The sequence below is a fragment of the Canis lupus genome, chromosome 32, assembly GCF_048164855.1.
Source record: "Canis lupus baileyi chromosome 32, mCanLup2.hap1, whole genome shotgun sequence".
Lineage (NCBI taxonomy): Eukaryota > Metazoa > Chordata > Mammalia > Carnivora > Canidae > Canis > Canis lupus.
The window spans coordinates 10901996-11039034 of record NC_132869.1 but is presented as its reverse complement, the minus strand read 5'-3'; the positions used below and the strand labels follow the sequence as shown (position 1 = coordinate 11039034).

Here is a 137039-nt window from a genome sequence, read left to right as displayed (position 1 = left end):
CCCAAACCCCTGCTCTTAACTTCCTTTGTGGAATATCTCTCCTTCCCTCCAGGCTCCTCCTTTTTAAGAAGCAATTTGCTAACTGCCAGATGTCCATTGTGATTTCTGATTTCTTTTTCTGCAGAAGTTCCTTTTCCTTTATTCCCCTTACTACCATTTACCCATCTATCTGTCCATGTACTCTCTCATTCACTGATCCACCCATCCAACCATCTACCCAACCATCCATCCATCCATCCATCCACCCACATATCCACCTACTTATTCATCCTTCCATTCACATATGTACACACACACACTCACTCCTATCCATCCATCCACGCACTCAGTCATCCACCAATCCACCCACCTACATGTCAGTCCATTCATCTGTCCATCTATCCAACTTTGTACCTCCATCTGTCCTTCCATTCACATACATACACATGCAAATTCACTGACACACACCTACATCCATCTATCCATCCGACTACTTATCTATCTAGCCATCCATCCTTCCATTCACACATAAGCACACAAGCACTCACCCACACATACACCTATCCATCCATCCATCATTCCATCCATCTACCCATCCCTGTAATCATCCATCCAATCATCTGATTTTTCACTAATTCAACCTTTTTTGAGTACCTATGATATACCACATACAAAGCAAAACAAGTCCTGGCCTTTGCCTTTGGGAAACCCCCAGTCTACAAGGCAGGGATAGACAACACCATGGGTTGAAAAGTGCTAGGAGGGTGTACTAGGGACCATGGGACTTCAGAGATGGTGGTGGAGGCTACCTGGTCGGTAGCTGTGAAAAGCCTCAGGGAGCACCAGTCACCCGAGGTGGGACTATGAGTCCCTCCTTGTTGCGCTTCTCCTCTGTGACCATCGCTTCCCCAGCTCCCCATCTTTTCATTTTTTTCTCTGTGGGTGCTTGGGCTGAGGGTAGTCAAGGGGCACAAAAATCAAAGACTCTTCACTAGAAGTTGCCTGGGGGCTGGCTCTTCCCTCCTGCCTTTCTTTTTCTTTTTAAGATTTTATTTATTTATTCATGAGAGAGACACAGAGAGAGGCAGAGACAGGCAGAGGGAGAAGCAGGCCCCCTGCAGAGAGCCCTCTGTGGGACTGGATACCGGGACTCCAAGATCACGCCCTGGGCTAAAGGCGGCGCTAAACCGCTGGGCCACCCGGGTTGCCCACTTCCTGCCTTTCCTGCTTTAGTTAGGCCACCTCTCTCTTTCATCGATCAGAACAGCTCTCTTTTTATTACTGTACGCAGTACTTGTACCCAGGTAGCAGGAGACACCCCCCCCTTGCAGGGGACTGGCCTTCCACTGCATCTAGCAGCTTCTGTGGGAGACTCTCATTACAGCTTCTCATTGTGGGATGAGGAAGCATGCCAGAATTGTCAGGGGTCAGCTGACCCCAATTTGACTTAGCTACTCAACCAGAAGGCCTTGCCCCATCTCCCACATCCCTGCCCAGCCAAATCTACTGTTTCTGGGCCTGCCTCAAGTGCTTTCCTTGAGGCAATCTGTGGCCCTTTGCCTCAGGGGCCAGCCAGATGTCCAGCTCCCATGGACTCCTCTGCTCTCATGGCCTCTCTGGCCACAGTGCTTGGACTCTTGGGACTCTGCTACCCCTGGGGTTCTGGTGGGGGTCCCAGGGGCAGCTCAGTCTCTCCAGGGCTGAGGACAGAGAAACGATCCAGTGGAGGCTTGATAACTTCCCTCTCCGTGGGGAGGGTAAGTACCTGGTTCCCTCTCTCTGCAAACACTACAAGGTGGCAGCCTAGCAGGTCTGGGGGCACTGCTGGGCCAGGGACAGAAGTGATGTAACAGGCTCCTCCTTTCCCAGCTCCTGAAGCCCCTCAGGTCTTTCTGCCCCATAAAACCCCACCCAAAGGCTGAGACTGGCACAACTTTTCTGCTGGAGGGTTGAGGAGCAGGGGATGACCTGGCCTGACCTTGGCCCTTCTTGTCCCCTCACCATGGCACAATCAGGACTGAAGCTGGATACTCTATGTGGTTGGGTCCAGAACCAGGCAGTAAGTAATAAGCTAAAGCACTCAGTTGGGGGATGTTACAGAAGACGTGATACTGCTGGGCATGTGGATCCCTGGAAGCTCCCTGTAGGGCAACTTTGCCCCTTGAGTTCAAGCCCAGTTGGATGATCACACTGGGAGGAAGCCTAGAATAGGGTGCCAGCATGCAGACTCAGCGTGTGGGTGAATCTGTTCTTAGCTGAAAGGTTGCGAGCCTGTGCAAGATGGAAGCTAGGTGAGGGTGAGTATCAATATCCACCCAGTTAATGACAATGACACAGACCAAAGACAATCAGAGCCTGAAGCGAATTGGGTAAACTGCAGAGAAAATATCCTGAAAAGGACCACATGGGCGTTTGGGCGTGCTGATGGTACACATCTTCCAAAGCCCAAATGAAAAGCAGTGGCAGTGGTCCTGCTCCAAAGCCAGGGAAAGGCCACGGGGTGGAGCTTCAGTCCAGGATCCTCCAGCCATCTACAGGCTCTTGCTAGGCCAACAGCTATTTTCTGGTTGTTGAAAAGGTCATCACAGAACCAAAGGGGAACAATACCCATAGGTCAGAGTAGCCAAGTTGGGCCATGTGGCAGCCACAGAGGTGCCCCGCTCACATCTCCCTTCCAGGGAACCTGCTGTGAGAAGTGTAAAACCACCAGCTGCTGCATCTTTCAGGATTCCCCACTGGCCTTGTGGGGACTTCCTTAGAGCTTCACTGTAATTGGAGACCCCCCACCCAATCTTCCTTCCCTCTCTCCTTTCACAGGTGCCAGGTTCTTCCTGCTTCCTCTTGCTCCTTCCCCCTTTATCCTGCACAGCTATTTTTCTCCTAGAAATCTCTTGCATGTCTATTTCTGTCTTGACACCTGCTGCTCAGAGGACCTGAACCCTGAACAGAAAGTCTAGTATATTGCAGTCTGGGTCCAGCAACACTCAAAAGCTGATTCTCAGGGTGGGCAAATCTTGAGAATTTTATAACAGCCAGAGGGACCTGTGGGTAGAATCACTTGTAGAACACTGGGAAAGAAGGTTGGAGAAGAAATCCAAAAAATCCAATCCAAAATATCCAAGAAAATGAACACAATGTTCATAGCAGATGCAACAAGCCAGAGAACTTCCGATTGATGTTCGCTTTTGGAGGGGCACACGCTACATGGAGCTGTTTTTAATCCTGACCCCACTATCACTTTGGGAGAGTTTCCTGATCTATAAAATGAGAATAATTAGACTTACCTTGCTGGGTTTTTAAGGATGAAGTCCTGACACAGGTGCTTCAAATCAGAGTAGCTTTGTTAACTATTTGTATTTTCCTTTAGGAAGAGAAAGCAGGCCTCCTCTGTTGCTTGAAAGCAGGCAGGGACTGGTTCAGGGGAAAAAATTACTGGATCCACCCTGGGAAGGGGCCTGCAGGTTTGACCCCCTCCCTGCGACCCTGGGAAAAGGTGAGGGTTCTGTGTTGGGGGTGGGGCAGGGTTAGGGGAGGGTCAGCTGCTCCATTGGGACCGTGTGGCTCCTGCAGGGTGGTCTGTGTGGTGGGACTCTCCTGGAGGGAGGGGAAGGGGGTGAGAGGAAGAGAAGGGGAGGGGACTGCAGAAATTAAGGTGATTTCTGGGCAGTAGCATGAGATTGAATGACAAAGGGACCAGAACTGGAGCCTGGGGTGGAGTCAGTGCCCAAGCCTGGAAGGCCAGCCCCTGTGGGCTCCTCCCCTTCCCTCTGTTTGGCCCTTGGCCAGGGAGAGGAGTTAAACTGCCAGTCTCATCCACTGTGCCCAGGAGAACTAGATTGCACAGGTTGGAGCCAGTCTGAAAGGGGACCCTGTCCTCACAGGCGCCAGGCAGTGGCAGTAGCTCTGTGTGGGGATGAGGGCAGGGCCCAAAGACATGAGGGACTTCAAGAAGACACAGTCCAGGTGTCCAGTTCTGCGGATGCCTCTGCCCCACCCCTGGTGGCCTAGAGCTTGCCATGTACCCCTTGCACCAGTCTGGGTGCCTAGTACAAGGCAGGCCACTTGGACCACCTACAATTCTCTGGCACCTCCTTTTAAGAAGTCCTCTTTCTTACGCCTGGGTGGCTCAGCTGTTGAGCATCTGCTTTTGGCTCAGGGTGTGACCCCGGATTCCTGGGGTAGGGTTCTGCATCGGACATGGAGGACCTGCTTCTCCTCCCTCTGGCTGTGTCTCTGTATCTCTCTATCTCTCACGAATAAATAAATAAAATCTTAAAAGGGGGGGTGGTGATCCCTGGGTGGCTCAGCGGTTTGGCGCCTGCCTTCAACCCAGAGCGTGATCCTGGTGTCCTGGGATGGAGTCCCATGTCGGGCTCCCTGCACAGAGCCTGCTTCTCTCTCTCTCTGTCTCTCATGAATAAATAAAATCTTTAAAAATAAATAAAAAATAAAAAAAGAAGTCCTCTTTCCTCCGAAAAGAAGGGTAGATGACAAATTAAGTCCCTCAGGGCTGTCTCCAGGGAAAAAGGGTGGCAGGTGACAATTTGTCCTTAGCAGGCCCTTCCCCTTTCACCTCAGACCCTCTGGCCCACACCACGGGGGTCCAGTTCTGGCCGTCAGGATGCTCTGTGGCCTGACACCCTTTTCTGCCTGGGAGGAGAGTCGCCAGTAAGTTAACCACATCAAGGGCTTCCTTTGACCCCCACTCCTCTGGGGCAGGGCCCAGTAAATGTCAGCTGGACTGAATTGGATTCTCTGAAAATGAGGGGATGAAAGAACTGTGGAGGGAGAATGTGTGCAAATGCCCCCAAATACAACCCGATCCACCCTTCATCTTTCTTAACCTTCCTATTCCCTCTTCTCCCCATTCCCACCATCTGCAACCTCTCTCTCCTGGAATGTGGGAAGCACAGACCTCGGTTGGACTTTGGGCAAGATACTTACTCTCTCTGTCCCAGTTTCCCTGTCTGTATAACAGCAGGATGACCCCTCTGCTATTGGTCTCCGGTGAGATTTAAATAAGGTGCGCACAACAGTTGGGGGGGGGGCATTCTCTGGGTCTCTGTTGCCCCCACCCACCCACCTGCTCCACCACAGGCCCTGGTTAGGGGACTGAGTAGCTGCTGTAGGTCTGGAGTGGCAGTTCCAAGCCGATGGGGGAAGCAGCTAGGGAGAGAAGGGGGCTCCTGACAGGCTGGAAGCTCAGAGAAGGATCCACCAGGACTGACCAGTTGGCAGGGGACATGAACCCACAGGTCAGAGGGGCTCTGCCCAGAGACAGCTCCAGTCTCCAGGGCTGAATGGACACCGTATCCTGGCTTCTCCCCTGTTCCCACAGGCCTCTGGGGGATTGGGTATTCAATTAGCATTTCAAAGAACATCCATTTGGCCATAGGATGGGTCCTCTTACTCATTTTGTCTTCATTCATCCTCACAGGCCTCTGCTATTGTTGCAGTGATCCAGTGGAGCATGGGGAGGCTCAGCGAGGTGGGCAGGCACTGGGGGAGTGGAGCTGGCACTTGACGGGTCTGGATGACTCCAAGCACAGCGTTCTCTGGCCTGCAGCAAGACGTACACCTTGGTTCTGCCTGGCCATCTACATGCCTACTGCATGCCAGCCCCCTGGGCGAGGTTCGGGGAATGTCAAAGGAATGAGACACAGTCTCAAATTCACACAATCACATTCTCAGTGGGGGAGACTGGTAAGTAACCAGGCAGTTACAACAGAGCAAGTAAATGCTATCAGAGGTGAAGTCCCAGAGCCAAGGGGCCTCCAAAGAGGGGCATCTCATCTAGCCAGGGAATCAAGTAAAGGCCTCCCGGTGAGTCATGGCAGAGAACTATGAGAGCCCATAGAATCGCCATCCCCTGATTTCTCCTCTACAGTCGGGCCAATTGCAAGGCTAGATATAAGGGATACCTGCAAAGGGACCCTCCTCACCTCCCTACCTTCCTCCCTCCCCCTGGCACTTCTCACCACTGCCTCAGGTCCCTGAGGTATACCAGTTCCCACCGGGGGTTATGAAATAGGACTAACAAGGAAGGGCCAGCTCTGGCCTTGCAGCTCTCACATGGGCAGGGCGGGCCCAGCCACCTATTCTCCATGCCCCGGTGGTCCCGGGCCCTTGTCCTGGACAGCACTGGAGAACAGGTCACATGGAGGCCTGTCCTCTACTGCTCAGACTGTATTCCTCCTACATCGTCCACAACCTCCTCTGGACCTAAGTCAGTAAGCCCTGCCCCTCGCTCAACTCCTTGCCTTCTGTGTAATTCTCAGTGCCAAGAATAACCTCCCCTGGCTCTCGCCTCAATCCCCTTTTTCATCTGGGGCTTCCTGAGTCAAGAAGTATTCCTGCCTAAGAGGAGAAGCCAATGTCTCATACCTACCCCCTTCTTCCGGGAATAATCCATGTAGGGGTGGTGCTCAATATATGGGGTTTGTCCTAATGGGACTTGTCCTTCGGTGGCACCCCAGAAGCTGAGTTTGTGATCTGGTATGGCCTATGGGAGGCCCTCAAAGGCTCCCTGGAAATGGCCCACTAGACTGGGCCAAGCAACTTACACTTGGTGTGACTTTCTCTACCTGCAAGCTCCCTTTCCTGACCTGGGGACATAGGCATCATGGAGAAACTGGACACACAGGAGCTCAGAGGGAGAATTTCAGATGCTGGCTTTGTATACAAAACAATTTTATTAAAAATTCTGCAATTTGGAAAACAAAGCCTTCACAAGGATTCCATCAGAAAGTACAAATTTTAAATAAATGAGTCAGAAAAGAGGCAGCCAGATACACCAGCCACAGTCCTGGCCTTGGGGGAAGGGAGGAGGTGCCCAGAGCCCCCAAAAAGCTGGGCACATGGGGTCTTTGGATGCGTGCAGGGCCAGGTCCTGGAGCTACCAGGCAAGGGCCCTCAGTTTTCCTTTCCTTGGAAAAACGGAAAGAGCCTGGAAAGCAAAGGAAATTTTGAGTCTGAAGCAAAAAGGCACAAAAGCCATTTGTAAGGCACAAATGCTGACTCCAGCCCTGAGGCACAGGGAGTGGATGAATGGGTGATCAGAGCCCAGGACCCGGGCTCTGGTCATTCTTCTGACTGGTGTGACCTGTAGGTTTGGCCACAGGTTAAGGTAGACCAAGTGGTGGACGGCACAGTCCCGGCAGCCAGGGACCTGGAGCCAGTCTTTGGAACAGATGTGTTACTTTACTGGCAAACTGGTGTCTGGCCCCTGGCAGGGCAAGAAGGGTCACATGGCCCCTAAGAAATCCCATCAGTGGGGAGCACCAGGCCTCCTGTCCAACCCTGCACTCCGAGCCACTGTGGGCACTCACCCTCGACCAGAAACTTCCGAGGGCAGTCCTTGCCATCCAGGCATCTGGAGAAGCCCCAAGTCCCCAGAGCCAGGGTTTCTCTAAATGGGAGGCAGCTGGCATTGTCGAAATCAGTCCCCAACAGCTGCTGGCCCATACCACGGTCACTGGTGACAGGCCTCCCTGGTAACATTAGGCAGCGGGTAGGCAAAGAGGGAGAAGTCTAGGATATACTTAGGCAGCACATCCTGCAGGAGGGCCCGTGGGGCACTGCACAGGTGGTAGTGCAGACTTTCCGGGCTGGCCGGCCGGTACCAGGCCTGGCGAGCTGGGAACCGGACCTGGGGCGGCGCCCGCACCCACTCCAGCACCTGGTTGGCGTCGGCCTCCAGCCGCTCGTAGGAGCCTACAAAGTCATAGTGCACCGCACAAGGCTGGCACAGGTGGTACACGGGCATCCAATGCTCATTCATCCGCTCGGGGTCCTCGTCCGCCAGGTACCTCAGGAACTCGGGGAAGGTGACATCGTCCCCCGCGGGGCTGGGCCCTGCTCCCGCCCGGTACCGCCTCACGATCTCAGCCCCGTAGCGCTGCTGGTACTCTCGGATTTCGCCGAACTTGTTGCGGTAGGCGGAGAGGAGGCGCTCCAGGGGCTCGCGCACGAACAGGAACTTGAAGTAGTGCTGTAGGCGGTGGCGGATCTCCTCGGGCCGCAGGTCGGCCAGGAACACCAGGTCGCTGCGGTGGTCCATCTTGAGGCGGACGTCCACGCTGTCCAGGGCGCCCGCCAGCACCTTCAGCACCCGCTTCCAGTTGGAGCAGGCCACCTTGGGGACGTAGCAGTACAGAAAGCGGTAGCGGTCGCTCACGAGGATGTGGCGCAGCAAGGTGCGCCGCTGCCCCACCGGCAGGTCCCACGGGTCCCGGGGCATGCCCGGCTGGCCGCACACCGCCCGCAGGGTGCGGTTCCGGACGTCCTGCCTCACCTGCCAGTCCGAGTCCCCGGGCTCCAGGGGCAGCGGCCCGGGCCTGGGGAGGGCCCGGCGCCAGGCCGCGGCCTCGCGGCTGGGGGGGTGCAGGGGGAGCGGCTTCACCTCGGCCAGGATGCCCCTCTCGATCATGAGCAGCAGCCCGCTGGAGGCCACGATCACCGCGAACATCAGCATGGACGGCAGCAGCAGCGGCGGCGCCCCCAGCCCGGCGCGGGCCCTGCCCAGCGGGGCCCGCCTCAGCGCGCGGCCCAGGGGCTCGGCGCCATTTGGGGCCGCCAGGGGGGCCAGCGGGCGGGGGAACATGGTGCTCCCGGGGCGGGGGCCTGCGCCGGCCCTGCCGACCTGCGGGCCGCCCGGGAGGCGGGCCCCGTGCTGGGGGCGGGGGCGGGGGGCTGGGGCCCGCAGCGGCGGGGACGGCCCCGGGGAGGGGGGCGGGAGGCGGGAGGCCCCGGCGCGCGCGGAGGCGGCCAGCTCCCGGGCTGCGGCGCCGGAGCGGGCGGGCGGCGGGCGGCGGGCGGCGGGCGCGGCGAGGGACGGTGGCCGGATGTCCCGCCCGGCGCTCCCCGCCCCCGGCCCCGCCGTGACACAGGCGCGGGGGCGGGCCCAGGCCGGGGGCGGGGAGAGAGGCCGGCGCCCCTGCCCCGGGCGGGCGAGGGAGGGCGCGTGCGGACCCCCCCGGGAGAGGGCGCCGGAGCGAGGGCCGCCCTGGTGCTCCGGGCTGCGGAGACAAAAGCTGCCGAGGCCCGGAAGGCGGGGGGCGCGTGCCCTCGGGGAGTCGGACGCGGGACCTGCGCTCTGGCCTGAGACCTTCCTCCAGCCGCGGGTCCGCAGGCTGAGGGCCCCGCAGCGCGGCGCCGAGTCCAGGCTTTCGGGGAAGCCTTCCTTGCCCCTCGCAGGAAGCGGAGTCCCCAGTGTGCGCCCCCGGCCACTCCCGTCGAGAGGAGCGAGGCTGTCAAGCATTGACCAGTGGCTCATCTCCATGGTGACCGTTGGGTTTAGCAGTACCTGCCGGATGCCCTGTTGGTCGGCTGGGTAATGCTTCAATGCCTGGGAGTGGAGTCTTCTCCCCTCCTGTCTTTCTTCCCCTAGGCCTGGAGAGGTGGGATGACTGGGACACTCTGGTGAGGGGCCTATGGCGAGTGGGTGCCTGGTGGTCACAAGAGTGATCAGGACACATCCCGAAGGGTGAGGAGCGGCACAGAGCCGCAGAATCTGCCTGCCTGGAGCCAAACGCGCAGTCAATGGCACCGGGCGGATCCGGGAACGCCTAGGACAGCAGTGGCCAGCCTTTCCCCACCTGAACTGGGCACTGGCAAAGGCTCCAGATTTCATCCTGTTACGGATGTGTGGGGAGTAGTGATGCGATCAGGCTCCACATTTACCAGGCAGGTGCCTGCTCAGTGTTTGGTATTCTCTTTCAGTTGTCAGAGTTGCCCTGGGGAGGCAAGTACTACAGGCGTTCCCAAGGCACAGCTGAGGAAATGGAGAGGCTCTGCGAAGCTGAGACTCTATATGGGTCAGTCTGATTTTAAAACCCACACTCCTAATCACCGCCTCTTGGAGATTAATGGACAAACGTGAAATGGTTGGGAGGAAGCAGCTGATCCCAGGTTATAGTATTGAAGGGCTGAATGGAATGGGCTGAGTAGATGCCAGAGGCTCGGAGTTCAATGGGAGAACGGAGGTGCCGCTGATCAGATGATTTCAGAAGCATGAAGGGTCCAGGGGAATGAGATGAAGCTTGCCGGATGGCCCCCAATCCTTAGCGTTGTGAGTGCACTGGTGGCTTCGCTTCTCAGTAGGCTCCCAACAGCTCACTGCCTGATTGCTGGGGTGCATCTGAGGATGCACCACCCACGGATTTAAAAAAAATTTTTTTCATCCACTGATTTCTAAGTTGGCCTCAGGTTCAGCCTTCACTGAAGTGCTTCCTTGTTTCCAATAGCACCGAATGTAGATTTCTGGCATTGGGATTATTTTTTACTGGAATCAGTTTTTTAAAACAATAAATGTTTTTTATACTAGAAGAGGGGGGAAAAAAACCTTTGAAAACTTTTTGATAATTTGGGCTGACGCTCATTCCTCTGAAGAGTCTTCTGTGATAGCAGTCACAGCAAAGTAGTCTGAGTACAGGAATGGCCACTTGGTTTGTGGGGAGTCCCTGGGCGAGGTGCTTGTCTCCACACCAGTTTCCTATCTGTAAAATGATAGGGCACCGGGCAGCCCCGATGGCGCAGCGGTTTAGCACCGCCTGCAGCCCAGGGCGTGATCCTGGAGACCCAGGATCGAGTCCCATGTGGGGCTCCCTGCATGGAGCCTGCTTCCCCCTCTGCCTGTGCCTCTGCCTCTCTCTCTCTCTCTCTCTCTCTCTCTCTCGCTCTGTATCTCTTGTGAGTAAATAAAATAAAATCCTTAAAAAACAAAACACTGAAGCAATCTTTAAAAAAAAAAAAATGATAGGGCACCATCCACCTCATGGGACTCTTGTAATGGCAGGGCTATAGTTAAGTCTGTGGCAGTGTCTGTGCCACTAATATCCTCTACTGAAATGCACCAGCCCAGATGTCCATACCAAAATGAAGAGGGTGGGGCAGCTCCATCCTGCCTCCCACGAACCCCCATGGCCATAACGCTTGCTCTACACTGAGTATGGTCAACCCTGAGACTGGGCTGAACCAAGATCCAGGCAGTCACAAACCCTTGGCCCATGAGGACTTTCAGTCCCTTGGCAAGGAGTGACACAAGACACAAAGGCCCTGGGACAGTTTCTGCTGGCCTACTCCCCGAGGACATGACCCAAGGTGAAGAGGTGCTATCTTCACCACACACCTACCTGAGGTGAAGGCTGGCAAACCAGGGATTTCACATTGTACAAGCAGGTAACTCTGGCCACCATGATGCCAAGAAGTCCACCCCAAGTTCTCATCTGCTCTGTCTCCTTTCCTCCGTTTGCACTCTCCCTGTTTTCCTGCCCACTTTGTTTATTGGCCTCAGCCAGCCCCTCCACTACAAGGGTTAAGAGGGATCTCCAAAATAAATAGTGACCCCTCTGCACACACCCCAACCCCCCCACAAAGATGACAGGACACACAGGAAACAATCCTTTTCTAAATCAATACAATTTTTCAAATTTATTTTTTTCTTAAAGAAGTACTAATCTCTGTCAAAAGGGAGGTGAGGAAAGGTCCTCCCTCCCTTGTAAACACTGAAATACAGATCTGAGAAACCAGGGTCGACACACACAAAAAGTGCATTTTACAAAATATCAACTAAAATATATTTTACATGAATTATGCTTCCATTGAAATTCTACCAGCTGCATTTTCAGGTTCGAAAAAATATTTCCACATCTAAGAGATTCCAAAAGCATGTAAGTACTGGGCAGCAGACCCCGCCTCCGGGGAGGAGGGGCCTTCATCTCCTCTCCTGCTGAGTGAGGCTGGGCTCCTTGGCAGCCAGGGCCCAGCACCCTGGGAATAAGCAGGCTCCCAGGCTGGCTCTTCAGAGCCCCCACGGCCACTCTGCCAACCTCTTTTACTGCCCCACGCCTTCCTCCAAACAGCTTATTCAATACAAGGGCACCCCAGCCCTTTCCCCTCCGGTTTGGGATTGGGCTTTCCACGTGTAAATTCACCTCTGAAGCCTCCAGGCCTCCCCCAAGCCCAATGACCAATCCGGAGCAGCCCCGTCTTCTCAGGGATCCCACAGGGCCTGGGGATGCTGGAAATGCATCAAATGCTCAGGATGCTTTCACCTCCACCTCCAGACCCAGCCCAACTGTCCTCACCCGGTTGTCACCTCCTTAGCTGGAGCTGGGTCTGTGCCTGCCCCTTCCTAGGTGGGGGAGGAGGAGGAGGAGTGCTGCCCTCCTAGGCTCCTGCCCCCCCCTCCCCTGTGGAGGTGCTCATAGTAGGGCCCAAACCACACTGTGCTCCTCTCCCCATCCCCACCGTGCTCCTCTTTGGTACAAATAGGAAAGAACCAGGCTGCTCCAGCCCCCTCACAGAGGGCCCCCTGGGGGGGAGGTTAGGGCCTGGTCCCCCAGCAAGGACAACAGGGGGCCCAGCCTCCTAACCTACTCTGGGGAGCAGCATTAGTGAGAACAGGGCCCCTGGGCAACAGGAACAAACAGAAAATGCAGGTCCTTAGCTCCTAGAGTGAGTGGCTGCAGCTCAGCAGGTCTGTGGACTGATACAGTGTTGATTCTCGCAGGGATGTAAATTAGTGCAATCTACAAAAGACTAGGGTAAGGGGTGGCAGGGCCAGGGGAGCCACAGCACTCCTTTGGTTTGATTTCAGGTGGGTGTGGCTTGAAGAGTCATGTATGAAGTTCTGCAAGAGGTTTCCTAGAACCTCCAAGTGTAAGGCAAGAGGAAAAGTCTTCAATAAATCAGGTAGCAAATTTTCCTTGCCCCCTGCCCCCCACCCCCTCCCAGCTCCCTTCTGCCCTCCCAGACCCAACTAACCCCCTGTTGACCAGTTAGCTTCTGTGAAGCCAGACCTGCTGGATGGCCCTCACCAGAAGGCCGACAGGAAGCTGACTCCCACAAGCGGGCCACACCCATGACTGTCAGCACTGGGTAACTTGTCCCAGCACTAGGGGCTACTACAGGGGCAGAGGAGGAAGCCAGGGAAAGGCCCCGAGTCTAGAAAGAGAGTCTATGCTCTGGAAGCCAGACTCTGGGCTCTCTATTCCTCAAAGGAAGGAGCTCGGAGCTGTGCTAGAATCCGGGAGAGCCTGGTCCCAGGCTGATGGGGAAGCAGCGGGTCACAGTGGGTGAGGTAAAGCTGGCTCCCACTCCCCCCTCGAAGGGCCCAGGGGAGGCTAAAGAGGAGCCTGGTGGGCCTTATTCCTGAAGGACTCCCCCCCACCCCACCCCTGGGCCCCATCCTCCTCAGGCCAGGCCCAGCCTCAGGGAAGACTGCTTCTTCAAGTCTCCACCAGGGCCACCAGAGAGAGGCACCCAGGCCAAGCTGAGCGCTGCTGCGACACTTTCCTTATACCCTGGCCTCCCCTTCCCTCCCCAGGGGCCCAGTCCCCAGAGGGGTCCCTGCCCTCCCCCCAAGAGAACCACAGGCCAGCAGCCTCAACCCCTGTGGCCCCTTAACCAAGTGCTGTGCTTCAAGCAGTACCCCTGCCCCAATCCCCCCCTCCCCCGCCCCCGGGCGGGCCTGAGGAGGCTACTGAGGGTTCTTGAGGATGCGGCCATGGCGGAAGTCATAGACATGGCGGCAAAGAAACACCAGCTCAGGGTCCGTGTCCTCGGGCACCGTGCGGTGTGGCGGGGTAGAGTAGTCTGCAGAGGGGGGCACCAGTGCTGTCTTTCGGCTCGGGAGGCCCTCGCCTCGGCGCTTGGCCATGGCACAGAATCTGCAGGGACAACACCATTTGCTGTTTTTACCACAGCCAGCTTTGCAGGAAGATCAATTCCTTCCCCACCCTGCCCAGAGCGCTGAGGCATCCCCTCCCACCCCTACGGGGGCTGCTGCTGCCTCCACACCTGTCCTGGGGGAGCACGTCTGCTGGGACCTCCCTCCCCACACCTGCCGATTCTCCTCGAAGGTTCTGAGATCCATACCGTGACCACCCCCAAACGCTGCCCCAACCTCTCTGCTTCAGAGGAGGGACAATTCATTCTCCTACAAACATTAGAATGGTGAAAGGCGGCAGTGAGGAAGAATGTTCTGGGAGGTCAGGCCCTGCAAATGAGATCCTTTTGGGAATCTCAAGCAGCCCCTAAACAGCCCTGGGGAGTCTAAGGGGAGAGGCTAGCCAGAGGCACAGGGCACCACCCACCTGCAGTACTCAGCAAAGGTCAGCACGTAGCACTTCTCCTCAATGCAGGCCACACTGTTCTGGTCCTGATGTCTTGACGCAAAGACTTCATTCTGCAAAGGCTCAAGGAAAGAGAGGAGAACGTTGGTACCAGGGCTGGCAGCACATAACTCCAGAAGCAAGGCAGACATTAGCTCTTCTGCTGGGAGTCCTGACCTGAGAGAACTCCAGCTAGTGCCCAGAAAGCCAGGGAGTATCCCAGGAATTTCAGCCTATCTGCTCCTCACCCAGTGCCCACCCCAGGACACCCCACCCAGTCCCATACTACTTGGGAAAAGCCAAGGGCCTGCTCCAGCAACCCATTCCAGGGGAGGAGAGGGGAACTGGTGCCCATCTCCTGAGGAGACGGAAAGCCCAGCAAGGGAAACAAAGTAAAAGGGAGCCCCGGCTGGGGACGGAGTGACCACACCGGATGATACTACCTCTCCTAACGCACTGCTTGATAGAGTGCCCAGGGGTGCCCGGAGTCTTTTCTCTCCTCCCTCCTTTTAAGAAAAAGGTTACTATTCCCTTTGAAACATACATTGGGGCAGTGCTGGGAAAATCGGCTAAGACCCAGGCTGGTCTGTGGCATCTGAGATGACTATGACTTGACTGCCCATGCATGGCTGCTTCTCCAAACCATGTTCGTGGGGCCACCACTTCTCTCTCCTGGACACACTTGCCAGGCAACTCACCTCGTGCATGCTGGGACTGCGGCCTCCCTGTAAGTGCTCTGGTCTGTAATACCACAAGAGGCTCATCATCAGTTCTCCTAGGGCAACAAGAGAAGCAGTCAAGGCTTGAGCTGGCGACCTCGGAGTTACTTAGACAGGCAGGAAGGCTGGGCTACCTGCCGTGGAGTATCATCCAACTTCCATACTTGGGCCAATCCTCCAGGCTCCAGCCACTCACATCCCCTGCCTCAGACCAAGCCGGAGTCTGAAATGCTCTCAGGTATGGAGGCAGAAAGGGGAAAAGGTACTGACAGGTGAGGTAGGAGGACAGGTGCCCAGGTGCTGGTGGCTGGAAAGGTTAAAGAGCTGATCCAACCCAAACCACAGGGCCATCTGCAGCCCTAAGCAGTAGACAGATGCCAGCTGAGTGGAAAGCAGACTCTCTGCCAACAGCAGGAAGAGACTAGTGCCAGGTCAGACTCTGGGCGGGGGGTACCTGATTCAGGGTTCTCCCAGAGGGCAGAGATCTTGGCCACATAAGGTGTGGACGTCTTTCGTGGGCCTGACTTGAGGAGGACGGTGTCCCGGACTCGGATCGTCTCTCCATGCCGCTCCACCGCCTGGTAGCTCTTTCGGATGGCTGGTTCTGGTTCATCCTAACAAACCAATGATGCAGACAGGCTGATGGGGGCCAGGTTCAGAGTGAGGAGGGGAGGAAGGAGGGAGGGAGCAAAAGACATTCTCTCTGTGCTCTCCTCAGGGCAGATGAACTACTGAGGATGGGAAATTGCAAAAGTAGTTTCCATTGTGGCCTCTTCTCCCTCATCCTGGCTTTCAAGGGCAGGATAGGAACGGGAGCTCCCCATGGTTGGAGAAAAGACAAAAAAATCGGAATACAGGTGGGAAAGTGGCCTAAAGCCCCTGGGGCTGTGCAATGACCACCAGACCCCAACAGCCGGTTCTCTTGCTCCAAGCCCCAGCATCTAGAAGGTTCTCAAACTTCCTATTGGGGCAGTTTGGATTTGACCCTTAAACCTCCACTGCTAAGTGGTACGGCCCTGGGCAAATTACTTAATCTACTACTATGCCTCAGTTTCCCCATCTGTGAAATGAGTATAGAACATGGGATATGCACCTCACAGGGTAGCAGTGAGGATCAAAGCACCTTAGAAGTGCTTGATAAAGTTTAGTCAATACTTGTTTCATCAACCCAGATGTTCCTGTATCGCTCATTTTCTCTGCCTATCCCAATTTTCCCTATACATGCTTATCCAAAAAACCTTCATGAAAGCCCACCATTTTATAATCTAGAACAAGAGACCATATGATCGGGGAGGAGGGATAAAGACACTTCAGATGGCTTCCCTGAGAGTCACCGACAGAGATGGGGGCCAGCAGGTGTGACAGACTGTGTACCCCTCCCCTCCCCGAGACACGCGATACAGGATCGGCAGCGGGAGCTGGGGGAGCAGGCTGGGCCAGCACGATCAGTTCCCGGAGTCTAAGTGAGCGGGACCCCTTGTCACCTCTCAGGCTAGAGCCAAGGGTTCCTGGGATTCCCTCACAGCAAGTCCTATGTCCCCAGTGCCATCCCTCCCTTCTCCCATCAGCTAGCACTCACCAAGACATAGACCGCCTTCTCACATGCAGCACCGACGGGCACCCAGCCATTAGTGCGGCGACGGCGACGGCGGCGTGGGCGCGGGCGCTGGACACGTGGCTGCTTGGGGTGGCTGGGCCTGCAGGCGGCCTTGCTCCTCGCGGTGTGCCTACAGCTGGAGCCTGTGCGTAGACCTGACTTGGAGCCGCTAGGAGGCTTGGCGCTCTGAGGGCATGCGCGGGCTACGGTCTGGGGCTCCGAGGTGGGTGTCTGAAGATGGGGGACAGGCTCTGCTGCAGGTGGCACGCTGGGCACAGGGCATCCCAGGAGGGGGTGGGCAGGTGAGGCAGGGTGGCCAGCTTCTGGGAGAGGAAATTCCAGCTGGCCTAGGGACCTGCAGCCTTCTGGGAAAAAGGAGAGAGGGGATTAGGGCAGGTAAGGACAAGCAGTAACCCCGCTGGGCTCCCTGCTTTCAGAGCCCACTCCTGTCTTAATTCTGAGTGTCAACCCAAAGGTTCCTGAGCAAGTGGAGTCAGAGGCCTTTAAGGTGGATTGTCAGGTTGACTGGCTAGGGGTGTTTCTTGACCCTGGAGACTGGCCACAGCCCTCTCCATCTCCCCCTTCTAGCCTGAAAGAAGGGGAGGTAACGGGAACAGTCTCTCTAGCTCTGACTTAATCTTCTCCAGGGCTTCCACAATGCTTAGGAACAAGGGGAGCCAGAGTCAGCCCATGATATGGATCCCAGACCTGCCACTCACTGGCTGTGGGACCTCAGGCAAGTCACGCTGCCTCCTAGGGCCTTGCAATAGGAGGAGGAGAGGCAAATAGCACATATGGTGTCCTAGATGTTTTTATCAATGTATTAACTCATTTCATCCCTACATCAACCCTATGTGGTAAGTACCATTACCACCATTCTGTAATCAAGAAAACCGAGACACAGAGCAGTTACCGGCTTATCCCATGGTCACATGTCTAAGGAAGTGGGGGAGAACACTTCACTCCAGGCAGTCTGGCTCCAGAATCTGTACTCAATTACATGCCATGTGGCCTCCCATATGTAAAGCACTCAGAATAATACCTGGCACATGGTGCTTACTGGTGTTCCAGGGCAAGGGGTTAGGGTCTTGGGTCCTCTGGATTAGGTGTCCAGATGTGGGAGAGTGGTACAAAAAAGAAGGAAAAGCCCAAGCAAAAGCCTGATCTCATTTCTTAGAGCTCCAACTCATGCCCAAACCTGAAACAACCAGTCTGGCCAGTCAACTGGTCTATAAAGTTGTTTTATAGACCCCTACAAGGAGGTTGTGGGGTGGTGGCAGGGAGAGCTCTGGTAAGGCCTAGCCTCTCACTTCATCAGCAGCAGGGCAGACCTGCCAGACAGGATGGCTCTGATCACCTCATTTCTACCCAGGCACCAGGGATGGAGGCTGGAGAGGCATGAGAGGACACTCCTAACAGTTTAGGGGGAAGAGATCATCATGGGGGTGTCTCATGGGCTGCAGTGCAAGCCTCTCAGGTGTCTGGGCCTTGCTAGGAAGGTAGACACCAAAGCCACAGGCCCTGTTAGCATCCTGTCTGTGCCAGGGTACTCTGTCTGTTCTTAGTGTGTGCCCACTGTTTGCCCCTAGCAGATGATGCTACATCTGGGTACTACCTCTCTTTCAAGGCATGTATGGGGAGGGTGAAGCAGTCCTACTGCAGCTGGCACCACCTACAGGGCCTGGTACCCACCACCCTTCCCAGGACCACTGAACTATGCCAGAGTGCAGATGAAATGGGCTCCTGGAAAGCAGAATTCTAGCTCTCCTTGAGGAAGGCAGAGAATTATAGGAGTAACTTGGCAAAAGCCCTATTTTCAATATCTAACTTGCTACTCAAGAGTATGAGAACGGGTATCCCGATGGGAAGGGAGGGGTGGTTCCCCTGCCCTGGCCACTGTCACAATGTTACCTAAGTGCCAGGCCAAGAAACCTCCATACATGGTGGAGACAGAGCAGAGTTAAGAGCTGGACACAGCATGAAACCAGGGGGAGTCCTCCCTTCTTGGAGCCCCCTACCTCCCACATAGTAGCTAGACCTCAAGGAACCCCACCCCAATCCATGGCCCAGCCTCCTGGGACACCACAGCTGACTCCCTGGGAGATCCCACACCTAGGAACATTTACCTGCTGCAAAAGGCATTTTGTAGGGGCAGCCGCCACAGGTAGTGCCAATGTGGGTAAGAGATGGGGGCAACATTTCACAGATGCTGTATCCATTCACTCCAGTGTCCTCGCTAGAGCAGTAGCGAGAGCCCCAGGGAGGGTGCTGGAAAGGGGTGCCTGCAGGCACTGAGCTTGGTGCCAAGAGGAGCCCCTCGTTAGGTGCAGCCACTGAGGACAACTTGCCCTCGGGAAGCATGGGGCAGGGGGCATAGCCTCCACACTGCAGCCCATCTTGGCTGCAATACACGTAGAAGCTGCCCAGTGCAGTGAGCTCAGGCCGACCACACAGGCCACTGTAGTGGGCAGGGTTGCCAGGCATCGGCAGCGGGGACAGCTGGGGTGCAGGGAAAGAAGGCTGGTGCAGTTCCTGCTTGGGGGCAGGTGACTCCTCGCCTGGGCGCCCAGGCTCTGGCTTCAAGGCTGCCTGCCCACCCATCAGCAGGGGCAGGTGGGGGCGGAGCCCTAAGGGGCTTTCCAGAGCCTTGCTCAGTGGCTGGTAAGGTGGCTGGCTGGCTGGCCCACGAGGGGTGGCAGATGGCCATGGCTCCTCAGGGTGCCTCTGCCAGCCAAGTGGGCCCACCGCCTCCCCAGAGCCAGGCCCCTGCCGGGCCTTGGGATAGTTCTTCCCATGGACCTTATTATTAGCCCACTTTGGCCTCGGAGCCCTCAGCGCTGGTGGTTCTGCAGAACGCCCATCTGCTTCTGGGTGGGCACGAGGTGGCCTCAAGGGTAGCTCCCGCTCCTGGCTCAGCTTCAGGAAGGCAGCTGCATTCAGGCTGGCCAGTCTCTTGGGCGCTGGGTCACCGTCTCGACGGGCACCATCATCAGGTGCTGGCTCTGGGGACAGGTCCCGACTTCCTCCTCCAAGGTCCCCTAGCCGGGGCCGTTTCTTGGAGGAGGACCAGCCCCCAGCGGCTCGGTCACGGTCCCGGCTGCGGTGAGGGTCGCCCCGACTGCGACGGGTGCCCACCAGGCTGCTGGCATCCTCCCGCTCCAGCAGCAGGTTATTGAGGGCCTCTGCATTGAGGGAGGCCAGGCGCCTCTTGCGGGGCTGGGTAAGGCCAGTGTCCTCACCAGATGGGGCTGGGCTCGGGGGCTTGGGCAGGTCAGGGGGCAGCTCATCAGCCTCATCTGCACTCCGTGGGCCAGCCACATTCTCCAGGCGGGTCAGCAGCACTTTGCAGGCCTTGGGCTTCTCAGGAACCAGGGGGCGCTTCCGCAGCGGGTAGTTCTTGCGGCGCCCTGTGAGGTGTCCTGGGCTCTCGGGCATGCCTGCTTCCACACTCTCTGCCCCCTGCTCCATATTGCTTCCTTCCATCTGCAGGGGCTCCCGGCGGCCAGTGGGGCCCGAACTCAGCATGGGAAGGGACTTCCTCCGTGTGTGTGTCATGGAGTACTCCCAATCTGCGGGGCAGAAGGCAGGCAATGAGAGAAGCCCACCGTGACCTGCCCTGCCTGCTCTCTGCTCTTCTGCAGCCCATCCACTGTCACCGCCCCCTTCAGTCACTTTGGCCTTGCCTCACTCATCCCATCCACAGCCCGGATTCTCCCAAGACCCCTCTTCCAGAGTGCAAAGGTCCAGTGGGGTCAGTCTACCAACAGCTGTGTGAGGACTGGCTGCCCACTCTTCTTTTTAGCCTAGGGTCCTGCTTTGAACTAAGTAAGCCCTTCTAGTGCCTATGGAAGGCTGCAGACTCCAGGATCAGAAGACAGAAGGCACTGGGGGCAAAGTTGTCAGTTCTCTCTACCTGTCCTTGTCCCACTACTTATCGCAGGTCAGGAAAAGGCTCTGAGGGGCACCTGGGTGGCTCAGTGGTTGAGCATCTGCCTTCAGCTCAGGTCATGATCCTGGGGTCCTGGGATCAAGTCCCACATCAAGCTCCCCACAGGGAGCATGCTTATCCCTCTGCCTGTGTCTGCCTGGTTTTTCTCATGAATAAATAAATAAAACCTTAAAAAAAAAAAAAAAAAAAGCAAGAAGCTCTGAAAGACATTAAGCCAGGACGGGGCTTGGGTGTGGGAGCCCATCTGTTCCTTCAAAAATATTATCAAACCTTCCCCCACCTTGGGGCTTCTGAGATTGGCCACAGGAAGATAAGGACATGGACAGGAGCTAAGGTGAGGAACCTGCCTGCTGGGCTGTGGAGGAAAGCAAAGTCCAGCCGGTGGGGACACCCCCCAGGCATGTAGAGCAGGATGGCCATAACCGGGATCTTGCTAAAAAAGTCCCCTGAACGGAAACGGAAGGCCTGGCTTTGAGGAGTCCACGGTCAGGAGAGGTCTCAGGCAGCCCCACGAGCCAGCCCCACTTTGGTTCAGATCCTGGGGAAGGGCGGCCCAATCTGTGTCTGTGCCTAGAGAAGGATGTCCCTAAGGCAAGGGTGAGCATTCCTGGGTAGGAGCCCCACATGACAACACACATATGACCCCCCCCCCCCCCCCCGCTCCGGCCTCTATGAGTTAGGGAAATCAAGTATTAAAGAGAAGAACTAAGAGGCAAACCAAACTGGGGCTGCCTTACTAGTCCTGCCCTATTTCTCTGGTCTCCCTCCTGGTAGGCAAGATGCCAGGAAGAGAGGAGGACAGGGTCGGGGGTGGGAGCGGCAGAAAGCCCAAAACCCTGGAGAGAAAATGCCCATGACCAGACCGGCAAAGTGGCATCCCCTCACTTTGCTCGGCAAATACTCCCCTGCCCCCAACATACCTGGGGCAGCGTAGGCCCCTTCCCAAATGAGAGGCCAGAGCTGGGCTGTGTCCTGGAGGCTGGCATGGGCAAGGCAGTGAAGAACTGGCGGGGTTGGGGGTGGGGGGTGTCAGTGTCAGTGTCAGTGGTCAGGGACGACCAACCGAGCTGTTCACTCCCCAACCCAAAGCAAGGTGCTGCCAAATAAGGTGCCAGACAAGGCTCTGCCCTCCCAGGCACCCTGCAACCCCTCCCCACCCCGCAGGCCCAGGCTTTCCAGTGAGATTTCCCCACCGCTATTGTTATTCATCCTCCCTCTCCCAGAGGCTGGGAGCAGTCCCCGCTGGGCCAGGATTTAACCCTGAAAGCCCCAAGCCTGAAGGCTCCCAGGCATTCCTGAGCCCTCCCTAGCTAGCTCCCGTGGCCTTGAGCCAGTGGCCGGGGTCACTGGGTACCTTCTCTCCACACACATGCTGTACTAGTTGAGAAAGAGTGCTCGGAAAACCAGGCTGAGGGCATCGTGGGTGTCAGGCCCAGAAAGGACTCGGAAAACTGGAAAAGGGAGGCAGGGTGCCAGGCGTTGCTCTGACCACGTGCGGGGCCCTGCTGCTGCCCAGAGAGCGGGCTGGGGCGAGACAGAGGCCCAGGAAGCAAACCCATTCCTCCCCCCGGAAGCCGAAGCACAGCCGGGAGGGTCCTAAAGAACCCCAGGAGTCTGCCAGGCTCCCTAACACCCCCACCTCCGCTTCCAATCAGGGTGGCTGCTCCAACCCTGGTAGCTCAGCAGGCTTATTAGCGATGCCTCCTCTCACTCTCCAAAGCATCCTGGCTGCTTGCAATCCACAGACCCCCTTCTCAAACGCGGGGCACCTCTGTGCTGGACAAGCCCCAACAAAAGGCACATCTGCATCTCCTAGGAAAGCTGAGGCCCAGCCCTCCCCCACCCCCGAAGAGCCTGGAGTCGGAGACAGAGGATTCAGGATTTGGGAACAGACCTCACAGCTGAGTGAGCACCGAAGCCCCTCAACAGGCCCCAAGTTACCAGAGGAGTCAGGCCTGGGAATGGCTGGGGGCCAAGGCTGAGGTCACCTGGGCTTATGGCCTTTAAGGACATGGATACCAAGTACGGAGCAAGGAGGGGCCAGATGGGAAAGAGTGAGCTCAGGGAGGTGCCCACAAGCCTGGCAAGCAAAGGAGCTCTTAGCGAAGAGATGGCTGGCCTGTCCCAATGGTCCCGTCGTCATCGTCATCACTGCAACACCCCCCCACCCCGAGTCTGCTGGTGGACCAGCTACAAGGGTAGACCCTGAGATACTCGCCCCCACCCCAACAGTCAGAAGATCCTAGAAGGGAGAGGTTGGGAGGGGAGCCTGTCCCCAGAACTCAGGGATATGTTCCTTATGGTGTCTTATCCTGTCACCTCCCATTCAGCTCTGCAGTCCCTCAAGGACACCTACTGTCCTCGGATCCCAGGAAGCCTCTAAATCACAGGGTGCAAGTCATATTTCCAAATCAAGCATAAGAGCCTCCTGCTAGTTTCTCTTGAATCCACCAAATCCCTTGTCACCAGCAAAGGAACTCTTAGCTTTCATGTGGTGCCTAAGGCAGCAATGTCACTCACCATCCTGAGGAGAGGCTGGGGTCTGCCGCCTGCCTCGCTGCACTCCCATCTGAGGAGAGCGGGTATGAGTCATGCTTTGAAGCCGGACTTGTGAGAACTTCAGCTGCAGCTTTTCCCTGGGGTGGGGCTGGGTGGAGGGGGCTCCCCTCTAACCTGCAGGGGTGGCCCAGCTGGGGGGGGGGTGGGCAGAAAAGCCTGGGAAAGCAGGACGAGTGGCTCCCCTTTCAGCTCTGCCAATCCTCCTGCTGTTCCGTCCCCACCCACCAGCTAGACCAAGAACTTCCAACCACTGCCAAGAGACAAGGGTGCCTGGGCTCTCTCAGCGCCACCCTTCTCTTCAGGTAGCCTTGTCCTCCCAGGCATAGATAGTCTAGGTCCCCTTGAGAGAAGGTTCCTAGGAGGGCCTCCCCAGGGCATATTATTGCTCACCTAGACTGTGTCAAGCTAGCACTACTGAAGAAAACCAGTCTGACTGTCCCCAGCCTTTTTTTTTAAATATTTTTTTTAATTTTTATTTATTTATGATAGTCACAGAGAGAGAAAGAGAGGCAGAGACACAGGCAGAGAGAAGCAGGCTCCATGCACCGGGAGCCTGACGTGGGAATCGATCCTGGGTCTCCAGGATCGTGCCCTAGGCCAAAGGCAGGCGCCAAACCGCTGCGCCACCCAGGGATCCCTGTCCCCAGCTTTTTTTTTTTAATTTTTTTTTTTTTATTTATTTATGATAGGCACACAGTGAGAGAGAGAGAGGCAGAGACACAGGCAGAGGGAGAAGCAGGCTCCATGCACCGGGAGCCCGATGTGGGATTCGATCCCGGGTCTCCAGGATCGCGCCCTGGGCCAAAGGCAGGCGCCAAACCGCTGCGCCACCCAGGGATCCCTGTCCCCAGCTTTGATCAGAGAACAGCCAGCTGCCATGAAGGAGAGTGGCCAGTGTCCTCCATGCCAAAGACCCAGCAGACCACAGGTTGAAACCAAAATCACAAAGTGTACCTTAAAGACAGTAAACAGGCCATCAAAGGCCCAGTCAAATTGTCAATACCCCAAACTCATATCTGTCCAGGGCTAGGAGTCCTCCTCACAGAAGCAGAAAGGGAGGGAGGACTTGGCTTTTGCCCTCCAGCTGCAGCGGCCTCATGCACCTCTCTCTCTCTCTCTCTCTCTCTCTCTCTGAGCACACTCAAGGTGCTGTTGTGCAAGGGAGAGTCAGAGGCCTGGGGAGTGTGGGCTGCGGGGCACCACTGCAGGGAAAACCAGCAGGTCAAGCCCAGATCACTCCTGCCAGCAGAGACGGCCTGGCCCTGGACAGGAAGTCACCGGCCACAGTTCCCCCCCACACACACACCTTACTCAGCTGTAGGCGGTACACCCAGTCAGGACCCAGGACTCTGCCCCACTACCCTTCCTGAAACCTCTCTTACCCATTGTGCTTTAAGTTCTGCTTTTCAGGCTTTTGGGATTATTTTTCACAGGAGGAAAGTGTTCAGGGGGGGTCTTAGGCAAAGGTAGGCTAAGTGGTCACCTGGGTGAGGGTCCACAAGTGCCCTGACCCGAGCCACTTCCCTCCAAATTATACCCAAAGTCACACAATTGATACTGAGTTAAGCACTGCCTTCCTTTGCACTCTCTCTTGGCATAACCTCCCCCAAAGGAATAACAGGTTTTCATGAGCACGGAGTTTCTTAAATCTCCTATAAGAGAAGAAATGCAGCAAGAGCACAAAGGCAGGCTCCTGTTCATTTAAGTGCAGTTGGTATTACTTCACGAAGAAACAAGTGAAGCTGCCAAAACTCAGGATAAATCCAGGTTCAGTCACGCTGGTATCTCTTGAATCCCCTATGGCTGGTAAACTGGAAAGGAGCAAACCTTCGAGGGAGGCAGACCTCGATTTGCATGCCAGCTCTGCCCCTGGTAAGCAACTTACTTTACTTCCCTGAACTTCAGATTCCTCATCTAAAATGGATACATCAGGGGTGCCGAGCTGGTTCAGCGGTTTAGCACCGCCTTCAGCCTAGGGTGTGATCCTGGAGACCCGGGATCGAGTCCTATGTCGAGCTCCCTGCATGGAGCCTGCTTCTCCCTCTGCTTGTGTCTCTGCCTCTCTCTCTGTCTCTCTCATGAATAAATGAATAAAATCTTTTTTAAAAATAAATAAATAATAAAATGGATACATCAGAAGAAACCTTAAGGGTAGTGGTGAGGATGACATTAGTCTCTGTGCAGGAGCCCAGTGGGGTAGGAAGCAGGCAGGCCAGCGTATCCCCCAACCCCGCCTTCCAGACCCACGGACAGAGAGCAGTCTGCCCTTGGCTTGGGGAGTTCCCCACACCAGGAGCCGAAGCTATCGAGGCCGTGAGAAATCTGAAAACCCAGCCTGCACCTGAACTCTGCTCTGCTTCTATTCTGCCAAAGACACCCAAGTGTCAACCCCAGAGAAAGATGGAGACACTGGGTGGGGGGAGCTCCTCCTTACAGCAGTGAGGAGACAGGGGCAGAAACTGTCCCAGCAAACCCTAAACAAGGCTCCAGGCCTCTGGGAAATACTCAACTGGATGGTGAAAGGCCCAGGGGATGCGGCCAGGTGGCAAGTTTTGCCAGCTCCTGCCATCTGACTGCTGCTTCATACGAGCACCCAGAGAGAGCAGAGCACCCAAGCCCCCCAGGTGCTGACCCGAAGAGAAAGCGGTGGCCTGGGCCGCTGGCCCCACCGTGCCCCCCCCGCCCATGCCTGTTCAGCCCCATCTGCTGCGGGCACCCGACTCACTGTGCAGTCAGGCTGGGATCCTGGGACACTTGGGCAGGAAGCACCCACCCCACCAGAGGGAACTGGCTTGATCCATCTGGAAACAGCTTGTTATATAGATTGCCTTCGGGTCTGGTGGCCATCTGAGGAGCTGGGTCCACCCTGGAAGGCACCAAGCCTATCAATGGCCTGTCAGACCACCTGCTACTCACACTTCACACCAAAGGCTCCCAGGAGCCCACAGCAGCTGTGCAGCGAAGGTTCACACCCACCTCATGTTGGGTCTGGGACCTTGGCCAACCCAGCCCGGCACCCGGACCCCGTCCTGGCTATACCTGTCTACTTTGACCATCCTGGCAGGAGGGCCACACAGGCCCAGAGCTGCACCCAAATATCCAGAACCCCCACTTACTTCTGGCTTCAGACACAAAGCCAAACACCCTGCCTCTTGTAACAGTAAAAGAATACAAATCTCAGGGGGGAGGTAGGAGAGTTTTGAGTCCAACTATGAACGGACTCTCCAATTTTATATGAGAATTGCAATTAAGTACAGGAATATAGGTAACAGTAGAGCTAGTGGAATCTCTTCCCTAGAAACTGCCAGTGCCCCTGCAGGTAGGGGCTGACAGAGAGGTGTACCCCTACGATCTAGAAGTCAGCATACACATGTGGACCACTGAGCTAGGACAGCGGGCAGAGGCACTGTGTTACTCACATCATGGTGCTCTGCTTTGAGAAACTCTAACCTGAGAAATTAGAAGGGAATCGCATGCAATGCAAAACTAGTCTCCGGAGGGTTTCCTTTAAGGCACATGTGGCTACCCCGGGTCATCTGCCTTCCCCGGCCTTGTCCTCCCACCCAGCCCTGGTGCACCAGGGAGACCTGAATCTACCGGTGGTGGTCGGCTAAGCCAGAGCACCTGCTGCTCACTGCCAGGCACACAGCATCTCCTGTGACCTTGCTCATTCAGCCAACATTTGCTGCCCTCTCACCACAGCCTGACACAGCAGATGTGAGACCTGCTGGGGCTAGAAGCCACTTGGTGCTACTGCTAATCCTAAGTGGGCTTGGTTAACAGCTTGAACTGCTCTGAGCCTTGGTATCCTCGTCTACACAGCTGGGTTGTCGTGAGGATCAAGTTAAACGAGAACGTGTGCAAAGTGCCTAAGTGCCTAGCAGAATACCCGGGGTAACAAGAGGTGTTCAATAGGAGCTCATTCTCCTCCCTCCTCCAATATGTCAAGTATTAGGCCAAATGCTGAAAAAAAAACTTAAGACAGACTAGGAAACTGGAGCTTGGATGGGTAGGAAGGAAGCCGAGACAATGTGACACAGACTCTAACAGGGTGTCCTGTCCAGAGCCTGGTATGGAGCACTGCGGCTCCACAGCAACTTCAGAGGGCAGACGTGAGCCAGCTCTTCTCTCGGACACATACTGAGGGCCAAGAACTTTGCTTCATAAATGTTTAGATGTAGGAAGAAGGAACAAAGAGTCCAAGTCCTGGGACACCTGGGTGGTTCAGCGGTTGAGCATGTCTTTGGCTCAAGGCATCCCGGGATCGAGTCCCACATCCAGCTCCCTGTGAGGAGCCTGCTTCTCCCTTTGCTTATGTCTCTGCCTCTCTCTCTCTGTGTCTCTCATGAATAAATAAAATCTTTAAAAAAAAAAAAGTCCAAGTCCTGAGGCAGGAGATAAGTACAACCGTTCCCAGACTCTCCTTCCTTGGCTCTGTGGAGGCTCACTCCAGCCGGAGGGACAAGAGGATTCCAGGCTAGGTCTCCCTGAGACCTACCCCACCCAGACCCTACAGCGCCCAGATTGGGCGAGAAGCAGATCTATACCTGAAGCAGGACTCATCTGCTCTGGGCAGTTAACGGTGTGGGAGAAATAACACAGCAATTGAGCCGGGGCACCCCAAAGCCCAGCAACAGGCCCTCAGCAAACCAAGAGAAAATGTCATGCTTTTGATATACAATTTTCAAAAAAGACAACAGCTCCCCAGCCTGCCCCAGGCACCTACTCAGAAGGGCAAAGCACAGGTGTTCGTTCAACCACTGGGACACTCCGGGAACCAACAACTTGGATTTCTAAGATGGTCCACCAAGACTGGACGTGCTATCTCTCGTCCTGAACAGAGGTAACTGGCTGGCTGGGCCAACCTGGGAGCCCTGCCCTCCTACTCCCCAACAGAGTGCTAACCTCCTGAATGAGCCAGCTACAAGGAACAAGACCCAAGACCAGCCCTTCCCAACGCTAGCAGAACCACAAGGCAAACCCTCCAAGAGTTCCTGAGACCTAACACAAATACCTTATAGGTAACTAATTAACTAAGTGATTAGTGCCACCTTCATTAGGATGCAAACTCCATGGGGACAGGTGGGCTCTGCTGGCCTTACCACGAAATCTCACCCGCAGGGCTTAATAAGAGCTTGTTGAATGAACAAAGATCTGGTTGCCCACCTGCTCCACCCCATTTAACATTTCTACTCTGGACTGATGGCATCACTTGGGAACTCTGACCCCCCCCCCCCCACCAATGCTCCCCTACTCCCAGGAGCCCACGTGGCCTCTTCAGTGTAATCAACAGTTCAATAGGGCTACTTTGGGGAAATCTCTCCTATTTACATAACACAACCCTCTTCCACTACCATCCTCTTCTCTCTCTCCCCCAACTTGCCCAGCTGTATCTCAGGAAAATATTCCACTTCTTAACCCAAAGCATTAAGCAAGCAAGGGCGGTACTTAGAGGCACCCTGGTATCAAGACGAACGTCAGGGATATTCAGGCGAACTCAGCAGCAAAGAACCAGAGTTAGCATTATCAGTCTCCGAATCTCTTAAGTGTGCAGGGTAGGGAATTCCTGATTCACCACAGAGGCTTCTAGTCTAACAGGATGGCTAATGTTTGTCAAGCACTCACTGCGTGCCCAGCACCACCCTGAACACATAACATTCACTCTCATTTATCCTCGCAATAGCCTCACCAGGGGGTTGTTACCATCTCCTCCCAACGAGGAGAAACAGGTACCGAGAGGTAAAAGAACTTGGCCACCCTCCTGTGCTGTGGACAGCAGAGGCAGGGCATCTGGTGTCAGTCCCAAAGCCCACACCCCCTCTGCAACACGGGACAGCTGCCGGCTCACAGACTAACATTCCAGATCAACTTGCACAGACCATTTCGCTTTTCTGTGTTGTTTTAATTATTGGTATTAACATCTTATTCATTTTTCCTGATTTTTTTGCCACAAAGGAACTGAAGCTGTACTCCAATTAAATGGCATTGGTGGGCCGGCCAGAGAACATACATATAATTTTACAAATTGTTCCTACAGCAAAGTCTGCCCAAGGCCCCAATCAACTTGCACATGTGCTTTGGAGAAAAACCCATTTCATATCCTGGAAAGGGGTAAAGGCTTCGAAGATATGTTGTCTTGGTTTTTACAATAAATCCAAAAGAGAAGGCTATAGACTCCACTACCCCGCATCTCACCACATCTCTTGAACCAGATGAAATCTTCCTCCTGCCCGAAACTGCAATAAAGATTAAAATTTGGTCAGCACACTCTGAACAGCCACCTTAACATTCAAAGATGTATTAACTGCCCCATGGCTACCTCTCTTCGGGCTGAGTAAATCTAAGTCCTTTCAGTTTTCTCTGAAGATCATCTCTTTTAATCATTTAACCCACTTTATAATTCTTTTCTACATTTTGTCCAATCTGTGTGAAGCCCTCTGGGCACAGGGCAGGAGACACCCCTCGCTTGAGGAGGGCCTGCCAGCTCTGACTCTGGTAGGAATGTGACTCCATCTTCCCTTCTGGCATGAAACAGCACCCTAACACCTTTCCCGTGATTTCTGCAAAAATCCTCCAAACCCTAATAATTCACCTGTGGCCAGGTGGGAATGTGATTAACAAACTGAATCTCCCTCCCTCCCCCTACCCCATCTTAGGGAGGTTTCTGCTGGAAGAAGGGCCCAAGTGGGCACCACTCCTCTCCTCTGAAGGCAGGAAACTGAGAGCCCCATGGTGTGGGGGGACAGCAAACAGGCAGCAGAGATGGAAAGGAAGGAGGAGCGGCCCCCACCACTCCAGGTGAGATCCTGGGGTCACAAAAAGCGAAGCATACCTTAAGGTCCTACCTACCACCATAACCAAGGGCAGGGGGGTCAAAGCACCTTGCCACCCCCAAATCCACTGGAAAAGAAAAGGAAATGAGAAAAAAAGAAGTAGACGCCAAGTTCCTGCCTGGCATTGATCCTGTTTACTAAGAGGAGTCACTTATTTTTCCGTTCAGGTAACTTGGTCACAGTGCCTTGGAAAAAATTCCCATTTCAAATCTCAGAAAACCTCCGACACAAACCCATTCTTTTATTCCTGTTGGATCAGGCCTGCCAAGGATCTCAAGGACAACGTTTTTGTGTTTTTGTAGGACCCGGAGTCAGGTGGATAACCAACCATCCTCTGCAGGTGTTTCCCACTGGGAAAAATGGAATCTGGACGAAAATCCTTCCCAGGACACAATACAAAGTCCTGGATATGACTCCATCCCGAGGCCTGCTCACCAAACCCACAGTCCTCTGGTCCTGAGCTTCTATAGCACATCACCTAGGGCAAGGCACAAGGCACCAATCCCCCACCCTCCCCACTGGAAGCCCAGTGCCTGCTGCTGCAGAGCTCAGCTCAGCTGGGCAAAGCCGAGGGGGAGACTGGAGCCCTCAGTGCAGCTGAGGGGGCTTGTCCAGCCAGCTGACTCGGAGCAGGCCTCCTCCACCCATTAGCCAGTTTACTGCTCATTAGTGGTAGTACCAGGACATGAGCAGGGGGAAACATAAAGGAGCTGAAATTCAAACCGGCCCATTTTATTCCAGTTAGGTGCCTCCCATAAAACCAGGCAGGATTTCATCCACCAGGATCTCCCTGGACCCCTGACCTGGGGAGGTCGACACAGCCCAGAGGGTGAGGAGCTGCAGAATGTCAGGGCCCAGGGCATCAGGAGGTTGGGTTTCTAATTTTCATGAGCTCTTGAACCATCTCTGGATCTTCTGTCTTTTTCAAAGTTAACAAGCACTCTAGCCATGAGCCGGCTCATCGAGTCAAGGGCATGGACCCCCCAGAGCAGGAGTGATGGGGCTGCCCTCAATTGTGGAAGCACTCTCTTGTCCCTCCAAAGTCTCCAGTATAATGGCAAGTTCACAAAGGAAGTGAGTCTTGCCAGACTGTGCTAGCAAATTCCCATAAATACTTGGGCCAGGGTAGCACTGCTTATGTAAAATGCTTCCCCATTGAGAGATGCTGCTTTATTTACATTCTTCACAACCCATTCATAAAAAGGAGGCCCTTTAATGTTGGGGCTGTTCATATAATGCTCCATAAACCCAGCAGCTTCAGCTGGCAGCCTTAGTTCAACACAGACTACCTCTCAACTCCAGAGACTTTTTTTCCCTTAAGATTTTTTTTTCTTTAATGACTCACCTTGCGACAGGGCGCTGAGGCCAGATGTTGCTGAAGCAAGGCCAAGAGGAATAAGGACAGATAAAATGAAAACACACAAGGCCACCCGAATTCTGGGAGAGAGGTGGGGAGAGATGAAAATCAATAAACTGAAAATCTCCATACAACTTCAATGTGAAGTACGTGTACTGGGAGGCTGAATTCCTTCCAGGGTTACCGAAACTTTCTTTGTGGATGTCAAAACCATCCCCAACTTAAACCTCTGCGTACCACAGAGAGAAGAGGTATGGAGGGGATTTTTTAACACCCCCCCCCCCAAAAAAAAGATGAGGGCTCCTTCTACATTACAGATGAATAAAACAGTCATTTTCTCTGCTGCTTCACAGATGGCTTCCAGGGCCTGTTGGATCCAAGAAGAGCACGACTGGCTCAGGGTAATGAAACTCAGGCAAACCCCGGAAAAGAGGAAGAACTGTGTTGAAGGACTGTGTTCTAGGACGCACAGCAAAACAGCCTGCGCAGTTGAGGAGAGAGCCCAGGAGATGCATTCGGAGGTAGCCAGTCTCTTGCTTCGGTAGAAGCAAGGAGGGAGAAGTAGTAGGGATTTTTTTTTAATTGACGGGAGCGGTCTGCATTGCCATGGCAACTGTGAGGGGTGGCCTTCCCGCTTGGAAGGGAAATGCTGGCCCATTAATCATCAAACTGGGGCACAAAAGGGAGGTTTGGGGGAAAGGGGATGGATGCAGAATTTATTTTTTTCACTGTCTAGACTCAAACCAGTCACCAGTTCTTTCCCATTTCCCTCATGGTCCAAGGTTTGATGGTAAACAAAAACGGAAGTTCCAAGAGAGCTGGGATCATGACTTTCCCTTCTGATGGGTCCGGCGTGGGGCTGATAGTGCCTCTGATGTCAGCGATAAACACCTCTTCCAACGCCAGTCGGAAAAGTCCGGTCCAAGGGCCAGACCCAGGAATCTTTTTTTTCTGTTCTCAAAACCGTGTTTTCTCCCTCATTTACACCCAGGATTGAGAAGAGATCAAACATATGGATTCATTTAGCATGGACAACAAGGAAAATTGCATAAGAGCAGCAAAGCCGGGTGGAGAGAATGGCCTGGTGGGGTAGGAAGAAAACAGGATTACAGCCCTTTTCCAATTCACGTCTATATGGTGTCATATGAGCAATCCACAGGACAGACTCTCCACCAGCCGGAGTGTCAGAAACAACAGCTAAGTTTTATTTGTTCCCCACACTAAGGCACCCCAAACATGCCCTATCTATATGCCTTTGACAGAAAAGGTTGGAAACCACCAAGGACTCCATATTGAGCATTTCTTTGGAAGAAGGGAAGGTTTCCCCTGTTCCCAATCAGCCAACTGCATTTATTCATTCAACAAAAACAACATGCAGAGCAATATACCAGAAGTCCTAAAATATTCTCCCCCTGCCACCCAACACACAGGTTTAACACTCATACTGTCCCTGCCTTTAAGAAACTTCCAACCTATAAAACCACTCAAGAAGACACCATGTTGAGGTGCCTGGGAAACTGTTAGTTAAGCATCTGCCTTCAGTTCAGGTCATGATTCTAGGGTCTTGGGATGGAGCCCCGCATCTCACTGAGCGGGGGACCTGTTTCTCCCTCTCTCTCTGACCACTGCTCACCCTGCTCGTGCTTACTCTCTGTCAAATAAATAAAATCCGAAAAAAAAAGAAAAAGAAAAAAAGAAGACATCATGTTAAAAAGTACAGACTCACAATTTCAGAGGCAAGCAGTGTTGCCCTGGAGTAGCCTGAGTGACAGCAAAACAATGACAACTAGGATTCAGGTGGGAAGAGAGGAAGGCAAGAGGCACCTCACTAGGGACAATGGGAGAAACCAGCAAAAGCAAAGATGCGGGGAGGTAATTGTGCCTGGGGTGGCTGGGGGAAAGCCTGCATGGCTAGAGGAGAACCATGGGGGATCTGTCTAGGGTCAGACTGCAGGAAGAAAAGAACCACAGAAAGTGTGTGGACAAGGGAATGACATAGGAGACGGAGTGCTTTAGGAAGAATGATCCAGCAGCTGTGTACAGACTAGATCAGAAGGGCCAGAGGAAGCAGGAGGGAAAAGGCGGCCAGGACAACACAGGCCTGCCTTGGGGACAGCAGAGCAACAGAAAGGAAGGAGATAGGAAAACCAGACCAACTCTTCAATGAAGTAAACTCTCCAGAGCAAACCCTCCCAAGCACCTGAACAGACGAAGAGCCTGTCAAGGTGGGCAACACTGTTCTGGCAATTCCCCCTTATACTCCAGTGCTCACCAGGTCACCTCCTTCTGACTGCCTCCAAAAGAAATCACATACTGTGTAGCCCTAAAGGAGGCAAGAAGGCCCTGAAATTCTTCATCATTCTCTGAATCTTAGACATACAATTAAATCCTCTCAGAACAAACGTTAGTCTCCTGCATGAGATAATACCTCCCTTTCCCACAAGCCTCAACTCCACCCAGGCTGGGGTCTAGACCCTTCTGAGGATGGGGTCGGGGATGTGTGTGGCCATGAATTAACTCCACGCCCTTACTAAGCAAGGCTAATATGTAGCTTTCCCAGGGTGGGATTACAGCCAACCCTAGCCAGGAGCAGCTCCTAACCAACCAAACAGCTACCGGAGGTGGGACTTGAACCCAGAATCTTGGCAAAAGTCAACATTGGAAACAGTCTGTCTCCCCCCGTCTTTGCGATCCCAACTCTTCAAATACGTATACAGTCCCATGAGGCGCCCAGAGAGTTAGTTCTGAGTGGGTTCTGACAAATGGAAAACAGCATCCAGCTTAGAACCGATCACTGGTGGGGACAGGCACTCAAGAGCTTACGCCACCGGTTCCCAAGTGTCCTCTAGCTAGCCAAGGACAGTTGTGTCCCTCCAGGACATGTGCTCCCTCTAGGGCCCTTTCCTCCTTTTTTTCAGAAGACATGGGAGTAGAGAGGGTGGTAGGAAAAAGTATCTCAGATGGCACAAAGGGAAAAGACCAAGAACCTTTTCATTTAATCATTAAATTCCTGCCTGGGTTTATAAACTCCAGCTTCTCATTACCCTTTGTGAGTACCTTCTTGGCTAAAGAAAAGTGCTGAAAACAGTTGTGGATGGGTTGCTGGGGCACGTTTTAGGGGGGCATCTTCTACCAGTCAGCCAAATCCCACCAGTCTTCTGCCCTCTTGAGACTGTCGACAATGGGCGACTAGATGTCCCAGGTGGGACTAATCCTCTGCCCATGGGCACACTCTGCTTGCTGAAACCCCTCATTCCTAGCAGGCTCTAGAGTGTCTCACCAGACTGTTGCCTAACCGGGTCGCCACCGGCCAGGCCCACCGCGTGCACAACCCCACCTCTGCCCCTCTGCTCCAGCCGGGTCGACCCCACTCTTCCCAGAACCCGCAGGCGATGCGCGGCTGGAGCCGTGAACCACTGCCGCAGCTTCTCCCGGCGGGCACCCTGGCCCCCGCAATCCCTGGGGCAGAGTCCGGCCCTGCCGCCCGCCCCTCGGGGTGGGTGGCTCGGACCTGCTCCCCTCCCCGACGCCACCACCTGCGCCCGCTCAGGCGCCGCCTTTGTCCGGCGCTTCACCGCGGAGCGGGCCCCTCGGGCCCGACCTGACCTGGCCCCCGGCCCCGGCGGAGAGGCGGAGAGGCGGGCAGGGCCAGGCCAGGCCGGGCCGCGAACACGGGGTCCCGCTGTCACTTGGAGGCGGTCTGACAACTTCGATCCCCCCGCCCCACCTCGGACTCGGCCGCCGCTCCGCACGGTCTCCGCCGGGCCTCCCGCGGCCCACACTCGCTTCTCGAACCGGTTACCTTCCGTCTTCCGCGCCTCCCTTCCTCCCAGGCCGACAGGGTCGGGTCTACACTACCCCCGGCCCCAGTGTGGCCCCCGGCCCCAGCCCCCCATCAGCAATCACCGGTCAGCTCCCAGCGCGGGAGGGCGCCCCCCACCCTGGGCGGGCGATCCCGCGGCGCCGCCCCCGGCCGCGGCCCCTTGCCTCGGGGACCGCGATGGGGGAGGGGGCGCGGCGGGAGGGGGGGCGGGGGCCTTGCCGCCCGCGCATTCGGAGGCGAGCCCGCTCCACCGCGGCGAGGAAACGACCGGCGTCCTCCCGCCCTCCGCGGCCCGGGACGCCCGCGCCGCCGCCGCCCGGCCGAGCTGCCACCCTGCGGCCGCCACCCACCCCGCCCCCAGCCTAAGAGGCGAGCGGCCCCCGGGGGCTGTCACCTCGAGGCGCGCGGCGCTCCCCGATGGCGGGACCGTGGCGCCGGACCCGGGGGAGGGAGGCGGCGCGAGCAAGCGAGCGGCCGCACCTGCTTCGCGTCGTCCGTCCGTCCGTCCCTTCCCGGGCTGGCGGGGGCGGCGGCGCGGCGCGCTCGGTGGGGCGCGCTGACGGGCGGCCGGTCCTCTCCCCTCCACTCGTCTGCCTCCCTTGCTCGCTCCCTCGCGCCTGCTTGTCCCTTTCCGCCCCCCCTCCTCGACCCCGGCCCCTAGCTCACCCGGACAGCGGCGCGGACGGCGCGGCTCTGGGCGCCCGCAGGCCCCGGCCGGGCTGGAATCCGGCGGCTGGAACCCCCCGGGGGCGCTCAATTCCCGGGCTCCACGCTGCTGCGTCAGCGCCTCCTCCTGGGGGCCGGGGCCGGGCGGGCGGAGCGGGGGCCGCGGCCGGGCGGGGCCGTCGGGGGGGCGGGAGCGCCTGGCCGGGGCGGGCGGACGGCGGGGGCCGGACGGGCGGGGCAGGCAGCCGGACGGGCGGGCGGCGGGGGCCGGGCTCCGGGATCCGCTACGCCGCTCGCGGTTCCCCCACAAACTCCCCGAGAGCGGAGCCTCCGCCGCCCTCCTTCCTGCTTCCTCGTCCCCAGCCAATCAGCGGCGCGCCCCTCGGCCAGCTCCGCCAATCAGCCGCCCCGCCCTGCGCTGGCCCCGCCAGCCAATCCGGCCCTCGGCTCCCCCTCCCGGTCTCCGACCAATCAGAACCGTGGGTCGGTCGTCCCAACGCAGGGGGCAGCACGAGGCGGCCGGGGGAGGCGGTGCGGGGAGTGGTGGGGCCTGGGGGGAGGGGTACGGTGCCAAGGGTGGTGGCGGGGGGTGGTTTTCTTTGCCGGCTTCTTGGATTTTCTCTTCGGTTGCAGAGCCCGAGCCGATATCCCATGGTGACCCGACCCTGGAGCCCCTATCCCCCAGCTGCTACCCCCCCCCGAGAAATTTTATATCGCCCCCGCCCTGGCCGTCACCCCTCTACATCCCCTTACCCCCTTCTCCTTAGCACCCACTGTAGAAAACTGCGGGCCGAGAAACACCCCACCCTCGCCAGCGGCTGCTGCCTCCAGGGCAAAGCCTCGGGAAGACCAGCCGAAAAAAATCAAGCGAGGACAACCCCCCTTTCCTGCAGAAAGGGCCCCAGACTCCAGCGAAAGGGCCCCGACTGCTGAGAAGCCCCTCCCGCCCTTGCCTCATCTTTCCGACTTCCCTGCCTGCCACGTCTCCTTTCCTTTCAAGCAAGGTCGGTCCTAGCTCGGTAACCCCTCACCCGCATCTCTTTTTCCTCTTTCTCCCCTTCACCTACCGCCCCCCACTCCAGCTCCTAATTCACCTTTCTCCGAAGCAGAGTGTGGAACCCTCATCCATTCCCAGCTGACAGCAGAGCCTGGTCTGTGAGTCCTTGACACCCACACACCCTCTTCCACCACCGCGGGCAACATCTGAGCTCTCCGGGGGAGGGGGGAAGGGGCGGGCAGCCTGACAGCCCCGGCTGGACTCCCTCCCTGGCGTCCCCAAGCCAGGATGGGACCAAGCGTGGACACTTACCTGGCTTCCTCCGAGTCACCGAATGCTGTGGCTCCGTCTCACACCCACAGACGTGCCTTTCCAAGCCCAAGCACGCTCGCGGGGTCAGCGGGGTGGGTGGGCACAACGGGCTGAGGTCACACGGAGGTGTGGGAGGTCCCTGGGAGGTGCGGGAAGGGGCCGCGTCTTGGGCAGCTTGTGTCGCCTCAGTCGGCAGAGGGCTTCACTTCAATAAGCACTGGCTGTGCACATAGTAGGTTCTTGAGAAATGCTGAGTCCACCCCAGAACAAAGCCTCATTCCCAATTCAGGCGGGGGAGGGGAGCTTTGGGAGGTAAAAGGAGCAGCAGCAAAAAGGGTAGTGTCAAGTCACCAGAGCGCTGGGAGCAGCCCGGGGAGGGGCTGGGCCGAGGACTGCCTCTGGCAGAGAGAAGCACCCTGAGTGCTGAGGCTGTTTGAGCGGGTAGAGAAAGCCAGCCTCCCGGTGTGGCTGAGGGGCTCCTCCTGCACCACACATGCTGCCTAGCCGTTCCTGGACCTTGAGACTCCAGCACTCAGAAAGGCAGCCTTTAAGACTATCAGGGCTGCTAGCCTCTGCGGCGGGGGGGAAATAGAACTCTAAAAGATGGTTTCCCCATCTGCCTCCAGAGCTGTCAAGGGGGCCCAGACAGTCCAAGCTGTGTTTGGAAACACGTTTAAAGAACCTGGTCACCCCACAGGGGAAGTGTGTGAATGAAAGCTGAAAGCTAAGACCGTGTGGCATGGAAACTTCTCAAAGGGCCAGCTTCTCCTAAGACAAGTGCCCTTACTTCTCCTACCTCCCACCCTTAGGGAAAGCAAATTCCCCAAACCTATAAAAGTAGGACACTAAAAGGTTCCTCCCCTCCCTGAGCCTCCCAGGACAAAGATTCCTAGCAGTTCCCCTGCCACCACCAGGCCAGTCCTATCCCCCCCTCCCAAAATGTCCCTTCTCGCTGTCCTAGTCGGCCTTGTGGGCTGATGTGTCCCACCCCTCATCAGAGATGAGTGGTAGAGGGTAACAGCAGCAGTGGTGGCTGGAGCTGAGCCATGCCATTCTGGCAGCCTCAAGCCAGAGCAGAAGAGGGGACAGGGCTTCTGTCAGCAGCCCAGCCTGTGCTGACCTTGGCTTCGTGCCCACTAATGGGCAGGGATGGAGGCCAAAAGGGTCAGAAGAGAAATGTACCTACTCCCAGGGAAGGAGACCCAAGTGGCAGGAAGTCCATTGCTCGGCCTAGGAAGTGGTTGCAGGGTGAGGTTGGAGGACTGGACTTTCCCCCCAGTATCCAGGAGTGAAGCTCCATTGACTCTGGGATGGGGGGTGGGGTGGGGAGAGTTGTCTTTATTTGGGGTCCTGGTGGGAGGGAGAGAAAGGAACACTGACTAGAGAGGAGGCTGAGTGGTCCTGAGAGCCCATGCCTACCTGCCCTGCCTGCCCAGCAGCTGGAGGAGTTCTACTCTCAGAGCCTCCCCCTGTGGGTGACTCCTTTGCCCCAGGAGGCTTTGACTGAGTGGGCTACAGTTCGCAGTCACTGGCTGGCTAAAGGCACTTGGTGTTCCTCCTGTGCCAGCCCACTGATCTACCCCAGTTCCCGGCAGGCGAACAAACCAGCAACCAAGAGGCCAGGCACGGGCTGCACCCCCTGCCTGTCCCCCTAAGGGACCTTTTGGCCTCTCCTCTCTCCCTCCACCCCACTTGCCGCGACCTCTTCACCTGGGCCTCCTTTCCCAGTCCAGAGCCCTTCCACACCTGGAAAGGCCTCCACCTCTTCCTCTTATAACCCTCCTTCAGCTCCTCTAACCTTTCCTGAGTGAGTGCCGCTCCCACCCACTCCACCAAGACAGTTGTGCCAATGCCTGGGCCCCATCCCCTTTCCTCACCCCAGCACACCCAGCAGCCCAGACGTCCCTCATTGAAAAGGACCCGCTGCTTGGTCCAGGGACAAGGAATGGAACCATCAGGTCTCCTGGACCACCTCTCTGTACCTCCAGGCAAGGGGCCCTCCCTCTACCCAGATGCTTCCAGACCCATCAGGAAGGGTTAACTGCCTCAGAGCAGGAGAACAGAGAGAGGGAGATGCAGAGAGGAAAACATCCTGGGCCGAGAGAAAACATGCTGCACACCCCTCCCCCACCATGCACGACCAGACTGACAGCCGGGACAGACTGGCTGCTCCCTCATCTCCAGTCCAGCCGCCGGGCACCTCCCCCACCGCCCGCCGCAGTCCCTGCAGACCGCCTGCCCTCGGTTCCAGCTACCTGGCACCGAGCAGAGCACCTCAGCAGGGCAGCGAAGTCCTTGCAGTGATGGCAGTATCCACTTTCCCCTTCCTCCATTCCATGCCCTGGTCCCCTCTCTCCTGGGAGCAGGGCAGCTGCTCCCCTGCCCCTAAAGTGTCTGAACTTCAGGTCCCAGGAACACTTACTGAGCCACCTGGCCCCTCAGCCCCAACGGACTAACTGGAGGGCACAGCTCCTGGGGGGAGACCAGGACACCAATTAAATTGGGCAGCAGCACTGGCCCCCTCCCCCACCATAGGAACCCCCCCCCTTGCCCTTGCCCGGGTGGGGGAAATAAAGAAAGCTGGACTTTCATAGTCCTTTTATCTGACCCACTCCCTCTTAAAGGGATCGGAACCCTCTCCTTAAAGGGATCTCCAGAAATTATTTGCCCCCAAGCAAATCCAAGTGCAGGCGTCTGTTTGGTGTTTACCTGCTGGGGCTCCTTTCCCTAGAGATGGGGGAGGCAGACGTACTCTCCCTGTGACTCTGAACTGGAGGGGCAAGGCCCCCTCCTACCACCAAGGAGCCAGCTATTAACTGCCAAGCAGAGAACTGGAGCCCTCTCTCCTCTAATGGCACTCACTGCCACAGCCTGGGGGGAGGTCAAGGTGAGGTGGGGGCCTCCGTGGACCCAGTCTCTGGTAAGATGGAACAAGGGGGGCAACGTGCACTCAGACTTTGGGGAACACATGTCCATGGTGCTGTGTCCAAAACCCCCATCTGTCCAGTGCAAGCCTCCAGATTGCTGGCAGGGGAAGTCTTAGCAGGCTGCCTCTCCCCGAAAAAGCTGCATTCTCCTTTTCTCTCCCGACTCCTGACTCCTACCCTCTTTGGGGCCCCTGGCCTTCCCCTTGGGGTGCCCTCTCAGCCTCTACCACAGCCCCAGCAATTGCAGACTGCGTCCCATTTCAGCCTTGTTCCTGCCCTAGGGCTCCTCCCTGGGGTCCGTCTCACCCCCTGCGCCCTCCCCCCACCAGCCAAGGGAGTGGGGGATGGGCACACCTCGGCTCCCGGGAGCCCAGCAGAGCTGCATCCTCTCCCTCCTGCTTCCTCGGCACCCAGTCTCACCCTACCCTTGGGGCTTCAGGGTTCGAAGGAGGGTGGGTGTGAATGGGGGGCACAAGGGTCCGAGGGCACTCCAAACCCACAGAGGGTCAGAGTCGGAAGCAGGCACTCATTGAAGCCACCCCTTCTGCCCCTCCTCCTTTCGCCCGTGGAGGGTCGAGGCTGCCAAGGGAGGGCTTCCCCAGGCGCTTGGGAACTCGCCAAGGCCCCCTCGGCTGCCACTCCCCGAAGGAGAGGCTCCCCCCAAGGGCTGGAGCTCCGAGGCCTTCCCCCCACCCCCACCCCCCCTCCGGCAGCTGCTGCAGCCTCCGGCTGAGGTCAGGCTCCACCTCCTTTCTCCGGAGGGAGAGCGCGAGGGTTGTTTGTTGTTGGGGTGTGAGAGGGAGAAGGTTCGAGATCACCTGGCTGGGTGGGCACGGGCTGCGAGCGCGGGAGCGGGGCCGGATGGGCTGGCTTCGGTGGGAGCCTCCCGCGGTGGCCGAGAGGCTAACCTCGCCCCCGCCCCCGCCCCCGCCCCCGCCCCCGCGGGCTCGGAAAGGCCGCCCGGTCCGCGGCGCTCGCTGGTGCATCCCGCCGCCCACTGGCCGGCGCCCCCGCCCTGCTCGCCGTCCCCGTCCCTTCCGGGGTGGCCGGAATGCCCCCGGCGGAAGGGCCAGCCCTTGGCTTACCGCGACAAGACTCTGCCTGCTCTCAAGAAGCTTCCAGTCGGGGGGCTGGACCGCGTAGGGGATCGAGGGACAAGTAGACAGAAGACCGCGTGATAAACAGAACTTCACGACACCACGTAATGGCTGCAGAGGAAGCGAAGGGAAGGGTGCCACGGTCTGCCCCTGGGTGCGGGGCCGGGGTGAGGTCCGAGAAGTTTCCAGAAAGGGCTAAGCCGTGCGCGGTCTTTTTGAAGGAGCGGGCATTCCTCCCGCAGACCTGCCGTGGGGGCGGGGTGCTGGCTTCAGCAAAGGCACCGAGCTGTGCGGTAGGGGCCGAGGCTGGGTGCGTGACTGGCGAGCGGCTGGGGCCACCCAGGCTTGGAAGCCTTGTCGGGGAGCTTCGTTCCGAAGGCACTTGGGGGTACTGGACAGATCTCTACCCGACAGGAATCTGGGGAGGTGGGTTGAGGGGAGCAGCGCAGTGTGGCTCCTGGGGGGGGGGGGGGGGGATGCTGCACCTCACACAGCAGTCCTCTGGCATCTCGGGAGGAAGTTTAACCTTGGGTCTCTACCCTCCCTTTCAGGTCCGGGTTGGGCGGTAAAGGATCCACCTTTGGGGAAGAATCCTCCCTCAGCACTGCCCTCACTGCCCCGCAGAGACTCTAGCTTCTCTCCCCCCCACAAGGGTTGAGGGGCCCCAATATCTCCAACTCCTCTCTCCCAGAGAGTTCTCCCCTCCCAGAATAAGTGCTATTTCCTGGAGCAGCGACGGGAAAGGAATTGGCAAACATGGGGACCACTTTTCCCCTCCAGGTGCTCTTTCCGCATCTCACTTGGGACTAGAATTCTCAGGTGGTGGACTTTGGTGATAAAAACCATATACTCTGGCAAATGTCCCTCAGTGGGGCTCTTGGGCTGGCATCAGACTCAACATTTGAATTTTGGGACCTGGTCCTGCCCTTATCTCAGTCCCAAAAGGTCGGCATGATTACTGTCACCATCTCACAGATTTGAAAACCGTGGCTTAGAGCACATAATGTCTGTCCCCGGTCACACAGGCAGACTTAAACCCCAGCCTGCCTGACTCAGGTCAGGGTCAGATTCCCTGGTCCCACTGCTACTGGTCTCTCTGAGCCTGGAGAACCTTGCCCTGCTTCTTGCTTACCTGTTTCCATTTGACCACACCACAATTTGGGTTGCCAAGTGAGTAGGACAGGGTGTGGGTGTGTCAGTGAAATCTCATACAACAGCCCCGCCCTTTCCAGAGAGCCCTTTCCTACATTTGGAAGCACACTCTAGATTTTCTTTGGGGTCTCTAGCAAAGGTAGTACCCATTCATATTTGTTCCTGCGGCAACCTGGACTCTCCAACACTCAAGCCTTTCTGTAAAGGTCTCCTGAAGCTCTGGTCCACTTTGCTCCCTGAATTCCCAAGGGGTTCACACTGAATTCATGGGGGATTCTACACCGTCTTCCTAACTATCTGCTGCTTTGCCTGGGTCTCTCTGATGAGACTATAGACCCCTGGTGGGCATGACTATGGTTTCATCTTCCTCTTTATGGCTTCCTATATGTCTAGCATATCCCTGGACCCAAGGAAGGATGGCATTCTAGGTTCCTCAAAACCTAGCCTGAGGACACACAACCCTCTACCACTGTCCTTCCAGACCAACCCAAGAATCCTAAACTGTCAATCTTTGAACAAAATTCAGCAGGCAGACAAGTTCTGTTTGATAAGTTCTTTTTTTAAAATTATTCGTTTACTTAAGTAATCCCTACACCCAGTGTGGTGCTCAAACTCACAACCCTGAGATCAAGAGTCTCACGCTCCTCTGACTGAACCAGCCAGGTGCCCCGGTTTGACAAGTTCTTATCTCACAAGGCTTTCAAAAAGATTAAAATTAGGAGCCAATGCTGAAATTTCTTGAGATTTAAAATGAAAATTCAGATGTCTAGTTTTCCCTTGAAAAATCAGAAAACCTGGCTACCCTTGGCCCACATCTCTGCTTGCAACAGTAGGCAGGTGCCAAGTAGCAAGTGCCATCTTTAGTTTTGGTTTGCCATGGTTCTGCCTGGCCCTGTCCAGCCACTTGTAAGACCTGCCTTATCCCCGAAGGTTTTCAGTCTTGTGATCCTTGTGTCGTGGCCGTAGAGACACGGATGGGTGTTCTGGTCCAAGGCTTTGGAGGGTCTGCCTTCCTTGGACCTACTTGGAGAGCCTTGTTACGGTCTCACAGGCCATCTCTAATAACACCTTTATTATTGCCCCAGGTGCAGAAGCCACAGACCCAGCCGGGAGATGAAAAGGGATGTCCAACATGCTCTAGAATCTTTGAGCTTCTCCAAATGATTACTCCCCAGAGCCTGGCATAATGTTTTGCAAATAGTGGGTACCTAATAATGTTTGATGAGTTTGAACAGTGAATGATTAGTAACTAGTAACTGAATAAATACATTGATGGAGAAGGAAAAACCATTCCAAGAAGCATAATGTCTGAGATGTTCTGGATGTGGTTTGCTTGAGACCTCAGCTTCCTGATGTTTGTCTGCTCAGATATCAAATGGGAATATTTTAAGGGAAACCCCTCCATGAGGAACCCCATGGGCTGTGGACTAGAAGTGTGTCTGGGGGGTGCACCCACTGTGGTTCCTTCAACTTAGACCTGCAGACACCTGGAATGAGGAGGAATCCCGGATCTGAGAGCTTCCAAGGTCAGGGATCTTAAACAGAAGGCTTGGGCAGGCACTTGACACCTGTTTCTTTATTTACCCTCAACAACCCTATTAGGAAAATATTATGCTCAAATTTACAAATGAACGTGGAAACTGAGACCTGGTGAGTCTAAGTTAACTTTTCAAGATCACACAGGTTTGGAGTGACTCCAGACCTTTGCTTTTTTAAGTACAGCAGTTAGCCTAAAGGTTAAACAGAGGTCTAACCCTTTGTAGGTCTAAAACCTTTACTCTTTCTACATTTCACATAGTATAGTGGTTAAGAATAAAAACTCTTTAGCCAGACTTCCTGAATAGAAGTCCTGGTTCTCTACAACTTCCTAAAACCTGCAGAGTGCTTACAATAGTGCCCTCCCCTCTCCGGGTGTAGTGAACACCTCCAAAGCATTAGCAGTTGTGAATTTACTTCATCATGCCTCTGTTGGGCCATTCCTGCAGTCTGCCCAGTTACCATATTCGAATCCAGTCCTGCAACCCCTGTTTGTACCCCATCTCCCATGTGGAGTCCCTACTATGTCATACCTGTGGCTGTATTCTGTCCACCCAGCCACAGCGTGTCCCGCTCTGGCTTCAGCCAGGCTGGATGCCTTCCTTTGCTGGGTCTAAAGGAGGGACCAGCCTCTCTCCATAGGGCTTACCCACTACACTGTCCCAACACCAGGGCTCTGTGACCCCAGCCATTCTCTGCGTTTGGAAAGCTTTCCCTGGGGAACCTTAATCACATTCCCCAAGGCAAGGTGGCCCCGTCTCCTTCAGGCTTCCAGTCACAGCCACTTACACTCTAGTCTTCCAAAGCCAAGAGCAGAGGGAGAGTCACCTGTAGCTGTTTTGCTATCTTCCCTCAACCTTAGTGAACCCCCAAGAGCCACAACCAGTTCCTGCCCCAACAGAGACACTCCCTGGAGAGGTCCCCAAATTACACTCTGGGTCACAAGTACTGTGTTAACTAACTACATACAGCACTACTCAAGCTTAGCACCGTTCAGGCACTAGTGGGAACTAGAGGCGATGCTAATAACATTGCTCTGACCTCGGAAACCTTCCACTCCAGAGGGCCCTCTGAAACTGAGGAACCTGGCAAAGGGTCTGTGACTCAAGCAAGACCGGATCAGACAATAGTTGGCCAGGCAGATGACAGCAAAAGTCAGGAACGAGATCCGACAAATATTTTTCCCAATTCGTGACTATTACTCTATTTAAAAAAATCTTACAAAGGCATTTGTGAAATTCACACTTAGTTACATGGGCAACTTTTCGTTATTCAGACGCATATGGGAAAGGCAGCAATTGGCTTTTTCATTTGTTTCTCTCCTTTGGAATGTGTTCTGTGGTAATAGGTAACATTCTAGAGAGATTCCATGAGCCAGGCACTGTATTGAGTTCTTTATATCCTCTCATTTAATCCTCTGCTGGTCTCATGAAGTAGGTTCCATTATTATTCCCATTTTACTGATGAGAAAACAGAGGCACAGAGAAGTTCAGTAACTTGTCCAGAATCACACAGTTAATAAGTAGTAGAACCAGGGTTCAGATCCCAGCCTTGTCACTTGTAATTGTTCCTCTATCACTTGTTCCTAAACGAGCTTCCCCAAACAATTCTCTATTATGTTTTCCAAATGTCTGTTAGCAACTCATTTGGATTTTACACATGACATTGCGGTGAGTAACATTCATCTCACTATTAGATTGGGGGCAAAATGTTGCGAGTATATTGTCATATTTCTTTGTAAAAAGAATATTCCTTTTGCAAAGCCTCATCAAAAGTACCCTTTCCTTGCCCTCTGCACTCATTTTGACACTGAAATAACAACGTGGTCTTTTAGGAACATCAGACACACTATAACCAACTTCCAGCTACAGGCAGTGGTGTTTTCCCAATGTTTTGATTTTGGGGTAAAGGCAGCACCTCCCACCCAGTTTCCAAAGCCAGGAATATTCCAGTCTTCCTCGGTGCCTCCTTTTCCCTTGCCAGCCACCACCCGTTGCCAGTCCATCATTGCAGCCTGACTGTCATTTACCAGCACTTCTACGACTTCCTGCTCTTCCTGCTCCCCTCTCCGGGGACCACAGCCTCCCCCTACTCCATGTCTGTTTTCTGTGCAACAATCAGAGGATATTTCCAAAACAGACTGCATCATATCATTCTCCTACTGTTTTTTTTTAAAGATTTATTTATTCATTAATTCAGAGAGAGTGAAGAGAGAGGCAGAGACACAGGCAGAGGGAGAAGCAGGCTCCATGCAGGAAGCCCAATGTGGGACTCGATCCCGGGTCTCCAGGATCACACCCCAGGCTGCAGGCGCACTAAACCGCTGCCCTTATTCTCCTACTTAAGCCCTTCTGAGGCTGGCTGTCAGGATAAAGATCTGAATCTGGAACCCACAAAGACCACCACACAGGCTTGCCCCAGGGGAGAAGCTCTCTGATCCCAACCCCTCCTTCCCCAGATCACACTCCTGAACCGGAGATGCTCCCTCTCTGCCAAGCCTGGCTGAGCAAGTCAGTGGTTCCTGGGTGAGGCTTCTCTCTCCAACTAGGCTAGAGGAAGGACCATGTCTGCTTTGGGTCCCATTGTTTTCCGACAGCCTGGCCAGGTGCCCACAGAGTATTGAGCCTTTGCCTTTGCCAGGTGGCCACGGCACTGGACTTTTGTACCATTTTTGCGGACTGCCTCTGGTAGCCACACTGTGTGCCTGGCCCTGCCTGCTGCCCCAAGACTCACTCCTCCCAGCCCAGTTTCCCTGTTTTCGGGACCAATTATGATATTACCTTGGCTTGTGAGTCTTCACTGTTTGTGGGTTTTGTGCTTTGTGTATATTTTTACTATAAAGTGTACTGACTTGATTAATTCAGTGACTGGATTATAATAGTTATGGTTCTGACAGGGTAGACTCTAAAGTCTGGAGATGTGAAAGTCACAGTTCTGGCTCTGGCACTCCAGATGGCTTCTCCAAGAAGCTAGAGTCTGTGGCCCCTAAGAATGGGAGAGTTTAGTTCAAGGCAAAGCCTTGGGATTTCCACTGCCCATTCTGTCCCACCCCCTGCAAGTCTGCCCTTTGTTTCAGTTAAATCTGATTTCACTTAGATAAGCTTGGTGGAGGGCAACAGGAAGAGAGGTGGTCCCCTCCTGCAGCCCACAGGGCAGGCATTCATTATGCAAGTATTTATTGGATGGGCACCTCTATTTAGTCAGGCTTCATGGGGGGGAGGGTATAGCACCAAGCTAGGGACAGGTAATGTTTGGGTGAGCAGTGCTCAGCCCTGGGTCTTTTTTATTTTTATTTTTATTTATTTATTATTATTATTATTTTTTAGCCCTGGGTCTTAAAGAATAGAAACCGTTAAAATTGATTGGTAGAGTGGGACGCCTGGGTGGCTCAACAGTTGAGCATCTGCCTTTGGCTCAGGTTGTGATCCGGGGTCCTGGGATTGAGTCCCACATCGGGATCCCAGCAGTGAGCCTGCTTCTCCCTCTGCCTGTGTCTCTGCCTCTGTCTCTGTGTCTCTCATGAATGGATTAATAAAATCTTTAATAAATAAATAAATAAATATGGGATGCCTGGGTGGCTCAGTGGTTGAGTGTCTGCCTTTGGCTCAGGGTATGATCCCGGCGTCCAGGATCAAGTCCCACATCGGGCTCCTTGTGGGGAACCTGCTTCTCCCTCTGCCTATGTCTCTGCCTCTTGCTCTCTGTGTCTCTCATGAATAAATTTAAAAATCTTTTATTTATTTATTTATTTATTTATTTATTTATTTATTTATTTAAATTTAAGAATCTTAAAATAAATAAATAAATAAATAAATATAAAATTGGAGTGATGGAAATGTTTTATGTCTACCTCCTCAACTGATTTGTAAGCTCCTTTGGCCCCACAATTGATTTGGGGGTAAAGGTACCACCCAGCACACAGTGGCCACTCAGTAAATGCCAGTTCTTTTGTTTTTTAAAATATTTTTTTAATTTATTTGGGAGAGAGAGAGAGCACAAGTGGGGGTGGGGGAGAGAGGGGCAGAGGGAGAAGCAGATTCCCTGCTGAGCAGGGAGCCTGATACACCTTGATCCCAGGACCCCAGATCATGACCTGAGCTGAAGTCAGGCACTTAGCCTACTGAGCCACCCAGCCTAAATGCCAGTTGTTGTTTTTTTTTAAGATTTTATTTATTTATCCATGAAAGACACACAGAGAGAGAGGCAGAGACACGGGCAGAGGGAGAAGCAGGCTCCCTGAAGGGAGCCCAATGTGGGACCCGATCCTGGGACCCCGGGATCATGCCCTGAGCCAAAGACGGAAGCTCAACCGCTGAGCCACCCAGGCGTCCCAAATGCCGGTTATTCTTAACGAAACTGGGGATTGGTGGGTGAAGAGGCAGGTCACTCAAGCAGGCTGAGCCTGGGGTATGTACCGGCTGGAAGACTGGAGGCTGGGGGGCAGGAGGTCCATCTATTGACTGAGGACTGGTGATGGGCCCCAGGTAACCCTCGCAGACTCTGAGGTGCAGAGAGATGAAGTTTCCAGGAGGCAGCATGGAAATGAATTGGGTGATTGTTCTTGGTGAGAGGAGCAGGCTGGGGGTGGAGTGGGTGGAGGGAAGGGGCTTATCAGAGGACCTTGTGGGGAAGCAAAGATGGTTGAGTCCACAGGAGGGGCTATTTGGGGCTTCCAGCCTTGGAGCAGAGGACATAGAAGTTTAAGGAATGCAGAATATGGCATAGGGAAGGCTACCTGTTAGTGACAGAGGTGCCTCAGAGCTAACTCTGAGAAGCCAGTGTTTCCCTGTCTGACCCTTCCTTGGGAAGGGCTAACAGCCTCTCTTGGAGATTGTCTTGTTGCCTGTTGACAAGACTCCACACTCCAGGGGCTCTTGCACCCCACTCCATGGCTCACTTCAGGGCTCAGGAGTCCAGAACAAAAGGCTCCAGCCCCTTTGGAGGTGCGGGTGGGTGATCAGGTGGAGAGCAGAAAAACTGCAGCAAGGAGCTCTCTAACAGGCTCCCAGGGGTCAGGGAAGGGGGCACAGGGATGTATGTGGCAGGGTTTCAAGCACCTGGGAAGCCCACACAGAAGAAGACTAAGGAAGGTCCCACTTGCTTTCCAGGGAGACTTTACCTTCCTTCACTCTGGAGCCAGGCAGCCTCCCGGGGAGGTGGTATACCCCGGGAGGTGGAGATCCCAAAGGCCAAGCTCTTTCCCATCCTTTCCTTCTCAGCTTTGCCAGACCCCAGAGTATATTTTGCCCAGGGTCACCTGGGAGGTGGGAGAGGGGCTGGCCCTTGCTGGGTCTGAGTAGCTGGGTGGGGATTCTTTTGTTGGAACTGTCGCCAGCTCTGGTTTTGGAAATGGTCTCAGCACAGGGAGCAGATCCCTGCTCTCCCAGGCAACTGCAGTTATACGAAATTCACATACCTTCAGCGTTTTGTTTTGTTTTGTTTTGTTTTTTAAGATTTTATTTATTTATTCATCAGAGAGAGAGAGAGAGAGAGAGAGAGAGAGACAGGCAGAGACACAGGCAGAGGGAGAAGCAGGCAGGGAGCCTGATGTGGGACTTGATCCCAGGACTCTAGGATCACGCCCTGGGCTGAAGGCAGGTGCTAAACCACTGAGCCACCCAGGGATCCCCAACCTTCAGCCTTAATTAGCAATCTTGCAGTGGCTGCAACCCCACCCTTCCACTCTGGACCAGCAGTGGGATCTGGACAGTGAGGAAGGAAGGAAGGACTGGGCAGGTTGCATACCAAAGATGAAGAACGACAGCAAGTCTCACCTCCATAAGCCTGTTATCCTTTCAGACTCTTCCTTCCCCTATTTTATCTCATGCACACTTTTTTTTTCTTTAAGATTCTAATTTTAAGTAATCTCTACACCCAGTGTGAGGCTCAAACTCACAACCCGAAATCAAGAGTCACATGCTCTATGGCCTAAGGTGCCCCCTCCTTAAAATGCCTCCACTATTTTAAGTTTTATTCAATAAAATTAAACAATTTTACTTCGACAAGTAAAGGGGGACCTACTGCATAGCCAGCCCTGCTCAGCCTGGCAGCATCAGACAGGGCTCAGGTATGGACTAAGAGACTTGGCAACCCCATTCCCATAAGTGGAGCAAGCTTTTGGGGTGGGGCTCCCAGGTGGTTCTGCAAACACTCTGCTTTGCAGAACATGCCCGTCAGAGAGCCCAGGCTGATGTGCCACAGGGGCTCTCCAGGCAGGCCAGGTAGGTGGCCCCCAGTGCTGGGCTTATCTTCCGAGGGCAGCTGCAAGCTGACGCTCCTTGCCTCTGCTCCTGCAGCGTGTCTAACAGCCTGTCTCTCCATGTGTGTGGCTGTGCGCATGTCTATGTGGTGTGTGCACACCTGTGTTTGGCCCCAGATGGGCACGAGGGCACAGGTTTGGTTGGAGCGGTGTTTATCTCTGTGGTTCCAGGCATGGCCTTCATCTTCTTTCTTCCTTCCCTCCCTCTGCTGCTGGCAAGGACAGCCCTGCGTACTTGTACTTGGCCTACTGATCCACTGCCCTCTTCTGAGGAGGGAAGATACTGCCTGTGTAGGGCCCGAGATATCCCTAGGCCTGGAATATTGTTCCTCTCTTCAAGAAAACTCCCACCTGCCTATCTGGCCCTCATTCTCCCATGTCTTTTGGGGCAAAGCTGTGTCAGGTGGCTTGGCAGAGGAAGTGGAAACATAACTGTTTCTGAGGCTGATGTGTGCTAACTCAGTGCTACCTCCTAGGCCTGGCTCTTAGCTTGTCTATAAAGGTTTATTAAGCATGTGGTTTACGGGTCTGGGCAGGGAAACAGGGATGTACATTTTTTGCCGACTTCTTCCCCTTGCTGAAAATAATAAGCTCGAGGAGTTGGTTGCCCCTGGGGCTGACATGTGACCTCTGCCCCAGGTCACTTCTGGTGGCACTGATTTAAAAAATATAGTCACAGGACTTTGGAAAACAGTTTGGAATTACCTAGTAAAACTAATCACATGGCATACCCTACTACAACAGAGAAATCCCACTCCTGGGAACATACCTAGAGAGATTCTTGCACACACAAACCAGAAGACACAGAATGTTTTAGAGTAGCCCCAAACTGGAAACAACCCAAATGTCCGTCAGCACTAGAATGGATAATTAACTTGTAGTATTTTCACACAATGGAATGCTATACAAGGAAAAAATTTGACCAAATTACAGCTCTACTTATTAACATGAATGAATCCTTAAAAACCATACAATGATAAGCCAAAGAAGGAAGACATAGAATATATTTAGAATAGGACTAATTATAGAAAGTTAAAAAAAAATACACACACACAAAAGGCGATCTAAACAATATTGCTTAGGGATATACATAGAGGTAGGAAACCATTAAAAAACGGTGTGAAGTGGGGAGAGGATTGTCATTAACTCAAGGATGGTGGCTCCTTTGGGGAGAATATGTCAGGGGCTTCTAAGGTACTTGGAATATTCATTGACCTGGGGGCTGGGTACACAGGAGTTTGTTTTATTATTGTTCTTTACACTGCATTTATGCATGTCACACACTCTTCTGTATAGATCATACATTTTACACAAGAGGGAAAAAAAAGGGTGGTGCGTGCTTAACTCTGCCTCTTTTCTCCATCCAATCCCCATTCTTGTCCTCAGCTGCCAGAGGAGGGGCCAGGGTCCCTCAGTGCAGTTCTTCTCTGTTTCTGAGTGGGTCAGAGGAATATGGGGGTGAGGGCCTCCTGTCCACAGCTGGGCCCTGGCTACTCCAGGGTGAGAAGGCCTGGGGAAAGCAGGGCCAGGCGAGGCCGGCTGGCTCTGCTCTTTGTGCCAACTCTGGGGATTAGGCCAGGGCTCTGGCCCACCTGTTGTTTCACTCATTCAGCATGAACATAGCCATGGAGCACTTACTGTGAGCACTGGGTGCTGCTGGGAGGGTTCAGATGAGTGAGAAATGGTCTTTGACCTCAAAATCTTACAGTATACTCAGGCAATCATATACACAAATAATACGGTACCAGAAAAGTGTGAGCTAAGTATCACATGACTGCTTATCCACTCTTTCAATAAACATTTGTTGCACACCTATTACGTACCTATTATTAGCTGCTGGATGGTGAATATAGGCAGTTGCATCACGATCCTGGCCCTTAAGTTCTTAGCCTAATGCAAAGGAACATTCAAACCCTGAACTGAGACTTCGGGGATGAGGAAAACAAGAGCAAGGTGAAGGACATCTTTTGCAGAGGGACTAGCTGGGAAAAGGCACAGAGGTAAGGAACAACACCCGAGGAGTATTTGCTACCAAAACGCAAGGACTCAGCAGGGATGGGGAGAAGCAGCTTGAGGGGACAGCAGAGGTATCAGAGTCCTATTTGCCTTGTAAAACCTTAGATTTTTATAGGTGCTAAGATCCACTAAAGGATTTGGCGGGAGCTGGATAGTTCACTCTGGCTCATGTTAGAGGAAGGGTTGAGGGATATGGATTGGAGGAAGGCAGACAAATTGTCAGGTTGCTGTGGATCCAAAAATAGGTTATTTCTGTCTGATGGGTGGTGGGTGTAGGAGACACCAGCTCCCTGCAGAGCCACCAGGTGGAGCAGAGTGAAAAGAGGGCTCCAGTCCAGAATGAGTGTAGCTCTGGGCTCCTGGTACCAAGGTGCACTAGGTGTGGGCAGAGGCCAGCAAGGAATGTGAATGGGACTCTGCACCTTTTGATCCCAGGATTGCTAAATGCTGGCTTGTGGACAGGACTGGCCCGAGGAATTGAGGAAAACACAGGCATGTAATGAGCGGTTTATAAGTTAAATGTATGCATACGGAAGAACTATCCTTAGAAGTGTTTGCAGTTAAATCAATAAAGAAGCACATCACTTAGAGGTATAAAGTGCACTGCCAAAAAAAATCTCTTAAAGATTCAAGAGTGGTCTCATCCTGGGAGGAGAAGGGCTGGGCAGGGGGCGTGGGGGAAGGGGAGATATGAAAATAAAATAAACATGTTAAACTATCATATTTTAAAACTCATAAGCATAAAACATATACAAAATTTTCAAAATAAGAAAAGCAGCGCTGGCTCTTGTTCTGAGTTTCCGTTTCTCCTTTTTTAAATGGCTGAAAGTGGCTTTTTTTTTTTTTAACAAAACGATACAAGATAGAGGATCGCAAGCTTCTCCCTCGCTCCCTCCTGTCCTCATTTGGCAAAACTAAACCAAAACAAACAAAGACAATGAGCCCAGCGTACCCTGAAATCTGAGACCGGGAGCCGGTGGTCCCGAGCTCCCCGCCTATTCGGAGCAGCGACTCTGCGCGCCTGCAACCCCGCGAGCGGCCGGCGGAGGTCAGGCGAGTTCCACGCAGGCCCCGCGGAACCGCGCCCGAGACCCAGCCCGAGTCCCCGCGGCGCCCTGCCCCGCGCGGTCCCTCGGCCGCAGGGAGCTCACCCGGCCTGCCCTCCCCGGGGGTCGCGACGGGCGGCCACGTGGGATCTGGGTCCCGGCTCTGCCGGCGGGGGGCGGGGCAGGCTGGGCGGCGGCAGCCAAATAAAAAGAGGGTTTCCCGACCCCACCTCCCACGCCGCGTTGGCACCGCTCTGGCTCCGCCTCGCGTCTGGGCACGGCGGGCTCTGCTCTGGGTTGTGTCCCTGGGCCACTCACCTAATCTGTCTCCTGGAAGGTGGCCCTGCACGGCATCGTCTCCCGCACCCGGCTGTGGCGAAGACCAAGCAGCTAATATATCAAATCCAGGCTTGCAAGTGCTACACAGGTAAGACTTGTTATTACCAGATGAGACTAGAATTAGGATTCAGGTCTCTGGGGGAAGTGCCCTCTATAGGTCCCAGGTCAGTTATTCTAAAGCGTTGCCCCCTGGGGGTGTGATTAGGTCTGCGGTTGATCAAGGAATCTGCATTGGCATTTTATGGGTTGCCAAATTCTGATAGTGTGCCCAGGGACACACTTGGAGAACCATTCATTCTCAGCTTCTGTAGCCATGGCACAGGGCAAACAGCAGGAAAACAGTGAATGGGATGGCAGTCAACAGGGGGGCTGGGCTGATAGTGGAACCTGCCTACAATTGCAGTGGAGTTAGAAGCAGCCCCAGGAAGCACTCGTGCTGGCAGCTGGCGCTGTCGTTAGAGTGCATGTAAACCCAAAACTCCAAGAACCAAAGTAGAGTGCCCTTTCCTCTTCCATTCATGACTCAGGCTATACTCTTATATTTCTGGGGTTTTTATTTTAAAATGTTCCTTTTCTATTTCACATACATAGCATCAGGAGAACAATCACAGTCTCCTGGAGTTGGTGGCAGGGCTCTGTAACCCACATTGATTGGAGGAAACACTCCAATCTGTCACATTCTGAAGGTCTCCAAGCTGCTTGTTCCAGCTACACTTTAAACCCAGCAAGATCATTGTTTTGGCCACATTTATCTCCACCATAGCAGGGGACAGGGTGGGGAAGTAAAGGGACAAACCCTGGGTTTCCCCCACAGCAGAGAACTGGGCTGGGATTGGTAAGGAGAGAACTCCCACCTGTCTCAAGCATCAGGCTGGAATAGCACTTGGCTACAGGCCAGGACCAAAAGTCAGAAAGGCACCCCTGGGCTGAGAGCCAAGAAAACCAGTTCTTTTAGGGAATTTAGATACATTGGAACAACCCTAACCCATTCCACTCTTGACTGTGCAGTGGGGCTCCAGGCTGGCATTCTCATTTCTGCTGATCTGGATCCTAGCTCCAGTTCCAACCTTGGGAAAATCAAATTGTCTTGGTCTTGTAAGAGTTTGTTTTATTTATGTGAGAGGGTGTGTAAGCAGGTGGAGGAGCAGAGGGTGGGGGGAAAGGAGGGAAAGAATCTAGAGCAGGGCTCCACTGAGCATGGAGCCCAATCGCATGACCCTGAGCTGAAACCAAGAGTTGGATGCTTAACTGACTGAACCACCCAGGCGCCCCTGTATTGGTCTTTTTTAAAAACCATGGGGACGGTGTCCAGAAATGTGTAAACTTTCTTCTAGCTCTAAGACTCTTAACTCTCTGGGCTCCCTCTTTCCTTTAAAAAAACACTGGGAGATGTGGGAGAGTTTGAAACCTCTTCTCTCCTAAAGACAGATGCTATCTCTTTGTCTGGCATCACCAATGAGCTGGCAGGAGGGCAGGAGTAGGACCTGGACAAGCCATTCTCCAAAGACACATGGCTAGTGCCAGATAGGAGGCAGTAGCAGGTAGATTGCTTCTCCCCCCAAAAACACCAGTTTGGAAGCAGATAGATTTGCTTCCTAATGTTTAATACAAAACGGCAGCAGCCACCGAGCTGTCATAACAAAACTAGCCATAGGGCATCCAGAGAAATGTACACGGGCAGCCTTGGCTGGAGTGGAGCTGCCAACCAGGCCAGCTGCCCAGTCAGCTGTAGGCTGTCATCTAGCCAGGACTGGATGGTGGTGGTGGCAGGGCAGTGCTGAAGGGCTCAGAGCTGCTGCCAAGGAGGCTGGCCTGGCCCCGAGCCGATCCCTCACAAGCACAGACCTCTGCCTCTGGGTCGCATAGGTGTTCTGAGGTGCCTATCCCTGCAGCTCCACCCCCACGTGGTAGGGTTTCAGTTCTCACAAATGAAGCCCTGGGGGAATGAGAGAACGGCTGCTGAGTGGGTGCATGCTCTTAAGCTATTGGGAGCTCATGCCTCTAGAAATCAGCAGAAACAAAGGCTAGGTTTGGGTTTTTTTTTTTCTTCCCCCTAGAAAAAAGAGGCTACCAGGTTCAAATACATGTAGAGGGGCAGTGCTTCTGATGTACTGGGCTCCCTGCCAGAGACATAGCCAAAAAAAAAAAAAAAAGGTGGCTGCCTGCCAGCCACTAGTGCTCACCCAGGGAAGTGGAGTGCTCAGGAGTTAGAGTCACAAAGCCTTCCCAGCAAGCCCCAGAAAAGCCAGTATGGTTCTTGCTGAGTCCATTTGTTTTTTTAGATTGTATTTATTTATTCATGAGAGATACAGAGAGAGAGGCAGAGACACTGGCAGAGGAAGAAGCAGGCTACTCACAGGGTGCCCGATGTGGGACTCGATCCCGGGAGTCCGGGATCATGCCCTGAGCTGAAAGCAGATACTCGCTCAACTGTTGAGCCACCCAGGCATCCCTTGCTGAGTTCATCTGAACCCATGGAACACTTTTCAGGTAGGCCCTCCACGCACCACAACTCCCATTAATGTCCTACAGTATCTTCAGACCAGAAGTTGTGACTGGAAGTGTTGCTCCCTTTCCCCCAGGCCCGCCTTCAACTTGCAGCATCTCGGGGGGCAGGCTCTGAGGCCCACAGCACTTGCCAGCCGTAGTAGAGACCTCAACCTCATGCAGAGGCCAAGGGCTGACACAAGTGCAGCTGGGCAGCAGAAGGGCTGCTGTATCTCTACTCCCAAAGAAAGGCCTCTAGGTGCTGAGAAAGGGGGTGAAAGGTCCTGGGGTTAGTGGAAGTCTGCGTTGAAGGCCCTGCCGATGACCAGTCGCCTCACCTCACTGGTCCCAGCCCCAATCTCATACAGCTTGGCATCTCGCAGAAAGCGGCCCATGGGAAAGTCGTTGATGTAGCCATTGGCACCTGCAGCCAGGGTTTGGGCAGAGAAGAAAGGGCAACAGGAGGTGATGGGCAGTGAGGAAAGCCAACAGAAAGCCAAGTGTACAGGAACAGGCCAGAGGGGGAGAGACTGATGAGAGAGATGCAGCAAATAGTGGCGAGAGGGGAGGCTGTGGGAGCAGAGACAAGGAGCTGGAGGGCCACTCAGAGAGCTGAGGACACCAGGCAGAGATGGAGACAGCCACTGGCAGACCCGGGAAGGAGGACAAGAAGATACTGCATTGAGCTCACTGGATGCCAGGCCCAGGAAGGTTTAGGTAATCAGCATAATTTACAAAGCCAGTTGGTGGTTGGGCTGGGGCTCAAACCTAGGCCTCCTGGCTCAAGTCTGTGCTCTTGACCTCTGTGCAGCGCTGACACGAGGCTGTCCCACCATCCCTCCTTCCCCGTCTCCCAGTGTTCACAGGACCGGGCAGGCAGTGTGAGAGGGAGGCACCACTGAAGGCAGGAGCAGCTTCCTGCCTCGTGGCTTCCAGCGCTTTTCTCATTTGCTTTAACATGTCCTGCTAGTAGCTGGGGAGAAGGAGCCTGAAGGTGCCAGCCCTGCTGCAGTGAGCAGAGGCAGAGAGAGGAGGGAAGAGGAAACCGCCCGTGCTGGGAGCAGGGAGTGGGGCCACTCACCGAAGCACTGAATGCCATCCAGGGCAACCCGTGTGGCGCACTCAGCTGAGTAAAGAATCACCCCCGCGCAGTCCTGTGGGAGGGGGCTCTGGGTCAGCCAGGGCCCCGCCGGCACCGCGCGGGCAGGGAGTCCCAACGGCTGGCCTTTACCTTGGCAGTGCAGTGGCCTTGATCACAGGCCTTGGCGACGTTGTAGACATACTGCCGGCACGCCATGAGGCGGGTGTACATGTCGGCCATCTTCCCCTGCATCAGCTGGGTGCGAGGGGAGGTCACAAGTCAACATGCTGGAGCCACATTCCTCTCAGACACTCCCCCTGGTCACCAAAAGCTGGTTAGCGCTAGCAACCTGCTAGCCAGGCCCGGTGATGCGGGGCACGGAGAGGGGACTGGACTTGCCCAGAGTGCCCTCGTGACTAGAACACTGCTCCCTTCCCCGGTGCCTGCCCACAACCTGTGCGCCTTGCCATTCAACCTTGCAACGTCTAGTGCCTTCGCGTGTCGGGAGCGAGCCGCCATGTGATCGCCTTCCCGCTAAATCCCAAAGCCAGGTGGCATGCCGAGGAAGCCCACGTGCCCAGGCATTCAGACTCATTTTGGTGGCAAAAGATGTTAAATACCTGGCTTGTTTGTTAAAGAACATTTGAACCCGATGAAAAAGTCCATTTCAGCCAAAGATTTCGACTCACCTGGAAGTGGCCGATCTTCTGGCCAAAGGCTTCCCTTGTGTGTAGGTAGGGAATGGTGTGGTCGAGGACGGCCTGCATGAGCCTGCCAGGGAAGAGAAAGGCACTGTACCCGCATTGCCAGCTGGGGTGGCAAAATGCCAGTGTGGGAAGGCTTGGGGGCATACAGCTTGGCATGGCAAGGAACAGGGTCCCGGGGAACAGAAAGGGAACATGAGGACTCTTGTCACCCCTGCTCGGTCGCTGCACTGACTGCCCAGGACTTGTGCCCCTTTCCCTGACATCAGATGTAGTGGCAGGACTCCTGTGCAGACAGGTCTTAGAGCTTGGGTGCCCTGCTTCATCCTGAGTAATCAAGCCCTATTGCTCCTCAGGCCTTTTGGCTAATAATATTTCCCTTCATTGTGAAGGACGTACATTTGAGAGGAGGTTTGTTCATTTTGTCTCCAAGAAAGAAGGTACAGCTCCCAGGAAGTAGTTCCCATTGGCCCCCAAGGGGAAGGCTGTAGATGGCACCACCTGCCAAGGACACCAAACACCCAGCTCCCCCCAAGCCTCACACTCACCCAAGGGGCCCACCAGACAGCACGAGCCGTTCCAGGTCCAGCCCACTCATCAGCACGTAGACGCCCTTACTTAGATGGCCCAGGATGTTGGCAGCTGCCAGGAAAAGCACCAGTCAGGGGGAAGAGGGCTGGTCACAGCCTCCTTACTTTAAAAAAATTTATATATATATATATATATATATATATATATATATATATATATATATATTTAAGATTTTATTTACTTGACAGAGAAAGAGAGAGCACGAGTGAGCATGTGCAAGAGCACAACCAGGGAGAACAGTAGGCAGAGGGAGAGGGAGAAGCAGGCTCCCCACAGAGCGGAGAGCCCGATGCAGGGCTCCATCCCAGGATCCCAGAATCATGACCTGAGCTGAAGGTGAAGGATTAACTGACTGAGCCACCCAGGTGCTCACTCATTTTTATAAAAGCTGCCAAAAAAAAAAAAAAGCTGCCAGGTTTGATACCGTGGCTTTCACACAGGCACTAAAATGTCACCTGACCTCTGACCTCCAACCAGGGTTCTGAGTGAGAGAAAAGGATGGAATTTACTACTTACAGTCACAATTAGAGCTTGCTAGGGGGCGCTTAGGGGGCTCAGGCGGTTAAATGTCTGTCTTTGGCTCAGGTCATGATCTCCGGGTCCTGCTATCCGGAGCAGTGTTGGGTCAGGCTCCCTGTTCAGGGGGAGAGTCTGAGTCTGCCCCTCCCCGCTCATGCTCGAGCTCTTTCTCTCAAATAAATGTTCCCTTTCTCTTCCTCGACTGCTTTGGATGGGAAAGAAAAGCTAATTTGGGGGCAGCCTGGGTGGCTCAGCGGTGTGGTGCTGCCTTCAGCCCAGGACCTGATCCTGGAGACCCAGGATCGAGTCCCATGTCAGGCTCCCCACATGGAGCCTGCTTCTCCCTCTGCCTGTGTCTCTGCCTCTCTCTCTCAATCTCATGAATAAATAAATAAAATCTTAAAAAAAAAAAAAAAAAAAGCTAATTTGGTCTAGAAGCCATACAACCCCTCCCTAGTTCTTTTTACCCAAGCCCTTAAAAGAGACAGAGAAGTACTATTCCCCAGGCTGGATCTGCTCTCTGCTCCAATCTCACTGGCCCCCACCCCTGACAAGAGTGGTCTGTGGAACAGTCTTTGTCTAAGAGATGAGTCATTCAGTGCTACTTACAGAATCTGCTGAGCACCTCCCCACCCGGAAGCCAGGGCACTGGATGGCCTTGGGAGGTGTGAGCAGGAAATTCAGGACAGCATGGACCACTGACCTGCCTAACAATGGCGGTTGTTTCCTGATAACAAGGATCCACACTGATCCCACCCCCTGCAGTCCCACCCCCTGCAGATGTTCCTTGTAACCAAAGCATACTGTTCTGGGGTCCTGGGTCATGGGAGAGGGAAGGTCTACGGCTGAAGCACAGAGCAAACCTAGCTGGTCATCAAATCTATGCCCTTTGTCTAATTGCAAAAATACTCAAATTGAATTGCCTTGTCTTCACTGAATCTGGCTTCCATCAGTTTATCTGAGTGGTTGTTTTGCATCATTAATGAATATCTCACGTGGGCTATCCAGGGAAACGCAGAAACAAGGAAGTCTGGAGGACATTAGAGGGTGAGGGCACATCTTACCCATCTATTCCAGATACTGGCATACTACCCCAGGCATGGTGTATCAGTCACATAGGAAATAGCACCCTTCGTGACAGCCGCAGTCAGGCACACAGCTCTGGCCAGAAGGACAGCTGCTCAGCAGCCCGAGGCCCACATACAGGGGCCAGTAGGCAACGGTGGTGGAGGGAAGCCCACCGTCTAGACGCATGTCATCGTAAGCTAACAATGGTGAGCTTCTCTTGCCCAGAGATAGGCCTTGTCAGCTTATGAAGGGGTCAGACAGGGGCTTGCTCGTTCTCAGAGACTCACCAGGAACCTTGCAGTCTTCAAAGATTAGCTCACAGGTGTTAGAGCCCCTCATCCCCAGTTTGTCCAGCTTCTTGGAGGTGCTAAAGCCAGGCATATTCTTTACAGGGAAAAAAGGGGACCCTGATTACAGACCAGTCTCCAAAGGGGGCTGGTAAAACACAGACCCTTGGGAAACACCCACCTTCCCATCCAGTCCCTGAATTTGCACAATACACTGTGTACTACTCCCAGGGCCCCCACTCTGTATGACCACTCCACTCCTGGAAACTCTAGCCCTAACCCTCCACTCTCCTCTGCCACTAAGTGTGATCTCCCCATTTCTCACGGGAGCAGTTCTTTCTCAGTGAAATCATCCTCCAGTCTTGGTTAGGCCCCTCTCTCCACAGAGGGTATTATAAACCTATATGACATTTGTTCTTAGAATTCTCTCCCAACTGGGATGCCTGAGTGGCAAAGGAGTTGAGTGTCTGCCTTAGGCGCAGGTCATGATCCTGGAGTCCAGGGATCGAGTCTCATATCAGGCTCCCTGCATGGAGTCTGTTTCTCCCTCTGCCTATGTCTCTGCCTCTCTCTGTATCTCTCATGAATAAACAAAATCTTAAAAAAAAAAAAAAAAAAAAAAAAAGAATTCTCTCCCAACTGCCCCAACCCCATGATTCCAAGCCCTCACACCTCACAGTCCTGAGGCAGATGGCTCCTCCTCCATCACCCTCACCAAGCCCTATCTGTCCCATAGCTCCCTATAGGGTTTTACTCACTTGTTCCCTCATGCCTCACTCTCCTATTCCACTTTCTCTCTACCAAATAATTTGCTCCATTTTCTCCTGTTCTTCAAAACAAAAAATCAATTGTCCACCTCTTCATTCCAACTCCTGCTCTATCTCCCCCTGCTTTGCTGAGGTCTTCATCCACCACCCCCAGCCCTCGGCATCCCTACTCACAGGCGGTTTCCACAGCCGCTCTCCCTAAGGCCACTAATGACATCTCAGTTTTCAAATCTGGTTGCCTCCTTCTTGCCCGCATCTCCCTGGACCTCTGTGTGGCTCCACCATCCTCAGACCCGACTCATCCTTCTTGGGCTCCAATTAGGCCACCCTCCTTTCAGTCAGCTTCTCTACCTCACCCCTACCTCTGGGAACCTTGTCAGAACACACACTTGATTGTGTCTGCAACCAGCTGAGGAGAGCCGTCTCTGGTACTGGCGTCAGGAGACAGAAGCCTCCCCCCGGGCACTGCCCTCCACTCACCTTCTCCACAATAAAGGCTGTGATGCCACGAGAGGCTGGCACAACAGCCAGATCTGTCTTAGCATAGATGATAAGGATGTCAGCATCAGGGCCATTAGTAATCCAAAACTTGTTTCCATTTAGGATGTAGTAATCACCTAAGGACAAGAAGTTGGCTACTTGGTCAAGCCAGGTTGGCCTGTCTCAACCAGTCAATTCACGGATCTGCTGCTGAGCAGGAGGCTGCCCAGTGGGGCAACAGCTCTGGAAACTCAGCAGAGACCACCCCCACTGATTGCTCCCTCATCCTGAGATCTGTCCTTTTGTCCATTTCAGCTCCCAATCCAGAAGCTCCCAAGTCGCGAGAGGAACCTTACCTTTCTTCTCTGCTTTCAGTTTCATAGAGACAACATCAGAGCCAGCATTGGGCTCACTCATGGCCAGGGCTCCGATGTACTCACCGCTGATCAGCTGCAAGGGAAACCGCAAGGGCTGGTTATGACTTCAGAAGTGCCCTACGGGAGCTCACTGACCTTGCTTCTCACCTGTTCACATGACATCCCTTCAAACTTGTCTCAGACCGGGTATTGGTCAAGTCCTGGAACAGAAGCCCACTATCTGTGAGGCTGAAAGTATCTCTCCTTTCCCATTTCCTTTGCAAGGGAAGCAAGTCCTCATCTTTCATTTTTTTTTTTTTTTTAAAGATTTTATTTATTTATTCATGAGAGAGAGAGAGAGGCAGAGACACAGGCAGAGGGAGAAGCAGGCTCCATGCGGGGAGCCCGACGCAGAACTCGATCCCAGGTCTCCAGGATCAGGCCCTGGGCTGAAGGCGGCGCTAAACTGCTGAGCCACCAAGGCTGCCCTGACTGAATTATTTTAAAGCAAATCCTTGACCCTTCCTAGCCTTATCTGGTTGAGGGCAGCATGCCATAGAAAGCAAGTCTAACCAGTCCTTCCCAACCTGGGAGACCGCCTCAGGATTGCTGGTTGCCCTGACACTGGCGTGTTTCTCCCTTGATATTTCCTCACCTTGGGGAGGTACTTTTCCTTCTGGGCCTCATTTCCATTGCGCACAATTTGGTTAAGGCAGAGGTTGGAGTGAGCACCATAGCTGAGCCCCACTGCTGCAGAAACTCGGGAGATCTCCTCCATCACCAGCACTTGTTCCAAGTAGCCGAGGCCGGAGCCGCCGTACTGAGCTGGGAGTGGAAGTGGTGCAGCAGAGTGGAAAAGGCAGCCCAAATTAAATTGGGACATTCACAGCAATGTTTACTGGCAGCAAAGAAACCCCCTTGTAGCACCTATTCCAAGTTACCCCCTAGCATGGTCAATAGGCTGATGCCGTTGCTCTGTTTTCACAAGCTCACAGAACTGGCTTTGTGTGTTGCCTCTGGTCAGCTGAAGTGTGGTGCAGAAGTCATTGCAATGCCCGTGTTATCCGGGACAGATCTCTCACTGAAGACAAGAGAGCCTGAGCACCCACTGTTCAGAGAGCCACAGAAGTGCACAGGCAGATGAATAAATGAAAGAGGACCTGGGGTTAACCAAGAAGCACAAAGAGGGAGGGTCAGAGCCCTAAGGACAGAGACACCAAGCAAGGGATGCCAGGTGACTGAGGAAGGGGAGATTTTCATAGCATAGATGTTTGGACCTAACAAAGCAGGGCTAACAAATCAACATGTTGAACTCTTTAAGCTTATGTGATGTTGTATGTTGATAATGTCTTTAAAAAGTTTTTTTTTTTTTGTTTTTTTTTTTAAAGGCAAGGCCAGTAAGAGGGGACAGGAGTGCCACAGATAGTGAATTTCAGAGCTCCTCACCAATTAATGTGGCTTTTCCTTGTCAACAGACCCAAAATCAATGTCCTGGATCATTTACCCCCAGCCTTGCCTTTTGGGTAAATCCTGGTTAAGACTCCTTGTACACGGAATGTCTGGCTGACTCCATTGGCAACTCAATCTTGAGGTTATGAGTTCAAGCCCCATGATAGGTATGGAGATTAAAAAAAAAAAAAAAAAAAAACAATTTTGAAATCAAACAAGACTCTCCACATGTTTACCCTGACTGAAAAGTCAGGCTCATCTTAGGCTCTAAGGAAAGGTCAGCCCAACCCCTGCAACTCCAGGAAGGTAAGCCCACAGGTGGGTGACACTGGAAACAGCCACCAGGAAAACCAAGGGGAGACCGGAACTCACCAGAACTGGCTTTCTTTGGGGGCTCATAAACCCCCAAACACAGTGGAAGGAAGTCTGGTTTGGGGGTTCCCAGTGGTGCTTCCCCCTATCATTTTCCATCAAGATGGTCTAACTTTTTAAATCATTTCATTTTACCATGACTCTCGAATCAGCTCAGATCCGAGGAACTGTCTCCAAGTGGTGAGGGGAGACAGAAGAACACTCTGCCCCACCTCTATTCCAATACATGAATATGAGCTGAAGTAGCATGGGCTGTCCAGGCCTTGGCAGGCTGGACACACAAAGACCGAGAGCGCAAGCACAAGTGGCAGGGAGGGGGAGAGGGAGAAGCAGGCTCTCAGCTGAGCAGGGACCCTGGTGTGGGGCTTGACCCTGGGATCATGACCTGAGCCAAAAGCAGATGCTTAACTGAGCCACCCAGGCGCCGCCATAGACTTATTTCATTACTGGGCTCTGCAAGCCAGGCTGAGCCTCTCCTCCAGCGGCCAACATCCAAACCAAAGCCTACCAGCTCCCTGTCTTCTCCCCCTGGAAACAAGTATTGAGACCCATAGAAGACAATGGGCAGGCCCTGGGAGAGGGCCTATTAAACGCATCATCTGGCCACCTCACCTGGAGACTCACACAGGCATCACTCTCCCCCATATCACCATCTGCTCTCAAATGAGCTCCAGGGCTAGCTATGGGCAGAGGACATACCTGTCCTGAGTGGTCCTGCCTAGACGCTACTAGTAGGGCTAAACTGAGAGGAGATGGTGCAAGGCAGGTGCATGATAACGAAGTTTCTAACCTCCCCAAATCACCCAGGGTTGCTTATTAAACATGCAGAATTCAAGAGTCTAAGTGATTCTCACCAAGTGAACCACACTGCCCACAACCTTTGCCTTCTGGATGTGTACTCTTCTCTGGGCTGACAGTCAATGGGTGCTTTCTCGGGTCCAAGAGGTAGTCCTGAGTTTGAACACACTCCCCTCCTTTCCTGTTTCTTTTGGAAACAGTTCTCATTAGGGAAGGAAACTGTACTCACCAGGGGCAGTGATACCTAAGACACCCAGGTTTCCCAGCTGCTTCCAAAACTCCTGCCAACAGAAAGGAGTGAGTATAGTGAGCTCAGTGAGAAGGCAGCCAGTCACAGGTGTTTGGCACATCTGGAAGGAGAGCCAAATGCTTCTCGGAAAGGGGCTGCGCTGTTAGGGTGGCTTCATTTACCAGAAGACTGTGAGCTCTTCCAGGCAGCGGTATAGCTCCCAGCCCAGCCTAGCCAGGCCCCCAAACTGCCCCCTGGTCACTCGGCAGCCACCCCCCCACCCATCCCCCCGCATGGGCATCATGACTCACTCGAAGGTTCTTGAATTCATTGAAGTGATCAATCTCCTGGGCCTGGGGGGCTAGGTGCTCCTGAAGAAACTTAGCCATGGTCTGACGAAGCTAGAGGGAGAGAGGTGGACCGATGCCAAGGAAACAGTACCTTGCTGCCACTAAGAACAGCATTTCCACTCCTGAGGGCACATTCAGGAAAACAGGCCTTAAGTAACCCCACCAAACAGCACCAGATTGAAACTCATGGGCTGTACCAGTTGATACTTCCTTAGAAACTATCTTTCTTTTAAGGTCCTCAGTTTAGACAGCTTGAGTTTTTTTCAAAATGTCACTCCCGTACATAAAATCATTCCATGGCTTTTCTCTGTGCTTATAAGATAAGCTCCTTACTCAGGCCTATAAGGCCCTGTGTGAGCTGACCCTTACCAACTCTCCCGGCCTTCTCCACTACCTTTCTTCAACTCACTGTGCTCCAGCCATAGCCTCTTCAATTTTTGGCACATGCCAGGCTTTCTGCCCCTGAGACTTTGTGTTGCAAAGGGTTACTCAAAGAAACTCCTGGCAGAAGTCTGAGCTAGGATTTGACCTTTCCGTCCGAGGTGAGAGCCCTGTTTACTACTGCCTGCAACCCAAATGGATTTTGGAGCTTCTGGAGGCTCAAGGGAAGTCTGTGCCAGCAGCCAAGTGAACAGTCTCCCGTCTTCAGCTTCATCTCTTAATAAATAACCTTTCACGTTACTGCTCAACTTTGTGCTTTGGTGCAATGGGCTGAAGAACCATAGCAGATTACACTGCGCACCTCAAAGCCCCCGAAGTGTGTATCCGAGAAAGATTCCCGGGTGCTGATGCCTACCCAGGCTTGGGAACCAGAGTCTAGCCAGTGTTCAGGTGTAAGCGGGCCTCGGACTCGAGGTCTCTCCACCGCGTGCCGGTGGCCCTGCCGATCCTCCACCCAAGCACCATCGGCCTCCGGGGAGCCTTCGGTGCCTGACTCCGTATCTGAGCCGGCAGCTCGGCTTTGCGGTTCGCACGGCGCTGAGACGGGCGCGCGCTCCCCAGGCGGGGGGTCCGGGGCGACCCGCGGCCGCGCGGGGCTCCGCGGCCGGCCAGCAGGCCTCGGGCCCGGAAGGGCCTCGGCTCCCTACCTGCTTCTGCTCGGCGCTTAGCCCGTTGATCGCATCGTCCACGGGCAGGAGGGAGTGGGCCCGCCGGGACGTCAGGCTGCCGAGCGGCGCCCGCAGCCTCCAGCGCGCCGCGCGCCGTCCCAGGAGCCAAGCCGAAGTCGCCATCTCGGCCTCGCACGGGAGCGGCAGGGCCTGCGGCGGCGGCGGCGGCGGCGGCGGCGGCGGCGGCGGCGGCGCAGGCAACTGCCACCCGCGGCGACGACCCGCCCCGCGGGCTCCACCAATCCCGGCCGGCGCGGGCCCACCGGGCGGCGAGGGGGTGGGCCCCGGCAGCCTATCACCCTCCGCCGCCCGCGGGAGGCCGCGCTGCCTCGGCGCCACGCGAGCCAATCAGCGGTGACCGGCCGAGCCCCGAAGCCCCGCGGGGCAGGGCGGGGGCGGGGGCGGGCGCGGTGGAGCCGCCCCGCTGGGATCTTCCCGATTTGAGACCTTTTTCCAAGTAGAAGAGCGGGGACGAGGGGCAACCGTATCTCCTCTGCGTTGACGTGGCAGTCCCTACCTGCAGAAGCCGATCTCTGCGGGCAGGGAAGCGTCAAAACAGCTTGGGAAAACTCCCCAGATGCCCAGTGCTCGGAAATAAATCTTTACAGCAAGTCTGGGATAGCTAAGTTTAGGTAAGTAGCCCTGGCTCTGATATGCACTCTGTTAGAAGCCAGTAAAATTTGCCCTATTATTTAACAGGGTTCATTGGTTCTGGAATTCTACTGGAAAGAGTTGCTGCTGTCTTCCAAAATCTTTTAAGGTACGAGAATAACATCAGGACTTTTTGGGGGTGGAGTCTGTTACAAGTGTCTAAAGGACAACCACAGAGCCGGAGTAGAGCCACTTAAGACTTAACCAAGACTTAACTTTACCCACCTAACTAGTTTCATCGCCCCATGAATGTAACCTTTAACCACTCAACAGGGGAATTTCCTGTCAGCACTGGGAAATTTATTGGTACCCTCCAGCCTTGTGTGTTCCCCTTGGGATAGACCTTGCCTGAAACAATCAATTCTTTGCTAATAATTTCTTTTTTCTATTCCTTTGCCTCCTTTATTTATTTATTTATTTATTATAAATAAATCAACCTTTTAAATTTTTTATTTATTTATGATAGTCACACACACAGAGAGAGAGAGAGGCAGAGACACAGGCAGAGGGAGAAGCGGGCTCCATGCACCGGGAGCCCGACGTGGGATTCGATCCCGGGTCTCCAGGATCGCGCCCTGGGCCAAAGGCAGGCGCCGAACCGCTGCGCCACCCAGGGATCCCTATTTGTTTATTTATTTTTAAGATTTTACTTACTCATGAGAGACACAGGCAGAGGGAGAAGCAGGCTCCCTGCGGGGAGCTGGATGCAAGACCCGATTCCAGGACCCCCAGGGTCATGACCTGAGCGAAAGGCAGGTGCTCAACAACTGACCCACCCAGGCAATCACCTTTGCTACCTTTAAAAACCTTTTCTGCACCCTGAGGGTGCTCCTTTCTATTGCCAAATACACTGCCAGAGTCACACTGCTTAATAAAGCCAATTAGATCTTTAAAATTGACTTAGTTGAACTTTTGTTATTTAACCAGGGAAGGGAGAGCTGATGGAATTAAGCTTCTATCCCCCTTGGCTATTTTCCTCCTCCTGTGTTGGGCCAATGCCCTGAATAGGTCATTTCAAGGTAAATTGAGTGCCCTGAGTCCTGGGATGAAGCCCTGCCTGAAAAGAAAGTGGGAACAAGATCACCAATACCACCCACTGCAAGGCTGTTAGAGGAGGGCTAAAAAGGAAGCCATAGGCCATGGTGGGGTCACTTCCTCCCAGGACAACAAATCAATACTTAATTGTAGTTTCCATTTCTCCAGGAGTAAAGTTTTAAACCAATCAATTTGGAATTTTCTGGTCAGCAGCAGTGAGGTAATCTGTCACTCACTCAGATCCTCTCATTCCTACCCACTGCGCCCCCCTCACGCCCAAGGGAAGAAGTAATCCATGCCCTTCCCCCTAAGGAAAGATGACTTTGCCTGGAACAATCTTTTGCTAGTGACTTCCATGCTTCACCTTCCTTCCTACAAAATCCTCCCATTTCGTACTTGTAGCTCCCTTCTTGCTAGGTGACATGCTGCCTGATTCATGAACTAGTTAATAAAGCCAGTTAGATCTTCAGATGTATTCTGTTGAATTTTTTTTTAATGAAGAATAAAGGAAATTGCATACCGGATGACAATCATTTGTTTCTTCTTACAGCACCCCATTAGTCCAAGGTCTAAACACAGCTAAGACGAAATCTAGACTCTGAGCTTGTCCAGACTGAGATGCTTTGTCACCCCACTGTTTCACATATGATGGGTCTCCCCTAGGTGGAGAAAAGTTTTCCCCTTTAAACCCCAAATAAGGGATCCCTGGGTGGCGCAGCGGTTTAGCGCCTGCCTTTGGCCCAGGGCGCGATCCTGGAGACCCGGGATCGAATCCCACGTCAGGCTCCCAGTGCATGGAGCCTGCTTCTCCCTCTGCCTATGTCTCTGCCTCTCTCTCTCTGTGTGTGTGACTATCAAAAATAAATAAAAATTAAAAAAAAAAAACCCAAATAAAAGTTTTCCTTATAGACCCCAAGCAGGGTCCTGGCCCCCACTTTACCCTGTTTTCAAGAGTCACACCTCAGCCAAAGGGGTAGAATGTCTCCCCTAGACTTTAGGCCACTAACAGAGCCAAGATCCCAAACTTCTAGGAGGTAGTTAATGGTGTCCTCAGCTCCTTTGAAACTGAAATAGTCCAGCAGATTTGCCCACAGGCAAGTCATTGGTGACCTTAGTGAAAACTTTTTTAGCAGAGTAATGAGATAAACCAGATCATCCATAGGTAAAAAGAAATCACAATGGAATTTAGAAAATACTTTGACTGGAAGGATAAATAATGAAAATGTGACAAAGTTGGGCAGCCTGGGTGGCTCAGTGGTTTAGCGCTGCCGTCAGCCTGGGGTGTGATCCTGGAGACCTGGGATCGAGGGATCGAGTCCTGCATCGGGCTCCCTGCATGGAGCCTGCTTCTCTGTGTCTCTGCGTCTCTCTGTCTCTCATGAATAAATAGATAAATTCTTTAAAAAAAAAATGTGACAAAGCAAAGCCAGTGGGATATGGCTATCTGACCCTTAGAGATGCTAAAAACAAACAGGTCCCAAATGGATTTGCTAAACCCTTTAATAGAGGGAAATTTAATAGTTTTAAGGCATACACTGGAAAAGAGAAAAATTGAAATGAATTTTCAATTCCTATTGAAATTCCTATTTTAAGAAAGTAGAAAAAGAACCCCAACTATAAATTAAATAAATTTAGATTTAAACCCCAGTAAATTAAAACCCCAACTATAGAGGGAAATGAATATGAATAGAAATTATGAAAAAGATGTACAACAGAGAAAATCAACATAAAATTGATAAACCACTAACAAGACTGATAAAAAAAATTACAAATTACTGATATGAAGAATGTAAAAGAAGATCGCCTTTAGATCCTATAGATTTTAAAAAAGGACATTTTGAGCAATTTATGCCAATACATTTTACATTGATGAGATGGACAATTCCGTTTATATAAAATTCAAGAAAAGGTAATACCCATAGAGGGTGATTTTGTCAGAATAGTGCTCCTTTCTGGAGGGGAGCAGTAATTTATTGACGTGTATATTTAAGGTTAGTATACTTTGTGAAGCCTCAATACACTTTATAAATTTTATTTATTTGTGAGAGATGCAGAAACACAGGCAGAGAGAGAAGCCTGTGGGACCCCGAGATCACAACCTGAGGCAAAGGCAGTAGCTCAATTGGTTAAGCATCTGCTTTCTGCTTAGGTCATGATCCAGGGTCCTGGAATCAAGCTCCCTGCTCAGCACGGCCTGCTTCTCCCTCTCCCTCTGTGGTGTACCTTGTGCTTTATCTCTTAGTGTCAAATAAAATCTTAAAAAAGAAAGTAGGGACTCATGGGTGGCTCAGCAGTTGAGCGTCTGCCTTGGTCCCAGGGCGTGATCCTGGAGTCCTGGGATCAAGTCCCTCATCAGGCTCTCTGCATGGAGCCTGCCTCTCTTTTTCTGTGTCTCTCATGAATAAATATCTTAAAAAAAAAAAAAAAAGTAAAATATACATAACAAAATTTGCCATCTTAACCATATTTAAGTGTACAATTCAGTGGCATTAAGTATATGCACAATGCTGTGCCTTCATCACCACTATCAATCTTCAGGACTTTTTTGTTGTGCCAGTGTACTCATCAAACCATAACTCCTCCTTTGCTCCCCCACGCAGCCCCTAGTTACCTCTATTCTACTCTCTGTTTCTGTGAAGGAGATGACCGACCTCAGGTATTCAGGTACTTTAGCTAATTCATATAATTGTTTTTGTCCTTAAGCCAGTTTGAAAAAGGACAATGAGAAATCGGAAATTTGACTGTGGAGTGTCTGGCTGGCTCAGTCGGTGGAGCACGTAATTGATCTCTGGGTTGTGAGTTCAAACCCCATGTTGGGTGTAGAGATTACTTAAAAATAAAATCTTTTAAAAGGGGGGGGCACACCTCGGTGGCTTAGGTGGTTTAGTGTCCAACACTTGATTTCAGCTCAGGACTGTAAGATTGAGACCCGCACGGGGCTCCATGCTTATAGCCCGGGAATCTGCTGGAGATTCTCTCTCTCTCTCTCTTCCTTGCTCCTCCCCGAGCCTGCACATTTTCTCTCTCAAAATAAATAAAATTTTAAAAAATCTGACCATAGACAGAATATAGATGATAGATGATAGCTGGAGGGGATGAATGTGGGTGCTTTAGTTTTTTTTTTTAATATTTTATTTATTTATTCATGAGAGACACAGAGAGAGAGAGAGAGAGGCAGAGACAGAGGCAGAGGGAGAAGCAGGCTCCATGCAGAGAGCCGGACGTAGGACCCGATCCTGGTACTCCAGGATCACACCCTGGACCAGGCAGGCACTAAACCGCTGAGCCACCCAAGGATCCCCTAGCTTTTTTTATTTTTTTACCGGTTGTAATTTGATGCCAAGAGTGAGGTGAGAGTTCCCATTTGAGAAGGAAGTTGATTATCTGAGGCTTGCAAAGACCTGGTAAAACCAGCGCTTTTAACAATCCAGCAAGACAGGTATTATTTCATTTTATTGGTAAGAAATTGTGGAGGCCGAGAAAAATCAAGCCATTCCACCTCAAGTTTAGCATTAGCACAAGTACAGCCATCTTAGGCCCCTGTGAATAAGAGCTGAACTTTACAGGAAAAACTGCAGAATGTACCTCCGCAGGGAATCCCTTATCAGAAAGACAACAGAGCCCACACCCGTGGTAGAAAGTCCCATATTAGAATGAGAACAGAGCTCAATGCCCTTGAAAGCCCCATATCAGAATGTAAACAGAACTTGAGAAATTCCTCCACCTCCTCTGAAAATCCCCTAGACCAGCCCATAAAAAATCCAGCTGTAACCCACTTCGGGGTCCAAGTCCCTGCTCCACTGTGTCGGGTATACTTGGATCCAAGCTCGAGCTTGCAAATAAACCCTCGTGCGCTTGCATCGGTGTGTCGGCTCCTTGGTGGTTTCTTGGATTCTCAGTCTTGGGCACAACAAAATGAGAAAGGGGAAGTAATTTGCCAAAGACCAGATTTTAGTGGGTGGGCTGGGATTCCAACCCACACCCATCTGGCTAGGAATGGGCTGTAAGCCGGTCTTAACATCCTAATTTTATAACCAATTATTCTGCTACCCTTGCTCAAAACCCCCAAGTATGTAGGTTTCTTCCCCCTATAATTTGTGCCATCAATTACAGTTGGCCCTTGAAAAATATGGGTTTGAACCGCATGAGGCCACTTATATGCAGACTTTTCAATGCAGTGTGGTACTGTAAATGTATTTTTTCCTTATGATTTTCTTTCTTTTTTTTCTTATTAAAGATTTTACTTATTCATGAGAGACACAGGCAGAGGGAGAAGGAGGCTTCCTGTGGGGAGCCTGATGCAGGACTTGATCCCAGGACCTCCGGAGCACACCCTGAGCTAAACAGACATTCAACTGCTGAGCCACCCAGGTGTCCCTCCTTATGATTTTTTCTTTTTTTTTTTTTAAGATTTTATTTATTTACTCATGAGAGACACAGAGAGGCAGAGACACAGGCACAAGGGCAGAGGGAGAAACAGGCTCCACGCAGGGAGCCTGACGTGGGACTCGATCCAGGGTCTCCAGGATCGTGCTCTGGGCTGAAGGTGGCGCTAAACCGCTGAGCCACCTGGGCTGCCCTATGAGTTTCTTAATAACTTTTTCTCTAGCTTACTTCGAGAATACAGTATATAATACCTATAACATACAAGATAGGTGTTGGCTGACTATGTTATTGGTAAGATCAAGGTTTGGGGGGAATCAAGTTATATGCAGATATTTAGGGCTCCTGGCTGGCTTAGTCAGTAGAACATGCAACTCTTGACCTCAGGGTCATGAATTCGAGCCCCATACTGGGTGTAGAGATTACTTAAAAATAACTAAAGCTCACCTAATAAAAATTCTAACAGAATTAAAAAAGAAGTTACCTGCAGATTTTCAACTGTATCGCTGGGAGAGGAGTCAGTGTCCTTTACCTCTGCTTTGTTCAAGGGTCAACTATAATTCCTATAGTTTTCTTGTGTTTCAAATCTTCCCTTACTCCATTGCTGTCATGGCCCTAACATTTAATTTTTGTTTTCCTGATGTCCTTGATGCCACTCTCTCAATCCTGTCATCCATCTTTAATACCAAGGCTACATTCATTTTTCTAAAACATTTTGGTGACTGCCTGCTGAAAATTTGTCAGCGATTCCTTATTGCCTTGAAGGTGGTGGTGTCCTATTTGATTCCAAGGTTTGAGAAGTTAAGCAATGCCTAACGTTCTGGTGAGAGGAAAAACTCCCCTAAAAGCCTGATATATAAGGGAAGCCATTTAGAAATTTAGATTTCTAAATCAGCATGTACATAAACTTGATATAAACCAAAAGCCTAACTTACAGCCCACCAAGTGTACACTGTACATCTGTAGCCTAGAGGAAAAACATCTCAGTTGGTTAAGTGTCTGCCTTTGGCTCAGCTCAAGGTCCCAGGGTCCTGGGATCAAGGCCTGCTGCCTCTCCCTGCTACTTGTGATCTCTCACTCTCTTGCGCTCTCTAAAGAAAAAAAAGAAAAAAGGTCTTGATTAATGTACCTACTCCTTGCATTCCTTGACAGTAAAACTTGTGATTCCTGCCTATATGTTAATTTATAATCTTTTGGGGTGCCTGAGGGTTGCTCAGTTGATCAAGTGTCCAACTCTTGATTTCGGCTCAGGTCATGATCTCAGGGTTGTGGGATTGAGCCCTGCCTCAGGCTCTGCAGGGAGACTGCTGGAGATTCTCTCCCTCTGCCTCTCCCCCTGCTCTCTCAAACCTTAAAAAAAATCCATAATCTTTTCAGCTTTTACAAGATGTAAAAAAGGATAACACTGTAAAAACTGTTCATTCTCCGGGTGCCTGGGTGGCTCAGCTGGTTGTCTGCCTTTGAATCAGGTCACGATCCCCTCAGGATTGAGCCCCATGTTGGCTCCCTGCTCAGGGAAGAATCTCCTCCTCTCCTTCCCTTCTCTCTCTCTGACCCTCCTCCCTCCCACCTGCCCTTGCTCTCCTGCTGTTGCTTGCATGGGCTCTCTCAAATGAATAAAAAATCTTTAACAAATAAGCAGTTCATTCTCCAGAACACTTTCTTCAAGAGCATATTTTCCCAGGTAGCTGTCTTAACTTGGGCTCTAATAAAACTCCTTTTATTTTTTAGTGGGGATGGTGGCAGGGGTGGGGGCATAGAGCACAGATGGGGAAGGAGAGACAAGCAGACTGTGCTGAGCCCTGAGCCCAAAATAGGGCTTGGCCTCACAACCCTGAGATCATGACCTGAGCTGAAATCAAGAGGTGGCAGTTTAACCTACTGAGCCACCCAGGCACCCCTCCTTCTTACTTGTAGAGATTCTAAAAAGTTTGTTCATTTTATGTAGACAATTCCATTAGTGAATAATCGTAGTTCTTTAAAAACGAAAGTTTTTTCCTTTAGATTTATGTGTATTATTTTTTCAAATACCTACTAATTGTTGGATCTAACCACTTAAAATAGAACCATTAGTTACTTCTTTGGGGGTTATGTTATGGAGACACTAACTGGGGCTGCATCGTGAACTGAGAAAGTTCGTTAAGCTCTGGCCTAGATGATAAAAACCCACATTTCTTAGCCTGGACTTCAAGGATCTTCAAGACTTCTAACACCAAGTACCTTCCACCCCTGCTATTCCTGGCTCAAATCTTTCTCCAATATTTGTTTGTTGTTTGACCTTGGGTAAATCCACTTAACTTCTGAGCCTATTTTCCCTGGCTGTAAAAAAGAGATAATAGTGCTAACCTTGTGGTGGTTAATGAGGATTACCTGAAAAGTGCAGCAAGGAGTTATGTGTATATGCCTCTATATGACACATACACCATGTATTGGCATAGCGCAAGTGCCCCGTCAAGTGTCAGGTATAGTCCCCTCTCACCCTGAACCTCCAAACAAGCCCCAGTTCCCCTTACTTTCCCAAGACTCATCTGTATATCCCCTCAGCTTTTTATTCTGAAGCATTAAATGATTTTATTTTCTCCCTGGAGGTTCCAATGATACCCCCTCCTTGGGTTTAATTTGCTAGAGCAGCTCACAGGCTCAGAGAAACATTTTATTTTTTAAAAGAGATTTTAATTATTCATGAGAGACCCACAGAAGCAGAGACATAGAGGGAGAAGTAGGCTCCCTGCAGGGAGCCCGATGTGGGACTCAATCCCAGGACCCTGGGATCACTCTCTGAGCTGGAGGCAGATGCTCAACCACTGAGCCACAAAGGTGCCTCAAGAAACAGTTTACTTACGAGATTATCAGTTTACCACACAGGCTGTAATTCAGGAACAGTCAGGCAGAGGAGCTGCAGAGGGGAAGGGAAAGGAAGCTGCCTCGGCCTGAGCTTGTTCCTCTCTCTCCCCAAACCTCCATGTGCTCACCAACGTGGAAAGTTCTCAACTATCTAGCCAGCTTCTTCAAATTGCTCTTCCTTCAAGCTCCAGTCTCGCCCCTTTTCAAACCTTCCCCAACCAAACTAGTCCAGAGTTAATTACTAGAGGACACAACTATGTCACACGCACAACCCACTGTTAATCAAGTGTTGCTGTGTTATTGAACTTATATCACCTGCACATTGTTTTGCCAAATAGACTACAAGCATCTTTGAGATTAAGAATGCCATGCTAGGGATCCCTGGGTGGCGCAGCGGTTTGGCGCCTGCCTTTGGCCTAGGGCGCGATCCTGGAGACCCAGGATCGAGTCCCACATCAGGCTCCCGGTGCATGGAGCCTGCTTCTCCCTCTGCCTGTGTCTCTCATGAATATATAAAATCTTAAAAAAAAAAAAAAAAAAGAGTGCCATGCTACATTAAAGTTTCCTACAGCATCTGGCAAAGTGGAGGGTACAGATCACCATTTGTTGAGTTTATAGAACATGAGTTCATCTGGCCTCGGTATCAGATTAAGTGCCCAGAACACATGTACAAAAGGCAGATGGAGCTGGAGAGGTCGGAGGAGGGAGAAGGCAAGAGTGCACAAATATCAGCTGGTGGTACAAAGAACCGTGAGGCAAGGCCCCTTGGGAGCCCAGGCCACTAGAGAGCAGGGTTTCCGCACTGGGAAAAATGGGTAACAGGCATTGAGAGTTACATTCCCAGTTGTTAACGAGGGAAGCCTGGCAAGGAGGTCAAGATCCCACAGCTGAGTTCTTCCCCTCTCCTTCCAAGAAGGAAGTAGAACTTTTTCTTTTTTTGGCCAGAAATGCCAATTACAGATTCATTTGAGTAAATAACCTTTTAAGCTATAAACATGCTGAAAATGAGTAGAAGAAAATATTCAGCCATTGTCACTGGTGAGAATTATGTAACTGGGTTTCTCCGATAATTTCTGGGCTATAACCAACTATGCGAAGGTTTGTGTGTGAAGGCAAAGAAATTTAGCCCTGAAAGTCAGGGTGGGGGTGTTACTTGGCCCGATTGGGTGGTAGTCTCAATGCTTAAGGGGGGCTGGGGGGCGGGAAGCCTGGGTGGCTCAGCAGTTTAGCACCTGCTTTTGGCCCAGGGCGTGATCCTTGAGTCTCGGGATCGAGTCCCAGATTGGGCTCCCTGCATGGAGCTTGCTTCTCTCTCTGCCTAGGTCTCTGCCTCTCTCTCTCTCTCTCATGAATAAATAAAAACCTTAAAAAAAAAAAAAGGGAAGATAGCCAAAGTCTGCCTGGATGAACGAAGAAATGAAACAGAGCCATGCCTTTGGTAAAGCTGAGGGGAAGCCTGCCATGGACTTCAGCTGACCTAGGACATGGGCCAGGATTGGCTGTGCACATTGCAGCAGAAAACCAGGCTCAAGAATATAGGGAGGACACAGGCAGCTAGTGACACACGCCTGGGGGGTGGAGTCTGGCACCCACTGCTGTCAATAGGGGACAACCTCAGAAGACCAGCTACTGCTCCTGGAAGACAGCAGGGCTGGTGACAGAGAACTTAAGTAGAAGAAAAAATTCTGGGTTAGATTGAGGTTTTGAACTTCTCAACTAGATCAGGTCAAGAGCGTTCAATGGATATTTTTCAGTTAAAAGGCTTATTTTCATTTCTTAATGTTATAGTCAGGATAGTTACAGAAATATTTATTTTACAAGTAGCACTTAAAAAAAAGTGATTTAGATTAAAAGCTCCAAGGTGTATTATTTCAGGTAGGTGTTATTGCTATCTATACCTTCACCCCCATTTATTAAGCCATTTCAAGTAACTTCTTGTTCATTAATTTACAATGAGGTATAGAGCCCAACCAGGATGAGACAGAATGTGTTCCAAGTTCAAGGGGACAGCATGGCTTCTCAGTGATGTCTCCTGTAGAGCCTCTGTGCTCCACTGTACAATTAAGGTTTTCTTCTTACACATCTGAACATGACCTTTGGGATCCTCTGGCTGGCGTTGGTTTAGTCTCCTGATTCTAATGGCATGCTGCTTTGTGGCCTAGAAGGCTGATCCAAGCTTTTGGGGGCCCCTCTTGCCAGCCTCGATAATGTATGTGTGAGGTTCAGGAGAGCCCACCAGTCTAAGGGTGGCGCACGCTTGCCTAAACTGTCCTTAATCCTACGCAGAAAATGTTTCCATTCTGGGGATGGTGAGTCCTAGAAGGTCATGGCCAAGAAGCAGATGTCCTAAGTGGCTTCCCCTGGGGGAGCCATCTGGTCACTTGCTTTTTATCACATTTCTAATAGCTGCTCCATTTCCTCTAGGGCTGCTGTAAAATCATTTACTTGACTGTTACATAATGTCTGCTGTTCTAGGAACCGGGCCCTCTCTTCTTCTTTAATCTTCAACTTTACTTTTAAGGCCTGCATGGAAAGACATTCAAAAAGAACACCCACAAAACTTTGATTCACATGAAAGGCAACACCATTTCAGGACATTATGCTTCTCTTCCCTTGAGAAAGACTACTTGAATGCCAACAGACGTGAGATTTTCTATCTTAGATCTGTTCATCTGTGCTGGGTTTAGGAATGGTCTCTACTACAAACTCCTATATCTAAACAGGAGCCATGAAATTCTCTAGGATTCCGTGCCCTGTCCCATGATTCTTCCAAGCAATCGAAAGCAGTCCAGACTCAAGAATCCAGTTTCCTATTATAGGTTTCCTTGAGATATCAGGTTTCCAAAGCATAGCTTACACACACACACACACACACACACACACACACACACACACACACACGCCCACCTCCTACTTTGAGCAATTTAGCGTTTTGCATATTGCCTCAAGCTCTGTAGAGGTGAGTCTTTGGAACAGAAAATCAGTAATCAACTGAAGTCTGGGAATTTAGTTAATAGTAATGCATCCATGTTGGTTTTTTAATTTTGACAAATAGACTACAATAGTGCATGATGTTAATATTAAGGGCACTGAACTCCATTATCTTTGTAATGCTCCCATAAATCTATTATTACAAAGTAGTTTATCAAAAAGAAATAAATTGGTTAAGAAAAAGTCCTCCAGAGACCCGCCCCCTGTGGCAGGAAATGGTTATCCTGCCTCAGGATGACGTCTGCCTCTCACCTGTAACTCCTCCATCTGCTTTTTGGCTGTTTCATTAAAAAGCTTCAGCTCATCTTGCAATGTTTCTAACAGCAACTGAGAGTAAAGTACAACACAGTAACAAATCTTTACAGATATGTGAAAACTTTCCTCATATAAACTAACCTAACTTCTTCATAAGAAACAAATGTTAATTAGATGATCACCAACAACCCTTCTGTTCAGTCAGGCGTTCACTGAGCATCCCACACGTGCTGGGCTACTAGGCACCCCTGGAGTCCACAGGATGGACAGACCACCCCACATGCATGTGCTCTAGTTACATAGGCAATGTGGGCAAAGCAGCCATCGAAGAGGTGACTGCTAGCCTGTGGGGTCAGAGGAGGGCTTCCATAGTTAGTCTAGGATCCTAAGATGACAACTGACCTTTCTGGGGAAGAGGCCATAAAAGCTCAAAGACAATATCAAACAACTACCTTCCCACTTTGGGGAGCGAACCAAAGAGAAGCTGAATTTAATTCAGGCTGGATCTTTCCATCGTGCGGTTCTCAGTAAATGGGCAAGGGGAGAAATTTGGTAGAGAACTGAAAAGCCAGAAAGTTCTCTATACAGGTCCATCTTATCATGTGTCTTAACGTAGCATATTTTTAACTGAGACCCACTCATATCTGTAAGCACAAAGTCGCCTTCCAAGTAAAGTATGCTATTTTGAGTACACATCCACTGCTTTCTCCCACTATCATGGAAAACAAAGGCTGCTTCCTGGACTTTGCTGAGCACATGGCAGAGACCTTGGTTGGGCAGAGCCCCATGGTCACTTAGCTCTCCCCCACTCACACCCACACCCTCACCATAGAGTCTGTATGATCCGTGGTGGCTTCTTGCTGTGATGCTGAGGTCTCACTGCCTAAAACTGATGCAAATGACAAAGTCAGCCTTGCTTAGGGAACTGCACCTAAGACAAAAACTAAAAACCTCTCCAAAGACAAGAACAGGAATATTTATGAGGGAAACTTCTCAAAGAGTCTGGTCCCTGACTTTCTCCTAAGTTTTCACCTTGGCAGGGGCACCTACACCTTCCCTCAGAGCTTTATTTTACCTCCCTCCTCTCTAGCTTTGGATACGGTCAAAAGTTCATTCTGCTTTCTCTTTAGCTTAGCAGGAAATGTGTCCAAAGGAAATGTATAGGTTGGACTTTTTGGGTTTGTTTATAATACAAACAATTATTTTTATTTTTTAAAGTTTTTTAAACATTTATTTAATTTTAGAGAGGAGAGAGAGCACGTGTACATGTGGAGTGAGGTGAGGGGCAGAGGGAGAAGGAGAGGGAGAACCTTAAGCAGACTCCCTGCTAAACATGGAGCCTAACACGGGGCTTGACCCCAGGAGCCTGAGACACGGTTCAATCCCACCAACCTGAGATCATGAGCTGAGCCAAATCAAGAGTCTGACGCTTAACCAAATGAACAACCCAGAAGCCCGACAAAAAACTTTTTAAAGCTTTTGGGCTTAAAAAAGTTATTTTTGGTAAAATTAGTGCATATGCATTGTAAATTAAAATCATACAAAAACGTATATGGTGACTATAAAGAATATATCCTAAAATCACAGGTTAATCAGCAGCATTCGAAGTCAGTGTTTCTGAATTCAAAGAGGCCTGGGTTCCTTCCTGGGTATTTTCAGGCTCCTCACCTCATTCTGAAGCTCTTGTACAGTCTTTGGGCAATTACTTCTTCTACTCCTCCCTTTGCTACAAACTCTGCTCTCTAGGGACAGGGTCAGGATAGAAATCACATTTAACCATTATGAGTCTGCTGACGAACCAGGTTTAGGAGCCCTTGAAACAATATCATATCTGTCTTTTCCCATCTGGGAAAGTTAGTATTTGCTCTCTGCCTTGAAAGAAATAAAAGATTTCTGGTCTATTTGCAAGATGATACTTGGTGGCACCAAATGAATGGCATAAAATGTTCAGATAGGAGATAATCCTCCCTCCACAATAACTGAAATTCTGTTGCTTAAAGTCAACATCACAAGGGAACAAAGAAAAGCTCCTCCAGGGGCCCCTGGCTGGCTCAGTCAGTAGAGCTTGTGACTCTTGATCTTGAGGTTGTGAGTTTGAGCCCCAGGTTGGGTGCAGAGATTACTTAAAAATAAATCTTAGGGGGCAGCCCTGGTGGCGCAGCGGTTTGGTGCCGCCTGCAGCCCGGGGTGTGATCCTGGAGACCCAGGATCGAGTCCCACATGGGCTCCCTGCATGGAGCCTGCTTCTCCCTCTGTCTGTGTCTCTGTCCCTCCCTCTCTGTGTCTATGAATGAATAAATAAAATCTTAAAAATCAATCAATCAATCTTAGGGGCACCTGGGCGGCTCAGTCAGTTAAGTGTCTGCCTTCGGCTGAGGTCATGATCCCATGGGCTCCACATCAGGCAGGCTCCCTGCTCAGCTGGTGAGTCTGCTTCTCCCTCTCCCCACTCCCTGCTTGTGCTCTTTTGCTCTCTCAGATAAATAAAATCTTTTAAAAATAGTAAAATTAAATCTTAAAAAAAGAACTAAAAGATCCTCCAAATCTTCAGGGCTGTGCTAAGCAACCCTTGCACTAAACCGGTCAGCTAATGGGATGCTGGAATCCTGACACACCGTCCACAATCACCCCAGGAAATGGCAAGTGCACTGACTCCTCCTCCAAAGGCAACTGTGTCCCATCTCTTACCTGGGTTGAGGCCCTTGCTCTCCAAAATTGCCAAACAGTTATCCTGAAACTTCTCCAGCAGCTCCACCTTTTGAGTCAGGTCTTTCAGTTCTCCCTAGTGAGGTGCCATGCAGACAATCAGGCTGGTCCCGCTCTGCACGGGTGGTCTTTCCCGCCCTTGCTCCTTGTACTGCCATGGCCCAAGCCTGGCATCTTCTCTTCCTCCCTCCGGGCACCAGGCAATACAGTCTTCTTCCACCCACGGGGCCATCCCTCGGGATTCCACGCATTACCTAGTGCAGGGGTGACAGAGGTCCGGCAGGTCTCTTACCTGAGTTTCAGTCAACTTCTGGTGTAGCTGCTTGTTGACGGCCTCTAAGAGCTGATTCTTATCCTTGAGCTCTTCCTCTGATTTCTGCTTACTCAGCGGTTTGTAGCTGTAATGGTAAGTGTGCTTATAAGAAGAGGTGGAGGTGTTAAGAAAATGACTTGTGGGGGCAGCCCTGGTGGCGCAGCGGTTTGGCGCTGCCTGCAGCCTGGGGTGTGATCCTGGTGACCCGGGATCAAGTCCCACATCGGGCTCCCTGCATGGAACCTGCTGTGTCTGTGTCTCTGCCTTTCTCTCTCTGTGTCTATGAATAAATAAATACAATCTTTAAAAAAAAAAAAAAAAAAGAAAATGACTTGTGGGGTCATACACACAGGGGTTCAAATCTTGGCTTCATTATATAGTGGTACAGGACCCTCAGTAAGTCACATAACCTCTTTGAGGCTTTGTTGCCTCATTTCTAGAATTAGGATAATACATTGCATAATATCACTATTGTGAAAAATAAGAGAATACCTGTATAATTCTTAGTACAGCTATTGACACATCATAGTAAATACTTAATAAATAATAGTCATTATCATCATCAATATTAAACCTTCTTTTCAGTGCCCTCAGAGTCTTTCTTGAATAGTACTTTATCTTCAGGACTTTTTTTTTTTTTTAAGATTTTATTTTTTAAGTCATCTCTACACCCAAAGTGGGTCTTGAACTTTGAACCTGGAGATTAAAAGTTGCATGCTGAGGGTACCTGGGTGGCTCAGTTGGTAAAGTGCCTGACTCTTGATTTCAGCTCAGGGTCCTGAGATTGAGCCCCACTGGGGCTCCGTGCTCAGCGAGGAGTCTGCTTGAGATTCTTTCTCCCTCTGCTCCTCCCCCGTGCTCTCTAAAATCAATCAATCTTTTAACACATGCCCAAATGATAGATTTGAGATTAGAACCTATTTCTATAAACTTTCCAGCTTGCATTATTTCTGTCCTCAGAACTACAGAACATCCAAGCTAGCCTCAAACAGAGATGGATCCTTCCCCAGGATTTCTGCCACCACCACAACCACCACCATCTCAGAGTCACTGACCACACAGTGCCTCCTAACCTGAAGGCTCACATTCTATTGATGGCCCCAAGCTGGGTTTGGTTTCCAATTAACAGTGGTCCTGGCATGGAGCCCAAAAAGCTCTTGTCTGGTTCTCAAGATGGGAGCATCACTGATCCTTGCCCTGACAGTGGTTCTCGAACCTGGCTGTGCCTCACCCCTGAAAATTCCACTCAGATTTCTTGGGGTGGCACCCAGACTGTAACACATGAAACAAACCCACGAGTGAGTGTGAGGCACAACCAGGACTGAGATCCACCACCTTAAAATGGTGGCCAACTCTCATTCACCTTGATGCTCACCTCTTTCTGATGTTCCTCCTGATGGCAGGGTCTGCAGCTTTGACCTGCCTAGAGAAGCAGTAACAAAGAAATCAGGATGTTCACTAGTCTTACTGCAGTGATCATTTTGCCATAGATACAAATACCTAATCATTATGTTGTACATCTGAAGCTAATATGATGTTTAAAAAAAACAACAAAGAGGGGCGCCTGGGTGGCTCAGTGGTTGAGCATAGGCCTATGGCTCAGGGCATGATCCCGGAGTCATGCATCGGGCTCCCTGCAGGGAGCCTGCATCTCCCTCTGCCCATGTCTCCGCCTCCCTCTCTCTTTCATGAATAAATCAAATCTTTTTTTTTTTTTTAATCAAATCTTTAAAAAACAAAACAACAACAAAGAAATCAGACACTTGTAGCATTGTTGTACGTGTGTTATGAACAAGGCAGAACAAAGAGCCTGGTCTTCTGAGGAAAAAAACAGGGATTACATACAATGCAAACAGCCTGAGAAGCTCTGAGAGCCTATGCCCTTTTGTCTCAGCCTAGGACTGTTGAAAAAGGCTTAATAGGGAATGGACTCCAACTCCTGACCCACCTCAACCACCCGACAGACCTGCTGCTCCTCACAATGGTGTGGCTATCTCATGTCAACCTGGCTCACAAGGGAACTGAGTAGAGGGACACACACTAGCTTGGGCAGGACTACGCTCAGACTGGCAATCTAAGCTAACGGGCAGCCCCATCCACCCTGACCACCAAGTAGGGCTGGTGTTTGGCCTTAATACTGCCATTTGCACACTCAGAGCAAGAGGTGAGAGAAGAAAGTCCCTGTTATCTTGACCCTCACTAGGCCTCTTCAGAACTGGTCAACACAGAGGGTTCTGACACACAACTGACTCGGGCTGCCCTGTGCTCTCAAGACTCCTATTTTCTAAACCTGACAATGAGCAATTTCTAGTAAGATGTTCTCCTCGGATACCAACAATCTCTCACCCATTCTCTCGTCTTGGCTTGACGATTTTTGTAACATCATTTTCTGAACCTCCTGAATGAAATCTGGAAGCATCCACTTCTTTGGATTTAACAGGTAAGAGGCTCTTAGAAGTGGCTCGAGTTTGTGTGTCTGCAAAGGAAAACAAGTGGGTGAAATCTCAAGCATTGTGACCCAACTGCTGCAACTAACCGTTCCGTTCCGGGTTGTCAGAACCCTGTACTTTCACGCTGGCCCATCTCAGTTTGTGAAGACTCATTCAGAAGAACACGGCTTCTAGCCTAATTGGAGATGGAAACCAAAATTCTTCAAAAATGATGGTGCAATATATTTGAGGATAGCTGAGAACTTGAGGATTCAGAAAACTGAATGGCCAGGTGGGTATAGGTGGGAAAGTGAATGTTGGTACAAGCAGAGAGCTAAATGGGAGGCAGCATGGCCATCAGCAGGGCAGCACCCAGCTGGAGTCCTTCTTCAGCAGCAGCGGAACCCACTGGAACCCACCGGAACCCACCCACCAGGCGAAGGTCCTCGCATTCTGGCACCAGGCACTCCACACCCTTTCCAAGGCTGCACTCAAGCTGCTGCAAGGTTCTCCTGTTTTTTTTTTTTTTAAAGATTTTATTTATTCATTCATTCATTCATTCATTCATGACAGAGAGAGAGAGGCAGAGACACATGCAGAGGGAGAAGCAGGCTCCATGCAGGGAGCCCGACGTGGGACTCAATCCGGGTCTCTAGGATCACACCCCAGGCTGAAGGCAGCACTAAACCGCTGAGCCACCAGGGCTGCCCACAGGTCCTCTTTTAACTGTTAAGTTATTTTGACTGGACAATCTCCCTAAATACCTAAGAGATGTCTTTGTGTCCCCAGTGCCTCGCAGAGTATCTGGCAGAGTCACAGCGGTTCAGCACCCACTTGTTGAGTAAATGGAATGCTTCACAGCTCCCCGGGTTACTTCGCAGACCATTTCTAAATCATCTCCTCTAGTCTTCTTTCCTTGCCTTTTTTTTTCTTTCCCTTTTCCACGCTGATTGCCTTTACTGCCAGCCCTTTTAATTTGTTTGTTATTAAGTCCAGAGCTTCCCTATTTGGCATTCTGTTTTGATCTTGCTAGGGTAACTGCCAGATAAGCTGAGAAATGGCCCTGCCAGGACACTCTTCTTCCCTAGTCCTTATGCCAGCCCTCTACCACACTGTCTTTCTACCATGTATATTCCATGGCAAATTCAAGGAACTTGTTCTGGAGTCATGTACCGCTCCTCCATTGGCCACCCCAAACCACTCCCATGGGTTTCCCAGTTTAAACGTTCACTTTGTTCATCCTTCAGCTTGGCCTAAACTAAGAGCTGGAATGATTAAATCAGATTGAAGAAATGCGGTACAAAGCATTGACTGGATCACAGGGATCAGGAAATTTTGTATCTGTATTTGACACAGATTTTATTCTGATGACTTTAGCTACACAGCAGTTTGGAATAAATATGATTTCTCAGGCTAACAAATTGTTTCATTTATAGGTACACTCACTGGGGACTTAAACCCTATTTTTCTGTTCTCTTACCCACAAAGCAATATTGGAAGGGTTCTTTTTGAGGTCTCTGTCTGAAGTAAGCATTTTTTTTTTTTAATCTATTTATTTTATTTTTTAAAGTAGGCCTCACATCCAACATAGGGCTTGAACTCACAACCTGGTGTTTAGGAGTCACATGCTTTACCAAGTGAGCCAGCCAGGCACCCCAGGTCTCTGTCTGAAGTAAAAAATAATGTTGGGGGGAACACAGTTACCTCCTCTTTCAAGTATTAGTAAGTCATACATGGCTACCCCAAGGAGAAGGTGTTAACAATAAGTTGATTAAAATTACCTTTCTTCAAGGGACACCTGGGTGGCTCAGTGGTTGTGTGCCTGCCTTTGGCTCAGGTCATGATCCTGAGGTCCCGGGATGGAGTCCCACATTGGGCTCCCCACAGGGAGCCTGCTTCTCCCTCTGCCTATGTCTCTGCCTCTCTCTCTCTCTCTCTCTCTCTCTCTCATGAATAAATAAATAAAATCTTAAAAAAACATTACCCCTCTTCATTGACTGGAATCAGTTCTAATAATCTGTACTTGCTAGAGCCTAAGGACTTCATTATAGGAAAAACTTAGGATTTAACAAAGACTGTCTTCTTGAAATAAGAAATGCTAAGGAGAACTGGATGGTTGGTCAAGGTCTACACTTTCTAACTTTCAATTCTTTTTACATATGTATGTTATATAGTCAAAAAAAAAAAAAACCTGGGCGACAGCCTTAAAATATTCAACTACTGAGATTATATATGATCATAAAGCTGGGACAGAGAGAGAAAGCTGAGATAAAAACTTCTAACTTGGCTGGGGAGAGCCAATCACTCTCCACCCAAGGAAGGGCAATGCCTTCCAAGGCAAAGGGAGGGCAAGGGGCCTGGCCCCAGCTCCCATGCCAGATGTTCTTAGGCCAGGTAAGATTAAAAAACAAAACTATAAGCCTTTGGAGAAAAGCCTGTTCACTTCACAGATCAATCCAGCTACTGCACCAACCACCTGGGAAGAGTCCCCTGGGAAGGGGTCTTAAATAGCTCCTTCAAAAACTCCCACACAGGTTCTGATGTTTGTAGCTTATTTTGTGCTCTGCTCTCCAGATTAGGCAGCTCCATAACCGCAGAGCCTAGGAGATTACTTTCAACCACAAGCCCAGTAACACACAAAGCAAGATGGCAAAGCAATCAGATATTGCTTTTAATCCTATTTCTATTCCCAAGGTTGTGGAAAACTGTGGCTAAGCTTGGCCCCTCTCTCTCCCTTCACCCAACAAACATTTTTTGATGTTTTGATATAGTTTACCTTATGAGAGACACGGTGCGAACCGTAGTGCCTCTCTCTAAGAATGAGGCTTCTCAAATGACTCTCCTCCCTTCTCCCTGACAACAAACCCAGTCCCTCCAGATAGCCCAGATCTGAAAATAAAACGGGCAATTGTTTAAAAAGGGATTCCTAACTTGAGGAAATAATATTGTGGAACAATCAGCAACTTGAATCTAATTAGTGAATGCAGCACGATTAGGTTTGGGAGGACGAAAGAGGGAGGGCAGGTCTAAAATCCTTCCACAGGGCCCTTCCCCAGCCCCCATCATAAACCTAAATAGATAGCCCGGTTCTAGGGGAGTCAGCAGGTTGTCAGAGCCTATGGAATGCCCGTCCCCTGCCGGCGCCCCCCTTTCCCGGCCCCCGACCTGAGCCCTCGTACTCCCCAGCCTGACCGCCCCGGCCGGTCCGCAGGGCGGCGAGGGCACCCACCTGACGGCAGGCCGCCGCTCTGCACAGCGGGAGGCTGCAGGGTGTATATGGTCTTAACCACGCTGGTCATCGTAACGAGGCGGCACGGCTGGGCCCTGGAAGGTGCAAGGTGAATGTTACCCTCTGGTGGGTCAGGGGGCCCGAGTAGGCGGAGGGCCCCGGAGAGCGCGACCTGGCCTGTCCCGGCCCGGGGAAGAAGTCGGGCGAAAGAAAATTCTCCATTCCCGGTCCATCCCGCGCGCCCCCGACATCCAGCCCGTCCCTCGCCCCGGGGGAGCCGAACCCAGGCGCCTGCAGCTCCTGGCCGCTGCCCTCGTCGCCCTGGTTCAAAGGACGCTGCGCGGTAACTGCCGCACCAGCTACCCGGGCTGCCGCCGCGCTTTCAAATGGAAACTTCCGGTGATTGGGCGGGAGGGGACTCTGAGCGCGCCCCGTAGGCGGCCATGTTGTACGGCGCGTGGTGCTGTGGGCCACGCCTTGAGGGGCTGCCATGCTGTACGGCAGAGCAGAGCCGAGGCGAAAGCCCGGGCTTCTAGGCTGTGGGTGTCGGAGGCCCCAGGTCTGGGCAGGGAGGGGAGTGGTGCACCTTGTTGGTCTGAAAGGAGCTATGAGCCATATTCTGGCTCATATGAGCCAGAATATGAGTCATATTCCGGGCTTGAGACACACACGCAGTCACGTTTAGAGTCTATGTCACAATCCTCTTTATTTGGTCTGTGATTGTCAGGGATTTTGCATGATGCTTGATTGGCAAGAGCATAAGAGTATTTAGATGGGCATGTGGAGAGGAGCAAGTGAGGTTTTAAAAGGGTCAAAATAGGGATGCCTGGGTGGCTCAGCAGTTTAGCGCCTGCCTTCGGCCCAGGGCCTGATCCGGGAGTCCCGAGATCGAGTCCCACATCGGGCTCCCTGCGTGGAGTCTGCTTCTCCCTCTACCTCTCTCTATCTGAGTCTCTCATGAATGAATAAATAAAGTCTTCAAAAAAATAAAAGGGTCGAAATACCCGTCACACCTACCCTCAGTCCTGACTTTAAAGATGCATTTATTTGAGATGGAGACAGAAAGCGTGTGAGCAGGGAGAAGGGGAGAGACGGAGGGAGAATATCCAGCTCAGTCCTACATGAGCACGGAGCCCTAGGCGGGGCTTGATGCCACCACCCTGGGATCATGACCTGAGCTGAAAATCAGTCAGAGGCATAACTGGCTGACTGAGCCAGCCAGGCACCCCAGTCCTAACTTTAGTAACACCCAGATTTTATTTTTATTTATTTAATTTTTAAAAAGATTTTTTTAAAGATTTAAAGAGCCCAATGCAGGACTAATACCAGAACTCAGGGATCAGGACCTGAGCCAAAGGCAACCACTCAACCACTGAGCCACCCAGGTGCCCTTATTATTTTTTAATGTAAGCTTTGTGACCTAGGAGGGGCTTGGATTTACAACTGGGAGATGGAGTCCCACATTCTACCAGCTGAGCCAGTCAGGTGCACCAGCACTTAATCCAGATTTTAAGCAGAGATTCAGAGCTGCTACTAGAGAATAGAGCAAGGGTACTCAAGCACTTAATGCACTCCTTCATTTCACTCAATAGTTATTGAGCACCTGCCCTGTGCCAGACCACTCCTACAAGAGGAAGGATTGGGGGAGGGGCAATAAATATCGGACAGACTTTGCCTCTTCCCTCCTGGAATTTACAATCTAGGAAATGTAAACAACCACACAAACTTATTAGTTACGTCTCAATTAAATGGGAAAAAACCCTCAAATAAATATGTATTTACCAACTGTAGTAAAACGATGAAGGAAAAGCACAATTGTGCTATGACAGAAAAACGGGGAAAATTTAGTTGAAATTGGATAGTTAGGGAAAATATCTAAGGTGATGTTTGATTAATAAAAGATGAGTGGGAGTTTGGGGTGCCTGGATGGCTCAGTTACCTTCAGCTGGGGTCTTGGTCCCAGGGTCCTGGGATCGATTCCCACATCCCTGCTCAGTAGGAAGCCTGCTTCTCCCTCTACCCCTCCCCAGTGCTTGCTCTCCCAAGCTCTCTCTCTCAAATAAATACATACAATCCTTAAATAAAGAAAAGATGAGTGGGAGTTAATCAGATAAACAATGGAGGAGAGAGAGAAAATGCAAAGTCCCAAAGCAGGAATGACTAGCTGAGAATGAAAGGTGGGAGGAAAGTGGTACAGATAAAGCTGGAGATGAGGCAAGGTTGGAAGGCCAAAGATGAAGGGATTAGATTTTATCTCAAGAGTAGTGGGAAGTCATTGGAATTCTAGAGCAGGAGAGTGTTATTCAATTTATATTTTAAGAAGCTCACTCTGACTAATTCATGGAAAATAGATTAAGGAGGGGTAGGGGCAAAACTAGGGAGATAGTTGGAAGGCTACTGGGAGATACTGAGAGGCTACACATTAGAGATGATGGTCGCTTGGCTATGAGAGTGCTTAGAGTGTAGAGGCCACTTTTAGGCAAACAAGCTTGAGCAATGACATGCAGAAACAGGCCACACCATCCGGCTGAATACAGATGGACCCATCAGGTGACCCACCTGGAAATCTCCATAGACCCTAACTGACCAATGGGCTACTTACAACTAGGCAGTTACTGAAAAAGGGAAGCTTCAGTACTCGTCATGCCTCTTTTCTTATCCTTTAAAGACAACCCCTGCCCACTGCGGCCAGCCGACAACCTCTCCTCTGCTCTCCTGCCTGTGGCTCCCTTGCATTATATTTAATAAACGTCTATCTCTTTTGTTCTGCCTCAGATGGATCCTTCCACCACCCATGCCACCAGCTTTCACCTGATTGCCCCACATTTTGGGGCCCCCATCTGATTGGACAGACACCCCATTTAGACTCCACAAAGATAGAAGAGAAGCAGACACATTTAAGACAGTTTTTTTTTTTTTTTTTTATGATAGTCACAGAGAGAGAGAGAGAGAGAGAGAGGCAGAGACACAGGCAGAGGGAGAAGCAGGCTCCATGCACCGGGAGCCCGACGTGGGATTCGATCTCGGGTCTCCAGGATCGCGCCCTGGGCCAAAGGCAGGCGCTAAACCGCTGCGCCACCCAGGGATCCCTTAAGACAGTTTTTTGAGGTAGAATCTCAGGACCATGTTGGACTGGATATGGGAGGAGGGGAAAGGGAGAAGGAATTATTTTTTTTAAGATTTTATTTATTTATTTGACACAGAGAGAGAGACAACAAGCAAGGGGAGTGGGAGAGGGAGAAGCAGGCTCCAGAGGGAGAAGCAGGCTCCCCACTGAGCAGGGAGCCAGTCTTGGGGCTTGATCCCAGGACCCTGGGTTCATGACCCGAGCTGAAGGGAGATGTTAAACTTACTGAACCACCCAGGTGTCCCAGAAAATTTTTATAAAAAAATTTTTGTAAAAAGATTATTTATTTTAGAGTACGTAGATTTTGTAAAAAAAAATTTTTTTTTTGTTAAAAGATTATTTATTTTAGAGTACGTTAGAGTGCACAAATGGGGAGAAGGGCAAAGGGAGAGAATGGCCAAGTGGACTCTCTGCTGATCAAGGTGCCCCAAGCAGGACCGGATCCCACAACCCTTGAGATCATGACCCCAGCTGTAACCCGGAGTTGAGTGCTCAACTGAGCCACCCAGGCACCCCAAGAAGGAAATCTAAGGAGAATTCCTAGGTTTGAATAACTGTGTGGATAGTCACTATTTTTGTTGCTGGGAGATTGAGAGCTTAGTTTTAACATGGTAAACTTGAAATGCCTCTCAGACATTTATGTGGAGCAGTCAAATAGTCAGTTTGGAATACAGGCTTTGAGCCCAGAGGGGACTCTGGGTTGGAGATATACTCTTGGGAGTCATGGGTATATGGATGTATTAAAAAAAAAAAAAAAAGCTAAGATATTGGATGAGATCACCAAGGGAAGAATTGTACAGAGTGTACAGAGAGCCAGGGATAGGGGTAGCAGCATTTATAAGTTGCAGTGATGAGATGCCAGCCAAGAAACCTGATAAAGAGGTGCCAGAGAGGCGAGAAGACAACAAAAAAAGGGTGGTGTTTTAGAAGCCAAGGAGGAAGAAGTGGTAAACTGCTGAAGGAGGGAGTGGTAAACTATTGAAAATAACCGGTAAATAAGTCATTGGCAAATACAGCAAAGGGAATTCTGGTGTAGGGGGTAGGTCTGAGTGGAAGCCACACTGGAGTGGGTTAAAGCATCCATGAGAATTGAGGAAGCAAAGATGACAGGTGTAGACATTAGAAACTTTGTGAATGGAGTAGAGCAACTGGGCAGTAACTGTGGAGGTAGGTTGTGGGGGTCAAGGAAGGGTTTTCTCAAAGGTGGAGCTACTAGTGGATACATGTGCTAACTGGAATGAGAGGATAAAAAGGATGCTTCAGTGGGAGGGGGGTGATCAAAGAAGCAAAGTCATACAGAAAGGGGGAAGCTGGAGTAGCATTTTCAAAATCATCTTTTTGTTCATGTACCTCCACAAATAATTTAAAGAACCAAAAACAGTGTACCCTCTTGCCCATTTTTAGTTGATGCCTATATTTTTTCATAGTTTCAAATATTTGTAAAGGATGCATTTTCTACCTATTATATATTGTGTACCTCTTTATTCATTTCTAAAATTCTTTTCTTTTGGTGTTTCAGTTTGGACAATTTCTATTGCCATGTCTTCAAGTTCACTAATATTTTTTCTTCAGTGTCTAAACTGTTGTTAATTCCATCCAGTGATTTTGTTTTTTATCTCAGACATATGTTTTCATCTCTGCAAGTTAAATTTGTATATTAAAAAAAAAATCTTCCAAGTCTCTACTTAGCTATATGAACATATGGAATACAGCTATAATAATGTCTTTATCTGCTAATTCTTACATAGGTGTCAGTTCTGGGTTGGTGTTGGTTGGTTTTCCTTCTCACTGTAGTTCATATTTTTCTGCATCTTTGCATGACTAGTAATTTTTTTATTAGACTTTTTATGTTTTTGCATGCTGATTATTTTTGTATTCCTGTAAACATTCTTGAGGCTTATTGTGAGATGCAGTTACATTACTTAGAAACAGTTTGATCCCTCCAGGTCTTACTTTTAAAATGTATTAGGTGGGATGAACAGTGTTTAGATTAGGGGTAAGAAACAAATAAATAAACTGGGACTAGTGTGTCCTCACCACTGAGGCAAGACCCTTCTGAGAACTCCAACCAATCCCCACAAATTATGAAGTTTTCCAGTCTGGCTGATGGGAACAGACAATATTCTAGTCCTCTATGAATATTGGCTACTATTCCCCCTAATCATTTTGGATGGTTCTTTCCTTAACCTCAAGTAATTTCCTCACATTTACATGATGAGTAATGCTCTGCTGAATAGTCAAGGGTGGCCCTTTACAGATCTCCAGAATTCTCTATGCACCTTTTTTCTCTCCAGCAGTCTGTTCTGAGCACTTTAGTTTGGGTTGCCACAAACTCTGAGCTATCTTCTTCAGTTCAGGGAGTCTGCATGGCCCTGCTTGGGTTCTCCCCCACCCCCACTGTGTGTCCTAGAAACTCTCTTAAGCAGTAAGCTGAAGCAATCATAGGGCTTACCTCATTTGTTCCTTGTCTCTCAGAGATCACTGTCCTTTGTTATCTGATGTCCACCATCTTGAAAACTGTCATTTCATAGTTTTTATGTTTAGTTGATTGTTTCAGGAAGGAGGGTAAATCTGGTCCCTGCTACTCCATCTTGTCTGCAAGTGGAAGTTGTATATGTACTTTGAATGTATTTTTGTTCAAACCATGGAGCTGCAGATTTAAATCATTCCATTTTTGGAAAATGCCCACCATGTATCTTACATGCAAAGCCATAGGATAGACCTCTATATCCACAGCCAAATCAGATTGTCTTTTTTTTTTAAAGCTTTATTTATTTGAGAGAGAGAGAGAAAGAGAAGTGGAAAGGAGCAGAGGAAAGGGAGAGAGAGAGAATCTTAAGCAGACTCCTGCCTGGGCATGGAGCTGTACCAGGTTGATCCTAGGACCAGGAGCTCATGACCCCAGAAGAAATCAGGAGTCAGATGCTCAACTGACTGAACCACCCAGACTGCCCCTAATTGACTTTCTTTCTTTCTTTTTCTTTCTTCCTCTCTTTCTTCTTTCTTTCTATCTTTCTTTCTTATGATTTTATTTATTTGTTTGACAGAGAGAGAGCACAAACAGGGCGAGTGGCAGGCAGAGGGAAAGGGAAAAGCCAACTCCCTGAGGAACCAAGAGCTGGATGTGAGGCTTGATCCCAGGACTCTGGGATCATGACTTGAGCCGAAGGCAGATGCTTAACTGACTGAGCCACCCAGATGCCCCTCCAGATTGACTATCAGAAAAGTCTGGTGCCATCTTTCAGTTCAAACAAATGTGATTAATATGCATCCTGTTCAACCTTTCACTCTTTTTTTTTTTAAGATTTTATTTATTTATTCATGAGGCACACACACACACACACACACACACACACACACACACAGGCAGAGACACAGGCAGAGGGAGAAGCAGGGTCCATACAGGGAGCCCGACCTGGGACTCAATCCTAGGTCTCCAGGATCAGGCTAAAGGCGGCGCTAAACTGCCGAGCCACCCGGGCTGCCCAACCTTTCATTCTTGTTTTTTTTTTTTTTTTAATTATTTATTTATTTATGATAGTCACAGAGAGAGAAAGAGAGAGAGAGGCAGAGACATAGGCAGAGGGAGAAGCAGGCTCCCATGCACCGGGAGCCCGATGTGGGATTCGATCCCCGGTCTCTAGGATCGCGCCCTGGGCCAAAGGCAGGCGCCAAACCGCTGCGCCACCCAGGGATCCCTCATTCTTGAATTTGAATTCTAATCTATCTTTCTTTCTTTCTTTCTTTCTTTCTTTCTTTCTTTCTTTCTTTCTTTCTTTCTTTCTTTCTTTTTCTTTCTTTCTTTCTAAGATTTTATTTGTTTGGGGACGCCTGGGTGGCTCAGCGGTTGAGCATCTGCCTTTGGCTCAGGGTGTGATCCTGGAGTCCCGGCATCGAGTCCCACATCAGGCTCCCTGCATGGAGCCTGCTTCTCCCTCTGCCTGTGTCTCTGCCTCTCTCTCTTTCTCTCTCTCTCTCTCTCTGTGTGTCTCTCATAAATAAATAAATAAATAAATAAATAAATAAATAAATTATTTTATTTATTTATTTGTGTGTGAGAGAGAGATAGTGAGAGAGAGCACAAGCAGGGAGGAGAGGGAGAAGCAAGCTCCGTGTGAGCAGGGAACCTCATGTGGGGCTCAGTCTCAGGGTCCTGGGATCATGACTTGAGCCAAAGGCAGATGGGCAACAACTGAGCCACCCAGGTACCCCTTGAATTTGAATTCTTAAATGAAAAAGGCACAGAATTGAATAATCACACAGAGGCCTGATAGTGATTATAATTTTATCAAGGTCCTTCCAGGGCTTTTCAGCAGAGTGGCTTTGGACAACCAATCATTTACATAACACATAATGGCTTTCTTTTGTTTCTCATCTTCCCACTAAACTGAGTTACAATTTCTTCTCTTAAGCATAAACACTTCCAGACCTTGAGTTATCATTGTCCCTGCGAACAAGAGTGTGGGTGGAAAGGATGAAGAATGCCTGTATTTTCTATCCCCCAGCAAATGGCATCTTGATGGATGGCATGGGGTGTCAGAGAGCTTGTCATTGCCTACATGTATTATCAAAGGCTGAGATAAGGCCACCATGGAAGAAAAGATCGGAAACTCTCCAGATAAACGGATGAAGGTTGTAAATCAATGAATCTTCTTTCCTGATACCTCCCACCTGCCTCCCTTTCCTGTCATGCAATGGGAGAAGAATGGAATGAGTTAGATGGGGCTGAGGAAGTTTGGTTTGTAAATCTCTTGTGAGATGTCTCTGACAGAATCAGGCTCAAGCTAGGATATTGCCTAAATATCATAGCATCAGATATGCCATGTGCTAGTTAAAATCCAAGAGTCTGCCAGTCAACAAAGCGCCACAGCTGTGGAAGGATGCGTTTTCCCATAGTAACAAAGTATACCAAGTTACATTTTAAAAACGTACAGCACACGTACTCATACTCTGAGTGTGAGTTCAAGGATCTGTGGTACAAATAAAGGAAATGACCTTAAGTCCCAAATGGGTATTAACGTAGTTCTATTTTAAAGTGTCTCAGTGTTAAGAGACTGTTCCTTGAATTCAGAGCATATGTGAATGCTTTAACTGGTTTTCCCCTGCCTCAGCATGCTTCTCAGCCATATACTCATTGGAACCACCAATGATAATAATAAAGTGAATAGGTCTGCTGGAACTCACAGGAGTTTGGAAATGTTTTCAATCCTGCTTTCCAAAATTGGGGCCAGCGAGACAGGCTGGATGATCCATAGATATGGGTTGCCTGTTGTTGGTATGGGCCACTCTAGCTGTGAGGCGATGTTTTAGATTACCACTGGGTTCTTCCAGTCTTTTGGGCCCAGTGATATGCAGAACAAATCCAGTCAGTACCTCAGCTACTCTGGCTCATCTGTCTTCCTGATGAGGGTTTTGTGGCTGTCACCTGCAAGAATGGGACCCAGAAATCTCTGAGTAGGATCCTCGGGTGTACCCAAATCCCTGATGCCTGCCCTACCCACCCCTATGTACTCTCTCTTTTATTTCGGTGATTGTGTCCAGGGAAAGTGTTGAAGCTCCAGTCCCAGATGACATGTCTCCCTTTGCAGGACACAAAAGAGGGTGTGGAGGAGCAGGTTTTTGTGGTCCAGGCCCCTGTTGCCCTCCCACAATACAGGGCAGAAGAGCCTTGGTGAGCTGCTCAGAAGCAGCTAAGATTCTGGTCTCTCTTTTGAGTCAAGGCCAGACTTCTGCTCATGCTCAGGAAGAAGGGCTCACCTTGTCCGCCCTCTGGCTGACTGTCCCAGATGAGACCAAGGCTCTTTCGGCCTGGCTGTGCGGTACAGAAGGACATGGTCCATGGTGTAGAGAAGCCAAGACCCTGATGAGCAGCCCCAGGCCAGAGAGGTGGAACTACTTAGACATGAAGATAGAGTCCCAGCAGACCTCCCAGGGGAGAGGTCCAAGTTAAGTCCTAGTCACTGCTTCTGCTTTCTGGTGTCAGGGGTTTGATTTTCTTAACCTGTAAAGGAGCCGATGTATCCTGTCATTCCTGCCCGTGGTCTTAGCTCTGTGTCATTGGGGTTTCTGCTCCACTTCTCAGGGGCTACTTGAGCGGGAGGTAGGTCTCAACAATATAGAAAAAAAAAAAAAAAAAAAAAAAGAACAAAAACACCTCTTAATTTGCCTCCAGCTTGGTCACAGACTATTTGGCCCTAGAAAAATCCCTTTCCCTCTGTGATCCTCATCTGTAAAATGGCCTGGATCAGTAGTTTTCACACCACATTCTGTGGAGCTGCCAGGAACTTGAGGGGTTCCCCAGGGCCCCCGTGAGGCATAGTAGAAAGTGAGGCTGAGCTGGCTCTGTATACCCTTACCTGGCACCCACCAGAGTAGCTGCTTTTAATCTGTTTTATATACTGTGTTTTCACACAAGGGTTCTTTGAAGAAAGGGTCCCAAGGCTACCAAGTTTGAAAACTGTTAGAATGAATGATCACAGAGGTACAGTCTGAGACACTTGTACTTCTGAAGGCAAGCTCAAGCTGTCTCCCCTCCAGGAAGCCTTCCTGGTTCCCCATCCTGGGTACTTGACCTCCAGCAGTTCTGATGGTGACAGGCATTTGGCCCTCTGCCCACACTGCATGGTGCCATCAGTGACCCATCTGACCCTGTGTATATGTGTGAGCTGTTTCCCCAGATAGAGTGGGAGCTCCCTGAGGGCAGATGTTCAATGTTCTTTCCGTGCCTCTGTCTCCTTGTACTACCATATCAGAGTGGCTGTTTAAACTTGTTCCAAGTGCCATGAGCTCTGACATGGCATAAAACCTTGCAGAGAGACTCTGCTTTGGGGAGGAAGAGTCACCTGTTGGTCCGCCGAGTACCTCCACAGACTTGTCCATAGGAAGTTGGGGACCCTGACCTGGGGAATAGTTTTAGACTCACACACTCCCCAAAAGGGCAGGCCTGAATTCCTGCCTTCAGTGAATTCTGTTGGACCTCTTCTGCCTTCAGTGCCTCTCCTGGAAGAGGCTCTCCATACCCTGGCTATGGAAGAAGCATGCCCCTGGCCCTGAACCTGGGAAATCAGATCAGCCATGATGCCCCAGTGTGGGTAGGTTCTCAGTGGATCTGGAGGGAAGCACAAAGCAGATGCAGAGCAACTCCTGGCTTGCTCAGAGTATAGCTCTGTCTGGAGATGGAGATCTGAAGAGAGGAAGGGTAGGAGTGTACTCAGAGACACCGGTGAGATGAACCAGCAGGTTAGCCACAGGCAATGTCTCTTGGGCAGGTAGCCAGGAGAGTGGGAGTTCTAGAGGTGGAGGGAGCCAGGAAACCTGCTCTCCCATTTACAAGCTCTGTGACTGTGGGTAAATCATTTAACCTTACTTATTCTCAATGACTTGACCTATAAATTATGGGCATAAGGGCCTGGCTAATTGCAGGCTGCCCCGTAGTGAATGGTGAGAGTCCAAGGGGACAATGGGTATGCAAGTAAAGAATTCTGTAAACTAAGAGGTGCAGGATATAAAGGATTCTTATTGTTTGTTTACAGGAGGGAGCACTCTTCCTGTGCCAGAGGGGCTCCCTGTGAGGGACTATCCTGCAATTTAGAGATACTCTGAGGCCTGGCCCTCCTCCCCCTGCTTCATTCCCAGCAGTCATCTCGGCCCAGCCTTGATAAATTTCTGGTTAGACTGGGGAGCGTGATGGGGTAGGGCCATTCAGGAAAGAGGCCTCGGCCTAATCCTGGCCCAGAGAAGCACCCCCAAAGAGAAGGAAGTGTCCTGATAAAGAGCCCCTGAAAGGTGTGAGGTCCCGGAGGCTCCTGAGTTTCCTCAGGGCTGTTTTGGTTGGAGAGGTGCCCTGGCAGGGTCCCAAGGACTGGGTTCCTTACTCCCAGTTGGCGTGGGGGCCAGGTCAGCCTACCCCTAATACCTGGAGCTACACACCTGGCCTTCCCCCTCCAAGAGGTCCTGGTTGGCATTACAGGGACAGATGAGACCTCAGCAAGCCACGAGACGTGAGCTTGTGACATTTCTCTCCAAAGATCCTCCCCACTGAATCCTCTGGGTGTGGAGAGTAAGCAGCAGCCTGGACCGAGGCTGAAACATGTGGCAGGGTTTAAAATCCACAGGTCGGAGGTGAAACCTCTCCATGCCGACGTGGGGAGATGCATGCCATTCGGCTCCAGTCTGGGCTGCCTGGTCACCTCTGACCGGCTCTGTGCCCTAATCCAGCCTCCCTCAGCTACTGTAGCCTGAAGTGTGGGTGCTGGGCCTGCGGAGCCAAACATCTGGCAGATCTGGCTGGCTGTTGGGCAGCACCACAGGGCTGCCATCTCCTGGTGCCCCACGGCCCTTCCAGGATGAGCTGCTCTGGTGGGAGGCAGGCAGTGATGGGTCGTACACGGTCTCCCTCAGTGCCAGCCATAGGGTGTCCCGCTTCCCATTCAGCTGGCCCCGCTCGGGTACTGTTTGCTCAGTTTCATCCAGGTCATCTGGGGAGGCACCCACAGAATCTGGTACTCGGGCGCTGGGCTCAGAGGTGCTCAGGCAGGTCTCATCAGAGACACTGAGCCCCTCCAGGGTGCTGGCTGAGGAGCAGAGGCAATCGGGAGGCTCCACAGCCTTGGGTTTGGGAGAGTGGGTGGAAGCTTCTGGTGAGGCCTGCACAGGCTCAGCTTTCTGCATTGGGGAATCCTTCCTGCCTTGGGTTTTGGGGCTGGGGCCAGCCTGCTTATAGGGAGAGGAAGTCTGCAGGGCTGGGCACTGGCTGAAGACTGCCTGGTGGTCCAGGAACAGCTCCCTTGGGGAGGCCGGGGCCAGTGGGGGCCGGGGGCAGCAGGGGCCATCATGCAGCTGTAGATCCTCTGAGAGTACTGAGGGCCGGTGGGACAGTTTGCTAGTGGCCGTGCTGGTGTCAAAGCTGGGGCTCCGGCGCCGGGCAAGGGGCTGTAGCTCGTACTGTTCTGAGCAGGATCCCGGCGCCCCTCCCACTGGCCCTGATCGTGGGCGGCCAGCCTTCTCCCCACTTGGCTCCCCAGTTCCAGCATCCCATGGCAGGTGGGCGCAAGGCCAGAGGATCTGCCCACAGTTCTTCTCTGGCCCAAAGAAACAGCACAGAGATTGGAAGAAGAAGCTGGCAAAGCCGCAGCTGACACACTTGACCATCATAATGACAATGCCCAGCTTGCGATAGAGCAACACTGTTGCGGGCAGCATGAGCACACCGGCGGCAAACAGGGCTGCAGCCCCTACTGCTGTGGCACAGCTGGTCTGGCGCAGTGAGAAGGCCACGCGGCTCAGGCGATCAGGGTGCGGGCACAGGTGATAAGAGATACAGTAGTTGACGGTGAAGTCTACTGAGAGGCCCACAGAAGCAGAGAGAAAGAGGGCTTCCGCAGTGTTGAGCTGCCATTCCAGGAGAACCAGGAGCCCTACTGTGAGCAGTACGGTGCCTGCCACTGCTGCCACGGAGAACAGGCTAAGTGGAACGTTCCAGGTGCCCAGCAGCAGCGTGGCAAAGGCCAGCGCCAGAGCCAGGCCCAGCACCACAGCAGGTTCTGTGCTCAGGCTGTGCTGCAGGCTGTACAGCTCCAGATGGCTGGTAAACCAACCTCGGTGGAGGCCGGGAGGTGCCCTCCCCAGCTCCGCTGCCAGCCAGTGGCTGACCTCAGTGTAGAAATGATGGGTCTGGCTGTAGTCTGGACTGTACTGGAAGTTAGTCTGGAACTGCAGAACCAGGGCAGCCAGGCTGCCGTGGGTATCGAAGCGGGGTCCTAGGTCTCGGGTGTTGTTGGGGCCTTGCTCCAGAGCCATCATCTTGAGGCAGTGCAGGAAAAGCTGGGGTGCCCAAGGGAAGCCCGAGTGGCCACAGCAGAGGCCAGGCCCCAGGCGGGCACAACCCGGGCTCTCCACCCAGCGCTGGAGGGCCTCCATGAAGCACAGCGTGGGCCAGCCCTCCGGCTGGGCTCCAAAGAAGCTCTGGTTCCGGGCCGCGTGGCAGAGTGCCAGCAGCCAGCGCTGGGCCTCGGGACCGCTCGCCGAGAAGGCAGGGTCGCTCACCAGGGAGCTGTTGCTGCGAGGGTCCAGCGGGTCGCCGGTGTCCACGGGCAGGATGCCCCACACCAGCACCACGGGCATGTGGCCGCCCTCGCCCTGAGGCAGCCGCTCGAACAGGAACTGCTGGCGGTACTCAGCGTCGAAGCGCTCAAAGGGGTGGCTGGGCCGGAAGACCTGGCCGCGGGGCGGCGGCAGGGTGGGCAGCCGCAGGCGGGGGCTGACGCCGGCGATGTAGGCGCCCCCTGCCGCCAGCGCGGCGAACCAGCAGATCCAGATGTAGCGGAACTTGATGACCCCACAGGGCAGGAGGCGCTGGAAGAGCAGGCGCGAGGTGCTGGCCGCCGCCCGCCGAAGGCCTCGGAGCCGCCGCTGCAGGGCCAGCGCGAGTCGCCGGGGGGCGCTGCCTCCCCGCTGGCCCTGCGCCCGGGACGCGCAGCCGCGTGCCAGGTAGCGCTCGTGGAGCACGGCGGAGGCTGGCAGCCAGGCGAGCGTGAGCGCCAGGTGCGCCAGCACGGCCGTGCCCATGTAGAGGGCGAAGCAGCGCACGGCTGGCAGGCGGCTCAGGTAGCTGGCATAGAAGGCCGCCGCTGTGGTTAGGCCCGAGACCAGCAGCAGGTAGCCGAAGTGGTGCATGGTGCGGCCCACCCGCTGGGCCAGTCCCCCAGAGGGCAGCTGGCTCTTGCTGAGGCGCCACAGGTCGAAGAAGATGAGGGTGTGGTTGGCGCACACGCTGCTGAGCAGGACGAAGGCTGCCAGATTGACGAAGGGGAAGTAGGCCATGCGGAAGGCCACTCGGTAGAGGAAGAAGGCAACCAGCAGGGAGCCCAGCACCCCCAGCAGCACCATGAGTGTGAGGAAGAGGGAGCGCAAGTAGAGGGCGATGCTGAGGAAGATGGCAGCCAGGGCCAGCAAGGGGTACACTGTGTCCTGGGCCAGGTAGTGCCTCAGCAGCTCCTGCTTGAGGCCCAGGTCCATGCCAGTGATGGATGTGTAATTGTCAGAGAGCCCCCAGGGGGTGGCCAGGCGGTCCAGGTAGATGCCCATCATGGAGGCACCCTTCGGAGTGGGCAGGAAGAGCAGGCTGTACTTGAGGGAGGGCACCTGGTAGTCAGCCGTCTGGGGACTCAGGAAGTCCCTGTCCAACAGAAAGTGCAGGAGTTGGTAGATGGCACTGTTCCGGGAGCACTTGGTGGGAACCTGGACACAGTGTGGGGGTTTGTCCTGCCCAGGGCCCAGACAAGAGGGCACCAGGGCACCGCGGTGGTAGTAGGTGGCACAGGCCCGCAGAAGGGCCAGTGTTCGGGCTGCATCCGCTTGAGTTGTGTCCAGGCAGGAGGAGCGGTTGGAGAGCACGGCCACATAGTTGCCCAGGGACCAGCTGGGGCAGCACTTGTTGGCTTCCGTACGCTGGCACAGAGCCCCAAAGTGGGTATGGGAGCGGATCTGTATGGCACACACAGCAGGAGAGAGCTCAGGGGCAAGGCAGGGGCCCAGCTTCCACAGCCCTGTCCAAGGCCCTCTCACCTCCTATCAGGTTATAGGGCCCAGGCAGAGAGGCATCTTGATCGTCCCGCAGAAATGGTGTGTCTCAGAGCTGCATTTGGTTCCTGGCTACATCTTGACTCTACCAGAGAGGAGCCTCAGGAATACTGCCTGAGGTCCTGCCCTAAGTCCCCTGCAGGTCATGCACCCCAATTCTGCACTGCCTGAGCCGGGAGTGGAAGTGGAAGTGTCGGCCACAGATGGGTCAGGGGTCCAAGGAACTGGAAACAAACAGTGGGAAAAGTGGAAGCCAAAACATTCCAGGGTCAGGGCCGGTGCCAAGCCTTTGCCCCCTCCTTCTGTCCACTGGTCTGCTTAAACCCTCTGAGGGACAGGGTTATTTCTTTTTCGGACCTCATGCCTTCTTTTCTGTCCCACCTGCTGTTGACATAACACATTACAACAGCTGGTACAGTTCTGGAGGGCACTGGCCTGGGAATCAGAGGCTCTGTTTCACTACCAACTGGCTCTATGGTCTTGGGCCTGAGATCATGCTGACAATAGCAACATTTATTGAGAGATTTCTATTGCCAGTCATTATGGCAAGTTCTATCTTGTTTAATTGTCACAACATCCTTATGAGAAAAGTACCATTATTTTCTGTATTTTGTATATACAAAGCCCGAGGCATTGAGACATTAAGGAACATGCCTGTAGTCGTCACACAGCTAGGGAGTATTAGAACTGGCCTTGGGGCGCCTGGGTGGCTCATTCGGTTAAGTGTCCAACTCTTGATTTTGGCTCAGTTGTGATCTTGGGGTCCTGGGATTGAGCCCCTCCATGTGGGGCTCTGTGCTCAGCATGGAGTCTGCTTGTCCCTCTCCCTCTGGCCCTACCCCTGCTCTCTCTCAAATAAACAATAAAATCTTAAAAAAAAAAAAAAAAAAAAAAAAGAACGGGCCTTGAATTCAGGAATCTGACTCCAGGATACATGTTCCTAACCAGTGTCTTGGTACTTCAGATACACTTGTGTGGAGTGCCTGGGGCTACTCCGTGCTGTTTACACTGTTTTTCACAGCAAACCTTCCTTCAGATGTTATGCTGTATGGCTCTCCAGTTAGCATGATGGGATTGGCACTGCTTGGGTTGATGGAACCTGGGGGCCTTGGGGTGGGGCCTCCTCAACAGCTCCTGAGGCTCCTTTTCAGGACATTTTGAAAATCCCAGGCTCTGCATAGTCTCTGTGTCTTGGCTATGTCTAGGCTTTTCTAAAGACAGTGACTCTTTTTTCCCCACCCCAGTCTGGAGCCTTTCAACAGGGTTGGAATAATTTTCTAAGCAGGGAATACTCTTTTCCCAGTCCACCCTGGCAGTCCTGGCTCAGCTGTATTTCCTGGGGATTAGGTCCCTGAGGTCCTTATGGCCCCTGCCCCTCCCAACCCCTGGCACCTCCCCCTCCATCAGCTCACCTGGTCCTGTTCCATTCGACACATGGAATGGATGGCGTGCAGGTTCCATAGGCTGCCCGCTGAGGTGGACATGAACACCAGCTGTGCATAGCTCTTCTCTGCAACACACCCCCCAGAGTTCAGTTCTTTGGCATCAGGTCCTGGGCCCACCAGAGGGAAGTTGCTTACCCAGGGCCATATGAGGTTCATTCAGATCCTCAGAGGTCTGAAAGGTGTGCCTAGCTGCCCTATCTGGGGCCCTGCCCCCAACCCAGCCCCCGAGACCTACCTTAGCCTCCCAACTGTAACCCAACTTCCTTGGCTTGAACATGGCCAGCGGCCTCCTTCCTTTTCTGTCTGCCCAGATGTGTTCTCCTGGGCCCCTCTGTTCTAGTAGGTGTGATGGGGACCACCATTAAAGGCAGGAACTGGCCGGTTGCAGCTTACCAGGTGGGCCACAGAAGAAGCTGTCCTGCCCTCTGTCCTCCAAGGGCTCCACCATTCTTCGAGGCCGGATTAAGCCCTCCTGGGCACTGCTCCAGGGTGTGGGGCTCAGAGTGGTATGGAGGTTTGAGCTGAGGTAGAGAGAAAAGCTATGCCAGGCACCATCAAGGGATGGGGGCTCAGAGGAGGTCAGACACCACTTCCCAGGGGACCTCAGCAAATCCCTCTAATCTGCATCTGGGGAGGTCACCCGATGCCCTATCTCTCTCCCACTTTCCCTTCAACGGTGGAAAGATGGAAACCCACTACCTGTTCTGCTCAAGGTCTGGAGAGAGAGAAAGCAGCTTCCTGGGGCCTGTGAGAGTTTGCAGTGCTCTCCAGACTACTAGCTTGCGCCCAACGTCTGTGTCTCGAGGCTCAAATCCCTGCAGGAGGGGAGGACAGAGAAGATCAGGTGGGCAGAAGGAGGATTGCTCCATCTGGCCCTTCTTGGCTCTGCCCCTTTGGGTCCCTGGAGCAGGGAAGGCCAGCCCACCTTTCTGGATTGTTGGACGAGAGCATTACCTCTGTATTATCTCTGTAATGCTCTCTAGGGGTCAAGAGCCCACCATTGCCTTCCCATCTCCATCTGGGTTGCTCCAACTTTCTGCCCCAGACAGAGCTGAGGTGGCCAGGCATGGGGGGTCCCTGTCCCTCCCCTTAGCCTCTTACCAGCAAGGGCTTAGAGAAGTCGGGCAGCCGGTCCCCCAACAGTCCGGCTAACGTGCAGAGGATGATGACAGCCAGACACAGCAGCAGCACAGCCACTGGCCACTCGGCAATCAGCTGGGAATAGCTGGGAAAGAGGAAGAGAAGCCACAGGAATTGGTATTAGGTGTGGTAGCAGGGTGTGGTGAGCTTCGGAGTCACCAAAAAGGGGTGATAGGGCCAAACTTGGCACCAGCCTAGTCACGCCTAGGGGGCCACAGAAGGCCCAGGCCTACCTCTTTGGCATCCGGAAGGCCCGTTCCTGCCTGTGGAAGGGAAGAAAAGACACTTGCTTGTCAGAGCCCTCTTGTAGGATGGGTGGTAGGGTGTGGGGACTGAGGAAAATGGTACTAACGCTTTCAGGCTGTTCTACTCCCAAGCTCCAACCCTTACTGCCTCTTCCATCCAGGCTGCCTCCTCCATCAGAGGCATGGGACATCCTGGGCTGCCTTTTAATGAAGGGGTCCAGAGCCGGGGGGGCTCACCCCACTTTTAAGCCCGGCCTCATCTTCCAGTGGGAGTTTGCAGGCTGTGGGACCCCTCCTTACCTGACGCTGACCACATGGTGCTGCACAGATGGTGGCTTCCAGGCCCCATCTCGCTGTGAGGGGGCTGGGGAAGGACTGAGGCTAGAGCCATGGGAACAGAGAGCTGCCCGGTCCCCAAGCCCCGGCAGGGAACTGTCCCCCCGGTATTCCTGTGGTGCCCGGGGATAGGTGAAGTGTGCAGGGGCCAAGGGGCTGGTCGGGCGCACAGGCTGGAGGGTGGAAGTTGCTGGTGGGGGTTCTGAAGAACTAGAAGGGTCCTCAAGGGGGCCACTGTGGGGGCAGCAGCTTTTCTCTGGGCTTGCCTCAGAGGCCACGGCCTTGCTCTGGGACCTGGGGAGAGAGGAGACAAGGGTGATGGGGTTAGAGGGGGTGGGGGTGGGCCACCTCATGCCCCAGCATTGTTCAGTAGGCTGAGACAAGAGACGGGGCAGGGGGACTCAGGGTTGTTTGGCTTATTAGTCCTGGGGAAGAGGTGAGGAGGGTGCAGCCTCTAGCGATCCATTCCCAGCCCTACCTCTCGGCACCATTGTCTCCTTCCCTCATCTGTCCATATGCTCTGAAAACAATATTGGCAGCCTGCTACATGCCAGACACTGTGCTTTTACATATGTGATCTTATGTACTCCTCGCAAAAACCCTACAGGGGAAATACTTTCCTTGTTCTATAGATGTGAAAATAGGTTCAGCAAGACATGAAGAGCGGGGCCTTAAACCCAGTCTGACTTGCAGTCTTGAGCTCTTTCTGGGGCTATCCCCTGCTCATTCTCATGGCAGATGTTTGTTGAGTGCCTCCGGCAATCTTGTTCCCACCTTAGAGCCTTTGAACTTTCTCCTCTGTCACCTCAGCATGCTTTCCCCCAAGATAACTGCATGGCTCACAGCCTCCCTTTAGTCTCAGTTCAACTACCACCTTCTAAGAGAAGCCTTCCCTGGCTACCCTTTCTAAATAAGCACCTGCCAGCTCTCTACCCTGCTACCCTGCTTCGTATTTCTTCACAGCATTTGCCACAACCGGACATTATACAGTGGTCATGTTTACTGTCTGCTTCTTGTGTGGAATGTGAGCTCTGGGAGAGCAGGGCCCCATGCCTTTGTTCACCTCTGTAGCCCTAGTGCCTTGAACAATGCCCTGCACTCAGAAGGTACCCAAGGAATGTTTGTTGGGTGACTACTGAGCACTAGATGGGCTACTAATGGTGGCGCTGGGATGAGTAAGTTTCATCTTTGTCTTCTAGGCACTCATAGTAGGTGGGAGATGTTGACAACAGTCCCGCATGTTGAGTGTTGTGAGACAGGAAGTCACAGAGGGCTGAAGGAGCCCAGAGGAAGGCCCAACTTTGACAGGGGTGAGGGTAGTCAGGGAAGGTTTAGTGGAAGCAAGTTCTGCCCTTCCACCACCCTTGGGCCATGGGGCAGAAGGTCTTGCTTTGCAAGAGTGTGCAGAGCTGGGAGAGGGAGTCGGGACCCCAAAAGAACTTGCCAAAGAGGAGTTGGCAATAGATACTTCTTTCAAAATTACTCATGAGGGCAGTATTCAGTGCATGAACCCAGCCTCACTCCTTGGGTGCCGCGGGGGTGGGGTGGGGGAGGCGGAGTCCCACTCAGGGGCAGGATTGCCATACCTAGGACAGGAGTAGATGGCCATAGAACCAAGTTCCTGAGAGAGGCAGAGACACAGGCAGAGGGAGAAGCAGGTTCCCTGCGAGGAGCCTGATGCAGGACTTGATCCCAGGATCCTGGGATCACAACCTGAGCCAAAGGCAGACACTCAACCACTGAGCCACCCAGGGGCCCCCCAGCCATGGTGTGAGGTAGACATTGTCCAGAGAGGCTGGTTTTTGCCCAGAAACTGAGTAGAGGAACTGGAAAGAATAGGCAGCTCTTCCTCTTCCTCCCAGAAGGATGGCTGGTGGCATAGCAGTGTGGGAAGAAATGACCCTTATGCTGAGAGCAAAATGGGGAGGTGGGCTCCTGGCTCTATTATCCTGTAGCTCTGGGGCCTTGGGAAAGACACACAATTCTTGGAGTGCTGGTATCCTTGTCTATTGAGTAAGAGTATAATGATCATGCCTCTTCTCAGGTTTGGTACAGGAATTAACTGGTTTAACATACATGACATGCCTGCCATGGAGCCTGGAATGTGGAAGACACATTTGCTTTCCTGCCTGTTCTTGCACTCAGTGCTACAGGGAGCATGTAGTTTAAGAAGTATATTTAGGGTGGCCCCGGGTGGCCTTCAGCCCAGGGAATGATCCTGGAGACCCGGAACTGAGTCCCACATCAGGCTCCCTGCATGGGGCCTGCTTCTCCCTCTGCCTGTGTCTCTGCCTCTCTCTCTCTCATGAATAAATAAGTAAAATCTTAAAAAAAAAAAAGAAGTATATTTATATTTACAATTTGCACCTCTCTAGGCACCTCAGATAATAGATCTCCATTTTAGAACTTCTCACACCTTGAGAATCTCACTACATATATAATTATAAATACTTTCTTTTATTCAAAAGCTGCATCAGAATTTGAACTCATGATTTAAATCACTGATACTTATTTTTTAATTAACTCAACATTTAGAAAAATAGGAATTTGACCAAAGTTGTTCTAAAGCAAGACCTCAGGGACTCCTGGGTGGCTCAGCAGTTAAGCACCTGCTTTCGGCTCAGGGTGTGATCTTCGAGTCCCGGGATCGAGTCCCACATCGGGCTCCCTGCGTGGAGCCTGCTTCTCTCTCTTTCTCTCTCTGTGTCTCTCATGAATAAATAAATAAAATCTTAAAAAAAAAAGCAAAACCTCAGATGACCCATAAATTTGATATAGCAACCAGTGTCCTGGCAAATAAAATACCTTATTGGCCCATCCCCATGGGCTGAAGAAAAGCTATATGAATGGTCTGGGTTTATATGCATAAGTGTGGACATTTACTTCTTTAAGGTTTTTGTTCTGCAGGTCTTTTTTGAGCACCTACACACGCTGGGCACCACTCTTGGTCTGGGTTATCCTGAAGACATGAAAATGACCCATTAGTCTTGGTCTGTCCTTTATTGATTTATTATTTTTAGATATTTTATTTCATTTTATTTTGAGAGAGAGAGAGAGAATGAGCATGGTGGGAAGAGAGGGGCAGAGGAAGAGGGAGAGAGAGAATCTTAAGTAGGCTCCCTGCCTACTGAGCCCCATGCAGGGCTTGATCTTACAACCTTGAGGTCATGAACTGAGCAGAAATCAAGAATTGGATGCTTAACTGGCTGAGTCACACAGGCACCCCAAGATTTAATTATTTAATTAAATATTTATTTTTTAAAGTAGGGTGTGGAGCCCAACATGGGGCTTGAACTCACTATCCTGAGGTCAAGACCTGAGCTGAGATCAAGAGTTGGATACTTAACTGACTGAGCCACCTAGGTGCCCCAGGATTTTATTTTTTAAGTAATCTCTACACCCAAGGTGGGGCTCAAATTCACAACCCTGAGACCAAGAGTCGCATGCTCCACTGACCAGCTAGCCAGACACCGATTGGTCTACTTCTTTGAAGCAAAGCCTGCATTCCAGGGGTCAGGAGGGTGGAGCAGCCAGGGTGTCTATTCCAGCTACTCATGGCCTTAGAGCACTGACTGAGTACTGGGCTTTGCTTAGGAGCCAGGCTCCTCACCTGCTCCACTTGGACTGCTTTTTTTTTTTTTTTTCCATTAAGGGTAGCTAGCACTATGGGGGTGCTGGAGGAGAAAAAAAGCACCCCCTTAACCAGTCCACCAAAGCTCATAAGCCTACGCTGTTCTTTAGCTGGCTTCTGTTCAACAAGGATTACAGCCTTTTACCATTGGTTTGCTTCTACTGGGGTCTCCCTGGCCCCAGCCCCTTCTTTTCAACCCCTCTTATCCTTCTCCAGGGACCTAAGATCAGTTGCTCCCAAATCTCATCCTTCTTGATGGTGCCCAACATTGTCAATGTGGCAGAATTTGAAACCTTCCACATCCCAGCTGCTGTGAAATTGGGCCTTTGTCTCAACCCCCGCCCCCCACCACCACCACCAAGGAGAAGAGCTAAACTCTTTTGAGAATAAAAGCTTTCTCCTGCCAGCTCCTGCTGCCCTCTGTTCTCAGGAGACATAATAATAATACAAATTAAACACCCCAGGTCTTGCTTTCTTCCCAGGGGGCTTTCATTCTTACCCCTTCAGTTCTATGGCTCTGACAAGTGTGAGGAACTTAGGCTGGTCTATAACCCAAGTGACTGGGGCAGGCAAGCAGGGGGATGGAAAGTGGTGACACAGGTTTCCTCAAGTGGCCAAAGCTAAAGCAGCCAGGGTCTGGCTGACAGGGCCCCAGACACAGAGCCCCCACTGGGAGACCCATGAGAGGTAAATGTACATGTGCCTTAACTGCACCCCAGGGCCACAGACACATAGCAATATGGACATCCATGTGATTCCACAGAGAGGCCAAGACAGATGAGGGAGCATTTCATGCCACTAGGAAAATAAAAAGATAATTTTAAAAACCAGAGAATGAACTATTTCAAATTGCGCTGGAGTCAATCAATTAGTAAAGAACCATGTGGGTTCCATTCACTGTTCTATTCACTATCTGTCCCCGGAGTATTACTTAGCTCAGCAGGAACATATTTATATTTCTTGATTTGAACTGTCTACCTTTGCCTGATTAGTGTCCAGGGTCTCTGGAGAAGTCCATAGAGAAGCCAGAGGTCCCAGAGAGCTGCTGAAGGAGAGCAAGTGGTTCCTGTTCCCAAGAATGACCCCCATGTGCAGGGGAAATGGTCAGACCAGACAAGGCATATCCCTGATGAAATATCCAAGGCAGCAAAGGACTCTCCATCTCCTTCTAGGGATATTCCTGGTCCCAAGCTCCTACTCTGCCCTGTCCTGTCCCTGCCTTGCTCATCCCTTGCTCTTTGGTCAGTCAGTAGGCCCAGGTAGCCCTCTGGTCCAGGGAATGCATCCATCCTGTGTCTCACTCCCTTGAAGAAAGCTCTGTGCCTTTCAGAGTGACAGAGTCTGGCTAACTCTATCCAGACCGATGTGTTAACAATAGAGGGAAGAAAACATTTTTCTCTACTTGTGGGGCCTCCTCTTTGGTCTGAGGTATAGAATGTACATTACAACTGGGGCAGTGTAGAGATATGTTCATCTCTGCTTTCTTGCCCCCAAAGAAAGCCTCTTATTTCAGTCCAGGCAGGAGAGGGAGAGGCAGTGTCATGTCAGGGGAGGGATTCTGAGGGTGGCAGACCAGGCGGGGCACAGAAATTGCGCCATATTGCTACCTGGCTGGGCTGTTCCCTCACACATATGGAGGAAGGTGGAGGAGAGGCACCAAGATCTGGGCCCTGAGTGAGGTGCTCCTCCGGTCCTGCCAGCCTGGAACTCCTTCAGGGATGGTACTGACTGCAGCCTGAGCCTCAGAGCCAGCCCACCCTTGCACTTCTAGCGAGTGCCCATAGCTGCCACATGCGGGGACTCAAGCCGACACGTGCGCAGCCGGCCATGGAGGTTGACTGGAGAGGGACGGTGATGGACAAAGACAGTCCCTGGCGTGGCGGCAAGTGCCTGCCCTCCCCAGGACACACACCTTGGGGATCCTCCCGTCCATGCCGTCCGCGCACCTTTGAGCACACTGACAAGCTGGAACTCAGACTGAGGTCGCCGCGGGCTTGGGGCTTCCTGAGAAGATGCGGGGGCAGGGCCTAGAGGGAGGGGCTCAGGAGGAGGAACCGGAGGAACTCCCCACCCCCGACCCCGGGTCTTCAGAAGTAAGGTAGGAACAGTGAGTGGGGCAGGTACTGGGGCGGTGAGGGTGGTGGGGACTGACAGTAGGGGGTATCAGGGGGAGAGAAAACTGACCCGGTAGAATGCGGGCGTGGTCAGGGGGCCGGTAGCTCGGAGGCGCTGGCAGGAGCTCTGGGAGGGGCTGGGGAATGAATGAGGGAGACATATGGCGGCTACGGGGATACCTGGGGCGCGGGTGCTGGCAGGGTCTGCGAGCTGGGTCTGCGGAGCCGTCCGCCCTACCTGTCCGGGGAGCTGCCGTCTGAGGCCAAGGGCTCCCCCTTGGGCCGCTGCTCCCCTTCCGGACCCGGGCCGGGAGCCGGACCGGGAGCCGGACCGCCGCTGCTGCTGCCGCTACCCGCGTCCATGCCCGTGGGCGGCGCCGCTGTCCGGGCGCTGGTGCTGAAGCGGCGGCGGCGGCGGGCTCCCGCGCATGCGTCGGACAGATCGCTGGGCGTGGCCGACGAGGGGCCCAGCCAATGGGCGCGGCACCGGGGGGCGGGGACAGAGGCTCCCTGCGGCGCGGACGCCCAGCGCTGGAGGCTTGCGGTCTTCGAGACGGTGGGGTTGGTAGTGGTGTGGGGTTGGTAGTGGTGGGCCCCTCTACGCAGGCCGGGTCCGAGAGCTGCTGTTAGGAGTCTGGCTGGCCTTTCCCAGGGGGACGTCGATCTTCCCGTAAGAGACCAGGAAGTGCGACTCCAGGCACCGTGCAGAGAGCCTCGCTGCTTGAAACGCGCTCTTCCAGCTGGAAAGAGGGAGAAACTTCCACACCGGCACTTCACTGTGCAGGGAGCAAGGGTTGAGAGGTCGGGCGACCTAAGTCCCACATTTCCCTCAGCTTTGCCCAGCAACCTCCTCCTCCCCAATGGGACTAGACACTGTTCAAGTTGGGTCTGTCCTCACATTTGTCTGGACCTGGACCTGGGTTTGTACCCGTCCGCTTTGGAGCCTGGCTTCTTTTATTCAAGCGTGGTGTATGGGCTGTGGGAAGAGAGAGAATTCACAGTTCTATCCCTCTTCAGCCTGGGAGGTACCCAATAGCCACTCACTTTAGAAAACTTGTTGCTCTATCATCAGGGAACGGCTGTGGGGAAGGGGAGTGGGTGATGGGCCTGGAACAGGCCTGGCTAGAGGGCGAGAATAGATATGGGTAGGGTGAGACGACTGGGAGTTGAGAAGTGGAGAGGGTTCCTGATGTAGGATTTGCATGGAAGGGGTTTCACAGCAAGCAGGCTGGCTGTATGTGCAGGGAGGTGCCATGGCTGAGGGATGGGGCTGGGAAGAGTCAGAACCGACAAGCATTTAGAATATAGGTATCCCTAATATCACTGTATGCGCAAATATCACTCTATGCAAGGCATAGGTCACTAGATGGGAAAATCTAGAGGAAGGTGTAGGAGTGGTGGGCCTGCCTGCAGTAGCTTTGGCTGTTGGGCTGAGGCTTCAGTTTGACTGAAGATACAAAAGGCCAGCCAATAGATTGATGCTGACTGAGTAGGGTGTGATCAGGCCTGTGTGGTGGTTGATGCAAACTACAGGGTGGGGGCAGTGTACACAGAGGACCTCTCTCTTCCTAAATGGGCTTTAGGGAACTCTTCATTATTGATGGTAGAGCTTTAGCTGGCTGAGAGGGAAGGTATTCTTGATCTGGGTGGGGAAGGGGGTGGTGGTGGTGGTGGTGAAATAGGCAAAGTTAAAGAGGCTGAAAAGTTCAGTGCCTCTTTTTAGGGAATGATGAGAAATACGTCTGGACAGTTGGGATCCATTGAAGGCTTTTGATCTATAGAGTGAGGCATCTAGACGGAACCTTGGAAGGCCCATTGGGTCCAGGTATATATGATGGGGTTAAAGTGATAAGGACACAGTTGAGGCTGTTTGATGGGAGAGGTGAAAAGGAAAGGAGTGGTGGTCTTATTATAACCATATGCTATGGGCACCACTTGAGTCAAGCTTCTGAGAATGCCTGGCTGAGCATTTATATTTTATAACTAAGGAACTCAGAGACCATCAGGCCCCCTGGGTACCAAGTTGGATATGAAGGAAGACAGGCTCTTTAAGGGTAAAACATGGCCTCTAAGAGGCTATTTATTAGGAAGAGAAGATTCTGGTCAGGCCCCATGACAGGTCAGCAGGCTCCCCATTCTTGTGTCCTCTTTCTTCTGCTTCCTTAGTGAGGTGGGCGAAGTTGGGGCACACAGGGCTCTGGGCCATGGCCGGGTGGGGGTGCACAGGGCCCTGGACCATGGCCAGGGGGGTGCCCACCGGGCCCTGGGGGGTGGTGCCCCCCAGGACCATGCCCTGGGCCATGGCCAGGGGGGTGCCCACCGGGCCCTGGCGGGTGGTGCCCCCCAGGACCATGCCCTGGGCCATGGCCACCCTGTGGAAAGCCAAATGAACAATGTTAGAGTAAGAGGTCAGTGCCAGTCTTGCCTGAGATCAACTTCCTTCTTTCACTCCCTTCCTTTCACCTTCTATTATAGAGGAGTCTGGATTCCTGGGCACTAGCAGGGGATGGTGGTGGAGAGCTGGGAGGCAGGGATAGCAAGTGATAAAGCTAGAGCACTAAGCAGACAAAAGTGGAAGAACCTAGATTCACTGGTTTCCATTCCTTGAGCCAAGATAGGACTCCTACTCCCTGAACTCTGGTTTATTTCATCTGTAACTAAGGAACAGAATTATGTTTTCTTCTCCTTTTTCTCACCCAGGAACCCTTACAGAGTCATTAGAGATTTTGCCAGGCTAGGAACTGCAGGCTAACTACTCACAAGTGAGGGTAGGGCTGGGGGAGGCTGTGAAGGAGCTCACTGAGAGCTAGGAGCAAGGAGGCGACAAGAGGCAGGGTTAGGGGAGAATGTAGGAGCTGAGGAAGAAGAGGAGGAGAGGGGGATGGGGAGGAGGAGAGGGGTAGGAGGAGGAGGACAAAGGAGGTAGCTCAAGAGTGGGAGGAGACTAAAAGTAGGAGGTAGCAAGGTGAAGATGTGCATGTTCCTTATAGGAGGGAGAGTGTGTGTGTGTAGGTACAAGGGTGTATGCTCATTTCCATACAAATAGTTATGTACACGTGCATGGGTGGGTACACACACATGCCTGCTTTGCACACATACATGCATGTAGGTGTATGTGCGTGCTTGTGTATACGTGATAGTAGGAGCATGTGGGAGCCCATGCCTGTCCCTGAGCAGGTGCTAGACTCAAGAAACCAGGAAGAATAAAAATAGTAAAATCAAGGCTTTCCTGCCTCAGTCAGAGAGGCCGAAAGAGTGTGGCTTAATCTTCTGTCTTTGCTGGAACAATTCCTGAGGCCCCAAGGCCAGAGGAATTTCTTTGTCTCTTGCCACAGGCCCAGGGAAGAGGAGACACCAACCACCTTGCTTCTGGTGCTGGGGCACTGGGGCAGCCCTGAGGGAGCAGGGATCGGGATCGCCCCAACCCCTCAGCTTCTGCCTTCTAGGCCCCAATAAAGGCTTGGCATGGGAAAGGAAGAGTCAGGCTGGAGGGCTCAGAGGCCTTACTGTGACTGTGTCAGAGCAGCCCCTTCCGCATCCAGGCTCCGTGATGCCTGCAAACAGCCACCTCCCATCCTGCCCACCTTTCCTTCAACGACTCTTTTTATGGTGGGGCTAGTTCCAGGTCTAGGAGTCAGGTCTGCTGGTGGTAGCCAATGGAGGAAGGGGGGTGAGCAGCCTCCCTTCTCTAGCAGAGGCAGGTCATTGGGGCCTGCAATGTGGTTGGGGTTTGGGAGCAAGCCAACCATCCAGAGAGGCTGTGGGGGTAGCCAGGAAAGCAGAGAAGCATGGAACAGGCGGGGAAGCAGCGGGAGAGAGGCTGAGACAGGGAGGGGATGTGAGGAAATGGGAGAGACAGATGGGAAAACAGGAGAGGAGCCCAGGAGAAGGCTGCAGCCGGCAGGGGGTGGAGGAGCACTGTCGCGCCCCTGCCTGCCTGCCCATGGGGCTGATGACCAACCCTGCTCCCTACTTTCCATTTCAGGAAGGTCACTGCTGCTGCCTGAAGGTCTAGGAAGGGGGCTGGAGCTGTGGAGGACACAGCAGTTGGCAGTTGGGGGCGGAGAAAGGGGAGGCAGCTGGAGAGCTTTCCTACCTTTGGACCTGTGGGAGAGGAAAGGAGAAAAAGCAGCTTTGGTCATTTGGTTCTGCAGTGAGATACTTGTCCTGTCCCTGGTGCCGATTTTGTGGCCACCAAACCCTGCCCCACCCCCACGGCCAAGCCCTGCAAAGGCTCCTCAGACTTGGTCACCGGCCTGACAATCATTCCTTCTCTCAACAACAGATACAGATATATGGAAAGTCAGTACAAAGCTTAGTTGTGCAACCCTGTTTGGACAAGAGCTGGCTGAGACTTCCAGGGTACAGTGAAGGAGTGAGGGTTCTTATCCCCAGGCTGGCAGCTAGCTGTCTGCCCTCTCAACCTTGACCAAATTCCATGACACTAAGGGAGGCACTCCACAGTGGTGAATCGAATTCTGGTTCTTTTGCTTCCACCTCCAGACGGGCCCCGCCCTGCCTCCCCATCCACCCCCTTCCCCAAATCCTACTTTTTCCAACCCAATGTCTGCTCAGACCCTCAGCTCTTTGTGGGTTCCTGCTTATGACCTTCTGGTCTCAGCTCAGCCTTTGCTCATGTCTTCTGCCACTTGGACATCTTTCTTGCTCCGTTCTGTGTGCCTTCCTGCAGAAAGTATGCTTATGTTGGGCCATCCTGCCGCTCTGCTTGCCCTCTATGGGTCCAGTGGGCTCATTCTGCAGTAACCAATCTGAGTGGTCCTGGCTGTTCTGAAGTGATCCATTGGTGGGAATCATCTCCTTAATGATATTTCTATTTCTTGAGGCCCAGAATAGTCTTTTGTTCCTTTTGAAGGGAGCCAAGGGCATAGCTGGCAAGAGCTGAGTTCTGAGCTCCAGACCTTGCATATCTCCACAGCCCTATCCTGAGCATGACCCTTAATTTCCCTGGGCCTCATGTATACAATGGGAGAAGCACCTGTCTGTTTTACTCCTGAAGTGAAGATCTAGTGAGATGAAGGATGTATGAGCATGTTTCCTAAACTGTAAAGTATTGCATAAAATATAAGAAATTGTTTTCCTTTCAGAACCCTCCAGACCTTCGCACAAACACACATTCTTGGCATGCAGTAGATATGGCTGACTGATTGCCTCTGCCCTCACCTCTCTCCTTCCTTCTTCACCCCACAGCCTCCCAGCCACAGCACTTACCTGGATCCATGTTTATCAGCCAAGCACAGGGAGTGACAAAAGGAACACCTATGGTTCAACAGGTCAAGTTTAGTTTGCTGTAATCTAAACCTCCGTCTCTCCTTCTTCCCTCCAAGGGATGTATACAAATAGCCCCTTCAAGGAATAAAAGTGCCCCCTCTGACTTAGCTGGGTACCCAGTATGGAGCTGGGCACTGAGTAGGTGCCAGACATGGGTGTTGACACAGTGGGTTCACCCAAATGGTGACTAGAGGGGGACATGAAGAGTATCATGCACTGGCCCCTGAATCCCACACCCTCATATTTGACCCCCTGGACCACCCCTAACTCACAATCATGTATATAACTCAATTCTACTTGGTCAATGTCGGTCATGTTAATTATTCACATATGCCTACCACGTGCCAGACCATGGTACCCAGTCCCTATAGATTCTTATCCCTGTGTAGACACCTGGGATAAAGGAGGGAAGGGAGCCTTGGAGAGAACAGTGTACCCAGAACAGAGAAGAGCAGGTTGGGGTTGTAAGGGCCTCTGGGGGATTCAGCACAAGTGAACTGAAAGCCTTCCAGGGCCCTAGCTGCCTGTTCCTACCTCCTCCCACTAGAGTTGGAACTTGGTGGGAGGCTTGGGGCCTGAGCCAGTTTGCCATTCTCCAACAAGTGTACTCTCATTGGATGGAGCTGCTGATGTGCCTTGGTGCCAAGGCTGGCTTTGTCTTGCTTGGGGCTGGCACATAGGTCACAATGAACAACCCAGAATGGACCCTGTGCACATATAATACATTCGTTTTTTTTCTGACTCCTAAGTCAGACTATAGTATATGACAAAAGGACTAAATGCCTGACATCAGGGCTCCCTGGCACTCACATGGTTGTTGAATGTGCAAGCACAAATGATCATACACACACACATCCCTAATACAACAGACTCAACCCCTTGCACCTCTTGAGTCACCCATTTTTGTTGGCTTCTATTTGTACCACAAATGTTCAGCTGAGGTCAGCCTCTGAGCTATGCCAATGGTCCTTCCTGGCCCCTGATCTTTCCCCTAGTGAGCAATGAGTCTGGAAGAGATCCTTGAGGCTGGGGTTAGGGAAGGGGGTGATAAAGAAAAGCTTAAGCCTGGTTAAGTTGGAAGAAGGAGGAAAAATCCAAGCCAGTTAAAAAATGAGCAGATCTGAGTAGACATTTTTTCAAGAAAGGCATACAGATAGCCAACAGGTACATGAAAAGATGCTCAACAACCCTCATTATCAGGGAAATGCAAATCAAAATCATGATGAGGTTGTCACTTAACACCTGTCAGAATGGCTGTTCTCAAAAAGAAATAACCAGTGTTGGTGAGGATGTGGAGAGAAGGAAACCATCATGTACTATTGGTAGAAATGTGAACTGGTGCAGCCACTACGGCAAACAGTAGGGAGGTTCCTCCAAAAATTAAAAATAGAACTACCACATGATCCAGCAGTTCCACTTCTGGGTATTTATTCAAAGAAAATCAGAGAAAGACAAATACCATATGATCTCACTTATAAGTGGAATCTAAAAAAAAAACAAAAAACAAAAACAAACAACCCTAAAACAAACAAAAACCCCTCAAAAGTCCCCAAGCTCATACACACAGAAAACTGACCAGTGGCAGGTGGCTGGAGAGGGTGATGGTGGGTGGAGGTGCAAAATGGGTGCAGGGGGGTCAAAAGGTATAAACTGCTGGACACCTGAAACTAATATTATGTTCTGTCAATTAAATCTCAATTAGGAAAAACAAGACGAGCCTTGGACTTTCTCTCCCCAATTCGGGCCAAGGCGCTTGAAGGGCAGGAGCTGGCGTGAAGGTCCCTCTGAAGAGGATCCTGCGCACCTGGATCCCTTTGGCCCTCAGGGAGCCCCTCTGCCTGGCCTGGCAGAGGCACCGGGGCATGGCCTGCAGTGGTGGCAGGGCAGGCGGGCAGGTGCGTGTGCAGATCCACGGGCACATGGCACTTAGACCCACACCGTGCTCATGAGAGGCTCAAGCAACACACACAGGTGGATGACACCCACACAAGCAGAAACAGAGGCATAGATTCGAATTCAGTACACATGCACACATAGAGAAAGCACAACCACACACACCTACAACACACCTGCAGAGAGCCCCTGTCCCCGGGCCTGGCAGCAGAGCCTTACCTGAGAGCACAGAGCAAGGAGCCGAAGAAGTTGGAGTCTCTGTCTGCCCTCAGGTGTATTTGTATAGGGTGGGGAGGGGCGAGATGGGTACACCGGGAGGGGCATGGGCAGAGGGTGTGGAGGAACAGGGGGGATGGGCTAACCTTTATCTGGGCAAAATGCAGCTGGAAGCAGGATGTGTGGGGGTGAGGGGCAGGGAGCAGGTTTGGGGGAAGGGGGAACAACCCTTTACCCCAACCGGCTAGGAAGGAGGTGCCATAAAACCAAGGAGGGTCCCAAGCCTCGCAGGCAACCGTTGGGCTCCCAGTGCTGGCAAAACTGAAGCCTGCTGTCGCCAGGCCTCCCGATAAAGAGCCTGGCTGGGCTGGCTGCACCTGAACTGCATTACATTCATTTTTAAAAAGTAACATGTCCGATTTAAAAAGAAAGAAAAGGGGATCCCTGGGTGGCGCAGCGGTTTGGCGCCTGCCTTTGGCCCAGGGCGCGATCCTGGAGACCCGGGATCGAGTCCCACGTCGGGCTCCCGGTGCATGGAGCCTGCTTTTTCCCTCTGCCTGTGTCTCTGCCTCTCTCTCTCTCTGTCTCTATGAATAAATAAATAAAGTCTTCTAAAAAAAGGAATATACCGTGTATAATTATGTCTAGAAAGTTCTAAAATGTAAAATTCTAGTTAATGTGAACTAACAACATCAGATCAGTGGTTGCATGGGGATAATGTGGTAGGAATTGGGAGGAGCTAGAAGAAGCCATTAGAAGAGACACGAGGACACTCTGGGTTTTGATGAGTATATTCGTTATCTTGATTGTGGTGATGGTTTCATGGAGTATACACATGGCATGTAATAAATTGCACTATTTGTGCAGTTTATGATATGTCAATTTGGTCTCTGTTAAGAGCTGTAAAAACAGAAGTAACATAACCAGACCAGAAAATGATTTGAGGGGCGCCTGGGTGGTTTAGTTGGTTAAGTGTTAAATTGGTTAAGTGCCTTCAGCTCGGGTCATGATTCTGGGGTCCTGGGATCCAGCCCCACATCAGGCTCCCTGCTCAGTGGGGAGCCTGCTTCTCCCTCTCCCTCTGCACTCCCTGCCCTGTGTACACGCTCTTTTTGTCAAGTAAGTAAATAAAATCTTATTTAAAAAAAAAAAAAAAGAAAGAAAATGATTTGAGGCGTGCCTGGGTGGCTCAATGGGTTACTCTTGATTTCAACTCTGTTCACAATCTCAGGGTGATCTCAGGGTCATGAGGTCAAGCCCCCATGTTGGTGGGCTCTGTACTCATTGGGGAATCTGAGATTTTCTCCCTCTGCCTCTGCCCCTCCCCCCCAGCCCTCCCTCACTTGCTCAGGAGCTTCTTTCTCACATAAAGAAATCTTAAAAATAAAAAAAAGAAACTGATTTGGAAAATGGAGAGAAGGAAAAAGTGATTCTCCTTTATTTCTATCGTGGACAAGAAAGGAAAATATTTCTGTGTCAGGTGCCTTTACACTATCAATGATCTCATATCAGCTCCTGGAGAAAGGTGTTCTTATTTCCCCCTCTTTTATGAGATTAAAAAAAAAGCCAGGACTCAGAGAAATTAAGAAACTTGCCTGAAGTCACCCAGGCAATGTATAGTTAGGCCCATTCAGGACCGCCTGATCCAAAGCCTGGGCCTCTTCTCCCTGCTTTTCTGGAATGCTCTTCAGAGAAATTCCAGCCTGCTCTGGTAGCATCATGGGCAAAGGGCTTTGAGAAGGTGGGGGGTTATTAATCTATCACGCGCACAATTGTGCGCCTTCAGGGCGCCAGGGCACAGAGGGCAGGGAGTCCCAGGAAGTTGACAGAGTTGTAGTGCCTGCAGTGTCCCACCCTCCAGCCCATGAGGGAATGGCACTGCCTGCATCCACCCATGCTCCCGCCTCCATAGCCCTGTAAGCCCTATTCTTCTGGGAATCCACCTTTTCCCATTCGGGGACCCTGATGGTATGACCCCCACCCCCCCAGCCTTTGGCAGGAAGGTGAAAGGAGAAGGCCTGTATCCTCAGGGACCCCCCCCCCCCCCGCCATGGGGTTGCAAGGGCTGAGGAGTGCAGAGGGGGCCCAGAGCCCTGGGCTCCAGATTCTGTTCTCAACATCTCCGGAGTCAGGGTCTGAGATCAGATCCAAGTCCTAAAGGCAGGCTGTGGGAGGCTGTGGGCAGAAGAAGGTGGTGGACCTGTCTTGATGGGATGGACAGAGAACCTAGGATTGTCAGAGTGGCCAGAGCAGGGGGTGCAGGAGGCCTGTAGCAGGTGGGGAGGCCCATAGCGGTGGTGGCCACGGCAGGGTGAATTTATAGCAGAGTATAATGTGCATGGATTCTCTCCTGCCCAACCCTAATATGTGGGTGAGCAGAGCCTCAACCATGAGTGTGTCCCCTCTTCCCTTGGGTATGATCCCTTAGAGAGGGTGAATGTTCACCGAGTGCTTGGCCTTACTGTCTGGCTGAGAGAGGTGATCTTCCCTGCCAGAAAGTTACAAGTGGAGAAGAAAGGACTCTGAGGAGCAAGAGGAGACATTTCTGGGGGTAGCAGCTGGGCTCAGGGAGGAGAATGGAGGAAGGGAATCTCCCTTAGCAGTAGGTTGTGGGTGGAGGGTCTCAGGGAGGGTGCTGTCAGTGAAGGCCGAGAAGGCAGGATGTCACTTGCTGTGACCCAGAATCCCTGGCAGCAGAGCCAGCAAGGTGCCCTGCTCCTGGGCTTCCCTGTGGGTAGAGAGGGAAGCAGGAGAGCCAGGCATCTTTACACCGTTTGTGTGGACAGGTTTCTCAGGGCAACAGGGCAAAGGTGGCTGGTGCTGGGCATGCACCAGAGAGAGTGTGCAGGGCTGGGCATCAGCCTCAGTGATGCAGTGCAGGTGCAGTGGGGAGGAGACCCCCACCCCCACCCCACCACAGAGACTCTGGGGCTGGTCACTGACCCTGATCTCCAAAAAGAAGCTAACAACACCTGCTCTAGTTATTTCACAGATTTCAAAGTTGACGAGATCAAATGATATCACAGGTGTGAGGCCTTTGCCAGGGTTGTATATAAGTTCATGTGTCTTTTTTTTTTTTTTTAAGAGAGAACACGAGCAAGCACATGCCCCTTCCCCTACATGTGTGATTGTGCTTGGAGGGGGTGCAGAGAGAGGGGGAAAGAGAGAATCCTAAGCAGGCTCCACACCCAGTGCAGAGCCCAACACAGGGCTTGGTCATGACCTGAGCTAAAATTAAAAGTTTGATGCTTAACCAACTGAGCCAACCGCGTGCCCAAACACAGTGTTCTTATTATTGTTAGTATCAGCACCGATGACCTGTGGACTCCATGGCCGCACCATTCCTGCCCTTGCTCACACTTGGACCTTCCCGCCGGACACATCACCATTTTTGGCTTCTGGCATCACTGAGTATTTTACTGAGGGGCTCTTGAGAAATTACCTCTCTGCTCCAGCTTCTTGCAATACTTCTTCCTCTAAGATGAGCAAATATTCAAGTTTGCCTGGGATGGAGGGGTGTTCTGGACTCAGGACTTTGGGTGCTAAAACGAGACCAGGCCAGGCAAGCCAGGACAGTTGGTCACCCTGCTTTTCCCTCCACCCAGAGCTGTTTCCTTTTCCCTGCTGGGACCATAGTATCCCAGGCATTTCAACATGTTCTCTTCCACCCAGGTTATTCTTTCCTGTCTTGAAGCTGCCAGGCTGGAGAAGGGGCATGCCACCCCTGGCTGTGCCAAAGGCCCTTCCCTCTTCTCGGTGGGATAGGCCAGCTCTCATCAATCCCTCTGCCTCCTGTTAGGCTTCCTTCCTTCCTTCCTTCCTTCCTTCCTTCCTTCCTTCCTTCCTTCCTTCCTTCCTTCCTTCCTTCCTTCCTTCCTCCTTTCCTTTTTCTTTTTTTGTTTAAAGATTTTATTTTTTTATTCATGACAGACACAGAGAGAGGCAGAGACACAGGCAGAGGGAGAAGCAGGCTCCATTCAGGGAGCCCAATGTGGGACTCCATCCCAGGACCCCGGGATCATGCCCTGAGCCGAAGGCAGGCACTCAATCGCTGAGCCACCCAGGGATCCCTCCATCCTTCTTTCTACCCCTCAAAACCATGACAGACTTTTTCCCTGTGCCTAGAGGGTATGAGCCCATGCACACCTTCCCTCCTCGGGAGGCCCCTGAGATGAGTGTCAAGTAGGGGACAGAGCCTGCCCGTCCTGTGCCAGCATTCCAGCCTCCCTGCCTGCCCAGAGGAGAGAGCCCCCTGGGTGCATGTGGGCAAACCTGGCCTGCTCCCCACATTCATGAAGACCCGTAGGCCTGAGTCTCTGATGCTGTCTGGGCCCCCAGCCCGCCACCCCATCTCCACTGCACCTGACCCCATGCTAATGCTCCCGGGCCCCCTGCCCTGCTCACTCTTCCCTGGACCCCCACTGCTCTGTCTGGCCCAGACCCCTCCCTCCAGGATCTGAACACACCCCATTGCTCGTGCCACTGGCTCTTCCAGGGATGCATCTACAGAATGCCCTCTCACGACCATCCCCTTGCTGAGTATTGCTTATCCCCTTGAAGCTCAGCTGGAAAACTCTATGGTGGGCCTGAGCCCTGTGCTGCCCTGGCCTCAGGCTAATGCAGCCTGGTGTCGGCAAGTGCCTCCGAGGTGCCGTCTGGGCCCTCACCTCTTAGGTCACTCACTCGGCTTCTGGTTGTGGGCAGCTCTGGGAGTGGGGGGAGGGGTGGGTCCTGGGAGAACACAGTGAGTCACCTTTGCCCTCACCACAGGAGCCCCCCACTCCCCCGCCCCAAACAAGGGAGACCCCAGGGGTTCATTCCACATGAGGGCTCATCTCTCACGGCTGGGCCAGGAGCTGGGAAGCTGGTAGTGTCCCAGCCTTGGGTGTGTCCTGGAAAGCAGAGGAGGAGTGGGACCCCAGAGCAGCCTCCCTTCTGCTTCCTTCTGCCTCAAAGGTCTTCAGCTCCACCCTGCTCTGGCATGTGTGTTCTTGGAAGAGGTGAGGCCCAGACTGTCCCCAGTGGCTGGAGCCTGGCCAGGGCTTGTCCCTCCTGCCCTACCTCATGTACTCTGAGTCCTCCCCACCCACGTGTAGGCCTGGCCTGCCCTGAGAGGCTGGCACACAGACCTCCGGTCAGTAGGAGTCAGGACAGCAACTTCTTGAGCCAGGAATGGCCCTGATGGGGTTGGCTTTGCAGGAGAGGAAACCCAGGAGTCTTTAAGCCACCCTCTTGACCTTTCCCATTTGGAGGGTTGCCTGCCTATTTTCTGGGTGCTCAAGCAATCCAGCCTTGCCCATCCTCCTCAATACGCATCCACACACCCAGAGCTGGGAAGGTGGCCCCGGTGACCTCTGAGGGTTCAGCTCCAGCCAGGAATGGTTCCTGGGCACTGGGATGTGAACCTGGAACTGGGCCTTTTTGTTCTCCTGCTGGAAGAAAGGCAGGTGAAGCACAGGGCAGCTAGCTGGCCAGAGATGGCAGCCAGAGTCTGGGACTTCAGAGGGGGCAGACATGGGAGGGGAGTACTCCCTGCAGAGGGTGGGGCAGGAACCTGGCCTTGGAGGCTTTGTGGGCAGGGGTCCACATGAAGGGAGGCTCAGAGAGGATGCTGGGGGGTGCCTCAGCATCTGCACACCAGGTCTCAAGTGGGCTTCAGAAGTTCAGAGGGTGGATGTCTGGGTGCCTCAGCGATTTAGCGCCTGCCTTCAGCCCAGGGCATAATCCTGGAGTCCCAGGATCAGGTCCTATATTGGGCTCTCTGCATGGAGCCTGCTTCTCCCTCTGCCCGTGTCTCTCTCTCAGTGTCTCTCATGAATAAATACATACAATCTTAAAAAAAAAAAAAAAAGAAAAAAAGAAGAAGTTCAGAAGGCTTCAGTGTGTCCAGATCCCAGCAGGATGACAAGAGGCAGCCTTTGGGGCCCCTCAAAGGATGCTGTAGTGGTAGCATCCAGAAGGTAGCTATCATGGTTACCTGAGGAAAGAAGAAAACTAATTAAACCTTACTCCAGGTCACACATTGCTCCAGATATGGATGTTACATGTTACTTCATTTCATCTGCCATTGGCTGGGAGGGGTATGTACACCTCATCCTACAGAGGAGGACCAGAGAGCTAAGGGACTTACCTAAAGCCGTACAGCCAGTGAGGGGGAAGTTAATTTGGATTCTCCCATCCCTCTCTGCCTCAGCTATGACAAGGCTGAGGAAGGGCAAAGGCTGGAGCGCTTGTATGTTGTTAGTCAGCCATGGACAGGGTAGCCATTCTGGAAGCAGTGAACAGGGCCCATGAGTGAGGCCTCTGTCGGGTCTGTGCCCCCAGTCTCGGTGTGTGGTCCAGATGGTCCCTTCCTTGCAGGCCTTTCTCCTCTTTCCTCCTCAGTGACAATCTCCAGACACGTAGCCATCTTGTCTTCAGGATGGGCTCTGGTTCTATGGACCACAGACCACAAATACCATCTGAATATGGTCCACTCCAGGGGCGCCTGGGTGCCTCAGTCAGTTGGGCGTCTGCCTTCAGCTCAGCTCATGATCCCAGGGCCCTGGAATGGAGGCCCACATCAGGCTGCCTGCTCAGCGGGGAGCCTGCTTCCCCCTCCCTCTGCTTGTGCATGCACCAGCTCTCTCACTCTCAAATAAATAAATAAAATCTTGAACAAACAAACAAAAACCTCAACTAAGGCCCACTCCAGGTGTGGGGCTGTGGGCCCAGCTGGCAGGCTACCTGAGAGGGTGGGGGACCCGCCAGGGAAAAGATGTGTGATCAGGACCTATGGCTGGGGTGCAAGGACAACAGGCTCACCTCAGCAGAGAGGACCAGGGCACAGGGTGAAGTTTCTGTGGAAACAGCGTTTTGGGGGGGCAGCCTGGGGGTGGGGGGCAGAAGAGTGCTTCGTTGGATGGCAGGTGCCTTGGCTTCTGGTCTCATGTGTGACACAAAAGGCTATGTGGCCTGGGCAGATGGTGTTACCTCTCTGGGCCTCCTCATCAATAAAATAAAGCTTCTACAAGTGCGGGGCTTCCTAGTGTGGCACAGTCAGGAGTCTCCGGCCTGGGGATTATAGAGACTCCAGGGAGAGGAGCTGGGAAGCCAGAGGGAAGAAGTGGAAGAGCACCCCCACCTCATCAGGCCTTGTGACTCTGCTGTCCTCTAGTGGCGGCGCGGAGCAACCGAGGCCCGGTCTCCCCTACCTGCCCAGGCCAGGGGCCTTCACCGCCTGTGGCCTCACTCAGAGCCCCTGTGTTCTGGGCCGAGAAAGGCGGTCAGAGCAAATGCATGGGATCCCGATGGCCCTCCACAGGACAGCATGGCTTATTCACTCCGTATTTGCTCTGCAAGCGCTGAGGGATTGCCTGTGGTTTATAAGGGCCCGGGGCCAGGCCCTAGGGATCCGGAGGCACTTGGCACACCATTTCTGTTCTCAGAGAGCCTCAGTCCTGTGGAGGAGCAGATAAACACACCTTGGACTCAGGAGAATATAGGAGAATGGAAAGGATGCTTTGAGGTATGACATGTGTAACACCTGGGAAGCACAGGGCTAGTGACCGGGAGGCCCTATCTGGTCAGTGGTGTGTCCTATCACAGCACGTGGGCCTGCAGCCTGATGGGCCCTGAGGCCTTTGCCACTGGGTTAGGATAGGAGAGTCTCTCTCTGCAGGCCCTTCCAGAGGGGTAGCTGGATTGTTATCTACACCTCTGGCTCCCCTGCTGCTGTCCTGCCCGGACTCTGGCTGGGAACAGGAGTGAGGGGCATGAGTGATCTGGCCTAGCTAGCCCCTGTAGCCTCCTCTAACTATGCTCCACTGCTCCTGACCTGGTGGGAGCCTGGGTTCCAAAGGTGACACAGAACATTAGGTCTCAGCAGGTGCATCTCCCCATCCCAGGCTGGTGCTGGGCAGGCCCCAAGGTGTGGGGCAGGTGGTGGGAAGCTGGGCTGTCACCCCACCGGGGCCCCGCCTCTGGCCTTCGGGAGCTAGGTTGGAACTCAGCAGCCTGTTCAAGGCAGTACTCTGAGAGGGTGGGAGAAGGACCGAAAGGCAGAGAGAGAGAGAGAGAGAGAGACAGACACTCAGGAGAGGATCCTGAGTACGTCACCATTGCTGGTAGTCTGACTCAGTGGGAACATCCGACAGGAAAGGAAGAGAGAATGTGGTGGCATTTCCAAGCAGGATGGGGACTCTGGGGCTGAGGATATTGGGTGTGGGGTCAGGGTACCGTGTGAAGGTACCAGGAAAGTGGCTCCCCATGGTTAGGATGGGAGGGGGGCAGGAAGAGATGATTCATAGGGAGCAGAGATTGAAACTCTGGCTGACTGGGCTGGGCTGGGTAGGATAGAGGGCAGCAGGGCTTTCTGCTTTGGCGACACAGCATGGAATTAAGGAAACAGGCCTGGCCAATCAGGGACATGGGGGATGTAGGAACCTCTGACTCTCCCTTTAGGGCTTGGAGGTTGGGGCCCTAAAGCTATTGAAAGAGACCACAGGTAGCCCTGATACAGAGACCACCTGGCCCCCCAGCACCACAAGCCCCAGCTCATGGAGGCTCCAAGAGTGGGACTGCCAGGCAAGCTGCTCTCTTGGGCAGAGGGAGCAGCCTCAGCTGATTTGGGGAGACATTTTCCTGAGAAAGTCTGCTTCTTTTCTGAGGGTGGGAGAGGCTGAAAGGCCAGTCCCAGAGAGCAATGCCAGGAAGGGCCCAGAAGTAGGACCCTGAGTGGGGAGCCTGTTGGCCCAACTCTGCACGTGCCATGCAGGAAGGCTCAGCTCCCCACACCAAGGAAAGACTCGAACAGCCGAGCCTCTCAGGAGGGGCTGTTCTTTAAAATACAGGGAAGACAACGTTCAACCTAAAGGAATGACTAATGGTGTTATTTCAGATACGTAGTTGGATTTGGTGGCCTTGGGGGGAGGGGTGGTGGGCTTTTTGATCCCTTCAAATTATGTAAACCAGAGCTGATGAGCACAGTAAGGGGAGGCTCATGTGAGGTGGGGGCCCTCAGACTGGGATGGCCGATGGCTCAATGGGACGGACAGAGGCACATGCTGGCTGCCTGTCCATCTGCAGGTCGGTCCAGGCTGGGGCTCTGCTAGGCCTAGGGGCTCAGAGAAGGCAGGGCCTGGGGCAGTCTGGCCCCCTGTGTGGGCTCAAGCCAACAGAGAGAGGTTCTTGCCTGTGCCTCTGGGGACACTGGGGCAGGACAGGGAGAGGTGCTGGGCAGGGCCAGTGCCCTGGTCCTTGCCCTCTGAGAGTGGATGGGTGGGGGCGGCGGCGCGCATTCCTGGCTCGGAGCCCAGAGGAGTCTTTTGTAATCACAACATGATCTCGTGTGCTGAGCAGTGAAGCCGGCAGGGAGAGGCCAGCAGAGGCCCGGCTCCGGCTCCGGCTCCGGCTCCCGTGGCTCTGCGGCTCCAGCTTCCCTCCTGCTCTGGCTCCCCTGGGGCTGCTCTGGAATTCTCTCGGTGCCCACTGTTGCCATGCACTCAGCTGTGAGTGGCACCTCACCTCTGGTGGGGGGCTTCTTGGGGCTGGGAGGAGGCTGGGACACCAGGCAGTCACACTCTGGGGGCAGCTGGGAACAGCTGGGCCTGGGAGGAAGAGGCCTGTGCCTAGGCCGGTGGGGGGCTGGGCAGGGGCGTGTGGCTACAACGGAGGCCCAGCAGCCAGACAGGGAGAGAGACGGGGCTCCCAGGGCAGAGGCTCGGCTTCCTTAGGGTGGCTCCGGACTGGGCCTGCCGGAGGAACTGGCTCTCTCCTGCCCCGAGAGGCTGGGCTCGGGGAGCGGCCCTTTCCCACAGGCCACAGGCCGGGCTCAAGCCTGGGGAGTAGGGCCCAGGGCCTGGGAGCCTGGGACAGAGCAGGGGCCTCTCTTTACTGTGGTTCTGGGCCTGGGAGCCAAACGGCTCTCCCCGCTCCCACCCCGACCTCCCGAATCCCCTGGCAACTTCCCAGTCACGGCAGGTTCCGCTGCCAGAGCCATTTATAACTCTTGTTCCAGGCTCTGCTCAGCAGTGGCGCTCCCTGGGGAGCCCGGGGGAGGGGCAGCCACTGCTGGGAGCTGCAGGCCTGGGTATAAGGCCCTGACCTGAGCCCCTGAGGCAGCAGAGAGACAGGCAGACAAGCTAGGAGGGTGGGGACTTGGGGCCTGCCATGTGCCATCTCCCCTCGCAAGCCTAGCTCTGGGGCTGGGGTCTGTTCGCGGTAAGAACGTGCTTCTCAGGTGAATGTGAACGTTAGGGGCCGGATAAGGGACGGGCCGGCCAGCAGTCAGGAGCTTGGGAACCCTGCCGTCTGCAGGGGCCTCACGGTGCCGAGTCACCTATGAACAGGCAGGAGGAGAAGGATGCCGAGCTGGATCGGAGGATAGTTGCCCTCCGAAAGAAGAACCAAGCCTTACTACGAAGGTACCAGGTGAGTGGGCCGTGACGGGGGCTGGGAGGACCGACCGGGTGGCCCTCCCCGTCTGACCCACAGACCGCTGCGTGGCGGTCTTTCCCCGCAGGCCCTCGGCCAGGGGCCGGGTTACAGTGCTGTGGGCCGACTCAGAAACTCCGTGAGCATCCTGGGGACTCTGATGCGGTGCCTCTGCCCCCTGGTGTCCCATCGGTGTCTCTCTGTGTAGGCCTGTCTGTGTGCGTCTGGGGGGCCATGGCCTGTGCTGACCCCGGGCCCTCCCGCAGGAGATCCAAGAGGACCGTCGGCAGGCGGAGCAGGGGGGCATGGCCGTGACCACACCGGAATTCCTCGGACCTGATGGCCTCATTGTCACTATCAGCCAGGTTCCCGGCGTAAGCCCCACCCAGGGAAATAGGGTGGGGTGGCAAGGAGGTGGAGGCCCAACCCGTGTCAGAGGAGGACAAGTGCTCCTGCTCCTCTGTTTCCTCCACTTACAGTTCTGAGGCTTACCCTTCAGTTCCCAGCCTTATACAGCCCAGCCCACTGCTGCCCCCTGACCCCCAAGGGCCACAGCTGCAAGGCCACCAAAGAGAACCTTCCTCATACCCTTTTCCAGGTGAATGTGAAAGTTAGGGCACCCCAGCCCGGCACCCATGCACCAAATCACAGGCCACTCCTAAACCCCAAACCCCAGAGGGACAGAGGAGGGGGGCTGAATGCCAGGAGCAGTATCTGAAGGACAAAGCCGCATTGTCTGAGTGCTCTGGATTTTCAGCTCTGAGATGACGGGCTGTTGTGGCATCTTGGGCCCCTGGGTGGCCCCAGGCCCCGGATAACCTAATGCTACTGGCATGTGAATGCCCCATGGAGTCAGCTCCTCTATGAGCATTCCAGGGAGGGCCAGAGCTGGAACCCAGCCTGGGGAACCTCCCCAAAGGACTCAGTCCCAGCTCCTGCTCAGCGTGGCCCACGTGGTCTGAGACATGGCATCTCGTTCTGCAGGAGAAGCGGGTGGTCAGCCGGAACTGGGCAAGATCCCTCAGACCTGGAGCAGCCAGTGAAATGCTTGAGGATGAGGGGGTGGAGGACCACACTGGTACTTTCTGCTTGGGGGAGCGGGTGGAGCTGGCTGTGACCATGGAAAACAAAGCTGAGGTGAGCAGGGTAGGGGGAAGCCCAGGTATCAGGCTGGCAGCCTCTTCTTACCCGGCTGTGCCACACTGCCCACCCTTCCCCTGCCCCCAGGCCAAGCGGATCGTAAGTGCGAAGCCCACCAGAGCAAGGAACCAGGGGGCAGGAAGGTCCCGTGGAAGGGGCTTGGGCCGGACTCCCTCTCTGCAGATGGCCGTCAGCTCGGATTCTGCACGGAAAGTACATCTTCAAGAGGGGATGGGGACGTGAAAGTGGCAGTCACCATTTGGGGGAGGCGGAGAAGCTGAGTCACCTATATCCCCCATCTGTGGGGACGTGGTCCAGGCAGCACCAGCGAGAATTCCCACCCCTTCTTCCTTTCTCTGGGCCAGCCTCCACGCTGGGTGGGCCTTACCCTCATAGGGTAGGCCGGAGGTCAGCCCCTTACCCTAACTGGATCTCTGGATAGCAACATGTGGGGACCTTGGGGTGGGCCTGGAGGCTGCCGGACGACTGGCTGTGTGCCAGGTGTGACCTCTAGGTGGCAGCAGCCCCTAGTCCTGGCTCTCGATCACAGCAGCTCGAAGCCGCTCCCCTCTAGGGCTGTGCACACACCCCTGCAACACCCCAGTGGACAGGCCCCATCGTACAGATGAGGAAGTGATACACAGAGAGGTTAAGTAACTTGCCGAAAAGACAGAGCTAACAAGTGGATGGAAACCGTGCCTATGGCAACTGACATGTTAGAGATGGAATGAATTTCATTTTTAGTTGGGGACAGCAAAACCTTGAGAGGAGGGTGTTGATAGTATCCAGATTTCCGCCCCAAAACCAGGGCTGCCTGCTGCTTCTACCCCATGGTGCTGAGTGTCTTCTCCTTGCAGGGTGCTCGAGAGCCCCAGAGTCCAGGCCTGGTCCCGGTGGAGGGACCCTTGGAGGTGGGCTGGGACTATGCCCAGTGGAAACAGGAGCGGGAACAGATTGACCTGGCTCGTGTGGCCAGGCACAGAGATGCACAGGGTGACTGGCGCCGCCCATGGGACCTGGACAAGGCCAAGCCCACGTGGGTGGCAGGGCCGGGCAGCTTGTTGGACTGACATGCTTACAGGGCTTGGTGTAGGACTAACCATAGGATGCTTCTTGGAGGGCTTGTGGGACCTTCCCCAGGGTGGTGAAGGGTCTGCCTGGGCCCCCTGGTTGGGCCTTGGGCTCAGGGTGGGCACTGGGATCCCCATTTTCTTGGGTCTGCCTTCATTTTGCTGCCGTCAGTTCTGGGGTTGGGGCTGGGGGAGGCAGTGGCTGTGTGGGTCTGGCTGTAGCTCGTGTCCACCCCACAGCAGCCTGACTCTCTGGCTCCATAGGCTACAGGACCCCAGCAAGCCTCGAGAAGAAGGCCTGGCCAGGGTGGGCAGCACCAGGGGTGAGCCAATACCCACCTCACTCCCTGCCCCTCCTTGGCTTTTCTCACAATGCTCCCTCTCCTTTCTCTGTCTCTTGCTGTGCCTCTTATTTTTGGAGCTGGAAGGAGGCAGGGAATAACATCTTCCTTCCTCTCCTCCATTATCAGAGCCAGGGCACCTTCCCACCCTCCAAACCCAGAGCTCCTACACTGGGTTCTGACCCCAGAAGGTCTGGGGAGGAGGCTCACAAGGAAGTCTGCACTGGGATCCTTCGAAGTTGGTGCCTCCCGGGTGAAAGCTCTGGTTTCCCTGCCCCCGACCTGTTGTAGGAAAAGAGCTTTCAGAATTGCCAGTGTCCTAATTTTACACACGAGGAACCTGGGGCTGGAGAGACTCAGCCAGCTACCAACCAGGAATGCCAAAGGGAGCACAGGGACCCAGCTCTCTTGACCCCAAGACCAGGCATCTTTGGGAGTCAGAAAACCCACACCTGGACCAAGAGGAAGACTGACAGCTTCCCAATCCTGGAAGAACTAGTGTTACTGCTTTGGATCCTTTATCACCCTACTCTTTCTCCACTTACTTTGCCTCACTTAGGCCCCAGGAGCCACCGGAGGTCACAGCCCCCACCACTGTGTCTTGATGGCAAAGGTGAGTTGGGAGAGGAAGAGGAGCAGGGTCGCGTGAGCCAATGCAGGAGCCGGGCTGCCATGGCCCTCTTCTCTCCTTGATTCATGGACCATCTCTTGCAGGTGGTACTACTCAGGGTGGGCCACCCAGCAGACCCTCAGCGGTCTCGGCCACACGAAGCAAAGCCCAGGGGACAGAGAGGCTGACTGGCAGGGCCCGCAGGTAACAGGTGGCAGGGGGCAGAATCAGGGGAAGCCCCTGGGCTACCTGATTTCCTGGACCTCCCTTGCCCCTGGGAGGTTGGGACCCGCACTGGTCGGGGTTTCTGCTCCGGCCCCTGGGGCTGCTGCCTTCTGCCTGAGGGCTGCTTGGAAGCAGGTTAATGAGGTTTGGGGAGAGGCGGGCAGCAAAGGCAGCAGCGCGAGAGCCTGGTGCCCAGGGAGGCCGGCAGTAATTACAGCAGTTGCCCCCCCCCCCCCCCCCCGGGAAACCGGGCGTGCCTTTCCCAGGCTGTGCAGGCAGGGACACGTCCAGAGTCCCCCTGGAACTCGAGGTGCTGTAGGCTTGGCCATAAACAGCAGCTGGAGACCTGGGATGGGGCTAGAGTGGGTGGTGTTCAGAGGAAGTGGCTGGATTTGCGGAACAGGTCAGGCCAGAAGGGGAGCATCCCAGAGCACTGCTCTGGCTCTGAGGCTCTTCCGAGACCCTTGGGCCCTGGCAGCTCCTGGGAGCACGGGCCACAGCTACAGAGCAACTGACCTGAGGTGGGGTGGGTAGGAGTAGGGCCTGCCATGCGCTGTGTTTCTACAGGTGGGAAACAAAGGAAGACAAGGAGGAGCTGGAGAACCAGGAGGTGGGTGCTTGGGACTAGGACGGGGTGGGCTAGGGACATGAGCTCTGAATTCCCCAGCCAACAGGGCCAATCTCTTGTTTCAGAGAAGCCAAAGTACAAGAAAGACTCGGAGCGAAGAGGGACATTCCCAGAAGCAGAGCAGGATGGAGCTGGGCGGAGCCAAAAGCGCCCCAGCAGCCAGCCCAGCCCCAGTACCCCCCGGGGAGCCAAAGAGGGAGTCAGGAGCCTCTGCAGCCAGTCTGGTCCCTGGCTCTCCACAACACTCTGACTTGGTTCCCCTTGACCTTTCTCTAGGAGGGGCCAGCAGCCCTGGGTCCAGGGAGAGTGTACGTGAGCTCTCTCCGAGGCCTGGGGCCCAGGAGAACCCTGTGTCCTCACTGGATGGTTCCAAGCAGCTCCCGGGGTGGAATGACCCCCAGGCTGAGCTGGAACTACAGACTTGTTCGGAGCCGCAAGGAGGAGCAGGGCCCCCAGAGCTCAGAGAAGACAGGTGTGGCAAGGCTGGGGCCCAGCAGGGCTTGGCACCACGAAGCAGGCCCCCCAGGGGAATGGGCCAAAGGGCAAGGGGCACAGGAGGAGCAAGAAGCAGGACAGGAGGGCCTGGTCCTGCGGGAAGATGCTGAGCAAAGCTCCTGTGGGCCAAGGGACCAGGCTGTGGAGAGGAGGAGGGAAGAATGCAGGCAGGACTCTAGAGTGTAATGGGTGTTCGGATCCTGGTGGCTTGTGGCAGTCTGGCTGAGCAGTTGGGCAAACTCTCCGGGGGCGGGGGGTGACATTATGAGGGCACCTCATGTGCACATCCCTGGGCACATCCCTTCCATAGGTGTGTTTTCACCTGCAGGTAAAGCTCCTGGTGTATTCTCATGCCACATCTGGTCCCTGAAGCTGTCTAGCCCTGCCCTGGGTCTACTGCTACCCAGGCCACAAGCTTCGCTGCCATGAGAAAGCAAGGCTTAGAAGCACTCAGAACCTGGCTCTCCTCTCTTGGCCTGTCACCCCTAAGGCATAGCTTCTCTTTCCAGCTGTGGTTTTGCCTTCTCAGGTGCAGGCCACCTCCACAGCTGGACCAGCCCAGGCTTGGGGCCCTTCCCATGCTTCTGCCTGGTACCTGGATGTCTCACAGCCTGGCCATACTCAAAGAATGGCCAAACCAGGGGAATCTCAGTCATCCGCTGACAGCCTCCCACCTATGTGGAAGAGGAGGCTAAGGCCTTTCCTTCTTTCTGCTCTTTCCTTCTTTCTGAAGAAAGGGAGGCCACAGCAGGTAGGACAGAGCTGGGGACAGAAGAGCAGAGCTCAGGTCTCCTCTGCAGAAGACAGGGTCCCTGGACAGGCCTCCTCACTGAAATGGCGTGGGGTTGGGTGGGAAGAGGAATGGCTCTTCTCCCCATAGTGTGGGAGGAGAGCTCATCATTGGGGATAGCCTCCCCCACACCCAGTTCAGGCATCAGGTGTAGCATCAAGACAGCATCAAGGTAGGGGGGAAGGGGAGCCCCACAGCCCAGGGCCATTTCCTGTGTCTCCTCCTTCCTCCTCTCCACCACCTCCCTTGCACCACCCCGTTCAAAAGCAGGGACTCAGACAAGGGACAGAGAAACTGACAACTTCGGGACTCTGCCTTCCTACTTGGTCTCTGTTCCCCCCACCCACCCCCAACCAGGCCCACGGCTGGTGAATTATTCAGACTCCACACAAGCTGTGGCTTCCTCTCAATTCAACAAACATTTCCTGAGCACCCACTAGCAGCAGCGCAGCTGGTGGGCGATGGTGACTCTGCCAGCAAGAGGGAGGGAGAAACCCAGTCATCCAGCAGACCCAGGCTACACGGCAGAAGCCACTCTCTGATAGGAGCTGGGGATGGTGGTAGGAGCCCGAAGAGAACAAGCTCACCTCTGCTTGAAAAGGCAGGTGCCCCTTCCTTTCTCACCACGTGTGCCCTTTGCCCCCAAGCTCCTGCCTGGGTCTCCCCGAGTGGCCCCCACTGCTCCCCTTCTCTTTGGCCCTGCAGTGGCTGTTCCTCTCTGCTGAGGGTCCCAGGCCTCACCAGTCTCTCTGGCTTCTCTGGGGAGTGTCTAGATGATCATCCCCAGGGGTCCTCCACTCTCAAAGTGAGGGCTGAACTGTGGGGTCACAGCTGGGGCTTTCTCACTGGCTCCTGCTCCACCCCCTCTACTCAGGAAGCCTGAGGAGGGGTATCTTTTCAGCCGAATAGATTGCTTCTCACATATTAAGGTGCAGAGTAATGCGGATTCTAATTCAGTAGGTCTGTGGTAGACCCAGAAATGTGCATTTCTAATAGGCTCCTGGTGATATCTATGTTGCTAGTTCCTGGACCACAGGTTGAGTAGTAAGGGTTTGGACTAGAATGTATGGAGAGGTAGGGGCAGACTGACTCTAGACTCTAAGGACTCATTGCTGGCAAGTCGGGGATCCCCCCTTACCCCCCGGGGATGGCTGCCCCTGCCCCCACCCAGTGGAAGCTTCCTGGCTTCAGAGTTGGGTGGGAAGCTGAGACACCTGGGAAGATGCCTGAGAGGCCAGTGAGTGGGTAGTGAGCTTCCTGTAGTGGGGAGTGAGGAAGTTGGTTAGGAATGGGAGGAGGTGAAGGAAGTGGAAGATGTTGGTGTGGGACTGATTAGAGGAATTTTGAAAAGGCTTGGGAATATTCTTAGGCATGTGGGAAGAAGACCCCTGTGAGGCAAGAATAGGTAAGGATGGATGACTCTAAGCTCAAGTTTCCCCCTTGCCCTCCAGTCATACACATATGCATTTAGAGCATGACCCTGGACTTGACCTATGACTCCCAAAGGATGGAGTTGGGAAAGAGCAGATTTAGGCAAAGCCCTTGAATTCAGATGTCTCCAAAACTGATCATGATCAAGAATTTGAATTCTAAGATTCACAAACTTCTCCTAAACCCCCCAGTGCTACCAACTGTACATATGGGCCCTCATTAGAGAGTATATGTTTGACTATGGGATGGGAATATAGAATTCGGGCATCACAGTTCAGTCCTCACAACAGGACCTATGCAGGACAGAAAGTTGCCTTGTGAAGGGCTATTGAGGAATGGGGCGTCTCTCCTTGAAGGTAACATCCAGAAGGATGTCAGGAAAAAGGACATCCTGGGAGTCACTAGGGGTTGGAGAGTACAGAGACTGGCCCAGGACATCTTCACTGTAGGAAGACCCTAGTGCTAGGCAAGTATCATTGAGCTTTTCTCAAAAAAAGGAGCCCTTCCTCAGGATAAGGGAACCAGCAGCTATGGTGGTCATCTCTCCCCCCGAGGCTGGAACCAGCTATGGAGCAGGAGGGAAGCATAGACATCCCTCCACAAACCTCAGGGTCATGGAAGCCTACATGTAGCAATTCCAGGCTCCTCTGTTTAAAGGCCTGGCTGAGAGACTTCCTCTTAGATGCCTTTCTCCTTTCCAACCAACTGACAAGACTCTCCTCAAAAATGGGAAGGTCTTCATGAGACAGAGCAATCAGGAACCCAGGCACAGAGCTGGAGGACTGGAGAAGGAAGATGCCTGCAGAGCGGTAGGGAGGTGGCAGCTTTACTTCAGGCCTCCTAACAAGGAGGACAGAAGGGGCAGGGGACAGCCCTGTCCTGACAGAGGTGGGCAGCACACCATATTGCAAGGGAGGTATGTTTTTTGAGGACTGGCAGTGCGGTAGAGTGGAACAAACGTGGGCCTTGGAATTCAACAGACTGACTTTTAATCTAGGTCTGTCATCAGCCAGCTGGTCAAGTTTAACCTCCAAAGCCTCAGTTTTCTTTTCTGCGAAACGGGGCCACTAACAACCCTGAAGGGTTGGTTGTCAAGAGCATTAAACCTAAGAGTATGCAAAACACAGCTGGCCCATGGAGTAGGTGCTCCATGCATAGCAGCCTGGCGCGCTCAGTATGTGTCAAATAAATGAAGTAGCTATTTGGTTTGATCTTGTCTACTGTTGCCATTTTCTCCTTTACCTCCTCTTCCAGTCTCACCTTCACTGGGGTGGGTACACGTCAAGGAAACAAGGGATGGTTTGTAAGGTTTACTCAGCCTTCCAGGGCAGTGAGCTTCATTTGCCTGGGGGAATTGACTGGAGTTAAGAGCCCCAGGAAGTGACCCTGCTCTTACTGGGGTCTTTGCCTTCACCTGCTGGCTGGATCATAAGGATGTTCTAAGCATTTCCCTTAACTCTGCACACCAACTTTCACAGCTCAGCATTTCCTCTTTTCTTCTTTTTACATCAGTGGCAATCTCCTGAACTCCTACCACAGTCTTTGCTTATTATTTTCCCCAGAATCAAAACTCCCTTGTTGGGTTTGCTCTATGCCTCCCAGAGTGAAGGTTTTTTTCACCCCAAGGAACAGCATGACTGTATTTTCTTATGGTCAAGGAACACATAACTGGGACTCCCAGCTATCTAACAAGGCACAAGTTCAGAGGGTTTGACCACCAGTCAACTCCAGCCCCAACCCTGGCCTCAGGGACAGGAATAACAGGAAAGGATGGTACTAGCACCACCTCCTCACTCCCGCCCCCCAAAAAACCCACAAAGGAAATGGCAAAATTCCCCATGTGGCTATCTATCTCTTCTTATTTTGGAGACTAGGTTGGGAAGGAGGGGGATTGTCAAGGAAATAGGAGAAACTAAAGATCTTACTTCACTCTGCCTCTCCGGCCACTTATCAGACCCCAGCAAGCAGCTTTTTGTGAGTGAGGACTGCCCCAGGGTGACCACAGCCTCACTGAGGGGAGAACCAGAAGCGGGGAAAGCAGGGAGAGGAGCTGCAGGAAGCACAGACTGGGGCTGCTTTCTCTCAAGTCTGCTGGCCGACGTCACAGCCTCTCATTAAGC

General features: G+C 52.6%; 6 protein-coding genes and 2 long non-coding RNA genes across 28 annotated transcripts in view; 3 read left to right on the top strand and 5 right to left on the bottom strand.

Annotated features, from left to right (window-relative positions):
* Positions 1–10651, top strand: part of LOC140623341 (uncharacterized) — a 13569-nt gene extending 2918 nt beyond the window's left edge. Inside the window, exons 2-4 of the long non-coding RNA XR_012022980.1 lie at positions 4893–5002; positions 5417–5682; positions 9700–10651. This is a non-coding gene — a long non-coding RNA (uncharacterized lncRNA). The remainder of the gene's footprint in view (positions 1–4892; positions 5003–5416; positions 5683–9699) is intronic.
* CHST14 (carbohydrate sulfotransferase 14) lies at positions 6653–8609 on the bottom strand. Its single transcript, XM_072809743.1, has one exon. It carries the CDS (start codon positions 8579–8581, stop codon positions 7451–7453), a length of 1131 nt encoding a protein of 376 aa, XP_072665844.1. The 5' UTR covers positions 8582–8609; the 3' UTR covers positions 6653–7450.
* Positions 10652–11378: 727 nt separating the features above from the next.
* On the bottom strand, positions 11379–37086 carry BAHD1 (bromo adjacent homology domain containing 1). Of its 12 annotated transcripts, none has more exons than XM_072808929.1 (11): positions 35597–35750; positions 31096–31187; positions 29113–29153; positions 21279–21362; positions 20706–20944; positions 18536–19978; positions 16392–16774; positions 15267–15426; positions 14792–14868; positions 14076–14176; positions 11379–13649 (listed from the first exon to the last, which is right to left on the bottom strand). In XM_072808929.1, exons 5-11 carry the CDS (start codon positions 20776–20778, stop codon positions 13460–13462), a joined length of 2427 nt encoding a protein of 808 aa, XP_072665030.1. In that variant the 5' UTR covers positions 20779–20944; positions 21279–21362; positions 29113–29153; positions 31096–31187; positions 35597–35750; the 3' UTR covers positions 11379–13459. The 12 variants fall into 12 exon arrangements, with proteins under 12 accessions (XP_072665030.1, XP_072665031.1, XP_072665033.1 ...); XM_072808930.1 differs by having other exon boundaries at positions 20706–20928; XM_072808932.1 differs by having other exon boundaries at positions 20706–20896.
* Positions 37087–55546: 18460 nt separating this feature from the next.
* IVD (isovaleryl-CoA dehydrogenase) lies at positions 55547–66108 on the bottom strand. Of its 2 annotated transcripts, XM_072808794.1 has the most exons (12): positions 65904–66108; positions 64777–64866; positions 64466–64517; positions 62273–62442; positions 61618–61711; positions 61262–61398; positions 60015–60111; positions 58098–58191; positions 57535–57616; positions 56996–57100; positions 56846–56918; positions 55547–56188 (listed from the first exon to the last, which is right to left on the bottom strand). In XM_072808794.1, exons 1-12 carry the CDS (start codon positions 66045–66047, stop codon positions 56055–56057), a joined length of 1272 nt encoding a protein of 423 aa, XP_072664895.1. In that variant the 5' UTR covers positions 66048–66108; the 3' UTR covers positions 55547–56054. The 2 variants fall into 2 exon arrangements, with proteins under 2 accessions (XP_072664895.1, XP_072664896.1); XM_072808795.1 differs by lacking the exons at positions 61262–61398; positions 61618–61711 and having other exon boundaries at positions 65904–66102.
* A 209-nt stretch (positions 66109–66317) lies between these two features.
* Positions 66318–117924, top strand: LOC140622954 (uncharacterized). The gene is made up of 3 exons (XR_012022617.1): positions 66318–66556; positions 115587–115669; positions 117370–117924. It is a non-coding gene; the product is annotated as an uncharacterized lncRNA (long non-coding RNA).
* On the bottom strand, positions 76632–87415 carry KNSTRN (kinetochore localized astrin (SPAG5) binding protein). 2 transcript variants are annotated; one of them, XM_072808777.1, is made up of 9 exons: positions 87044–87410; positions 86761–86855; positions 83449–83578; positions 82478–82525; positions 81082–81187; positions 80772–80865; positions 78911–78972; positions 78081–78155; positions 76632–77360 (listed from the first exon to the last, which is right to left on the bottom strand). In XM_072808777.1, the coding sequence occupies exons 1-9, from the start codon at positions 87250–87252 to the stop codon at positions 77229–77231; spliced, it is 951 nt and encodes a 316-aa protein (XP_072664878.1). In that variant the 5' UTR covers positions 87253–87410; the 3' UTR covers positions 76632–77228. The 2 variants fall into 2 exon arrangements, with proteins under 2 accessions (XP_072664878.1, XP_072664879.1); XM_072808778.1 differs by lacking the exon at positions 82478–82525 and having other exon boundaries at positions 87044–87415.
* On the bottom strand, positions 94159–115897 carry DISP2 (dispatched RND transporter family member 2). 3 transcript variants are annotated; one of them, XR_012022614.1, is made up of 11 exons: positions 115608–115655; positions 111277–114482; positions 110617–111118; positions 104598–104927; positions 104286–104315; positions 104014–104137; positions 103612–103727; positions 103306–103433; positions 102880–102977; positions 95645–101371; positions 94159–95312 (listed from the first exon to the last, which is right to left on the bottom strand). XR_012022614.1 is itself a non-coding variant. In XM_072808776.1 (10 exons), the coding sequence occupies exons 3-10, from the start codon at positions 110739–110741 to the stop codon at positions 98111–98113; spliced, it is 4212 nt and encodes a 1403-aa protein (XP_072664877.1). In that variant the 5' UTR covers positions 110742–111118; positions 111277–114482; positions 115608–115897; the 3' UTR covers positions 94159–98110. The 3 variants fall into 3 exon arrangements, 1 of the variants encoding a protein (XP_072664877.1); XR_012022615.1 differs by having other exon boundaries at positions 97817–101371; XM_072808776.1 differs by having other exon boundaries at positions 94159–101371; positions 115608–115897.
* Positions 117925–127079: 9155 nt separating the features above from the next.
* CCDC9B (coiled-coil domain containing 9B) lies at positions 127080–136130 on the top strand. 6 transcript variants are annotated; one of them, XM_072808800.1, is made up of 12 exons: positions 127249–127264; positions 128073–128186; positions 128398–128563; positions 128669–128787; positions 129174–129326; positions 129417–129542; positions 130187–130322; positions 130664–130722; positions 131032–131353; positions 131455–131554; positions 132143–132185; positions 132269–136130. In XM_072808800.1, the coding sequence occupies exons 5-12, from the start codon at positions 129234–129236 to the stop codon at positions 132806–132808; spliced, it is 1419 nt and encodes a 472-aa protein (XP_072664901.1). In that variant the 5' UTR covers positions 127249–127264; positions 128073–128186; positions 128398–128563; positions 128669–128787; positions 129174–129233; the 3' UTR covers positions 132809–136130. The 6 variants fall into 6 exon arrangements, with proteins under 6 accessions (XP_072664897.1, XP_072664900.1, XP_072664899.1 ...); XM_072808796.1 differs by lacking the exon at positions 128669–128787 and having other exon boundaries at positions 127080–127264; positions 128456–128563; XM_072808799.1 differs by lacking the exon at positions 128669–128787 and having other exon boundaries at positions 127080–127264; positions 128456–128563; positions 130187–130365; positions 131300–131353.
* Positions 136131–137039: the final 909 nt, after the last annotated feature.

Coding starts and splice junctions, on each gene's coding strand:
- CHST14 (XM_072809743.1), bottom strand. CDS start 8,581: ATGTTCCCCCGCCCGCTGGCCCCCCTGGCGGCCCCAAATGGCGCCGAG.
- BAHD1 (XM_072808929.1), bottom strand. CDS start 20,778: ATGGCCATCCTGCTCTACATGCCTGGGGGGTGTCCCCACCGGCTGGAC. Junction 14,177..14,791: donor GCAGTCCCAGCATGCACGAG/GTGAGTTGCCTG, acceptor TCTTTCCTTGAG/CCTTTGCAGAATGAAGTCTT. Junction 13,650..14,075: donor ACCTTTGCTGAGTACTGCAG/GTGGGTGGTGCC, acceptor TTGTCCCTGCAG/ATTCTGTGCCATGGCCAAGC.
- IVD (XM_072808794.1), bottom strand. CDS start 66,047: ATGGCGACTTCGGCTTGGCTCCTGGGACGGCGCGCGGCGCGCTGGAGG. Junction 64,867..65,903: donor TAAGCGCCGAGCAGAAGCAG/GTAGGGAGCCGA, acceptor CTCTCCCTCTAG/CTTCGTCAGACCATGGCTAA. Junction 56,919..56,995: donor AAGGCCACTGCACTGCCAAG/GTAAAGGCCAGC, acceptor CCCCTCCCACAG/GACTGCGCGGGGGTGATTCT.
- KNSTRN (XM_072808777.1), bottom strand. CDS start 87,252: ATGGCAGCCCCTCAAGGCGTGGCCCACAGCACCACGCGCCGTACAACA. Junction 81,188..82,477: donor AGGAGGAACATCAGAAAGAG/GTGAGCATCAAG, acceptor TTACCATTACAG/CTACAAACCGCTGAGTAAGC. Junction 77,361..78,080: donor AGCAGATGGAGGAGTTACAG/GTGAGAGGCAGA, acceptor CTTTCCATGCAG/GCCTTAAAAGTAAAGTTGAA.
- DISP2 (XM_072808776.1), bottom strand. CDS start 110,741: ATGGACGCGGGTAGCGGCAGCAGCAGCGGCGGTCCGGCTCCCGGTCCG. Junction 104,316..104,597: donor CACCATGTGGTCAGCGTCAG/GTAAGGAGGGGT, acceptor TCCCTTCCACAG/GCAGGAACGGGCCTTCCGGA. Junction 103,728..104,013: donor ACTTCTCTAAGCCCTTGCTG/GTAAGAGGCTAA, acceptor CCCCTCCTGCAG/GGATTTGAGCCTCGAGACAC.
- CCDC9B (XM_072808796.1), top strand. Junction 131,354..131,454: donor ACTGTGTCTTGATGGCAAAG/GTGAGTTGGGAG, acceptor CATCTCTTGCAG/GTGGTACTACTCAGGGTGGG. Junction 131,555..132,142: donor CTGACTGGCAGGGCCCGCAG/GTAACAGGTGGC, acceptor GTGTTTCTACAG/GTGGGAAACAAAGGAAGACA.